Below are 127,968 nucleotides of genomic sequence, written 5' to 3'. Positions count from 1 at the left end.
CCTTGGCCAGTTTCGCCCATTCCTCTTTGCAGCACCTCTCAAGCTCCATCATGTTGGATGGGAAGTGTCGGTGCGCAGCCATTTTAAGATCTCTCCAGAGATGTTCAATCGGATTCAAGTCTGGGCTCTGGCTGGGACACTCAAGGACAATCACAGAGTTGTCTTGAAGCCACTCCTTTGATATCCTGGCTGTGTGCTTAGGGTCGTTGTCCTGCTGAAAGATGAACCGTCGCCCCAGTCTGAGGTCAAGAGCTCTGGAGCAGGTTTTCATCCAGGATGTCTCTGTACTTTGCTGCAGTCATCTTTCACTTTATCCTGACTAGTCTCCCAGTTCCTGCCGCTGAAAAACATCCCCACAGCATGATGCTGCCACCACCATGCTTCACTGTAGGGATGGTATTGGCCTGGTGATGAGCGGTGCCTGGTTTCCTCCAAACGTGATGACTGGCATTCACACCAAAGAGTTCAATCTTTGTCTCATCAGACCAGAGAATTTTGTTTCTCATGGTCTGAGAGTCCTTCAGGTGCCTTTTGGCAAACTCCAGGTGGGCTGCCATGTGCCTTTTACTAAGGAGTGGTTTCCGTCTGGCCACTCTACCATACAGGCCTGATTGGTGGATTGCTGCAGAGATGGTTGTCCTTCTGGAAGGTTCTCCTCTCTTTACAGAGGACCTCTGGAGCTCTGACAGAGTGACCATTGGGTTCTCGGTCACCTCCCTGACTAAGGCCCTTCTCCCCTGATTGCTCAGTTTAGATGGCCAGCCAGCTCTACGAAAACTCCTGGTGGTTTCGAACTTCCACGTACTGATAATGGAGGCCACTGTGCTCATTGGGACCTTCAAAACTGCAGAAATGTTTCTGTAACCTCCCCCAGATTTGTGCCTCGAGACAATCCTGTCTCGGAGGTCTACAGACAATTCCTTTGACTTCATGTTTGGTTTGTGCTCTGACATGATCTGTCAACTGTGGGACCTTATATAGACAGGTGTGTGCCTTTCCAAATCATGTCCAATCAACTGAATTTACCACAGGTGGACTCCAATGAAGCTGAAGAAACATCTCAAGGATGATCAGGAGAAACAGGATGCACCTGAGCTCAATTTTGAGCTTCATGGCAAAGGCTGTGAATACTTATGTACATACGCTTTCTCAGTTTTTTTATTTTTAATAAATTTGCAAAAACCTCAAGTAAACTTTTTTCATGTTGTCATTATGGGGTGTTGTGTGTAGAATTCTGAGGAAAAAAATTAATTTAATCCATTTTGGAATAAGGCTGTAACATAACAAAATGTGGAAAAAGTGATGTGCTGTGAATACTTTCCGGATGCACTGTATGTATCATGGTTTATAGTCACGTCTCTTCTTTAAAGGTAGTCATACCTGTCTTTATAATTGCCGCCCTTCCTGGCTGAACCAGTAAATTAGACCAAAGCTGTAACAAGTACAGTAGTTCTTTTTTTTCTATTGACTATGCCTTCCTACAGACAATGTTCCTTCTAAGTACCATGCTGGCATAAGCAAACATTTTTCTTTGTGAGTAAAATATTTTACTTACATCTTGTTGTGTACTTTCCAGTATATCTATTCATATGTAATAATTTCTATACATTAGCAAACTCACTTGAAGATTTTTTTTATTCAAAGTGGCAATAATAAATTATTCAGCCACATTCAATTCATTAATGCATCTGAAAAGATATGATGCATGTTTCTCGTGGCAAGTTAAAAAATATTGCAAGGGCAACTTAATCAGGTATTAAAAAGTGCATAATATACAACTAGATTATTTATACTGTATATACAACACACACACACACACAGACAGAGTTAAAGTTGATTTCAAATCACAATTCTGTATTGACATTTGAGTCTAAAATCAGTTGCCTGCCTCATCATATTCTAGACTTGCACAAAAGGCTAAGAGAAACACATCTCATTTTTTTAAACAAGTGATTTCTCATCCATTCCTTCATTCTCAATCAGCACTACATAATCGACCTGAGCCACACCTGACAGTGTCAGCCACAAGGCAATGATCAAGTCCACACAACAAAACTGTTTTGTAAGAAAGACAAAAAATACAAGGAATTTATAAAATAAAAAAAGGCAAAACACTAAAAGCATTTAGCCACCTTCAAAAATAATAATGATAGGGAATACTGAAAAAATTAAAAACGTTAAGGCTTACCGGTCAGCTTGCAGCATCATTCGTAAAACAGACAAGGCTCCCGATTCTTAAACCTGAGATCTGACATGCTGCTGCTTTACGCTAGAACATCCATCACAGCAAGGAAAAAATGTATTTCTTTGTCATTAAAGACCATTTAACATGACTGCCATATTTTCCTTTTGTTATTATAAAGGCTTTAAAATTGTCATTTTAGTTACCTCAAGCTCAGCCAGCATACAGTTTCAAACAAGCGGTGTCTTTAGGTGGCTGCTGACCAGACACACAACGCATCAAATAAAATAAATAAAAGGTCACCTGAATTACATTTTTCCAGTGACTACAAAGGTGGAGGGAAAGAGTTTTTGGTTTATTCCTACATGTTATTCATTGGCTGTTTGTTCCTACCTTAGGTCACTATTCTGACTCGGGCGCCGCCACGAGTGGCAGCCTTTCCAGCAGCTCCGTGTACGACTTTATTTTTCTACCCTTTTCTCTATTTTACTGATCACTCCTGTCACTTTCTTTTATGTGGACTTGTTCCCTTGACACTTTTTACTACTTGTGAATTTCCCCTTGGGATTAATAAAGTATCTATCTATCTAGAAGCACTCAAGTGGCAACCCACACTGCAGGGCATGAAGTTGGTTTCTGCGCAGCCAATTTATCCTCCAGCAGCTATGTAGTGTTTTTTAAGATAGCAATAAAAAAAGAAGAGTTAATGAATGATTGTATTTGAAGTGTGTGAGAATTACAAGCAATTGTAATGAGGATTTCTCATGTGCATTACAGGGAGGTAGTCCAAACTCTGCCATTTACACTTGCTCTTTGATCTCGTCAAGTTTTGGTCAATGGCTGCATTTTCAACAGTCACATTTCACTTGAAGGCTGCAGTCTGTCTTTTGCAAAGTTTTGATATGAGGGGAACGGATTTGTTGACTCTTGTTTTGTGCCATACTAGTGGGTGGTGTATATTGAGGAACACACTCACTTTAGAGAGAACACTGACTACAGACTTGAATTCTCGGTTTTAAAATGTTCAAGAGCCACACTCATTTTCGATACCTTAAGTCCGTTTCAGAGGCTTCTGTAACACGTAGAGTACAAGAGAAAATGTCTGGAAAACAAACATAATATTACATAAAAGAATAAATAAATGCTTTGATTCCGGTAGAACAAGATGTCTTTAAGGAATTCAGAATATCAATTATGCTTTTTAAGCACTAGGTGTACCGAAATAATTGAGGAAATTATTTATGAAACATTTGTAAACATATTTAAGTAATCAATTCAGACGGGAGTGCTGATCTGATTAATGAAATTTGAAAGTGCAACTCCAAACAATAAAAAGGAAGACCATATAAATCCCAGTAGATAAAGATTAATAAGCCTCACCTCTGGCATGAAATCTACAAGTCTAATGGCCACATTGTATTTATAATGGAATGATAAATGTTAGACTTTCTTGAATAGCAATCAAGGACAGTAGACAAAGCACATTTGATACAGCTCTGCAACGGATCTTAAACCTGAAACTGGATTTTAAAGTGCAAATCAAGCGCGTGCAACATGGAAGGTGGCCATCAGTGGAGTTCAGAGATCTGTGCTTGACTATTATTCATTTCTGACACCGATATTGATGTAGTAAGCAAACGTGAAATTTAACCATGACACTAAATGTGGAGTGTGTAAAGTCAGTAGAGACAGGAAAAACATCGAGTCAATGCTCAACGAATTTATTTCAGTGTCAGCAAGTGCAAAGTGTTTCAAGCAGGCAAAAGGAATTGTCAATGTGAATTCCTTAATGTGTTCATAATCGCACCTGATCAACTGGATTAAAAAGGTATGACAGATGAATGCATGATGGCACTACACTATTATCCTGTTGGACATAAACAAAAATAAAATGTATTAAAAAAAAAAAAAAGGAGTAGAAATGCATTATTGGATGTTATAGTCAAAGTCAACAGAAAGTGTTATAAGTACAGCTGCTGGGCCATGTTCTCAAACCTATAGCACCAGATGTGTGAAGACCAGCCAAGTACAACCCTGGAAACATGATATTCTTCTGTGACAGGCAATTGGAGTTAAACATATCGGTGGGGGGGAATACCTGATCCATGTCTTTGTTGATAAGGCTGATTCAGCAGGACAAAGACAATATGGTAAATCCAATATGAAAACCAAAAAGCAAAAGGTATAGTTTGGAAATCTGGAGATGACTGAGTAATGGAGTAAAGCAAAAACCTTGAGCACATTTAAAACACATCTGGATAAGATATTAAAATAACTTGCTAACCAAGCAATCACGATGGGCTTCTTTTGTTTAAAACCCTTTTAATGCTCATTCATTATTCACTCCTCATGTACAGTAGATTGCATTTGACCAGCTGCTCAAAGTAGCTACTTAAAATTTTAGTCTAAGCCAGCTTTGGCTGCACTTCCAGCTATGCATCCAAACAGTACAGGCACAGCCATTTATATACACAGAAGGAAAACAAAAACTGAACACATCATGAAGTTGGCATTGCCAGATTAATTCATAAGACAATCCGAACTTTAGTAGGCTAATTGAGGCACATTCAACTGCTCTAAAATTGCGAAATATAAAGACTTTTCCTATTTTTACGTATGTCAGTCACATGTACAAGAACGCAATGCAGCCTTTGAGGTTTCAATATACACAGTACTGCACACTGATAAGCTGGCATGATAATGAACTGGGCTTGTCAATTGATTAGCTATGTGTCACTTAAACCTACACAAAAATGTACCTGAGTAGTCCATGACTGACTGGCACACTGGGTAGTTTTTCTAGCACACCATTTGATTTTCATCTGGAATGCCCTCTTTTTAGAGTGTACTTGGGATTCAACTGGCGATTGTGGTTTGCAAATTCTTCACACAAGCAGATGAGGTTTTCAGTCCAGAAGTCATTTTTGTTTTGCGTTGATTGCTACTGGATCATGCTCCGGCTCCCTGAAGCCCTGTACTGAAAAAGCAGTTTTAAAATATTCATAACATAGAAGCACTCCTGAGATTGCTGCAAGAGTGTTTGGACACCACCTTTTAAAGCATGACAATAACCTAAAAATAGCAGTTTCTAGAAGTTTAGCAGAATTTCTGCAGGATGTAATCATTTCCATAATGTGGGGACCAGTAGCATTTTTGAGAAGTAAGGTCAGTGGGGCACTGCACCATGCAGATACCTCCTGCAATATCAGAGAAATTTCAGTTAACAAGCTTTGTTGTTGTCTCATATATCTTACTTTACACTCTTCATCAATGTCCAGTTTCATGTAAATGGCAACCTGCCCACTCCCGGCGGATTACTTCACCATAATTTGGAGCTACTGGTCTCATCTCTTTAGTGCTTGGCATTAACTTCTTTAGGGACCACAGTAGTGCATATAAGAGATTTTTCCACCAACCATTGGCACTCAACCACCCACCAAACCCCTTTTCTTTTCAATTTAGTCCACTTCAGTGTCAATAAAGCAGTGTTCTTTATTCTGGGTAGAAACATACAAGAAAAATATGGAAACATGCTGGGTTTCTGACAGATCTGAGGTAGAACAAGACTGAGAGGACAGTGGAAGGAAATTAAAACCAGCCTGTGGTTGGCATGTATTTACAACAGTGTCCTCCTCACCATACAGTACATTTCACACTGTTAGAATGCCGCTTCAGACCCGCCAGGTAGCAGCTGTGTTTCGACAGCCCATGCATATATATTCATGAAATATACAAATAAAAACATAATAAAGGAAAGAAGCTTTGCTTGCCTGAACTCAGGATGACCCAGACTGTACTCAAACATAAACCACTAGTCACAGCTCACGTGAAAATTTAAGGCAGAAAACTGGAGAGAAAAGCAGGCCCACATCTCACCCCAGCACTCTAACAGTGCAACACTTCAGAGTGAACATGTGGCCTAGAACCAGGAGTGAGATTGCCAGAAAGTATGGCTGTGCAAACGCTGCCTCAAGCAAATTAAGCATGAGACATTGGGGGCAGATGGGGAAATGCGGATCAGTGTCTTTTCTTCTGTACATCACTCATTTAGTATAGAGCTAGGCAAGTGTGCAAGGCTCAGCGCACCACAGCAGAACACCTACTTTGCAGGGAAGTACACCACACTTCTAGTTTTCTTCTGTGACTCACAATGTAAAGACTTCATGGCCATACTATACACATTTCCAGAGAGACAGGCACATCTCATGCAGTCCTCAGTCTTACTAGTGAGCCCTGCTACTTTTTATAGAGGTGATGGACTGGGCTTTAGGTCAGCAGTACTGCAGAAGCTATCACTCCCAGGGACCTGCTGTGGCTGCGGCTTTTACTACTCCTGATTTAGAAGTTAATTCTTCACCAATAAAAGAAAAAATAAATAAATAAAAAACACGCTACAAGTGAAGATTGCACATTCTTCTCATGTTTCTACAGGCATCATTCCACGGTGCCAGAACTAAACAGGTTCTGGGTGAGAGAACGTTGGGCAAGTACACAAGTGTGGCTTGGGATGGACTTTTACCCCATTATATTTTGTACCCTGCCTTGTGCCTACTCTACAGGCGTCTTTACTTAAAGGGTGGCTCATTTTACTGTCTGTTCAGTATTTCAGAAATGGCCTGTGGTTTAGAGTTAACTTCTGTATGAAGCAGAGAAAACCGATTTTCACACACGACTTGCCACACAGGACCTTGCTTAGTTTAAACTGTTTTGTTCTTGCTTTTAGTTTACTTGCTTGTTGCACTTCTGAGTTCTTGGGCGAGCTTCCAGAAAACTATGAACCTTACAGACAAATAAGCAACTTTATGACATAATACAGATCATGTACAGTATGTGCTACTTTGTTGTGGGTTTCCCAAAAAAAACTCTTTACTGGTCATTTTATTAGTGAATATAGAATAGTTCTCCAAACTGATCTGGCAAAAAAATTTCAATTGAAAATACGACTGACTGCACATTCTTTCATTATCTGGTGTGGTTTTAAAGGTGTGAAAAGTACTATGAAGTAAACATGGCATTATAATATAAGAACCTATTAAGACAAAGCACAACCTAAAGTACAAAATTAGACACCGGTTCAGGTATAAAATGATCACAACATAAATGCTGGACACATGCCACAAAATTAACCTCACCTTTCTAAAGAAGAGTGTGTTCTTCTTTTAGATGACAAGTGTGTGGTCTCTTACCACTATGCCACACTAAACAGCACTAAAGTGCATACATATCACAACCTAACATTACTATTTTCCAGACAGCTTGGTTGCAATTTCTATACGAATTCAATGTATGAATAAATAATTTAATCTATTATTTTTCCACAATCCTTAAATAAAAAAAAAGTAAAGAAACTCCATTATGAACTAAAATTCTCACTCGGTCAACAGATGGATCGTTTATTCCTAAAATATAACTGAATAAATTAAGTATACTGGAATGCAAAGAAAACCTTAATTATCAAGTCAAGTTGGGGAGCATGCACTGGTACAGTGCGTTGCTGCACCCACTACACGACGAAACAAGTCAGGATCCCGGTTGGCAACCCTCCAGGCAGACAGGCAGTCCAGTCCCACCCTCCGGAAACGACCCTCTATCTGCCGCAGTCAGGTGTTACGTGGGCAACCCCTTGGCCTGGTCCAGCCACTTGGGTCCCCAACAATGAGGATCTTTTGAGCTGGATCACCCTCGGGGAAACGTGCCACATGGCCGTAGTGCTGTAACCAACGCTCCCTTACAATGCAGGTAATATGCCTCATTTGGGACTCCATGAGCAACCACTCATTCAACACAAAGTCAAACCAACGGTACCAAGGATTTTCCGGAGAGACACAGTACCAAAGGAGTCCAGTCTTCGTCTCAGGTCACTGGATAGCGTCCATGTCTCACAACCATATTGCAAGACAGAAAGCACCAGGACTCTAAAGACTCAGACCTTCGTCCTTTTGCGTAGATATCGTGAGCGCCACACACCCCTTTCGAGCGACCTCATGACACCCCCCATGCTCTCCCAATCCGTCTACTGACTTCATAGGAAGAGTCACCAGAAACATGAATGTCACTGCTGAGGTAAGTAAACCTCTCGATGAGGTCGACACTCTCTCCGCAGACAGACATACGGCTGATGGCCCAAGAGATAATTAAAGGCCTGGATCTTGGTTTTTATTCAAGATGCTCACAAGCCCACTCAGACTCCTCTCTCAGTCTCTCAAGCGCCATGATCAGAGCCTCCATTGACTCCGCGAAGATCACAGCATCATCAGCAAAGTCAAGATCCATGAATATTTCTTCACCAACAGATTCCCCACAGACGCTGGACCCCACGACCTTGCCCAACACCCAGTCCATTCAAGCATTGAACAGAGTAGGAACAAGAACACACCCCTAAAGAACACCAGAATCAACTGGGAAAAACACAGAGGTCTTGCCTCCACTCTGCACAGCACTCACAGTACCAGTGTACAGGCCGGCCATGATATTTTGCAACCTCGAGGGGATCCCGCAAATGTCCCACAGGACAGCTCGATCAACTGAGTCGAACACTTTATGAAAATCGACAAAGGCTGCAAAGAAACTCTGCCGATATTTGCGTTTGCGCTCCATGAGAACTCTCAGTGCCAGGATGTGGTCAATGGTAGACTTCTTAGGTGTAAAACCAGACTGTTCCCATAGCTGGTAGGTGAGCAAGTGATCACGGATGCTGTTGAAGATGACCCTAGCAAGGACATTACCCGATTGCCCTTCCCTTTCCAGATAGGGACAACAAGTCCCATTTTCCAGTCAGTTGGGATGATGCCAGTCTCCCAAATGGAAGCAAAGATTGCTTGCAATGCCAGGAGGACAGCCTTACCACCAGCCTGGAGAAGCTCACCCCGGATACAACAGATCCCTACAGCCTTTCCCCCCCTCAGCTGGTTGACCACTGTGCAATCTCAGTGAGATTGGGCGTTTCACAGCTAATCGGAGGATCAGCCTCAAGAACCATGGACCCAGAGATATCCAACGCCCTAGCCGGAGGATCAGCTTTGAACAACTGCTCAAAGTAGCCAGCCCAGCAGGTCACAACTGCAGTGTCATCCGTAAGGACCGTTCCATTAGCTGCCCTGACTGCCGAGGAACAGATTCAGATGTGCGTAATGCTTTGATTCCTCTGTAAGCAGGACGTGGGTCGCTAGACCACTGTTGGTGTGTCACTTGCTCACAGATTCCTCTAAAAAAAAAAAAAAACACCTCTTTATCTGCCCTCAGAACCCTCGCAGCCGTCCTTCTCAGTTCCCGGTACACACCAGAGTTGCCATTGAGCCGTGCGCTGTGACTCCTCTCAATGAAATAATTATGTAAAAATGGTAATGATGATTTCCTGTCGTCTCTTCACCATACTGGAATATGGGGTGGGGAGCAACTCAGATTCCTGGGAAACCATCAAAAGAATGGAAGCAGGGTGTAGTATCAAATATGCCGTTAGATATTGTATGCCTACATTCTAGTTAATCAGCCCATTAAGTGTCATCCTGCTGAGTGGATCGAGTGTGTATATCAGGTGTTTACTCTACAGTCATGTTTTCCTTTAACAATTCCAGTAATGTTTGAATCCCTCCATATACTTTCTGCTCTAAGATCAGCAATTTTGATATATCCAACCACCACCTCGCTTCAGCTTTTTCACAAGGCTGGAATACACTAGTTCTAAGAGCAAGGTTATCCATAAATGTATACTCAATTACGACAAGTCAAAATCTGATAACACCCAAAGATTTATAAAAGACAGCAAAACCAGATTTTACATATTACTATGCCTATACGTATACTCTGCTGATGTGCTGTGCTCTGTTGTATAGATACATGGCTGCTACACTACCATAACCATCCATGAAAAGTTCTTGGAGATGGTAAATGCATGTTCATAGACAGAACCTTTAAGGAAGGGGCATACTAGGCTCCAAGATGCTGGGAGCTGAACTTTTCAAGTATTAATGGGTATCAGTACAACCTAATGATTTGACACAAATAACGTGTAAGGTTTGCACTCCTGAGATGGTGGTCAGAGGCACTCACACAGAATTTAATGGATATTTTTCTATATTACCTCTCTTGAAACTACAATGCTTTTGAGAAACACCCCTTAAATCTTTGATCATCAATCTGTAACTCAGCTTACAATGAAGAGCACATAAGTAATTAGTTGAGAAGCAGCCATTCATACATTTTATCACATATGTGCGTATGGGAGATTGTTTACAGGCTCAAATATTGTTATTTCTCAGCCAGACCAGGGATTGGCACTGTCGTATGATCCTTTCTCCTCCTGTCCCTCTGCAGACCAGCTGAAGATTGTGGCTCTCAGTGACATCACCACTGGCCCATCAACTGATTATATAACTTCCAGCACCTGCCACATCAGTTCCTGTTCCTGCATCCCTGACTCAACCTCTTCCTCTAATCCACCATATTTATAGACTGGTTTCATCCTGTTAGTCAGTTCTGTATTGATCTCAGGTCTGTAAAGACACATTTTTCATTTTTGCCTGCCTCTTTTCCAAGTATACAGGGTGGCCATCCCCAAATTTTTTTCTGTCTACTGTCTATTTATTACACTTTGAATATTCTGTTTAGTAAACTAGCCAAGGAACTGAGAAAAACTAATTCACATGGATCCAAAAACATTTTCCAGGTTTCCAAAATAAAGACTTCTGAATACAGCAGAAGCAAGCTAACTAAATAAATAAATAGCATGTTCATTAATAGCTTCTAATCAGGAATATAACAAAAACATGCAGCCACAGTGAGCTCCTGGGACCAATTCTATGGGTAATTCCTTCAGAGAAAGTTGCTTTCCTTTCATGCAGGGCTCCTCTCTTGTACAAATTCTCATTGGAAAAGAGGAAAACAATCAGAACCTGGAGTGGGTGCTTTTCTGCCCTTTTCCTTTTTCTGTTCTCCTGAGTTCAGTCAATTTGACTCTCAGCTTAGACTGTTATTCATATGAATATATAATTTTAAAACCACTCGCTTTTTTTTTTTTTTACAAAAATACTTGTTATACCATTTGTATGAAATTGGGGGTCAACTTAACCATAATCTCTCTTTCTCAGACAACACCTTTTCCAACGTAGCCCCCCAGCCCTCTAGATATAACAGTCAAGTCATTTTTAAAGCTGGCTCACAGCTCTGTGCCTACAATCGATTGTCCCTCTCTATGCAGCAAGTTTGTTATTGCTCTCAAAGTACCCACTCTTTCACCATCCTGCTTCATTCACACAGTGTAATCAAATCAAATAGACTGAAGAGCAAGAGGGGAGCAGAAATATAAAGGAAGGATTTCTTTAGAAAGTGAACTTCCCATTCCCACCTCCAGAATCCCTAATGCGGTGCTTAGCTGGCATGAAGCCCAATTAAAATGCAGCAATCAAAAGTAAAATTTAATTTAGCAAAGTCCCATACAGTTGTGCCTTGGTGAGACTGTCCTTCCTGCAGAGTCCTGTGCTGCCAAATTTTTGGTACAGTGCTGGTTTGCTGCTCACCAGGGAGGATGTTTCCAGCTCCACTGAATAATTTAAAAGGTCTGAAGCCTCTAAAGAACTTTGGTTTAGGGACTCGGCTGAGCTGTTGGGGCTGACGTCCACATACTCTTTCTTGGCGCCACCACTGCTGCTACTGCTCCCCTTCTCCTGGGAGCCGGAGTGGAAGAGGCTTCTCTCAGATTTCTGCTCATCGTCTTTTGCCTGGTACATGAGTGCTTTGTCGTGCTCTGGACTGGGACTGGCTGGTAGCAGGCAAGGGTCAATTAGTCTGTTTTGATAGACATCATCACCCTCTTGGAAGCTACTATACAGGTGGCCCAACCTGTTTTTCATAGGACCCATGGCAAAGTGCTGCTCTGAAAAGCTGTAAGGGGAAATCCTTCCAGGGTTTCTGTAAGAATATGCATTGATGTCTTCAACACTCAACTGCCTCCAGCAGCTGGACAGGTCCTCCTCTGGACTGTTGACACTGTTCCTGCTGTCACTATAAATCTTTGTGTGTCCTAACACATGCGAGGAATGTATACTTGGTGAAGGAAAAGATTCGCTGAAGCTCACAGGGATAGTCCTCATGTAAACTGGAGATGTGCCACTCTGGTGGTCATGCAGTATTTGCTGGAAGCTTCTGGACTTGGGAAAAAGAGGGCTCTCCTTCTCATATGAAGAGTTGCTTTTCCTCTCATAATTCTCATCTCTCCAATCCATGTATATGGCTTGGTGAGATGAGGAGAGCGTGCTGCTAGGAGCATTCCCTTTCTCATCAGAGCCCACACTAAAGCTGGAGTAAGAGCTAGAAGCAGGCAGTGATGTGATGAATTCAGTAAAAGGTTCATGGGAGAAGCTGGAATGGAAGCCATCCTCTTCAGTGTTGCTGTCTGTAGAGTTCTGTGGCCTGAATATTGCAGGCTCTTTCACATGCAAATCCACACTCTGTCGTCTTTCCCTCCTTCGTTCATCAGGACAGTAGAGAGCCGTGTCACTACAGTACAAGTCTGACTTGTAAACAGGCCTGCGACTCAGCTTCTCTGAGCTGCCCATATGGTTGTGGGATGGGTTTGTGTCCCTGGACAAAGGACTAGAGGTGTGTGAGCCAGGTGCACTGCTGGGTTCTGGTTTCTCTAGTAACTTGGCAATGACTGAAGTAGGCACAGTGTCAGAGTAGGGGGAATGGCAGAGTGGAAGCGAGATGCCACAGCCATGCTTCTCCATGTGATGGCTCACACGCTCTTGGAAGTCTGCAGGGAGCTTTGGAAGAAAAACAACAAGTAAGTGAACAAGCTTAAATAGGATGCACAATAAATATGGAAGCATGCATGATTTCACTGGACCTGTAAGCATTTTCCTCCTGATTAGGCAGGTTGCACTTAAAAGAACAAACATGGCTATCTAGTACTTAGCACATGTAAGGGACTGTAGTGTTTTTGGAAAATATAAAAGATTCAATGCATACTGAGTCATCTTCATTCTGACATATTCTTTCCTTTCAATAAGTAACCTCAAAAATGTGTCAAAGATATTAACAAGGAGTGAACGGTTATGTCCTATTGTCAAGGACCATGATATATGAATATGTGTATGTGGCAGATCCCACTCCCAGGTTTTCAAGAATGGGTAAGCTAACTTCAAAACTGAAGAATTACAGCATACAATGACAAACTTCAATCCTCTTCTAAGTGTAAGGGAATTCAAGTATGATTTTTCCACATGAGTGCTTCTTCAAAAAAACTGAATGTTCAATGTTGATTAACTTCAGCTGGTTTCCTAGGCTTTCAAAAAACCTGCCTTAATCATTACAGGAATTTGCAAAATGGATGTTTATTTGAAATCTCAAGATCTCCCTGGTCCCTCTGACCAGCACCACAACATGCTGTCCCCAAATTTTAGACATGCCTATGACAAGTAATTAAATTGGTGTGTTCTTTCAGCCTAATGTAGACAAGGGGAAGAGAAGTTGCAAAGGCAGCTCTCCACATCATATAAAAATGAATAAAACAAAAAGGGAGAGCAGGCAATCACCTCAGAGAGCTTGTGAGCCCTGTAATGAGACTTGCTGCACTGGAGCAACTGGGCAGCCAAATTGCAGTCCTTCCTGTAGAGTTCCTGAAAGAGAAGGAGATGTGACATTAATATACTAAATCTAAATAATACGCCAAATCCAAATCATATTATGTAATATCTACTGTTGAATTTTGCTCTGTACTTGTAATATTTCTATTGTATTGTTATATTGTATTGAGGATTACTTGTGTTCTGTTCTGTGTATTGTGTTGTATTTATTCCCTTTTTTTTGACACCCACTGCACGCCTCAACCTACCTGGAAAGGGTCTCTCTTTGAACTGCCTTTCCCAAGGTTTCTTCCATTTTTTCCCTACTAGGGTTTTTGGGGAGTTTTTCTTTGCCTTCTAAGAGAGTCGAGGCTGGGAGGGCCGTCGAAAGGCAGGGCCTGTTAAAGCCCATCGTGGCACTCCATGTGTAATTTTGGGCTATACAAAAATAAACTGTGTATCATATTGTATACTACTAATCAACAACAAAGCTGCAACTCAAAAATATTATGCCCAGTACGGTAAATCTGCAACCCCTCCCCCCCACCCCGTTTCATTTCATACATAGCTTTCTTACAAATGTCATGATGTGTGAAAGAGCTCAGTTTGTAAATAAAAACCTGCAAACACAACAGAGATGACTTGCTACCTGTCTCATTAATCAAAGTAAAACCTAAAGCAGATGAATCGTTACCAGTTAAAATGTGTCAAAGAACTCCCATAATCCTCTCGTTGTAATATTAATCACCTCCAAATGAACAAAAAAAAAAAAAAAATAGTTTGAGGTTACTTGAGAGGTGTACAGCATCATCTTATTGATGCACAGATTTCATGCAGGTTGAACTTTTATATCCATTGCATGTGCAGCAGTTATAAAGAATGCAGAAAGAAGAAATACTTTCTGCTGTCAACACTAATCATGGTTTTCACTCTGATATTATACATATGGCAATTATTTTAGTCTTGCATTTGAATTTTTGTCATGAAATTTGAATTGTAGCTGATCCAGATGGCATTAGCATTCCCTGCTTTTCATTAAAAAACTCCCTTCGTATTACTATGAGAAAAATGGCTTATTTAAATAAAATTTATTTTTTGCACCAAATGGAGTCATCACATCCCCTTCTTTCATGTGGTAATCTTCTTTTTTAACTTTACATAGCCATACTACTAAATAAGTAATCTTACTGGATATCTTCCATACTTTTTAGAAGCAGTCATTACAAAGCACAATACCTTTTCAAAACTAAAAGAAAATTAAATCTTATGGGCATTAAAACATTTTCTTTACAGTACAGAGCAAAGAATAAACACATATTTGGAGCTGTGGGTTTGCTTTACTTTGCATAAGATTTTAAATTCTCATGGCCAGTTATTTATGTTTAACAAAAAAAGTCTAAAGTAATTTGAAAAGTAAAGAGAATACTGCTAAAAATATGCACATATGCAATCATCTGCAGTAACATGATGGTTGTTTTCACACTTGCTTGTATTGGTTTTGGGATGTTGCAAAATGAGGATTACTGCTGTCTTAAAGTTTCAAGTTTTTTGAGGTATAATCTGTATGAGCTTCCCTAAATCAGCATCCATGCAACTGCAGCTGTTATGGCAATTAAGTAAAATCCTGAAACATGAAGTACACCAAGTTAAAAAAATGTGCATACTGTGGAGATATAACCTTTCAAGGTAAAATGTGACACTGGAAAGTGTTACGTCACATCTTGACAAAGTCTTAATTCTGAACTTCTTAGAATGGCTTGTGTGCCCAATTGCTTCACTGTTGTACAGCTTGGAGGATAATTTCATGAACTCTTAACGAAGGATCTGAATCAGAAATCACTTGAAAGTTTTGCACATTTGCTCTTTGTCTTACAATAATTTTTTTCAGACAAAAAACCTGATAACGTCTCATTACAACAAGAAAATAATTATTATGGAGGTGCTTCTAATAGCCCAGAAATTCTCTCTAGGCAGAATCACCCTCAGTGAAGTTCTCTAACTTTTTCATTTGGTAGCTTTATTTTCCATGTCACAAGAACAAAAAAAAACTTGCCAAATGTAGCAAAAAGATGTGCAGACTTACAAATAACATGTACACTTCACAAAAGCAGAATAAAACAAATCAATACATGTGCAACAAAAAACAAAATTTATGTTATGCAGAAGTTCTTTTGTATTGATTTAGATATTGCTTTAAAGTATAGTCCAGGAGTTTCACTTATAAAACCTTGCATGAATTTGTGTGTGAAAGCATGTGTAAAGCAAGAAACTATGTATACTAAAAAAAATGTACAAAACCTGGCATATGCATATTTATAGGTGATTAAGCCTTTATAAACCACAATCATCTTGTAAATATTTGTAAGTGAATGTGCCTCAAACTCTGCCTGGTTGCCACACTCGAGCAACGATATAGGACTAGCACCTCTCCTCTGCGCTCTTTGACCAAGAAAAGGTGTACATCACCAGCACCTGAGCGGGTAGCCACCATCATCTGACACATGTAATGATATGATTGCTGTTACAATTAATAGTATAAACCATATGGAAAAAGATGACTTGTATGTTAATGGAATGTCACTGCTTTTTAGTTAAAATCATTTTCATTCTCGCTAGGTGCCCTTATTGTAACGAGTGCAGTCAATTGACAAGAATATGCTGGGAAGACAGGACACTGATGCAAATTACCATTTTATGTTGGTCTGAACACCCACACTGAAAACTGAATGTAGCGCCTCTTCAAATTGTTTATGGTTCCAGCAAGGTGGGCATGACTGAGTGGAAACTTGGCCGACATATTCCTGACCTGTCTGCCTGTTCCCTCTGGCAGGTGCCTGGCAGCCAACTGTTAAAACCTGGATATGAACAGATAAAGCCTGATTTCAGGCAGCCTGTCTTCTAATGCTACTCATGAAAGTTTTTAAGTGAAAATATGCAGCAGTAGCCATCTTAAAAGGCAACTACCATAGAGTCTATACGTCATATTCGTTACATTTGAGGTTTAATACGTTTGTCACATAAACACACATTATAATAACGGCTTAGTGATATGAACATATGTATCATCAGTTAGCTGGTCTGGCTGCATTTCTCTGTTTAATCAAGGATGTTGTCATTTCCCACTTTCTCCAAAATGTTGCATACACATGGGCCAGTGTTGCTGTAAATATACACAAGTGTTCTTTTATAAATTCTGACTTTTGCATGGAAAACTGCACATGCTCATTTTGGGCCTTTTTAGCGAGTATGCAAGTTTTATAAATCTGACCTCAGGAGCAGAGCATACTCTCACAATTAACTGTAGGTAACTAGGTTAAAAGAAAATGTCGGAATTTAATTGTATCTGGTCCCTTACCAAGATTATATAGAGGGGATGTGATTTATAGCAGATTGCATTCCTTTCACTGCTGGCTAGAAACCTGGTGTGCAAATAAAAGCATAGCGTTTGTGAACAATTGGGATGATTTTTGGGAAAGGCCTGGATTTTTCAGAAGAGATGGTCTTCATCCTAACTGGAGGGATCTTATGTATTATTCCAAAATATGGCAGCAAAACTGCCTGGTTGACTGATTAGAGCACCATCCAGGCCGCAGTCATGTGATCTTAAATCACAGGCTGTTGTTTATCCCACCTGTTATTTTCCTGAAGCTGTTACCCATAATCCCTGTTGTGGGCATCCAGTAAATTTAGTCTTGATACAAACCTTAAATTAATTGATAATAAAAAAATAAGGTGTATAATTAGACCAAAGGATAAAACCAGACCCTCCACCAGGGGCATCTGCAATAGAAATTTACTTCAAATTAAAACAAAAAATATATCACCCGTTCAGAAAAAAACATGCAGTTTTAAATGCTGTTTATTGAACATTCGCTCTCTTGGCACTAAAGATGTTTTGGTAAATGATATTATATTAAGTACAAAATCTGATCTGTGTCTTCTTACTGAAACCCGGCTTAGTAAATGTGACACTGTTCCCCTAGCAGAGGCGTCACCAGATGGATACTCTTTCCTTCATAAGTCTAGAGATTCTGGTCGAGTAGGATGCCTTGGAATAATTCATTGTAACAAAATGCAAATCACTTCTAAAAATGTAGGCAACTTTACATCCTTTGAGGTACTCATTTTAAATATTAAAACAGATTCCAACACAATTATAGTGTTAGTCTACAGACCACAAGGCCATATTCATTGTTCATGACTTGATTTAGCAACCTTCTATTTGATTTGGCTATAAATTATGATCATGTAGTTCTGATGGGGGATTTTAATGAACACATTGATGTGGAAAATGACACTTTTAGCAAATGTTTTACTTATTTGTTAAATTCAGTAGGATTTTGTCAGATTGTCAAAGGTCCAACTCATAATCAAAACCAAACATTAGATTTAATTATAACTTACAAAGTTGAAATTCAAAATTTAAATATTACTCCATTAAATGAAGTCATTTCCGATCACTTCTTAATTACATTTGATTTAGTTCTGCCTATGCCAACGCACTCACAGATCAAAACAAAGACAGTGCGACATCTAGATTGTAATTCTGCTTCAAAATTTATAGATACCTTGAGTAAGTCGAGTGTAATTGTGGAAAACCATTTAGATCAGTTAACATCAAATGTAAATGTGGAAAACAATTTAGATCAGCTAACATCACATTAGAGTGTCGAAAACTGGAGCGCAGATGGAGAACAACAAAGCTACATGTCTTTCAAATTGCATGGACAGAGAGTGTTAATAAATATAAAAAAGCCCTCTTTAAAGCTCGCTCAGAATACTATTCTACATTAATAGATAGCAATAATAAAAATCCTCGGGTACTGTTTAGAACAGTGGCTAAATTAACAAATGGGAATTCAGATCAACAGTGCAAAATACCAACAGATATTAGCAGTACAGACTTTATGAACTTCTTCAATGAGAAAATTAAAAATATAAGATCCCAGATCTCAGCATCACAGTACAAACCAAATACTAGCTTAGCAGACCCTGCCACACATTGCATTCAGCACTTTAGTAATTTTAATCCTGTAACTGAGCAGGAAGTCTTAACTTTAATTACTAAAATGAAGCCCACTACTTGTTCCCTAGATCCAGTGCCAACAAAACTAGTAAAAGTGCATGGATGTTCTTGCAGCGCCTATTTTAACCATTATCAATAGTTCATTACTGCATGGCACCGTACCTGATGCACTAAAAGTGTCAGTCATTAAACCTTTACTTAAAAAGTCAGACCTAGACCCACACATACTAAATAATTATAGGCCTATTTCAAATTTACCATTTCTCTCTAAAATACTAGAAAAAGTAGCCAGTCAGCTTCAGTCACACCTTACGCATTACAATTTATTTGAGAAATTCCAGTCTGGTTTCGCACTGGTCATAGTACAGAAACTGCACTAACACGGGTTGTAAATGACATTCTGATATCCTCTGATGAAGGAAACTCCACTGTAATTATGTTGTTAGACTTAAGTGCAGCATTTGACACCATTGACCATTCTATTTTACTGCACAGGCTAGAAAGCGATGTTGGGCTTACAGGCCCCCGTGCTCGCTTGGTTTAGTTCTTATTTATCAAATCGATTCCAATATGTACAGAAATGTGCTGACAGTACTCCATCATTATACACAGAAGTTCAATATGGTGTCCCGCAGGGCTCAGTACTGGACCTTTACTGTTTTCACTTTACATGCTTCCACTGGGATCTCTCATTAGGAAACATAATGTTAATTTTCACTCATATGCAGATGACACCCAGTTATACCTTTCATTTAAATCAAATGAAGTTTCTCCGATGTTGTCTTTAATTAGTTGTGTTAGTGAATTAAAGGAATGGATGAATGAGAACTACTTGTCTTTAAATACAGATAAAACAGAGATGTTAATTGTTGGAGGGAATGACGCTGATCACAGCAATATTTTGTCATCATTTAACTCAGTTGGAATCCCAATTAATTTTACTGAATCAGCCTGCAATCTAGGAGTTATCTTTGATTCTAGCATGTCATTTAAAGCACATCTTTAAAAATGCTAGGAAATTAAGGTGCTTTCTAAATAAACAGGATTCTGAGAAATTAATTCATGCATTTATCTCTAGTAGGATTGACTACTGCAATGCGGTGTTCACTGGCTGTTCAAACTGTTCTTTATACAGCCTCCAGTTAATCCAAAATGCGCTGCAAGAATTATTACAAGAACAAGAAAATATGAACACATAACTCCAGCTCTTAAATCCTTACACTGGCTCCCGGTTAAGTTTAGGGCAGATTTCAAAATCCTCCTTTTAACATATAAAGCATTAAATGGCCAAGGTCCGCTTACTTGTCTGAACTTATCATGACTTACAAACCTGAGCGCACATTAAGATCTCAAGACGCTGGTCTGCTTAGGATTCCAAGGGTTAATAAAATAACAGTGGGAGGTCGAGCTTTTAGTTACAGGGCCCCTAAACTGTGGAATGGTCTTCCTGCTTCTATAAGAGATGCCCCTCGGTCTCAGCCTTTAAATCTCGGCTGAAGACTCACTACTTCAGTTTAGCATATTCTGACTAGAGCTGCTGATTAACTGTACAGACTGCATCTCTGTTGTTAGTCATTAGCACTAAAACATAAGTAAAATGATTGTTAAAATTTGTTACTAACCCTCACCTATTCTGTTTCTTTTCTCGGAACTCAAATGTGGCAATTGGTGCCACGGCCCACCTGCCAAGTTGTTTGCCTGCCTATGGTAAAGTCATCCCTGATGGAGGATCACAGGATTTCATGGGAAAAAGGGGTCCATTCATCGCATTGGCTGGTCGAACAACGTTTCAGCCGTGGAATGGCCAAATGGGGAGGCAGCTTGATGGATGAGGTCTCCAGGACTCTAAAAATATCCAAATCTTATTATGTGATATCATCTACTGTTAAATTCTGCTCCGTGCTTCTAAAATTTTTATTATTATGCTGTATTAAGGATTTGTTCTGTTCTGTGTATTGTATTGTATTGAACCCCTTCTTTTGACACCCACTGCACGCCCAACCTACCCGGAAAGGGGTCTCTCTTTGAACTGCCTTTCCCAAGGTTTCTTCTATTTTTCCCTACAAGGTTTTTTTGGGAGTTTTTCCTTGTCTTCTCAGAGAGTCAAGGTTGGGGGGCTGTCAAGAGGCAGGGCCTGTTAAAGCCCATTGCGGCACTTCCTGTGTGATTTTGGGCTATACAAAAATAAACTGTACTGTAGTATTGTATTGTTCCCAAAAACACACTTAACTAGTAACTCCAAAAGTCAATATAGATATTCATGTGAATCACAAGGAAATTTACAAGTCAGCTTTGAAGGCAACAATACAGCAGTGAAGGCAGGCAAAGTGAGATGTGGCAGGAGATGTAAGGATGCATGAAATGTAGAGAGACTCCTTGTTAAAAGTAAACAGAAATCCATTTTATCTTTAAGTGGCAATTATAGGCATTAGCCCAGAGCAGCACATACATTTTATTTAAACAAAACAAGCAATACTGACAACACACAATGCTATCATTCCTTTTTTATTATTAAAAAGAGTTGTTCAGAAGAAGTAAGGAAGCAATTAATTTGGAAATTCAAATGAAAAATGTTAGCTGTGCAATAACTGTAAAGAAACAGGAAAAAAAACACACACAAATCAGGGCTTAACGTTACATTATTTCAACTCTCACTTAAAAAGTCATACTGAAAAGCAACTATGTGACTGGTTGGCTGTTATTGTGAAAGCAACTCTAATCTAATGAATTACAGTCGTGGCCAATCATTTTGAGAATGAAACAAATATTAATTTTCACAAAGTTTGTTGCCTCAGTTTTTATGATGGCAATTTGCATATACTCCAGAACGTTATGGCGAGTGATCAGATGAATTGCAATTAACTGCAAAGTCCCTCTTTGCCATGAAAATTAGTTTAATCCCAAAAAAAAACATTTCCACTGCTGTTGTGAAGAAGGCTTCAGGGCGCCCAAGAAAGTCCAGGAAGCATCAGGACAGTCTCCTAAAGTTGATTCGGCTACGGGATCAGGTCCCCACCAGTGCAGAATTTGCTCAGGAATGGCAGCAGGTAGGTGTGAGTACATCTGCATGTACAGTGAGGCGAAGACTTTTGGAGGATGGACTGGCTTTAAGAAGGGCAGCAAAGAAGCCACTTCTCTCAAAGAAAAACATCAGGGACAGACTGATATTCTGCAAAAGGTATAGGGATTGGACTGTTGAAGACTGGGATAAAGACATTTTCTCTGATGAATCACCTTTCCAATTGTTTGGGGCATCTGGCCATTTTATAGACCTTTACATTTATTACACGCTTTAAGGCAAAGTGTGTTTTTAAAGACCTCAGCCATTTTGCATAGTTACTTTTCTCCCCCTTACATTCTGACAAATGGTACAGAACCATAAATACACATATAACTAGGTTTAGAAAAGGTCTTTATCCCTAGATACAAAAACTACTAAAACAGCCTTTCATACTGACGACTGCATGAGCATACCCCTTTTGTGTGTTTTGTACTGTACAGTACATCTTCCAAATTTATATTTAATGAATGTAGCTAGTTTCATTGTCTGTTGCTTTTATTATACTACTATCACTAGGATGTGGATGATGTGCACATCCTACACATTATTTTGTATTTTACTGCTCACTTAAAGTGAGAAACTTAGAAAGAAAGCATCAGAAGAGTTCAATTAACAGTTAGTGTGGCACATTTTGTTGATTTTCGGAAAAAAAAATTCCATGCTTCGCTATCTCATGTGTCTCTAATACCTAACTCAGCTGATCTATCAGTGAAGGTTTATCTGCCAGACTTATGGATGCCATTTTTCATACCAATTACTCAGAAACTGACACCTCTATAAGTTAATATAGTATTTATTTGCTCAAAGAAGCGGAGATACCACAAGGTACAATGTAAAATACCTGTGAATGGAGTCAAACGTGTTGTGATGTTCATCCTCTAGAGGGAGCTGTGTGTCTGTATTAAATGCAGAATCCTTTGTAACCTGCCATGTGGTACACAGAGACTGTACCACTAAGGAGTATAGATTCCCTGGAGACTGGAACTAAGTTTAAAGCCTAAATGTAAGTCCCCGGAGTGAGAATCCAGCTGATTGTGCATGCTAAAGCACACACTCACTGTTTGACAGTGCTGAATGAAACGGGCACAGTCTCCTGTCATTTTCTATAAGGCCATTTTGCTGCTTTATTATTTATTTGAAATTACTGAAGGTACCTATACAATCTGTGGTGACTTGGTGGTACAGTAATTAGCAGTGCTGCTTCACAACTAAACAGACCTCGGACTTATTACCTTCTTAGTCACTGTGTGCCATTTGCGCACGTTCTTTCAGGTAATTGATTTTTTTCCCCATATTTTCAAGACATATAGCTGGGGTTAATTGGTGGTCTATCCTGGCCTAGCAAGAGTAAGTGTATGCATGCAAGTGTGATCTGCAATATCCATGGTTGCCTTGCATCCAAAGCTGCTGAAATAGATTCTAAATCACTATGATACTTTACTGGAAAAAAGTAAGATCTGAAAATGAATGGATAAACTGATACACACAGAAATGTCTGTCCTATGTTTTGCAGTTACTGCTGACAAAGAGTATAGGGCTTGGTTATAGAAGATGACAGGAAAGCAAAACTGCATCTATTAACAACTGAAACCTATGAGTTTTTACATCCTGGTCCCTACGGTTCATGTGTTTTCACAGAGTCTTTCTGTTTGACACTCAAAGTAATTAAGTCTCTTTACATTCATTTGTTCCTTCTTATATCGATTAATTTACATAAAACACTAGTCCTATTTTAGTTTATCTGTGTTTTACATAAATTAGTTACCTCCCTAAAAGCTAACAGTCTGCATTAGGAATGGCAATACTGAAAGGTTTTTATTGAGGGCTAGGCTATCAAAGTCAGAAAACAGAAAAACAGCTTTAGATTCTCCACAAACAAAAAACTGAGAATCAATTAGCATTTGCAATTATCATACTCACATTATCCTCTCGAAGTTTTTCTATTGTAATCTTGGCCTCCATTAAGTGATTGTTTAAGACAATGATCTCATGGCTTAGGGCTCTCTTCTCATCGTCATGGTGCTGAGACTGTATGGGTTGAAAGGAACAACTTGATTATCCAAATAGGTATTATAGATTCAACAATGAAACACCTATTTTTTTGGTAAAAAACACTTCAATTAACTACAAATTTCACAAAATGAACATTCATCATAACGATGTGCAGAATATTGGACTTTGATGACTAAAGTTATTGAATACCAACAAACAACTACTCATTAAGTATAGCAAGGCAATTACTTTTCACTTCGTGCCATTTGATTTTGAATGAATTTCTTCATTAAAAGGTATTATTTCTGCATCCAGGTGCCTTTTACCCTAATGGTACATTCTGGATAAAAATCTGAATGGACAGTGTGTCAAAAATTTGGTATAAAAAAGGAAATCAGGAAGGAGGCAAATCTTTTTTCATATTATTACAAAATTTTAATGTAATGCACACTGTCCCAAAATTCTTAAATGGGCAGATTTAAAATAAAATGATTTACATATATAGTATTTTAAATAAATGTGTGCTTGGCAGGTTATGCAACCTGCTCAGATTCACCCAATTACTTACAGTGGGATTAAACCATCAACCTTGTTGTTCAAAGTTCTGTACCTTAGTCACTAGCCCACTCTGCCTAGGAAGACTGCTTTCACTCCAGAGTCAGAGTCAAACACACTCTAGATGAACAGCCTAGAGTTTATTATCACAGGCAAAGTATTCATATTCAAATTGCACAAAGTAATTTTGTATATGGTACTTTTGTTCACTCAGGATGGCTGCATTTTGTAGCACTTCAGATAAGATGCTCTGCAGCAAGCTGTTACCAACCTTCGCCTGTCAAACTTTTCAGATGTTTGCCAACACTAAACAACCTCATCAAGCAGAATAAATCCATCCCCAAAGAGTGGACAACACTAGCAAGCAAATATCGTAATGCTTTGCACTTCCCTCTTGGCCTGACATATCCAAGATAGGTGGTGACAGGCAGTAATACTGCATGATGAACATTATACATCGATTTATATTTTAAAATATTTATCTAACAAGAACTAAACTATATGATGTACTGTATAATGAATCTAAGATTATTAGCACACTGTACACAGCATTTATACATTTTATTTTTGTTAACCAAATTAGTTATTTAAACATTACATTTTAAACAGGATCACTCAGCAGCATTTCACATAACACTATCACAAGAAACAAACAACAGATGCAGTTCAGCTAGATTGATCTTAGTTGCCCTAGTAATGCAATCCAGAGCCCAGTTCAACTGCAACTGTCTAAGAACTTGTGTTTCATAATGTCTAAAACAGAAGGTGGGCTCACGTGAATAAAAACAACACACTATACACTTGCAACAAAGCTACTAATGGTAACCTACATAAAACTAATGCATCAGCCATTGAAAGAAATCTAACGGTAAATCAGATACAAATAATAATAAACAATCTCTGTTCAGTTCAAGAGATCTTTGTTATTATTTGAATTCCTAAAGTTGGTGGAAAAAAACTCAAAACAGCACAACCTATAGAGCTACATATGTACAAATATAAACTAAATAATTATGTTAGATAAACAGTTAAGCCTAAAACGAAGAGACAGAAATCAGTGACTCAACAGTCATGAAGCTAGCCTGTGTTAATGGCTAGGAATACTATTATTTTAACATTCTTTAGCTTCAGAAATATTAACAATGCAGCCCTTTTCCATATCTTCAGGTAAGGTTTGCCATTATTGGAGTGCACTTTTCAATGCCTACCCTCCAAACTCTGAATTATATCTTGTCACATACAGCTTTTGGCTGCAGCTTGCACCTCTGAGTTTTAGTGATGCCAACTATTCTATTAATCACTGCGGTCGTGCAGGGGTTAGTACCGCTGCTTCCCAGCTTCTTGAGATCCCACCAAAAACTCCAGCTGGAGCAATACATAGTATGGATCTTCTCTTTTCTTTCAACATCTTAGTGATGTGCAGGTTATTTTAATTTGTCCCTGCATGAGTTAACTTGAGTGTGTGCTTAAGTGTTTCCTTCTATTGACTGTTGTTCTATCCTGATTCTTCTAAGACAGGACCCAACTTCTTATGACCCTGAATTTGACTATGCACACTGGGAAAATGTGAAAATGTTTGGAATACTTGCAGCACATTCTAGGTATCATTAGTATTCAATATTGTAAAAAGTACACCCAAATTTACACAAAATTAAATTGGAAGTTTTACTAAGCATCTAATGCAAGTTTATCTTTTTTCGGATCCAAAATGTAGAACCTGCCATGAGGGGAAAAAAACAAGACCTTCACTACAGATGTGTGAATCTGTCAAGAGGGAGCACACAGTTTTGTAGGATCCAAGCTTTGTAATGTTACATACAGACCAAAAATTCATGGCAAGCCTGCAAGTGAAAAATTCTTTGGTAAACCGAAAGTGTGATTAAAACTCCTTAACATTTTAGGTTCACCAGAATAAATCTTCAATCAATGGCATGGTACTCTGAAAACAGTTTTCCATTGAAAGTAAATTAGTATTTATAGTGAATAAATGCAATTTGCAGTTATTAAAATAATTGCACGTAAATTACATTTGTTTACACGAACAGCTGAGACAAGGCAAGCACAGATAAGTCCCAGCTGCAGAGATTTGGAAAGATTGTTAGCCACAGAGTAGCATCTGGATGAGAAATATTAATAAATTATATATTTTATTCAAATATCACTTTAAGTTAATGTAAGCACCACTTAATTGTGTTTTAGGCACAATTCACATATTATTATAATCAATTTTGTTAACAGCTACTAGAATAAAATCCAATACTGGTTCACACCTTTGGTAATAATTCAAAGGGAAATTAGGGGGTATGAAAGCTCAAGAAGATTATTAGAGATAAGTGCTTTTAGCTTTTCTCATGCAAGCTATAAGAAGTCCACAATATAGCATGTGGATGAGCCACATAGAAAAGATAATTACTTCTAATATCTTAGAGGCTGAAATGTGTGGTTTTGTTTTTGCTAACAAGAATAAGTTTGTGTGTATTTAATCTAAAGAACATCACAAAGAAATGAACCCTAACCTGAACTCCATGCTGCTCTAAACAGTTTATTTTTTTATGCATGTTAGAGACAAACTATAAATATTCAAATTTCAGACAATAGTTCATTTTATTTTTTATTTTTAATGAATGTAACAAGGCTGATCACTAAATCTCCATTATTTACTTCAGCTTAGACAATGTTTTAAGCCACCAAAGTCCCAACCCTCCTCTTGTCTAATTTCAATGACCAAATGTTATTAGAAAGACACCAGAGCAGTAAATCTTTCTGCCTCACTGATGTTGCAGAAAAGTCAATGTATATTCCCTCCTTCAGACAAAACTCCAGTGCACATGGTATTCACCATGTAACCAAAATCAGGCTCATACTGTGTATCCAGTTGTCAGGAATAGGTTTTTAATGATAGAAATAGTTTCAGCACGGGTTAAGGAACTATCATGTACAAGTGCCTAGAAAGATTGTAAATGTTCAGATGGCTTTTTTATCCGAGAATCACAATTTAGTTATACATGTAAGAAAATCGTATACCTTATAAATGATTTTCTGAGGTCTTCCCCGTTATGGTGATTAAAACACAGTGCACAAAAAACATGTTTTTTTCATAAATGGGAAAGATTTTAAAACAGGTAAATTTTGCCATGCAGATATCACTACTGTAAATGCATTACTCCTTTTGATAAGAAGAAACAGTGTAGTTGGTTGCATCACTTCCCTAGATAATTCTTACTTTTTATGTAAAGTGTTTACACTGTTTATGACCTTGAAAGAAGTGTATGATTCCACTCTGAAAAGTCACATTTTAATGACAAAAACTGCAATATCATTTGCAAGCTAAACTGCTAGTGTGTTGTTACTGCTGCTAACCCTGCGGTTTGAGCCTTTCTAAACATGTCCTGGGAGATACGAGCCCATTAATTGCAGGGCTGCTTCTAGCAGTATAGAAATCTTCAGCGGATGTGATAATAACAGAAATTACTGGAGACAAACTCCAAACCTTCCACTCTTCAGCTTGGAAACAAGAAAACAATAATTTGAGTTAAAAGCATATGGAATTGATATATTCTACCTCTCATCTTTAGTACTGCCACAATAAGAAAGATATAATTTCACTAACACAGTTTATGAAAAGTTTTTTCTTACATGAAATATATTCAGACCTGATCAATTTAAGGTCACAGAGGCACTTGCATATCCCAGCAGCATCATGTACAAGGTAGGAAACATCCCAGAATGAGGTGCCAGTCATTCCCTGAACCCACTCATGCTTGCAGCTACACTCACATTAGGCCATTTTAAATTTACCAAATCAACCTAATATGCATTTCTTTGGAATTTGGGAGGAAAAAAATCAAAGTACTTGGATAATATTAGACTTTGGATTTTGTTTTAATTTTTCCAGTGTTTTTTTCTTTGATATCCTGCATCTCATAATAAAACCTAACCTTCTCAAGCTCATTTAATCCAGTTCAGAGTGGCAAAGGGCTGGTGTCTAACCTGGCAACACTGGGTACAAGACAAGACATAGGCCAGGATGGGGCATCAATCCATCATATTTGCCACTCACATATAAACCCATGCTCACACTCACAAAAGGGTAAGTTTGAAAAAAAAAAAAACTATCAACTTAAGTTTTACATCTTTGGGGATGAGGAGAAACACACATATGAACATGGGAAGAATATGCAAACATCACAGGGACAATGACTGAATGATGGATTTAAACACAGGATGCTGGATCTACTAGATCTGACCAGATAACTGTAACATACTCCTCTCACAGACTACCCAAAAAAAGACATAAATCGACTACAATTAATGCAGAATGCAGCTGCTAGAATCCTAACTAGGAAAAGAAAATCCGAGCACAATTCTCCAGTTTTGATGTCACTACACTGGCGGCCTTCTGCCGTTATGCACCTAAAATCTGGAATAGCCTGCCAATAGGAATTCGCCAGGCTGATATGGTGGAGCACTTTAAAAAAAAAACTGCGAAAAACACATTACTTTACCATGGCTTTCTCATAACTTCATTGTAGAGAAAAGCCAAGCAAAATGACACCCTTTATTGGCTAACTAAAAAGATTACAATATGCAAGCTTTTGAGGCAACTCAGGCCCCTTCTTCAGACAAGATGTAATCCTGATGTAGTTCAGGCAAAATGTGATTACATCTTGCCTGAAGAAGGGGCCTAATTACCTCAACTGCATATGTAATCTTTAGTTAGCCAATAAAAGGTGTCATTTTGCTTGTTTTTTCTCTACATTCATAAAGGCTAACACGGTACAACACCCTAGTACTACAGACATACAAGACACCGAAATGTACCGATACTACATGGAATTGAAGACCCGGTGGAAGACATCTTGCCTGATGAAGGGGCCTGAGTTGCCTCGAAAGCTTGCATATTGTAATCTTTTTAGTTAGCCAATAAAAGGTGTCATTTTGCTTGGCTTTTCTTTTCTCTACATTCATTATGGCTAACACGGTACAACACCCTAGTAGTCATAACTTCATTTTAATTTAATCCTGTTGCTTTGCATATTTAATTAATTATCATTACTATTCATGGTGGCTCCAAAATCCGTACTAACCCCTACTCTCTCTTCTGTTCTTTTTCCGATTTCCTGTGGTGGCAACCTGCGTCACCACCACCTAATCAAAGCACCATGATGTCCTTGCATTGACGGATTAAAAGGCCAGAAGTTCACATGACCGTCATCATCAACTCCTTCCATGAAAACCCTGAAAACAATGAGGAATGATCATTTATGTTAGGTAGAATGCCTAGAGGGGACTGGGTGGTCCCCTGGCCTGGAACCCCTGCAGATTATTTTTTATCCACTCGCCTTTTTTTTTTTTTGTTTTTTCTGTCCTCCCTGGCCATCGGACCTTACTTTTATTATATGTTAATTAGTGTTCTCTGATTTTAATTCTTACTTTGTCTCTTTTCTCTTTCTTCACCATGTAAATCACTTTGAGCTACATTATTTGTATGAAAATGTGCTATAAAAATAAATGTTGTTGTTGGATCTGTGAAACAACAACACTATCTACTGTGCTTCTGCTTTTTGCACTGGACACCTCTGTCTGTAGAATAAGCAAATGATAAGTAAAATACAGCATCAAGACTGGTAGGGAATTTAAAAAAAAAAAGGAAATCAGAATGACATTGGCAACTTTAAGATTAATTGTTCATTTTCTACTTCTGATTTATTGTGCAACCATAAACATGTCACTTACTACAGTAGGCAGCCAAATGTGGATTAACAAGAACATTATAAAAATCCAAAGCTTCTTATTTAAACAACATTCCAATCAAGCCCATCAAAGAGTTAACTTAAAACATACAGTTCATTTGAGTTTTATTTCCATGGAAACTAAAGAATCTTGATTTTTTTTTTTAAACATATTTGTATATCTGCCGCAGTACATTTCAATCTCATTTGAACCTCTGTTCTGTAGACATATACATTGCAAACATAACCACTATTTGCTACAACATCATGAGCAGAAAAAGCACACTTCAGATACTCTACATCCATCTTAAAATGAAAAATATTATACATTTAGAATACTATGCACTTAATTGTGTTTTCATTAGTTGACAGTGAATAACTGGAACTAGCAGCTAATATTACAAGATCAGTCTGCATTTCATTGCGATCAGGGCAATTCCAACATTTCTCTACTCCATACCAGCAAGTAATGGAGATTTAGTGAACATCTTTGGTACATTAATTGCACTTGAGCCTGTACAGTTATGCCTTTGTACAAATCACAAATTTTGAGATACTCCAGATTAATTAAAAAATATAATTTGCCAGGAAATTCTTTTTTAAACCCCAAATTAGTTTATTGAACAACAAGATAGCTATACTGTGGATGCTGCGCAATCTTTACAGAAAGATCTGCTATTATAGGATATCTAAGACAATAAAATCCACACAATACAAGACATGTGGTCTTGTCATCTGTTACACTTAAAAATACAATTTCTAGAATGAAGTACTAACCCTATTGCTAAATTAGTGAATGCTGAAACTGGCATATACCTCAAGTGAAGTACAGTATATGCTACCCCACACGCCATTCAAAAAAAATCTGACATTTTTTTCAGAGGTAAGATCAATTGTTCATTTTTGGAACTTGTTTATTTTCCCCTCACGTTACAAGAGTGTGGAGGATTTGAAGCCTGTTGTGAGACCATCTGATGTGAAGCAGAAACCAACCTTGCAGTGTACTCCAAGTAATTCATAATTTTTCATTTATTACATCTACCACAGCTGTATTTCAGTTTAACACTAGAATCACCAGAGCCTACAAAAAAACTCGTAAATCCGTCCCACCTTAAATCGCTTCTTAAAATCATTCACAGCTCTCCACCAGCATCTTTTGTCATCTAAATGTACTGATAAAAACCAGGCTGCAAGCAGCCGGCTACTCCATCCCCCCACCGACTTAGAACGTACACAAACTTCTCCCAGCTGATGCCTTGATTGATTTACACATATTTTTGAGCATGCCATCTGCACACTACTTGTGACTTTATTTATTTACTTACTTCCTAAAGCCTAAAGGTAAATCGTGTCATAAAATGATTTCTTCAAAATGTTGAATGTTAATTATTTGGCACGGACATGCTCAAAAAATACATGTGTAATGCCACGAAAAGCGCCTGCTGACACTTTAGTATGCAAGCAATGGTATGTGCATTCTTGCTCCGATGTAGAAGGGAGCGGAGTTTACCTCTGTTACAGCGCGTCTATGTCAAAACAGCAGTGTCAGATGGGAAAGATCCTGAATGCGACTGAGAGAATGAAAAGCGAATTAAAAAAAACTAAAGCTAACCTTTACAAGTATCATAAATTACACCGGCTGTTACAGACTGAAATCAAATTTATGTTTTTATTCTAAAATAGTAAGAGCAGTTTACTTCTCAAAACGGAGTGGTGCAGGATCGAACTCGCGACCTTTTGATTCCCAGGCGGGAGCTGATTCTATTGCGCTACGGAGGCAGTCATAACAAACAAGTGTCAATGTCGCATGTTAAGGCGGCTTTTTGTTTCTGCAGTTATATTTTTGAATAAAAGCGCAATTGTTGTGTTAGATTTGTACCTTCTGTGAAAATATTTCTTTGATATTTGGACTTCAGGCTTCATACATTATATAGTTTATGCCTACATTTTGTCATCTACTAGTAGAATATAAAAAACGTTTCTGTTTTAACAATGTGTTTACACAGATTACTGTAGAAACGGAACAGACATTAAATACGTGTGTTCCAAACAACGAACTATTATTTCCACTCTAAAACTCCACTTCACTCCCAGAAAATCAATCAAGGCATGAGCTGGTAGAAGTTCGTGCACGTTCTAAGTCGGTGGGGGGATGGAATAGCCGGCTGCTTGCAGCCTGATTTTTATCAGCACATTTAGATGACAAAAGACGCTGGTGGAGAGCTGTGAACGATTTTAAGAAGCGATTTAAGGTGGGATGGATTTACGAGTTTTTTCGTAGGCTCTGGTAATTCTAGTATTAATTCACCAAACCTAAGTTAAAGCCCACTAACACTCACCCGACTAATATTCCCCCATATTACAATGGCAAAAATGCACATACTGTATATAAGAATATAAGAAATTTGACAGCTGAGAGGAGACCATTCAGTCCATCAAGTCTGTGTGTTTAGCTAATAGCTAATATAAGTGCTATGAACAGTGAACAAACATTCAGATATATACAAATACAAGCACAGAAAGTAGACACAATTCCAAGAATTATTTTACATATTGTTAATGGCAGTTGTTTTTAAGATCCGTGAAGTATCTTGAATTTGGTCTCAATAAAATGATTCCAAAGTATACAAACAATATTAATCTTCCAATTGAAGGATCATAATTTAAAAGACCCCCTCCAAGTGAAGCTAATGCTCAGCAGGTAAAGATATAAAAATAAATGTGCAATGTTTTCTTGGCTTTGACTCCACCAGTTGCTCAATACCCTTCCTCACAACTTGATCTCTCCTTATCCACTTCCTGTGCCTTCTTTTTATAATCTTTTTCTGTATTCAGGCTACAGCTGGGGAAACTTCATGAGACAATTTTATCAACTGCTGTTTTCTACCGTTTACTATTCTTGTATGTAAAAGCAATACACATGAACATAGATACTCAAATGTAGCTCCTGTTACATGCATCCTAAACTCATTTACAACAAACTCAAAAATGCTAATCAACCTTACACATGAGTTGGGGCTGAATGGATAGGCTGTGACCCTCACAATCCCGTTTTGGATTATGTGGGTTTGAAAATGTTGAGTTACATCTTTAGCATGGGGGGCAAAAAAAATGGAAAATTGTGTGTCCATACAACAAATGCACAGGTAGTGATAGGTCTCTTCAGTTGTGAGGCAGTAGCAGACACCATGCACAAAGTCAGTTTAAAGCAATAACTAGAGAAGAGGAATTTTAAAAGTCATTAGGCTACACTGTAGAGGTCATTATCAACTTTACTTTGAAATCAAATCAGCAGTAGTGAGATGAGCAACCAAGTAGGCAGTGTTATCTGTAGATTTATGCATACATGTGTGATAAGCAGCACTGATTTAAAAATTACTACTAGTTACTGTATCTCTGATCTGAGCCCATTAAAGTGTTTAGTCAACAATTCCTATCCAAAACAACTTAAAAATCTTATGTTCACACTACCATTTTTTATATTAATTATTTATCAAACCTGCTGATCTAGGAAGCATGAGAGCAAGTCAGGCACCAGTCCACAGAGTACATTATTGTACGCACGCACACACACAACCTATACTCTTATATGCTACCAGTTTAGATATTTCTACTGGTTTGGAACTGACAGATTAGGTAACACACTAAGCAACACAGAGCAACTGGAAGTTGGGGAGAGAATATTCAGCCTTGTGTTTTACAGTCTAATATATTAGTCAATACACCATACTGACTACCTACACTTAGTAAACATGCATGTACTTCATTACCAATTAATATCTTCCTTTGGGACTTGTTTTCCCAGAAAGATGTGTTATTATTCTTCACTGTGTTAACTAAATATCACATATGTTGGATTGAGGGTTTGATCCTCCTATTCCTTATTACTGGTTTCCTCTGACTGCTAACAGACTCTATAGAAACCCATTTAATTTGAACTGGAGCTGCCACCAAAATAGTTCATGCAATGTTGGATAATTAAGGAATGTGCGTGCCGACCTTTATGTGATATCTCCAGTGACACAAACAAAGAGCATCCCTGGGTCCTTTTAGGAAAGGCTTTAATGACAGCAAACACCACAAAAAATACACAAAATGGTGGCTCTACAAAACAGCAAAATGGTGGCGCAAAATGATGGCAATTAACATTTCAAGTCTTTACAGAGATATTCTTGAAAAAAATAAATGTTCCCATTGAATTCATTGAGTTAATAAAGCCCATTTATACATTTAATAAAACATTTTCAGATTATTAAAAAAACTCCTTTTAATAGTATAGTTGGCATTGTAGATTTTAAGAAAGGAATGCCCCCGTTTCCAATATCTCAACTTTCTCTTCCAATTATTTATAGACATATCCTCTGAAATTAGCTAAATAGGGAAGCTTTAGATGATAGCAAGATTCAAATTAAATTGCATCTTCACAAGTATTCTGGAAAAGCCAACTGCTTGTAATATTGATTGTCTCTCTGCTTGAGCTTGTAAATTGGCTACCAGTGTTGGGAGGTTACCATTTTAACTGATAAGCAATGCTATGACGAGACATCAGCAAGGCCTGAAAGACAGGATCAATACTAAGTTGGCTCTTGGTCTTCTGTTATTCAAATTTTATTTTTCATGGCACTTTCTCCAAACACATCAATTAATCATCAATCCACACTAATTAGGATCCTTTTCAGCATAGCTGCTACAAGTATTAAGCCTATAATTTGCACCAATGGCCCATAATACAAGCAGTTGTGTCTGTCCAGAGATTACAGGGTTTATTATGCCTTGTGCTCATGTTTAAAAAGCTAAAACTCCAAAGAGTCCTTTTTTACTCTGGCTGCTTTTCACTGACACAGTAAATTGCATTTTCAGGGTCAAGAAAATGCTTTACAAGTTAAAATCTGATAAGGCTACTGCCTTCAACTTCGTGGACCCCTTGTTTACAGCAACATTGCATTCTTTCAGCATGCATGTACAACTAACCAAACTGATAATTTAATTTTTTTCAGTTTTATATTACAGAGTTATATGAAATAGATTATATACAATACCTAACTTTCCATATAGACTCTAAACTTAATAATCACAAACCTGCATTGCTATTTAGTGTAGCCCAGCACTTTATGTCCATTGCTATTAGCTTCTATAACATTTTAAAGCAAATTTAGATGTGCTTAGTAAATGCGGAAGAATTACCTGCAGGTTTATTATGCTGTTTGAAGTATTCCTCAAAGGATAAATGAATTAATCTCCACCCACTGTTAAAATATATACAATGTGTGTATCACAACAATTCTGAGCTTGCTGTCAGCTCACTCCCATCTTACTAGCTAGCAGTATTTACAGAGTTTGAGGCAAAAGAAGGTAATTCCTTTGTTTACAGATATAGCACTCCCCACTCCCTGAGGAGATTTGTATATGTAGATGACCTGGAGAATGCTAAAAGCACAGCAGATATAACATTGTTAAATACATAGTTCTTTCTTACTTTAAGTCATTACTGTATACCAGTATTTAAAAACACTTTAGGTTTTATCTGTTTACTTCATTGTAGAATGTCATTTACAGCATTTATCATTTTTGTTCTCTATGGTGTAAGATTTCTGTTTCTAGTATCAGTCAAAAATATTTTTTTTGTTTTTTCATTTCATACTCCATAGTGTCTTATTAATCTTTAATTGATTTGTGATACCACTTGTTTCAGTTACTTTCCACGACTTCCCCCCTCCTCTAAATAATATGAAAGCATTTTTTTTTCCAGGCCAGCAAGACACTGCTTGTTCCTTTACATTTAATTAATAAAATCTGTATGCATTTCATGATCAAACCAGTTTTAAACCACAACTGACTGCATTTAAATGCAATAATTTTTAACTTATAGGCCAAATAAAAGACTAAATGCTAACTGAATACAGTATCAGAACATATTTTATTTTGCTAAAATAATGTTGTTATCTTGTTCCAGTATGCTTTAGAATGCCAGGCGTTGTGGAGATGCCATGCACAGAGTTCATCAGCAAATGACTCTTGGTGCTCTCTGAAGAAAATCATACAATTTTAGAGAAAGTCAGCAATTTTATCCAAGAAATATAAAGATGTAAACTTTTATATGTAGTGATGAATCGGTACTTACAAGACCATAGTGAGTAATATATTGCTTTAGCAAGGGTCTCAAGATGTCTTTAATTATGTCTCTCTTGCGGTAAATGCTAGTTAAATGATATACTACTCCTTCTGAAAAAAAAAACAACTGGGATAACTCTCCCATGTCATTAATAAATATATGACAGAAAAAAAATTGGAAAAGGTCATGGTGGTAATTGGCTGGGAAAACCAGATTTCCAAGAGGGGACATTCCCAGAAACTCCCAGGGCAACTGAGCATTGGGATAAACAGTAATCTAAATCAATAAATCAAGATGGTTACGTGATCACAGAAAACAAAAATAATTAATGCAGGCTAAAGTATAAGGTGAAAAGTGAGTTTTGAATTAAAAATTAAACTATGTGTATATGAGGATGCACTAGCCAATTAAGATAAATATTAGCAACAATTCTGAAGTTACCTGTTCTAATATATTTCTTTGAATACAAGAATTGAATTCTGCCAAATGCAACTGTAATAGGTAAAAATATGAGGATTCTTTCCTTTTGTCGAGTTAATTTTGCCTTTCTATGCTATAAAACAGGAGTTGAATAAGTTTGCATTTTGGTTTGTACTATATGATCCGAGGGCTGTCTGTCCCTACTAGCAGTAATTAAGTAGTGTCTATATGTTACCAGATGAGGCACATCTTTTGCAACACCAAGCATGCAAGCACAGAACTTGATCCCCAACATGAGTAATTTAATCCTTCTACCATGTCCTCAATCTGTCCATGGATTTTCCCAAATTTTTAGTTTGGTAGTTGCTTGGGAAACTTACTTACAGTAGATGGCCAAATCACCTTATTTGACCATTTTTTAATTCAGAACAATAAGGGCACAACATCAAGGTCTTATACAACTGCAGAGAACCTCAACAGTGATTCCAGAGCTACGAATCATATTATCCACTTCTTACACTCGGTCACAGATATGGATGGGGATCTGGATGACTGATAAATTGCTCTGTCTGAAGAAGTAACTCTCACTTAACCACTGTTGTATATCATACTGACCCTTTGTTGCAGGTGCTGCACAAATATATTGATTAATGCCACAATGCCTACTGCTTTCACACCTGAACAAAATCACAAAGTATAAAATTATTGAGAACATGACCACTCATTTATTAAGACAAAGTCACTTATTCCAGGAAGACAGCCATGACCTCAGACCTGAAAGTGAGCATTTTCACCCTGGTTTAACCACCTCAGTATGACAACGCCATGAGTATTTTTATGAGTTTTGTCACACTAAGGTAACTCTTTAAAATTTATGAAGAGGAGGAGCCTTCAAGGTAAATGAAATAAAAGTTAACTCTTGCTAGGAAAGAGTGAAAGGATTAACACATTGTTAAGGATAACAAAAAGGCATATAAAATGTATGCACACTTTACAGTCATCACCCTCAAGCTAGAGCAGGAAGAGTAATTCTGCAGCTACAGGCATGCTGTACATTTGAAGTTAAAAAGTTCCATTGCCCCTAACTTGAAATTTGTGGCAAAAAATGTGTATGCAACTTTGGAGGTACAGGTTAACTGAGGAAAATATAGCTGGGATATGTACATAATCTAATTAGAAAACTAAATAAATCTGCTGGCATTCTACATAAATTTATATTTTTTGAAAGTCAAATCTAAAAAGCTGCAAAATGCAACTTGCACCTCTTCAAGTTACAAACAGAGTTGTCACAGCAGCATCCAAAACAATTTTATTTAGCTTGCATGTACCATGTCAGGCAGATCTTCAAATTTGTAATTTTATTTTTTATTTAATTTTAAATTAAATTATTAAAATTATACCAATTAAAACACAAAATTGTTTTTATATATGAGTAATATCTGAAAGATCCTAGTATGCCACCCAAGCAAATTGTATTAATCCGATAAACTATTATAAGTTATAAAAAGTGAAATTCAGTGTGCAGTAGTTAAAACTTGGATTCAGTTCTCAGCCTGGTCACATTCACTCTCTATCTGCCATTCTTCTTCCACTAGCTTACTGTTTTAACAAAGTACTATATATGGTTATAAGTCAAAGTTGGGCCTGATTTACAGAACTGCATTCATATACAGTGGTACCTTGAGATACGAGTTTAATTCATTCCATGACCAAGCTGTAAAGTCATAATGCTCGTATATCAAATCAATTTTCCCCATTGAAATTAACTGAAATGAGATTAATTTGTGCCAGCCCGCAAAAATCCACCCCAATTTTTTGTTAATGTTTTCAACATAAGAAAAATATATTTATAATGAACAAATATTGTATACAAACAATTAGCGTATTATATCAATTTTTTTTTTCACTTCACTTTTGCTTAACTTAATTTTCTTCTTCACTAGTTTTTTTCTCTTTTGCCACGCTTTCGTCACTTTCATTCGCAGGGCATTTCAATAGAAACCTGTCCAAGGAGCTTTGTTTCTTCCTCCCCTTTTGAATGTTTCTGAAATGAGTTAGGCAAGTGTCATTAAATAGCACCGCTGCACGACCAGTTGCGACTTTTTCAGGGTGTTTCTTTTCAATAAAGTCCAAAACTTTTTCCCTCATTGCCAACACTTCCTTTATTTCACTTGAAGAGATAACCATCTTCGCCTCTGGCTCCTTTGCAATACCAATCTTCTGCAGAACCTCCGCATGTTGCTGCGTCTTTAGTTCAGTCATTTCCTCTGTCGTCAGTTCCTCGGAATGTGCGGCAACAAGCTCTTTAATGGCTCATATCTCAAATTTTGGCTCGTAACACAAGGCAAAAAAATCGACCTAGTGATGGCTTGTATCTCAAAAAATTCGTATGTTGGGGCACTTGTATCTCAAGGTACCACTGTATATTAAATGGAAACCCCATTAATGGTTTTAAGACTTTTAGAAATCCACGACATTAGTAAAAATATATTTTATGTGGAAAAAACAGAGAGACAGAAGGAGAAAGAAAGAGAGAGCTGATATTCAGATATATTCTCACTGAATCCCAAGATACTGAATATGCAATTCTAGAAGATTAATGCCATGCACTATGTATGATTTATAAACTAAATTAAAGAACTTGCTTACAGTGGAACAAATAATCAAAGGTAGTATTTTTTGATTCCTTAATTAACAAATGTACACAATTGTTTCTGGGAACAAAGAATAAATGAAAGATGAATGAGGGCACAGTGAAAATCAGACAATCACAGTGAATTGGATGAAATCAAGAAATGTTCTGTACTAAAGACTTCAGCTAGCACAAAGTGTCATGTGATTCACTAAGGTACCACAAGGAAATGTCTACAATCTGTACCACTTTTGAAGAAATTTCTCTCTCTCTTATCGCTACATAAAAATGCCTTGTAATCCAGACATAGAGATGCACTGACCTGGAGATTGGGGTTACAAACATTATGAACTGATATTCTTGCACATTTATCCACAATCAAAATTGTGAAAGTGCTTTTTAAATGGATTTGTCTATAGAGTGTAGATATAAGGATAATGCAGTGTTTGAAAAAGCATCCTTAATTGCTGCTACAAGGAAGAGGTAAATGCCATAGGAATTAATGATTTTAATTTCTGAATTCATATATGCTCACTTTTTAGGAAAAGTTTTTTTAAGTACACAGAACATAGCAGATTCAACTCTGAACAGCTATATTTGAAACAGGTACAAGTCCTCTAACTGACAGGAACTTTGGAGCCTGGGAGTGTGAAGTTTAGCTTTGTTGTGAGAAATTTCTAGGTTTAAAGGTGTACATTGCTGAACAAGGCCATTATAACTCCACATTTTATTAGGTTATTTAAGGTAATAACACCATCTATTAGCATATCTGGAATAAATCACTAGGTTTTTTGCTTCCTACATTTAAATTTCAATTGTACCTTTCCCTTCTTGTGAACAGTTTTTTGAAAATGTCTTTTGTCCTCCCCTCATTTGAAATGCAGTGCTTCTCTTTTTTTCAAAACACATTGCAGTTAAGGTTAAAATAACTCACACAAAACACTTGGTAAAGGCTCCTAAATTATTCAGATACCTACCGTTCTTTGAATTTTCTCTTCAAGTTCCTGGTTGATCCTCTGCAGGGATGCGTAACTGCTCTGTATGCTAAAAATAACATTTTAAAAGGTGAGATTTTAGAAGAAAAAAAAAATGGTGATACATTAATAGTTTATTTAAATTTACTTTTTTTTTTTTTTAATTGTAATCTTAATCTGATAAGCCAGAAATTAACATTTTTGGTGTTATGTTCCTCCTGTTAACACAGAAAAGATAGATTTCACAAGACAGACAGATAATCTGCACACAACTTCTGGAAAGAGAGAGTCAAACAAACTTGGCTATGATATTACTTGCTTGCATAAAAAGACAGACAGACAAAGAGGCACTTTATTGATCACGAGGGAAAAGTACCAGTGGCAAAGGATTATACCAAGTTAGATGCATACATTTAAGTACACACTATACAAATAACATTACATTAATTATGGTGGTGTATAGTGAGTGATGTTCATTGTCCATAATAGATAGTAGCTTCCATAGTGTCCTCCTCTCTGCCTCTGTCACCAGAGTCCATTTCCATGCCAACCATAGATCCTGCTTGCCTAATCAGCGTGTCAATACCATCAGCATCTCTCTTCCTCAGGCAACACTCCTCCCCATAAAAGCACACCACAGCATAGAAGATAGTACTGGCAACCAACGACTGATGGAACATCTGCAGGAGTTTCTTACATATGATAAAGGAGCCCTGCTTCAATCTCTTCAATAGAGACAGATCCCAGCGGTGGTCTAGACCTAGTCCATGACCATCTCTTTGTTTTTGGAAGTGTTCAATAGCAGTTGGTATGACCAACACCACCTACAAAATCATTCATCAGACCCCTGTATTCCTCCTCCTGTCCACCCCGACACACTCCATAATGGCAGAGTCATCTAAGAACTTCTGCATGAGGCATACCCATGAATTGTAGCTAAAGTCCAATGTGTACAGGGTGAAGAGGAAAGGAGAAAGAACAGTTCCCTGTGGAACTCCTGTGCTACTGATTACATTCTATGAGATGCAATTTCCCAGTCAGACAAACTGAGGTCTACCAGTGAGGTAATCTGTAATCCAGTTCACCTGGTGTTAGTCCACTGCAATCCTGTACAGTTTGTCCCTCAATAGGAGGGGCTGCATGGTGTTACAGGCACTGAAAAAGTCAAAGAATATGATCCTCACAGCACTACCACATTTGTCCTGATTCAAGTGGGTCTGGTGGAGGAGGAAGAAATTGGGAACATCCACATCCACCTTCTCTTAATAGGCAAACTGCAGGGGGGGTCTACTGTGTGATTCACCTATGGTCTGAGGAGATGAATAAGTAGCCACTCCAGGGTCCTTATGATATGTGATGTTAAGGTCATAGGGACTAAAGTCATTGACCTCACTGGATCTCACTTTCTTGGGAACCGGGATGAAACATGAGGTCTTCCAGTTTGGGGAATATGCCCCATCACAGGCTCAGGCTGAAGTTGTGCTGAAGGGGTTCTGCCAATTCAGCAGCACAGGCTCTTAGAAGTCTTGGGCACACCTTATCTGGGCCACCTGCCTTTCCAGGGTGCAGCTTCCTCTAACCTGGTCAGCAGTGATGGTATGAGGAACAGGGGGCAGAGAAGCAGGGGGGCTGTTAGCAACTTCTGATATGCTGCTATGTTGGGAGGTAGGCTGCACGGGTATATGCTGACAGCTTGGGTGAGGTGTGGATGAGCAGCTGTGAAGGAGCGGGTGATAAGCGGTGAGTTTGTGGCAGTTAAAGCAAGAACAAGACAGTCGAACTGGTTGTAGAAGAGATTGAATTCATTCGCTCTCTCCACATGTTCCTCTGCTGTATAGCTGTTCCTTTGCTTCATACCATTCCATACCAGCTTATGCTCTACCTTCTTCCTGTAAGACTCTTTATCCTCTCTTAGTCTACCCTCAAGTTCCTTTTGTACAGTCCTCTGTCCTTGCTCTGTCCTTGTTTTTGAATGCTATCTTCTTCTTGTTAAGGTGGTGCTTAACATTACTGGTAATCCAGGATTTATTAGCAAAGCAGCATACAGTTTTAACAGGAACAACAGTGTCCATAAAGAAGTTCCGATAGTCCATCACCCAGTTTGTAATGCTCTCAGTATCCTCTCTATGTGATCCCTGCAGAACACTCCAGTCAGAAGAAGCAAGACCATTTCCTGAAAAAGCATGTAGTTGTGGGTTATCTTTGAACTAGCATGGCACTAAAAATACATACCGCTCATTAGACAGTCTATTCATGTTTGTCTATATCTCCTAGAGATTTGCACAACACTAAGGAAGCTTTTCTACCAAAAAAAAAAATAAATAAAAAAAAATATATATATACTTCTGGTAAGCTATTTAGTCCATGATAACCTAGTAAGAATGTGAATCAGAAGACAAAACTAAAAGTGATTAAATTAGCAAGTCAGCTAGCTATTGTTATACTTTATTGGAATACATATCAAATACTAGATCTATCTGAACCTGTAAGCAGCTGTAATAATCATCATTGTCAAAGATCTTTGAGTAAAATGTCTCTCAATCTCTATTTTTAATATTATAAACATTGACAAAGAGTGTAAGAAATGGCAACATTGAAGAAATACGATCAGTTACAGGTGGTTAAAAGTCCAGTCCAGGTGCACTGGACCACATTTTTCCTCTTCTTCTCATCTGTACCAAACTGAACACAAACTAATATTTATACTTCCCTGGCTTTCAGGGGCCCAACTATAACAACTTCAGACATGTTTACTATTGATCCACAAAGTGGGAGAATAGAGATTGGGGGTGTAATAAATATCTATAATACTGCATAAATAAGTTGCTGAATTAATAAAATAGGCCATTCTGATGTTTCCTCCATTGCTGCTGCAAACCATGCACCCAGGAGCAATTAAGAGAGGATGAGCAAGAAAAGAGGAGGAAGAAAAATAAATAAATAAAAACCCAAGTGCAAGTGAATTGGTAATTTCAGCCTCGGGGCCTAACAGCCTCTTTGAGAGAGGGGGAGTTTTTTTAATTAATGCAGCTTGCTTCATCCCTCTAATCCTTTTCTTACTGAGGCTGGAATCAAGACAAGATTATAACAGCTCTTAATTAACTTACTGCTCTGAAGTTTAGGGGAGAAATATTTGAGGCAAAGAATGAAACACTTCACAAGGGAAAAGATGAGAGGTTTCACAGAATTCTAAGAAATGAGCTTTGACCAGTTATATTAGAATTGCCAGAAAGGACATGATGCAAAGAAGTACAACATGTGCATTGGTAGGGGTCAACAATGGGCTTTGATTATTAATGCTGCATGAATTATATAATCTAGTGAAAAGGTACAGGTTATACAAAAAACAAACTCCTCAAAACATTTTCTTTTTATGTTTTAATTTTATTCAAACTAGAGAATCCTGTAATTACATTTATTTATGCAACACTGATCAACTGTTTCTTAACACATAGGAACACATGTGGGTACAATGGAACTGTTATTAGTTAAAATGGAGACAGTCCATTGCACATTGATTGCTCCCAATGTCTAAGAATTTTTTTGCACCTCCCAGTAATGAAGAGTACTTAAGATGCTGAATCAGTTTAAACTGTTTCCATAGCAATCTACTTGCATACCAACAGATACAAGCATGAATTGAAAATTACTTTGAGAAAAACTCTGTGGCTAGACCACAAACTCTAACAACCCAGCTCGTAAGAAGTAGTTATTACTTTGCAGGTGAATAATAAGAATAACAAATCAATCCATTTTCCCAGCTTGAATACATCTATTCTCTGTAGGCTCTTGTAAACATGTACTTCTCTAAGACACAAAAGGTATTGTTAACAAAATTGTTTAATTGACTATAAATAAAAGATGCTTCCACTGTATCACAAGAGTATACATTATTAAGAATTCATTTTGTGTCACGCTCAATAGCTGACTGTACTCACCGACGCAGTTTTTCAGTCAGCTTCTCCAGCTCTTCCTGTGCTCTTCGTAGTTCAGTCTCCAGGTACTGACGAGTTGAATCAAACTCGGACTCTAACATTTCTAACTTGTGTGTAGTATAAGTCAGGCGCTTCCGCAGATCCTCCTTCTGCTCCTGCAGGGAACTACAATTCCAGTCGAAATAAGAGATGTTCGAGAAACTTAAATTCTTTCACCCAATCAAGTAATGTAATAAGAGCAGCAATTGTTTTGTTTTTACACTTATTTGAAAAAAATGCTAGAAAATCACTAAGAAATTAAATACATCTATTGCAGGTACAGCAGGCAGGTCAAATTTACACAAAAAACTAATTCTGATCCAATGGAACTAGTAATATTTGTTCCTCATAAAAATCACAGTTTACATGCTCATTATTATTAATTATACTGCTTAGTCTTTGAAATAAAAATCTGCTGATTTCACTTATGCCATGCAAACACTGAAAAGCAAGAAAACAAAATATTGTGTTAATACGCATATTGGAGTACTATTCATATCTCAAGATGAACCCTGGTACTGTGTATCAACCAACTTATCTGAGAATGATGTCAGTTTTTGGCTCATGGTGTCCACACAATGCAGTGCATTTGGCAGATATGTCAACTACAGTACAGTGCATAAGTAACAGATCTAAATTTACCTCAATGAAGTACACTACCCAAACTGTGGACAGTACCTGCAGAGTTTCATTAATTTTGCCACGTATGAGCACATTCACAGTAAGCCAACAGGATTAATGAATGAGAACAAGTGGCCTTTATTAATGAACAACAGGAAAACAGTATCTGGGCCTCCTTCACTGCTTTTTACCCATGGCCTCCTCCATTTATTTCCACCACCCATTTTGCTTTACTGCAGTTTCTTTAGTAAGATACCCACTGCTATGGTGCTGGTAGTTTATGGGCATGCCATATCATACACTGCAGTAGCAACATTTACTTAGATGCTGTTTCTTTTTGCTTGCATTCAAATTTTCTTCAAACTCTGTCTCTTTCCAACCTTCATTGGTCACTATGCAGGTCACTCTCTTTTAAAGTCAACTTGATATCAACCTGGACAGGCCACCTCTTGGCACTGCAATCATTTAATTCCCACGTGGCCGGTGGCACACAATAATTCTGCTGCATCTGTGCTGTCAGGTTGCCTTATGTTATACTGTGTTACTTTCTGCATGGTTATTATGGATTACTGGTTGAAAATCAAGGCTTTCTAATACAAAAAAATCATATTTTTCAAAAATAGTTACCTTAAATAAAACAAATGTGGTAGTTGTACTGTTGAATTATAATAAGTTGAACCTGTTGGCCACAGCTTATATTTTTGGCTTTAGTAAATTGGTCTTTGGTCCAAAACACTAAGTATGATTGATGTATATGAAAATGTTTTTTGTTGATTGGATCAATATACTTCCTATGTTTTGACACAATTCTTTAACAAAAAAGAAACGGAAAAATAATCTAATCACGGTTTGTAATTTTAATGCTCTCTAGCCATGTGCCTTTCTTTTGGTATCCTCGTGTCTGAACCTCTCTTGACCAGTGCTCCATTCATTGAGAGTATTTCAATTGAGCCTGCTTCTCAGACTCTAACATTTCAAAGCGCCATCTTAGCTTAGCTTATCTTTACTTGTCCATATGTGTCTCCCACTCGCACTTTCTTTTCCGATCATACCACCAAAGGTAAACTGACCAATCAGATTAGTCAGAGGGAACAGACACAGACCTTACAGTTTCATTATATAGTAAATGTTATAACAGTGTTTTACATAAAAAAGAAAGCTGAATCTATACAGTGTATAGTATTCTGCAAATGATGAGGTGCTTTCATGGTTTTGATTAAGTAAACTGTTATGTTGGATATTTTGCAAAATATTTGTTTATAAAATGCTCCTGAATTTCAATGCTGAGAGTTAATATTTCTCCTATATAAACAAACAACCAAAAATAAAAATCCTACCCTTGCTTGGGTTGTAGGCCATGCACAACAATAACCAAGAGCTGACTTTAAGATAGCTAGATGCTCATGCCTGCTAATCTGTTTTGCCTAATGGTTAATTAGTAATTTCAATTCTCCATGTCTCTATGTCTGTTTATCCAAATAATTATTTAGTTGCTGTACTGCTGGTGTGTATGGTGTATGAGACAGTGATTTGTTTCAACTTTCACTTGAATTTAAAAAATAATTTGTGAAAAATATTTTTTCTATTACTTTAATAGGCACGATTTGTCTTTGGCAACACAGCAGCAAGGCAAAACACAGAGTAGGCACTTTATTCAGCAACAATCTCCTGCTGGCCCTTATGGGACTCTCTTTACTCTTCAGCAATCCCCCTGCTGCCTATCATGAAATCTACTTATTCCACAGCAATACTCCTGCCAAGTCCACTAAAACATTTTTTACAAAGAAATATTGTTATATTTTTTTCTGGTATAGCACAGAAAATAATGTTACAGGGCCTTTTTCATAACAGTATCAAGAATGCTTTAGACTATTGCTAGTGCTGTTTCCACAACAACCAATGACTACACAAGTATAGAGCAGAGTGGTTTTGACTTTTTGTTTGACAGTCAAACACAAAACTCATTCCACACTGCTTCTGGAGAAGTGCTCATTTAATTTACTATTGTGAAGATACAAGTATGCTTCAGTGCCCTTACAGTTTTTCATTGTGCTTCTCCTTCCCACCTTAAAGGGAGAGGACAAAGTAGTTAAAAAAAATAAATAAATAAAATAATTATATATTGTGATATTGTTAAGTCATCCTCTAGGTTTGAGAAGATTAAAACACTAGGTCTCAAAAGATTCATGAATTTTTTTACATACCTTTCCATGTTTAGCTCTGTTTCCATACACTAGATATTCAAGTTAGTTTATTGCCATAGTACATAGTACAATGAAATTCCTAACTTGCATACCCCCAGACTTGTGACAGTATTACAATACCAACAACTTTAAATCAACCCAAAGCAAGGAATACATTTATCATGTAAAATTAAACAAACACCTGAAAACATTTGTACATTTAATTTAACATGCCAGAATTTTGAGTAACCTTATGACCTATAGATAAAGCTGTCAAACACAAAATGAATGATTGGTCAGATGATGCACATAGTGTAGGGTGAATAGGAAAATTGAAATAGAAATCACCCCACACCAGTGCAATATTAAAGCCGTGTAATGTGACAAGGTCCGAGCTGTAGTATACAAAATTTCTTAAAATGAAGATAGTCAGTGTGACAGAATAAAATAGCCTGAGCAATAAGAATATGGCATACGCAAAGAACCGTGCAGCTGAAATTAGCAGTGCCTGTAAAGATGGCAAACGTACATTTGCTGGTGTTAGTAATGTTGGGCAGACTGAATTATATTTTCAGAAACAACAACCTCTAATCCAGACAGAAACTGCATTAGCAGGTCAACCTGGAAAAAGAAAATGAACAATAAGAATTACTTATTTTTAAGAAACACCAAATGTGGCTTTTAGGGAGAAATAAAACTCGGGTGAGTGAGGATGATGATGATCATAATTGGGAAACATTTTGATTATCTTGAACATGTTGCCAACATGTACTGGTGGCAAACACAACTGAACAGACATAAAATAGGCACAGCCATAAAAAAGAAAAAAAGTATTTCAAAACATACTGAAATGCTGGCATACATACTGAATTATACACACACTGATTCAAAGGCAGTTGCAATCATTATTCCTTAGGCACATACTAATTTTGTGAAAAAATACTGGTTAAAGTGAGTTGCATCTCTGTGGGTTATCTGGTTTATGCACTGCTATTGTGGGCTGCATCAGGAGTGGGCAGGAGGAGGAGTACAGGAACCAAATCAAGGATTTTGTTAAATGGTGCGACTCAAACCACCTACACCTGAACACCAGCAAAACCAAGCTGGTGGTGGATTTTAGGAGGCCCAGGCCCCTCCCGGATTATCAGGGGTGACTGTGTGCAGAGGGTACAGACCTATAAATACCTGGAAGTGCAGCTGGATGATAAATTGGACTGGACTGCCAATACTGATGCTCTGTGCAAAAGAGAACAGAACCGACTATACTTCCTTAGATGGCTGGTGTACTTCAACATCTGCATTAAGATGCTGCAGATGCTTCACATGTTCTATCAGACCATTGTGGTGAGCGCCCTCTTCTATGCGGTGGTGTGCTGGGGAGGCAACATAAAGAAGAGGGATGCCTCACGCCTGGACAAACAGGCGAGAAAGGCAGGCTCTATTGTAAGCATGGAGCTGGACAGTTTGACATCTGTGGCAGAGCGACGGGCACTGAGCAGGCACGTGTCAATCATGGAGAATCCACTGCATCCACTGAACAGTATCATCTCCAGACAGACTGCTGTCACTGTCCTGCTCCACTGACAGACTGAGGAGATCGTTTCTCTCCCACACTATGCGACTCTTCAGTTCCACCCGGGGGGGGTAAATGTTAACATTATACAAGATTATAGACTGTTACACCTGCCTTGCACTCTCCACCTTGCATTTTTTTTTAACTTGCACTGCATTTTTGTCACTCTTTAATTTAATATTGTTTTTTATCAGTATGCTGCTGCTGGAGTATGTGAATTTCCCCTTGGGGATTAATAAAGTATCTATCTATCTAGTTTACTTACAGCTTGACTGGTTTGCCGGCACATGTGTTGGTTTTGCCTACTGCATACATTGGTTTCAGGAGAAAAGATTTATTTCTAGACAATGTTTTATATGCAAGATTTTATATAACTTAATAATATATAACTTTTATATAACATAAGCCATTATGATTTTATTACTTTCTACTTTTATGTTCGTTTTGATCTCGTTATTTGTCAGAGTCGATTTTGTGATGACACCGCACTGCCATTTTGTGGAAGTTTAAGCACAAGCCCTGCTATTTTCAATTCATTGCTGTGGCTGTTTTATGGTTGTTGGCGCATCCCTGCTGTCAACACACATTCACAATACATGATTACCGTATGTGTGATATGTGATGTCATAAAATAAAAAACTATTTAAATCAACAGAAGGAGTCTGTTGGCATCCAAGTTTGTGGATACAAAAATATTTTCAAGTGTTCCTGTGCTTAAGAATATACACATAGCCACTAGGTATTACAGACTTTGTTCTTGGATTACAAGTTGGTTTAGTCGCACATCATTTTTTTTCTTCCTGGTTTAGACCTCTGTTAGTTTTAGGTTATGTCTACAACATGACGGCATCATGAGGTTGCTAGAATGCAGGGGCAGTAAAGTAGATAGTTACGGCACTGTGTGTGCTGTAGCTTTTTAGAGAGAAACAATTTTTGAAAAGTAGTAAACTGTGGTGTATTTTCTAGGGGGGTTTCCTGTTTTCCATCGTGGGTGATGGGCAAGTGTCCCATGCACATATGGTAATCCGAGACCCAAGATTGATAGGAATGCAGGTGCAGAAGAGGAGAGCTCATTACTGGGTTTCACGGTCAAATTTGGTTTATTGTAATTAGCATATAGCTTCATTTGATTGTGACAGCATTACTGTTTTTGTGCAAGTTTATATATATATATATATATATATATATATATATATATATATATCAGGGGGTATAGTAGCTCCCAAGGACCTTGGAGGAGTGATAATTCAAAAGAGTTTTTTAAAAGCCTGCAGTAGCCAAACTTTTTTTGATTGTCGTTGTCAGTCAATGGAGGATGGAAAAAAGAGAGAGCAGGCTAAGAGCATGTTGCACGGGAGGGCCCGTCAATCTGTACAGGTGGCAGAGCAGGAGGTGGAAACGAGTTCCTGTAAGTCTTGATGCTCTTCAATATTTGAAGTAATGAAGGATTGAGTTGGAGAGGAGTGCATTAGACCCATACTGTTATTTATTTTAAGGAAGACAAATTATCTAAGGACTGAGTCTAAAATCTGGGTAGGGGCCTTGGAGTTTTGATTATTGTCTTGCCACATGGAAAGAATATTTTTTTCCCCCCTTTTATGAACTGTAGATGTTTTCACTGTAACTGTAAATTGCCATCAGAACTGTGCTTTCTTTGTGGTTTTTGGTTTACATAACATCTGGCTTGTTCACTGCCTCTCTTTGACACCCTTGGCCTCAACTGGTCCTGACTACTAGCAGGGCACTTGTTTCAATAGGTGGCCTAAAACAATGTCTTCATCTCCTTGTTTTTAATTCTTCCTTTATGACCTAGCACATCTTTACTATTCATGATATGGTATGTATTTAAAATGTTTCCCACATATTGAAGAATAGACAGAGATATGTAGTAATGTTATTCACTGCCTATATAAACTTCTATGAATCGATAACTTGTTTGCCTTCTCTCCTGCTTTGCTTGAGAGGGGTCTGCATGGTGCTGTTTGTTCAATAAATTATCATTTGGCCAAGTAGTTTTAAATGCAAAATTATGCTTTTCCCAAACCTGTAATTGTATCTTTGTAAGAGTAATAAAAGTTCATAATTTTTGCCAATAATTGCCTTGGTATACAGAAGCAGTAATTTAAAGTGGAAGAGGTGATTGAAGCAGGAAGTACAGGAGTGCCCCATGCATGCATGAAGACAAATGAATGAGTCTTTAACAGCAACAGGTGAAATTATTTGATAATTTTACAAGGAGTGAGGAAACTAATCCAAGCCTAGTGAAAAAATCCAGGTACAGAAAAAAAAAAAACACTACTTGACTAGACAAGAAACTATCAGACAAGATGGGTGTCACACAGGCAACTCTCCAACAACAGTGGCACTGTTGGTTTCCTCTGAATAGAAACAAGATCATGAACTTAGTCAGACATCAAGTTTGACCTGTTCTCCGCTTGTCAAGAGTAAATTTGTACACTGTGTGCCCTGCAGTATGTATAGCTTAGATTTTCCTGCAGGCAGTACAAATACCTTTATCTGACAAAAATATATACCCAATGGACATGGTAGAATATTTGATTGAATGGTGTCTTTAGACAATTAAGTAGTTTTTAATTCAGCTTTTCTCTCTCTAGGCCTCACTGTAGTCAATGCATAGCCATAATTAGGAGCAGCAACTTGACCACAGCGTGAGTGGGTAACAGAGAGATGGTGGTCTAAGAAATGAAAATGTAGTCCCCTATGCAACCAGGTCACCAATTCGGACTCATAGCCGATACTTGGCACCTTTAGGCTGAGAACAATAAAGTGCTCATAACTGCCATTACACAGTACAGAGTGTTAGAATTCCAAACTATGTCAACCCAACTGCTAAAGTACCATGCCTCCCAGGGGCAAAAGTATCTGACATTGAGACTAAATTGGACTTCCTGGTGACAAAGTAGTATCCACTTTATTTATACAGTGGAACCTCGGTCAACGACCATAATTCATTCCAAAACTCTGGTTGTAAACCGATTTGGTCGTGAACCGAAGCAATTTCCCCCATAGGACTGTATGTAAATACAATTAATCCATTCCAGACCATACGAACTGCATGTAATTATATATATATTTTAAGTTTTTAAGCACAAATATAGTTAATTAAACCATAGAATGCACAGCGTAATAGTAAACTAAATGTAAAAACATTGAATAACACTGAGAAAACCTTGAATAACAGAGAAAACTAACACTGCAATAGTTCGCGCTATAGTGCTACCAACCGCTGGCTAAAAGCACTTTTTTAATGAGTTTTAAGCACAGGGAAAAAAATGAACATTTGAAAAAATTGGTAATTTAATAAACCACCAAGAAAAATAACTTTGCAACAATGCACGCTACGAACCGATCGCTGGAAACAGAAGTGAAAACAAAATCAAGCCCAGTGCATTCTTTAACTGCCTTCCTACCTTAATGCGTCCAGCTCTCTCGCTCGCTGCAAAGGGAGAGACTTAACATGTACAAACCGAAAGGGAAACTGGCTTGTTCGTATACCGAGTGTGTGGTCGTGAACAGAGGCAAAAGTTTGGTGAAAGTTTTGGTCGTAAACCGAGTTGAACGTGTACCGAGACGTTCGTGAACCGAGGTTCCACTGTACATAGAAGTACAAACTATACCTTTTTGCAGCAATCTGAAGCATTGGCAAGGATTTTCATATATTTGTGCACCAAAGCTAAAAGAAAATGTTGCAACTTAATTGTGCCCCACTCTTTCCCAAGATTATATAGAGGGGATAAGGTCTTGAGCACATTGTGTTCTCTTTGCTACTGGTTAGAGACCTCATGATGAAATAAAAGTGCAATAATTTTTGGGAAAAACCTAGATTTTTTTTTTTTTTTGTGAGACAGTCTTCTTCTAATTGGAGTGGATCTTCTCGTTTACCGTAACATCTGGTATCAAAAATGCCTAGCTGACTATTCACAGCACCATATAGGCCAGAGCTTTGCGATCTTAAAATCACAAACTGTCTTTAATCCCACGTCTTTCTGATTTGTAGCAAAATCCAAGTCATTGGACATCTTATAAATTGGGTCATGAAACAAAATCTTGTTCAACAGATAAACCAGAAAAAAAAATTGCATAACTAAATCTAAAATAGCAGCAGCTGGAATCTGGTTAAGTCATAGGTATAAGAATGAGTATCATATAAATTAATATTTAGAAAAAGATAGACAAAATCAAAAAGGTGGGGGCACATTTACATAAGTAGTATTTAAAATGAGACTGTTTCAAATAGGTGATATGAGTCACATCTTTGTGAAGAAATGTGAATTGAACTAGAAAGTGGCAAGGGTAGAGGCCTGATATTAAGAGTGTGTTATAGATCACCCAAGTGTAGGTATCAGGGTCACTGTTAACATGCACATTTTTAATAAGATTAAAAAAACAGGTTTACAGGAAGGATATAATAATGGGGGACTTTAATGGAAAAACAAATTGACAGATAAAAAAAAATCTACTATATTACTATCCTCCTTTTGTTATCTCAGCATGGTAAAAATACAAAGGAGACTTGTTTAATTTTTTAATCTCTTCATAATCAGTGTAGAATCTAATTGGTAGATTTACTAAGAATAGTGTATTCGGCAAATGAACACAAACTTCACTTAGTATTTTAGAACAAAGAAAGATCAAACCATGGGAATCAAACACAGTCAAAGTGAGAAGTATTCTATTGATTGGAATGGCACCAGCTACAAAGGAAAAAGAATTGTGGGTAATCAAGTTGCAAAGCCCCACCCATTTTGACCCACAAAATTTGCATGTTGAGAACTTGAAAACGAAAAAGCAAAGTGAAAAATGAAAATTCAATGAGCAACAGGTAGCCTCAGTGCTTATTTGAGTTTTTCTTTTCTTTTTGCAGCTTCACTGCTATTCAGGCTGAAAATGAAATTGCAAAATGTGTTATTTCATTTTATTCCTAATTTCTGCCGAGTTCTTCTTCATCATAGACTTGCTTTGAAAATGAAACTGCAAAAGACAGCATTTTCATTTTTAAATTTTAATTTCATTTCTTGCAGAAAATACCTCCCGTGGTGATACTATCAATGATGATAGTATAATTTTATAGAAAATAAAAAAAATACCAGTTTTAGCCTAGCTGGTCATTCTTTTCCCCACCTAATGGATGGCTCTGTCATTTGTTTTCTCACCACCTCAACATGCTCCATATAAAGGGCATTCCCTATTATGTATGATATTTGACAGCATGATTACATTATAAAGAATGTGCCATACCTGGCGTGGACAGAAAAATATACCAGAACAGTCCATCACATCATTTAACTGCAGCGCAGATGAGAAGAATGTGCAGCCAAACCACTGACTCTCTCTGACTGGCTGTGAGTGAACTTAAAGGCCCATGCTTGGAGAAAGTGACTGCGGAGGCTCACTAAGGAAACCTGCAACTGGAGTGGCGTGAAGAAACTATCTGGAGTGCAAAACAGCAAAGAAGACAACATGTGAAACAGCAAAAGGAAAAAAAAAAAAAAATCTTGAACGTAAGTAGTTGGGGAAGGGGTATAAGCAAACTGCAAAAATAAATTGTATGGTGTATATATATATATATATATATATATATATATATATATATATATATATATATATATATATATATATATATATATATATATATATATATAGCCGCCCGGACACAGACAGGCAGACACGTTCATATCACCTACAACACGTTTATTAATCATATTTACAAGTGCCACAAACCCCAAAGTCCTGGCCACAACACACTGCCTTCTTATTCTTCAGGCCTCCTCCTTGCCTCCTCTTCTTCCACCAAACTCTAGCCATTGTATGAAGGGAGGTGGCCCCTTTTATGGTCCCCGGATGTGTTCCAGGTGTGTCCCGGCAATCTTCCACCGACACGCCCCAGTGTGGCGAAAGTGCCGGCTGCATCCCCAGAAGCACTCCGGGTGTCCCTGCTCCTCTTCCCCCCAGCACTTCCGGGTGTGGCGGAAGTGCTGAAGTCCAGGGCTCCAAAGGCATAGGGGTGCCCCCTGGCGGTGACCATGTGTCCCTACAGGGTGGAGCCTTAAAGTTACCCCTAAAGGTACCAGGGCGGTCCGCCCACTTGGTCTGGGGAAGGCGCAAGCCCTCCTCTGGTCCTCCTGGGTATCCCGGCTGGGTCAACACCCCAGCCATCTCTGACAATAAATAAATAAATAAATAAATAAATAAATATTATATTATATTATATATAATATAATATATAAACTCAGCACTGAGTGGGTGGAAAGTTGTCTGTAAGTATTAGGAAAGGAATGCAGAGGCTATAGGCTAAAAAAAACAAAAGTTGCAATCTTACAAACAGATCATAAAGTAATTGTACGAAAAAGTCAGCATAGAAAGGAGTTCAAACTCTGAGAACAGCAAAAGGAGAGAACAGAAACTGTAAATGAAAATTCTCCCTGTGCATGAGAAAGAACTCACTGTTAATATTCTTTGCAAAGAGGTTCAAAATAATGGCTGAAAATTACCGCTAGTGTGAGCAGTGAATTGCTGGATATTTTGCAGTGATTAAACACCTTAAAATTAATTTAGTCCAAGACATTGATTTGTTCATATTCAAAATACTATCACATTAAATCATAATTTTAAAAATTAACTCAGAAAATAGTAGTATTTAATTTTTTAAAAAGATATTAAACATAAGCATAGTGGTGAATCTATTGCAGAATTATTTGTATCTGACAGAAAACACTGTGAAGACAGTTACATTGGTATATCACTTTCTACACAGTCACTTTCAAATGAAAAAAATTCACCTAAATGCTGCTTATAAGACATTGACAATGAACGATTTAAAAAAAAATGATTGGCAATTGGTGAAAGATAATGGAATTGTGAGTAATACTCAGAGATTACTCTCAAACAAGGAAACAACTTGGATAACTCATGCAAATGACTCTTAAAAGAAAGCTAGGTTCATGCACATTGATACATGTTTAGTTAAAAAGGAAAATCATATCCTAGATCAAACTGTGATTGTGATAATTGAAAAATAAATTTTGAGTTTTGAATGACTTGCACAGCATTGTTTTTCTGGGAGTTTTAATATTTATGTATTAGTTTGCAAAAATGAGTTACCACATAACACTATTTTAAAAATTGCTTAAACATCACAAGGCTTTTGGATGTTCCTTCTTAAACACTTTAAAACTTGTCAAAATATGTTTTATACCCAGAAAAAGTAATGCAGGAATTGCTTGATACTTTAGCATCAAAAATTATACCTATAATGCTGAAAAATGCACCTTCTGAAGCTTGTTTTAGTGTTCTGTGTGATAAAACTACAGATATCTCAGCTTTAAAACAGTTGATTTATGTACATTAAATATATTATTTAAAGAGGTTAGGGTTTGTTTTGTTGCAATCTGTAATATGACTTATAGCAAAGCTGAGACTATTACTAATACACTACTTGACATTCTATGTATAAAACTTTAAAACTTTATTAAAAATTTGGTTAATCTAGGATCTGATGGGGCAGCGGTTGTTAATGGGAAACAAAAAGGGAGTTGCGAAACTGCTCAAAGATAGAATAGATGCACTTATGGTCAACTGTCATTGTATAAGCCACCAACTAGCTCTTCTTAGTGCTCAAGCAGTTGCTGAAGTGCATTATTTAGTGAGATTTAATGCTATCCAAAAGCAACTGTTTTTCTTCTTTCAAAGTTCTTCCATCAAGGTGTCTGATTTTACTCTGATCTAAAATATATTAATCATTCTTTAGATTAAACTTAAATTGAATAGTGACACAAGATGGATATCTCATGACTTTGCAGTAGTCTCTAAGAGAATGCACAAATGGAATGATATTGCAGCTAAAGGTTTAAGTAGACATTAATTGCATACAATATCGGTGCTTCGTTAATGATGCTTTCAGAGATGTTGCCTTTATTGTCTAGCACTTGTCTAGAGTATGGCAAAGGCAATATTTTAACTTAACAAAAACACAGCCAGTCTTTCAAGATGCAAAACTATCCATCATAGAATTTAAAGACACCTCTGGCAGACATTTTCAAAATATTCACCAACAGACCTTCACATTGATTATACATATGCTAATTTTATTACATTCAAGGCTACAATTTATGTTAAGTACATAAGCTCAGTTTTTAACCACCTATACAGTATGCAAGCTTTCCCAATATGCCAATCAATTCCTGCTTTTCAAGAATTCAATGCTGCAAGCCATGTTTAAAGTTATTAAAACTGTGCAGTTTTAAACAATGACTGTACTAAACAGGAATGGACACTTTTGCATAAAAAAAATGATTAAAAGACAGTTGTACTAAATTCTAAATTCAAAGAAAATACTGCTAGAATTAGCAACAACATCTGAGTTACAGTTTTTCACATTTAGCAAAAATAGCTGTTGTTGGACTAGTCATACCCCTAAGCACAGCTGAATGTCAAAGATAATTTTCTGCCCTAAAATAAATAAACAAACAAACATGTATGAGTCAGAACATGCTAAATAATCCAGTGCTACATTTTTGGAGTGACCAGATCCATATGATTTTGGTTATTAAAAGGCTACAAATACCTGGGCTTTTAAGCAGAGAAGAATTAATATGCGAAATTTAAACTCAGGAATCACAGAGCATTAAAAAGCTTTCATTAACTGATAATTAAAAAAATTGTGCAGACTTTCTTCAACCATGGTGCACTACAAATGTTAATGCTGAGGTCTACATTGGTCACTTACATTTCAACCCATTTTAGATGTGTAGAACAGCTAGAAAAGGAAAAAAAATTGAAAGAAAAATATATATGTATGCATCCAAAAATCTGCATTAACCTAATGTCAAACAAAGGATGGAAAACAGGATAAAAGAACAAAGTTAAAGTAAAGGAAACAGTGCCAACACAAAAGCAAAACTATGCATTTGCATCTAAAGAAAATATAAAAGGAAGAATCAGTAAAGAGGAGTGTGGTATATCCTCACATTTGGAAGACAACCTACAAAGGGAATCACTAGTATGCAGAAACAATATAATCTGGGAATCATGCAGTTGTATCAAGTCCAAATATTTATAAGTCAGGGTCTGTATTGTTTAAAAAAACAAAACAAAATGCTGCTATAGATGACCACCTATTTTGCCTAAATGATAGAGCTATCCCTGATTGTAAGTTACATTACTAAAAGGGGTGAGAGTTAGGGGAATACATTTCTCTTGAGAGCTGGGGTGGGTGTGGGGAACGGGGGGTTTAGGGGTGTGTGGCTGGGTTCATGTTATTGCCTAAAGGTGTCACATTTACACCCTGAAACAACTTGATATAAAAAGGAAGGCTGGTCACATTAAAGGGCTGCAAATGCTAAACTCTTGTCTCTCCTCCATGGTAGAAGCTGTCACCTTAAGTGAACTACAGAAAATGAATAATTATAAGATTTTTTCAGATTTATACTACTTCCCATATTGTGCAACATTAAGGTAATTTTGTCATCTGATCAGTGTGAGAAATGCCAGAACAACAATAAGGCCACCAGACAGAAGTAAATAAACACTCACTATAGGCAACTAATTTGCAGTTTGCATCCCTGAGAAAATTCACAGCAATTTAATACATTCATTTGCAATGACTTTTACCCCTCACTCCCATACACCCTGGTGCCAGTGCCACTGGAATACTAGGTGGCTCTCCCACACATTTCAGTGGTAGGGGAGACAATGCCAGCTAACCACATTGCTAGGGAGATCTGAATCTCTCTTTTTCCTGTTACTGCAAGGTTTTGAAAACATGCAAAAGAGAGTCAATCATCGGCATCCAACTGTTAAATATTATTGAGGGAAAACACTTGGTTATTGATGGAAAAGGAATACCACAGAGCTGACTGAGTGAGCAATTTCTCACAATATCTTCAAAATGTATCTATTAAACTGTATCTTTTGTAAAACCAGAGCAATTCTTACTGGTTTAATATCTAGTCAACTTTTAGTAAAATCTGTGATTTAGTGATGTGCCTCACTAATTATAGTTATAATAATGTAATCAACAAAGAGAAAATTTGTAAACGGGTTTTCTTCACAGGTAATGAACAACAAAGTAGAATGAGACAAGATGAATAACAGCAACACATGAAGTCAAAAGCCAGGTTAATAGAATGTCTTTGAAATCCCTTAATTTCAGAACCATTCACCCAAAGAACATTAATTCTTCTGTGGTTGACAAGCACATAGTGGAGGACTTGGAACATAAATCTTTGTTATTTCAAAACTGAACGATTTTAAATTAGATAAAGGCACACAATTTTAAATGCTGTTATCTTCAAAAAGGGTGGTGCAATATTCAAATTACCTGATTGATAATATGCTGTTTTCAGCTACCACAATGTATCAGCAAGTTATTCAATATGGATATAAATTAGAGTGATCAAAATGTGACTCTCAACAGGCAGCATACAATCAAAGGAGTTACAAACTATACTTTAATTGCAAAAAAATCATTATCATCAGCCAACTCGATGAATTAGTTTAAAAATCTAGCTGTTCATCTTCCGCATTTATTTTCATTGCTCAATGTTTAAGACAGATTCAGTCAAGGCAATGGCTGTTGCAAGAAAGAGTGGTACTTAATCCTGTTTTTTTTTAGAATTATATAAGCAAACTACAGCATAATTGAAAAAAAGAATAGACTTTTCAATGCAGTTGGTGGGAGGATGGGAAATCACATTTAACCTCCACTTGTCTTAGACAAATTAAATAAAACTAATCAAAGTACATTCAGTTCTCTATATAATGTATAGCGGTTGTGCAACAAGCGTGAAGCCAGATGAATTAAGTCTGTCTCTTGGTACTTTCTAGTATGTGATACTTCAAAAAGAAGTAAGTTGCTTCAAAAATAGATTGCAGCAAAGTCACAATACTGTATTTGAAAACTGCACCAAAATACCAATTTTAATTTTGTATTGTTGCTAAAAAAATAATAGTTCAAGAAAAGTCTGCCACAAGGACATAGTGTTTCCATGAGTGTCCTTCACTCCTTTAAACACACCTTAGATGGTTACGTTTGCTTGTTGCTCCATGATTAGAGAGGGCAAAGCCACGATTGCCCAGATCTCAGTCATATGTGTCTACCTGTAAATTAAAAACCAAGGCACTGCACAAACATTCATTCAACTCCCCAAATACTCTTTAATCCAAATCTATAAATGTATGCCCACTCAACAATGATATCAAAGGCGATCTCTCAAAAGCATCTACTCAAAGCACCATGATGGTCCAATGATGATGGATTAAAAGCCAGAGGTCTGCATGGCCATCATCATCAAGTCTGTCCGCGAGAACCCTAAATACAAAGAGGACTATTTCATTTATGTTAGGTAGAATGCCCAGAGGGTACTGGGTGTTCTCGTGGCCTGGAAACCCTGCAGATTTTATTTTTTTCTCCAGCCGCCTGGAGTTGTTTTTTTTTTTGTTTTTTCTGTCCTCCCTGGCCATCGGACCTTACTCTTTTTCTAAGTTAACTAATGTTGTCTTATTTTAATTTCTTATTTTGTCTTTTATTTTTCTTCATTATGTAAATCACACTGAGCTACTTTTTTGTATGAAAGTGTGCTATATAAATAAATGTTGTTGATATTTCTGACTGATTAACAAGACATTTTTGGGAACTGGGGTTCATACTGAAATTTAGCAACCTGTGCAAAACTAGAATTGAATGAGCTCGAGTTATTATTCCTTATAAATCTACCAAGGAAAAGTCCTAAAGTAGTCTTAGTAAAATGAAAAAAAATAATTGGGAAAGAAAGATAAATCACACAGCCAAATCATCAGACTTTCCATTTCAAAATACTATAAATACAACTAATATGAATTATAACATCTGCAATGGACTGAAGATCCAGTCAGGGTTGGTTCTTACTGTGTGTTTGATACTCCAAGTACAGGCATTTGTGATGCTGAACTGGAATTGCAGGTTAGGAAATAAATGGACAATAAGAACACTCTTGGGGCCCTTTGAGCATTTGTGAGAAAATCTTTGCAAATCATTTAAATATTATAACCATTAAATATTGCAAACTAAAGAAATTGCTGAGTCTAATTTGCAAAATAAGTAATATTTAATCACGCTAATGTGACAAATGAAGCTTGCCTTGCACCAGGTGGATGAAAGAACACACTGCTGAAAATAAGAAGCAAAGAAGCAATAGTTTTGCAACTGAGTTTTTCCTGCATGCATACAAACACATGTAAAAAGAGTTTGAGCTTCTCTGTGTCAATGTAGTGATCAAAATGAGCATGAAGTACATTTTTCAAGCTAGTGTTTCAGTACAAGATGCTTTTATATCAAAAGTACTTCAAGACTATTAGTGACATTTGACCAAAAGTGTAGTGATACACACATCATCATCTTAAAAGAACCCCGTTTTTCCCCCAATTATAGCAATAGTGCACTGGGATTTACATAATCCTTTTTTGCAATTGTAACTGAAATTAAACAAGAAAAGAGCCATGTAAAACAATGTAAAAGTGGACAATCAAAATAGGAAGCAAAAAACAAAACAAATCCCCCTCCATCTACACCATCTATACTGCCTTAAAGGATCAAAAGTCTCCGATGCCCATGAAGGCCAGGTAAAGAATTAAGATGGACGCAACAAGCCTGAAAGCAGACTAGGGACACAGCAAGAGACAAATTTGAAACAAAAACTGGGAATGAAATGCTGACCATCAGCCACAGACATCCCAACCCAAAGTATTGCAGACACAGTATTAAGGGCCTCAACAATGAAGGCAGATCTGTTAATCAATGGGTTAGGGGCACCCGACCAAAAATCAGTAACTGTGAGACAATCTGAAAAAAACCTATGAAGTGTCGGGGACATATAAGAGACAAAGGTGACAAATGCGATTGGTGACATAGCATAATGTTTCTAAGTGGTAAGGTATAGCGCAGTGCTTCTTAAACTTTTTTCCTCTTGCATCCTAATCTAATCCTAAACCATCTAAGTGTCTTCAAAATCCAGTTCAAATCTCCAGTATAGGGAATATGTAATCTTAAATGGAACATGCTGATAATCTGAGATTTTAGAGGATACAGGAATGCTATTAAATGAGATCAAGAAGAGAAAGAGAGTGAGGGCAGAGCCAAGGATCAAATGGTGGAAGTTGAAAAAGGAAGGCTGTAAGGTTGAGTTTAGGAAGGAGGTGAGACAGGTACTGGGTGGCAGTGAAGAGTTACCAGGCAGCTGGGAAACTACAGCAGATGTAGGCTAGTAAGGGTGACAGTAAGAAGGGTGCTTGGCGTGACATCTGGAAGGAGGAAAAGGAAACCTGGTGGTGGAATGAGAAAATATAGGAGAGTATACAGAGGAAGAGGATGGCAAAGAAGGAGGACAGTCAGAGTGATGCAGAAAGTAGACACGAGTACAAGGAGATAAGGGGCAAGGTGAAGAGAGGGGTGGTGAAGGCTAAAGAAAAGGCGTATGATGAGTTGTATGAGAGGTTAGACACTAAGGAGGGAGGAAAAGGACCAGTACCGATTGGCTAGACAGAGGGACCGAGCTGGGAAAGGTGTGCAGCAGGTTAGGGTGATAAAGGATAAAGATGGAAACGTAGGTGATAAAGGATAAAGATGGAAACGTACTCACAAGTGAGGAGAGTGTGTTGAGCAGATGGAAAGAGTACTTTGAGAGGCTGATGAATGAAGAGAACGAGAGAGAGAGAGAAGAGGTTGGTTGATGTGGAGATAGTGAATCAGGAAGTGCAACGGATTAGCAAGGAGGAAGGACGGACAGCTATGAAGAGGATGAAAAATGGAAACGCCGCTGGTCCAGATGACATACCTATGGAAGCATTGAGGTGTTTAGGAGAGATGGCAGTGGAGTTTTTAACCATAATTGTTTAATGGAATCTTGGAAAGTGAGAGGATGCCTGAGGAGTGAAGAAGAAGTGTACTGGTGCCGATATTTAAGAATAAGGGGGATGTGCAGGACTGCAGTAACTACAGGGGGATAAAATTGATAAGCCACAGCATGAAGTTATGGGAAAGAGTAGTGGAAGCAAGTTTAAGAAGTGAGGTGATGATTAGTGAGCAGCAGTATGGTTTCAAATGGTTTCAAAGCAGGAGACAGTGCTGGAGGTAGCAGAGTTAAAGATGCTAAGATTTGCCCTGGGTGTAACAAGGAAGGATAGGATTAGAAATGAGGACATTATAGGTTCAGCTGAAGTTGGATGGTTGGGAGACAAAGTCAAAGAAGCGAGATTGCGTTCGTTTGGTCATGTGCAGAGGAGAGATGCTGGGAATATTGGGAGAAGGATGCTAAGGATAGAGCTGCCAGGGAAGAGAAAAAGAGGAAGGCCTAAGCAAAGGTTTATGGATGTGATGAGAGAGAACATGCAGGTGATGGGTGTAACAGAACAAGATGTAGAGGACAGAAAGATATGGAAGAAGATGATCCGCTGTGGCAACCTCTACGGGAGGAGCCGAAAGAAGAAGATAAAATCAATCAAGCTGCAAGAAAACATACACAAGATATCAAAACCCTCAAACCCTTTTAAAAAATTGGGAAGCTTGGGGCTTCCAAAACCTATCCTGGTAGCACTGGGCACAAGGAACCAATACTGGACTGGGTACTTCTGCATTACAGTACAAGTTTCTCAATTATTTTAAATGATCTCACCACATGTTTAAGACATGAAAGGAAAACCTTACTAGAATCAAGTAACCAGGCAGTTTAATGGTTAAAGATAAAAAAAAAAAGATATGATCAAATTTCAAAAGATAACACAACCAAGTTAGTTAATATGAAAGAATTCTGTTTCAAGTATGGCTATATATGAATCACCAAGAAAAATGTAAAATGAAACACATCACTAATCTAATCTTATTCAAGCTCTTTCTACCAATCAAAAATCTTTAAGCTGTAAGAGAAAATAGCCTACATGCCTAAGGTGAACTGAACAGATTTATTTTGTCTCATACAGACAGTCACTGTCATTTTTACAACAAAACAATGCTATTACAAGACAGAAAGACTTAAATGAACTCTTGACCAACAAGCACATATCGTAATAAAATACATCTTTCATCAATATGCAGCAGCATCCCAAAGTCCTAAACAATGTTAAAAGCAAATAAAAATGATATTTATAAAATTATGAAAGGTGCATTGTTAAGGAAAGGTCTAGATTTAGCATTTAGCACAAATTCTTTCCTGCAATTTTTTTTTGCCTTTCTGAAACACAAGAGTCTTGGATCCAGTTCTAATAATGAGACTGTATATGTTCAACTGGAAAAAATGTATGGAGGTTATATTCAGACAAATGTATTTAATGACAGAAATTTAGCAGCATGATAAATCTGACTTTATGCTGACCAATGAACTCACTAGGTCATTCCCTTAGGAATAATTACAAAATGAAAACTAATAAAGTTAACTCTCCTTTCTCTAACTGCAATTCTGCACACAGACATACAGTATAAATTCTATTAATAAATACAAATTACACTATTCAGATTCATACTTATTCCATTTAATTAAGTGCATTCTTATAAAGGAAACCCAGCATGATGTACACTCTTATAAACACATCATAACTAAATAAACAAAATTATGCAAAATCTTTCATTTGGGAGTTATTTAAAATCATAGTTGCCCTCAATTGTTGGCATTATGGGGAAAGAGTGTCAGTGAGAATCAAATGAAGGCCTAATAAAGTGTATTTACTCACTTAATGTGCTTTGCTGCCTTTAAAAATACAAAGAAAGAACAAAACAAATTAATAATTGCTGGAATTAACTTCAGAAATAGGTTTTCAATTATACTCACATTATTAAAAAATATGAAAAAATGTCTTTGCAGTGTTTTTCCTGTATAAATACTTATTACACATTTGCTATCTGGAATATGTTAACTTTCCTTCCTCATCCAAGCTAGATGGCCCTCTATTAAAACTGCTGGTATATCTCTAATATTTACACAGTATATAAATTCAGTGTAGCAGGTGTGGCTCTTAAAAGAATCATACCAAACAAAAACATCACTTCTAACAGTTTCCAAGCACAAGAAGTGGTTTAATTATTCATCAGCACTCGCATAACTGTGTAATTGTTAGTTGTAGTGGCTAATTACACACACTTATCACAAAACAATAACCTGTGGGGGGATGTTCAATCTTCCTTCACAGGAACTCCAGCTTCAAGCTTCTCTATTACAACAAAGCAACACATGAATCAGCTTAATTTAATTACATGAATCCACCCAAATTTGTTTAAAAAAGTTACCTGTTTGTTTTCCCAAGGAGGTTCCTACTGTGCTTAAGAGAGTATCCCCTCTAGACAACCAAAATAACAAGCAAGTTGTCAAAAATAAAAAGTAATTATACATTATCTTTTTGCCATCTGTTGATCTACTTAATCTCACATGTTTCCTATATTTGGGAGGCATTGTGGATACATAAGTAAAAAATACTATTTAAGGCAAGCAACACCTCCATTTCTTTAACAAAACTGTTTAGGTCATAAAAAGGTGTACACCAAAAAAAAGCTCATAGAGCATAATTTAAAGCATCATTTTGGTTTTTATAAAATTCACAAGGCAATCTTGAAAAGTAACAAAAGATAGAAAGCATACCTCAGGTATTTCTTTAACCCATAATTATATAAACAATGTTTGAAAAGTCATGCCTTGATGTAAAACCAACATACATAGAGGTAGAAAAAAATGTTATACAAAAAAAAAAAAAAAATAAACGAGAAACAAAAAAAAAACAAAAAAAAACAAAAAAACAAAACAAAAACAAAACATGCTTCCTTCTTGGATTTTACTATCTGGAATGTTGGCATGTCTTTTTCGTTGGGTGTGCAAGCTCCAACCCCTCCACAATCCAGAGAAGCCTTAGGACCAGAGCCCCCAGATAGCTTATGTGTGCCTTCGTGATCTGTTGGGAAGCAAGGTCCAAATTCTATCATATCAATTGTTTGTATGAAATGTATTGTATAATAGTTTATATATTGCATACTTCTCTTGTACTGTATTTTGTATCTGATGAAATTAATAATGTTCATTTTTTATTGTTTTATTAATGTACCACACTTGTTATATTTACAAACATGTATAAAGTAGACATAGTTACATGTGGTTTTCATTTTGGCCAAAATTTCAAATTCCATAAATTTAAACGGAGAAAAGTAGAGGTTGAGCATATCCAACTTACATTCCTACCAAAGATATTTCTGTCTACTAAATAGAACCTACTTATATCCAAATAGAACTTGAAAAGATATATTTTTTGAATCTGAGCGCGCATTTTAGATTGACTTAACGCGCACTACATCGAGCCCCGTGCTATTGTGCTCTGGCCTGCCTGCCTCAATAAGTCACCGTCGCTCTTACTTTTTTACCGTTCATTTAATCATGGGCCTCTCTACAGTTTTGTTTATTTTCGGGTTGTAATGTTCATTAAATTTACGTATCATCTGGTCCATTGGCGGACCAAGCATCTCACACCTAGGCCTTCAGTACTGCTCCGTCTGAGTCAACCCACCCCTCAAAAACTAATTTATGGTTATAAAAACCATCTTAATATGCAGAAATACAGTATAAAGAGCCGCTGCATAGCAGATAGATAACTCCTGTAGCCACAATAAATGCCTTTATTGAATAGACAAACCAGGGATGAACAAGTTCCTTTCTACTGCAGCCACAGCCGCGACACACATTGCAAGTTTATGAGGTATTATTGATGTTTATATTATTTAGGAAAATCGCAACATTTTACTCACCAAAAATTCGGATTATTTGTAAACAAAATCCATCCTCCTCTCTCTTTCCTCAAAAACAGTTCAATCACTCTGTCGTACGGATTATCCGTGCACCTCAGTTCCATCAAAAAGTCCCTTTCTATCGCCATCGAAGCTAATGCTGAAAGTCGAACCTGCGGCTTCTATCCAATCAATGGGTCTGAATATGGTGACGTCGCCGTACGCCTGCTAGAGGGCCGTACTGACACCAACTCAAAATCTGATTGGTTGAAGCAACAGGTTAATCGACATTTATTCTGTGTTAGAGGGCCTGCAGAACGGATTGTGAAGGCCTCTCTGCCTGGCAACAAATGATGGCTGAAATGTGATTGGTTAAATGCTTTAATACGAAAATACATGCCTGGAAGCAGCACAACCATCGGAAAAGCTATGAAAGGAAGCGGACAGACTATTTGGAATTATTAAATAAGTATTCATGGACAAAATATAATTAACACCAGTTTGTGATTCAGATATTTTTACTTATGAATATGCTAAGCACAGTCCTTCACCCGCGAATATTTACCTTATATGGGCAGGCACTCAATTACGAGGGAGGCGTGATGATGCGAGACACAACTCCGTCTCCCATGGCCATCGAGCTACAGTCTATTACAGTATATGGACGAAAAAATAGGTTCCAGTTATGACCATTACGCGTAGAATTTCGAAATGAAACCTGCCCAACTTTTGTAAGTAAGCTGTAAGGAATGAGCCTGCCAAATTTCAGCCTTCTACCTAACAGGAAGTTGTAGAATTAGTGAGTGAGTGAGTGAGTGAGAGTCAGTCAGTCAGTCAGGGCTTTGCCTTTTATTAGTATAGATTAAAGTCCCAGAAAATACTGAGATATAATTTTTTGCTAGTACTGCGCACCGGTACGTGCTAATTGGGTAAATCCTGCCACATATGTACAACAGAATACCCGGAGGTGGGCAACACAGTCTTTTTGCCTTGGAACCTGCAGAGTTTGTTTTCCACATGTTGTTTACTCCTCTCCTTGGTCTTATATTTTTATTGTTATATGTATTCATTTTTACAATCAGTGGAAAGCAGTTAGAGCTCAATTTTTATGCATGAAAGAGGATGTATAAATAACAATTACCATTATTACAATGCAAAAAAACTGGCACACCTACAGTTCTATCAGGCTTTCATCTACAATGAAAAAAACTGAGTGGCAGTACAATAGTGAATATTTTTGGTTGTTAACTTTGCTTCTACAGGTATTATATGATGCATGTTCAAACTGATCTATCTGGGAAGATTCTTCACACTTTTTTCTTTCATAAAAACAGAGATGACATGTAAATATTAATACATCTTTCATTATTCTTATTATTTCAAAGACTTTACGGGTGGTTTTGACTTTGTGCCGCACATGGCTAATTGTGCATGCACTCAGCAGGTGCTCCCTTCCTTATATGGGACTTTGAGTGAGATCAGTGAGCAAGCTATGGCTCCAGCCGCAAGGATTAGAAGATCAAGAAGGACCAGAGCAGACCGTACTTGCTAAGGAGATTCAGGTCTTTTGATGTGTGCAGAAAGCTGCTTGAACTGTTCCATCAATCCATATTAGCCTTTGCGTCGTTCTTTGCTACAGTCTCCTGGGAAAGCAGCCTGAGCTCAAAAGAAGCACACTGCCTTAACAAACTTATCAGGAAAGCCTGGTCTATCACAGGACGAATGCTGGACACTCTAGAAGCTGTTGAAGAAAAAGGGATGGTGGCAATATAGATGCCATAATGAAAAATCCCCTCCAGGAGGCGCTCTCTTGGAGCACTTTTAGCCACAGGCTCATTCCACCATGGTGTGCCAAGATGCATCCACTTCTTGAAATATTTATTTTATTTATATTTTATTTTATTTATTTCTCATCTCTCAAGAATTGCAGGTGTGCCAAATTCTTTGCATTGTAATAATTGTAATTGTTGAAAGTTCTGTGAATTGCTGCCACAGTTCACGCTGGTCTTGTAATGCATCATGAAGTGCCACAAAAAAAAAGCAAAAAAAAAGCAGAATTTCCAGGAAAATATTTGGCTAACACAGCATACTCACTGTGAAAACACTTTGCCAAATTTCATTGATCTACACTATTCAGTGTGGATTACTGCTTTCTACTTGGACACAAATTGGTATTAGCAAATTAGAAATGTATTAAATTGAATTTTTACTTTTGCACAACAATTCTATGCTACTTTACTCATGTCAAAAATCCACTCCCTTAGTAGTCCAATGCAGCAGCAATGTGTCACTGTAATCAGTGTTCAAACCATATTGATTCTGCATCAAACACAAAATTACTTGTTAACTGTGATCAAGCAAGAGTTTCAATATAAGAGGAAGAAGGAATCCAGCCATTATTTATGGAAGCCTTGCTACCAGCAGTTGATGCTTGCAGCTCTATTGGATCACTGAAAGAAAGGTTCCAGGATTTTATTGCTTCATTTGCTGATACATTACAGACATGAAAAAATTTTTCTTCACTCCTTCTACCAAAAGGCTATTGCTGCAATTATTGCTGATGAGCATTTGATATTGTATGGCATTAGTTACACTACATGATTTAAACCAAAATAGTTGAACTGTAGTGGACCTTGGGGTATCAATACTGAAATATCAGTTACATACTTAGAAAAACAAAGGCAATCGCTACAAGAGTACAGGGTGGGCCATTTATATGGATACACCTTAATAAAATGGGAATGGTTGGTGATATTAACTTCCTGTTTGTGGCACATTACTATATGTGAGGGAGGAAACTTTTCAGGATGGGTGGTGACCATGGTGGCCATTTTGAAGTCGGCCATTGTGGATCCAATTTTTGTTTTTTCAATAGGAAGAGGGTCATGTAACACATCAAACTTATTGGGACTTTCACAAGAAAAACAATGGTGTGCTTGGTTTTAACGTAACTTTATTCTTTCATGAGTTATTTACAAGTTTCTGACCACTTATAAAATGTGTTCAATGTGCTGCCCATTGTGTTGGATTGTCAATGCAACCCTCTTCTCCCACTCTTCACACACTGATAGCAACACCGCAGGAGAAATGCTAGCACAGGCTTCCAGTATCCGTAGTTTCAGGTGCTGCACATCTTGTATCTTCACAGCATAGACAATTGCCTTCAGATGACCCCAAAGATAAAAGTCTAAGGGGGTCAGATCGGGAGACCTTGGGGGCCATTCAACTGGCCCACGACGACCAATCCACTTTCCAGGAAACTGTTCATCTAGGAATGCTCGGACCTGACACCCATAATGTGGTGGTGCACCATCTTGCTGGAAAAACTCAGGGAACGTGCCAGCTTCAGTGCATAAAGAGGGAAACACATCATCATGTAGCAATTTCGCATATCCAGTGGCCTTGAGGTTTCCATTGATGAAGAATGGCCCCACTATCTTTGTACCCCATATACCACACCATACCATCAATTTTTTGTTCCAACAGTCTTGGAGGGATCTATCCAATGTGGGTTAGTGTCAGACCAATAGCGGTGGTTTTGTTTGTTAACTTCACCATTCACATAAAAGTTTGCCTCATCACTGAACAAAATCTTCTGCGTAAACTGAGGGTCCTGTTCCAATTTTGTTTTGCCCATTCTGCAAATTCAGTGCGCCGATCTGGGTCATCCTCGTTGAGATGCTGCAGTAGCTGGAGTTTGTAAGGGTGCCATTTGTGAGTAGCTAATATCCGCCGAAGGGATGTTCGACTAATGCCACTCTCCAGTGACATGCGGCGAGTGCTACGCTGTGGGCTCTTGCTGAATGAAGCTAGGACAGCCACTGATGTTTCTTCATTAGTGACAGTTTTCATGCGTCCACATTTTGGCAAATCCAACACTGAACCAGTTTCACGAAACTTAGCAAGCAGTTTGCTAACTGTAGCATGGGAGATGGGTGGTCTCGTAGGGTGTCTTGCATTGAAATCTGCTGCAATGACCCGGTTACTGCGTTCACCAGACATCAACACAATTTCTATCCGCTCCTCACGTGTTAACCTCTGCGACATGTCAATGGCTGTAAACAAAGAGAAACTTGTAAATAACTCATGAAAGAATAAAGTTACGTTAAAACACCATTGTTTTTCTTGTGAAATTCCCAATAAGTTTGATGTGTCACATGACCCTCTTCCTATTGAAAAAACAAAAGTTGGATCCAAAATGTCCGACTTCAAATGGCCACCATGGTCAAAACCCATCTTGAAAAGTTTTCCCCCTCACATATAGTAATGTGCCACAAACAGGAAGTTAATATCACCAACCATTCCCATTTTATTAAGGTGTATCCATATAAATGGCCCACCCTGGTATAACTGGCTTGTTAATGTCTATGCATTTTAATATTTGGGATTTCTAAAAAAGAAAATAAAATTTCCATCATAAGTTTGCAAATGTGACCCCATCCTTATATATAATTTGATACTATCTGTATGTATGGTGTTCGCGTCAATACCCCAAATGTAAGGTGTTTGCGTCAATACCCCGTATGTATGGTGTTCACGTCAACATAAGATAGAACAATGCAATGGGACTCTGCCTCTGTAGTTAGAACATAACGTGGCAAACGCGGACGCAGTATTGCATGATTGGCTAAGAATGTTCAAATGCTGTGACGCCGCTGGACAGCCGAGTATAGTAAGTCGGTGTTGATTCGAGCAGATAACAGTAAGTTTGGTTGGTTTTTGGAATGTTGGTTTGGTGGGGTGTACTTTCCAGGACTAACATTGTCAACTGACTTAAACCCTTCAACAGTTCCAGAACCGTAAGTAATTTAGAACGTATCGCCATTTGCTTGGTACGTCGAAATCTATCTTTGTTCAGCAGTTCGGTTTTGGCATCTGTCCATCTGACATCTATTGGCAAACTGAGTAATGATGGCTGGTTATTAACAACGGTCATTGTTTAAATTTTAGCTGATCTCAGATCTATAATTACCACGCCATCATAATTATTACTCCGACTCTGATTAGAGTTGTAAAATACAGTTTGTTTTGAAAATGTGTTTTCCGGAAAAAATCAAATGAGATGTACCTAAGAGCTGAGTTCACATCTCGCAGCCCCGTTTAAACAGGAAGCTCTTCATTACCTGCAGTGGGTTGGCACCCTACCCGGGATTGGTTCCTGCCTTGTGCCCTGTGTTGGCTGGGATTGGCTCCAGCAGACCCCCGTGACCCTGTGTTCGGATTCAACGGGTTGGAAAATGGATGAATGTATGGATGGCTCTTCATTACATCGGCCGAAAATGTATATTTTAAGCACAAATCAGTACCATGATAACAAAATCATTTCAAGGAATTAAAAAAACACAATTCTTTGCAGAGAAAGTATGGATTTCACAAACGTAGAATTTGTAGCCCAATTTGATCGGGCTCCCAGTCACTAGTTTAAATATATTTCAATATATTTCAACAAGTCTGCTACCATGACCACCTCATTAACCTCGTACTGCTACATAATGTACTAACACAAATTGTATGTCTAGCTGTTCCCCCAACTTAGCAATGCAGGACTCATGGTGTTAATTATTATCAAATCCTTTAGAGCTCTCTTTATGCGTTTCCAAAAATACTCCCTACATTCAGAATTATATTGCATCCTTGCCTAGTTGAAGCCTTACCTGCTTTACAGTCAGCTGTAAGATAAAAAGCACTTTTCAAGCATAAATGTGATTTGGTGTGATTTAGAGTCACAGAAATGTGTTGTGGATCTGAATAAACCATATATAGTCAATTTAAAATAGTATTCACATAAACGTAGAATTTACAACAGAGGATAATCATTCAGCACAACAGTAAGAAATTCATTATGCATAACACAATAAACTTAACCACAGAGGTGAAATGACCCTCGGAGAAACTGAAATTTTACAATCCGAAAATCCTGATGCACTTGTTTAAACTGTACCCAACCTCTTTAGTTACTAAAGTGTCTTTATTATGATAAACAAACACCAGTGTAGAACTCAACTACGTTTTTGTCAATTTCCTTCCCAAGTAATAAAAACATGACATTAAACCATGTAGATTTTCTGTTTCAGTAAAATCTGCAAAGCATTGCAGTAGGCATTGACCATTGCTACAATTGAACCAAAGTCAATCATCATTCAGGTGCGTCATTATTAAAACATTTATAAAACATAAGGATTTGCCTCTCAATTCTCTCCTAGAATTCTATGAATTCAAATTCCCTGAAAAGTTTTTTTAGAACCAATATTAGTTTCCCCTTTTGCATAGTCACAGTCTGTCCTGTGCTGAACATATGATATTTTGTCTTGTTTAAAGTTCTTGAAAATTATTAAAGAATTCTGCAACATTGAAAACTCTTACTGTATACGGTGATCTGCCAAGACCCAGAAAAACGTTTCTGATACGCTTGACTCTTGATATCAACACAGCTTGTTAAAAACTCATCTTCATTAAAAATACATGTTAAGTTTCAGGTAGCATACCTTTTGGAAAATCAACTGAAGTCAAACAATCACCTGCACATTTGTACACTTTTGATGTGCCTCCCTCACACAATGCCTAAAAGCAATTGAATCCATATAATTAAACAATTAAACAAGACCAGTGCATACTTGCATTTTCCAATAGATGATTAGGAGCTATATGATTAGGAGCTATATAATGAATTGAGAATCGCACATATTAGTAGTCGTAAACATAACACCTAAGTCAATGGGTGTAGATTTAATAAACAGATCAACGTTTATCAGTGAGGATTACTTTCTAGATAAATAACCAAGATTTTATTGAAATATTGCAATTACAGATCTACATCTTCAACTCCATTTATATTATTTTTCAGAAATGTATTCATCTCTTGTATTAGGCCCACGAGGTTCAATAAGCAGAATCTCATATTCTAGCATGGAAAATACAAGCAAGATTTCCCTGTAAAAGTAGATGGATACTTGGAATATGAAAGCCACACAAGCAGAGCACAGAATTTTAGACGGGTGCAAAGCTAGGAGTAAAAGCAATAGCACAGAATAAACGCGGTCTGAAATTGGCACTTAAATGCTTACAAGACAAAACACCACACTGCATGATATATCAGCCGTGAAACAACTCACCACGTTCGGCAGCCGCGCAAATCCAAACCGCAGAAACCTCCAGGAAATGGGTTTGACAACCCTGCTCTAGAGGGAGCTCGATTATCTTTCACTGGCTGAAGGTTTGATGTCAAACTGGCAAACAAGCTATGGAAACAAAGAGATTTTTTACACAAGTTCCATGTATAAAAAAAAAGTACAAAAAAAAAAATAAAAATTCTTTAGACAAAAGTCAAACTATAGCGTCTTTGTTGGTGTCAATGCAAAGCACTACATTTAATTTAAAAATAGCCCTAAAGGATCAATGCACATGTTTTATTATCTGGCATGGTGACAGATTATTTAGCTATTCCATGTATGCCACATTACTGTACATAATCATTCAGTTATAAATTACAGTTACATTTCTTCAAGTACTAAAGCAGGTTAATAAGTTGACTTGGATTACCTGACAGTTTTTAAGTGTTTGCTAATTTCGGTGTATACCATAAGTGAGCTACTCCAGGATATAATTCAGTTAAAAAAGCAAAAACAACAGAAGCTGTCAACAGTAAGGAGAGGTTCTATGACCATTTATAAACACAGATTTTCACCTTCTCCATCACTATTAACCTACCATCAAATGCTAATCAAAACCTCTTTTAGGTTTCAAGTCATGGTAGCCACTTTAGTCTATTGTTTCCTCATTGCCATTTTTAATAATCACACTATCTAACCATCTTTAAACAAGATGACTGCTTCATCACTCATTTTTTGTGAATGCTTAAAAATGAACGTGGAAATACCTAGCTCAAAGCAAGTTAAAAACATCTTCAACCTATAAATCAATAAACCTAAATCATTGCTTAAATTCACACATTTACAAGAGTCTCCTGATCACAAATTCCTTAATCACTGGGCACTAAATTTCCAGTAGACCCGATTCAGCTATACATAGAATCTGTGAATCTGCTTCCATACCGCATTTGCGAAAAAATCGTTTTTTAATTTGACACATTAAATTAAAAATCATAAAATAAATGTGAAAACAAAAGTGACCAGAATCAAACATGTTTTGCTATTACAGCTATTGTTTTCAAAGCAATGGAGGATACAAGCTTATCACTGACTAACAGAACTGCTGTGAAATCACCCCTTTAGGAAAAGGGCGAGAGAGAGAGAGAGAGAGAGAGAGAATTGCACTTTGTTACAACACGAGTTTCATCCACGCTCAGACACAAGTCAGGAAAATGAAAATGTACTGATTAATGTATTCTACCCATAGAAATAATCTGAACAAAGTTGACACCTATCCAAGCCAAAACTGAGAAAAACCGAGTTAAAGAAGAGCAAGGTAAATAAGATGATTTTCAAGGAATATTTGGTTTCACACCCTGAAGTACAAACTATAAAAGCACCTAATGTGATCCAACATGTGGTTTAGAGAGGCAGACGTAAACACAGCATCATAAATGAAAAGGCCCCAAGTCACCGCAAACTTCATTTTTAAATATAACCTGTAAATGTTAGTGAAACATTTAGAATCTTTCTTTGTAACAGAAAATGAGGGGATAAATAATAAAGGAGACAAATAAAAGTGAGCAGCTTTCAAGAGTGACCGCAGTAAAGTATGAGAGGCGAGTTAGGTGATAGGTTTTCTTGCAGTACATTAACACTGTACATTTTAATAATACATCACATCAGATTTTGACACTAAAGACTGGGAATTTTAGATACACCACTGACTAATTATGGTACTGCATTATTGATATTATAAAAGGGATTAAAATGTGACATGCAAAATTTTTCCTCCGTTTTTCCCTTTAAGAGCAAAAAAATGGGGCAAGGCTAATTTACCATGCTTAAAACATCTTAATCATCTCGCATAACTATTACAATCTACAAATTTATTTTCTATTCTTTTTAATATTCTCCATTGACCAAGTGAAATAAAACTAGTTGGCATTTATGTTAAATCTATATTTTACTTTATTCCTATACCTTTTGGCAGATTTTCTGCAAGACTAAATTTTATGTTTTAAACTAAAGGTCAAAGTATAATGGCTTGCTTCATTAAGGGGGAATGCACTGAAAACATTGGTTCAATTTTGTTATGTTGTTTCTATAACATTTTAATTTATTAATTACTACACTGTTTTTAAAACCATAACTCTGTCACAAATGAAGAACATTAAAGTCTGAAATTTGCCAGAAACAGAAAACGTATGGTAGAAACCCTAATTTTTGATATCAGGATATTCCTTTTAAAATACTGATTGTAGTACTAGGGTGTTGTACTGTGTTAGCGATTATGAATGTAATGAGAAGTCAAGCAAAATGACAACTTTTATAGGCTAACTGAACAGATTACAAGCTGTAACACTGATTCGAGATGTAATGTAAGTTTAGAACGGTCAGTTTGCAATTCAGCTACATAATAGAGACGGTCATCTTAATGTCAAATATTGATTATTGCTGTCAAAAAGAAAACAATACCCATACATATTTCTTGTTTTTTCTTTTTGGCAAAACAAACAAAAAATTAAAGTTCTCACTTATCAGGGAGAAGCATTCTTGTATTTGCTGGGATTGAGTTGGCCAGTCATGCTATGGAGCTAAACTTTGGTTGGCTCGTCATGCTAAACAAGCTTGGTGATCTACACAGATAAGTACACGCGGGCTGGTAAATCACAGCTTTTGTGACAGTCAGTTGTTTCGTTACTTTTTACTGTTTGTTTTATTCTCTTGAGAAAACACTTTAAGCTTACATTTCCTGCATATGTTTAAAAATATTATTTTACCCCAACTTTGAATGTCCACTAAATAAAATGTTAAAAACATTACAGAATAGTGCAATTAAAACAATATATCTTTTGTTGTATTTCAGGTTAAGTGGCAGTAAAATAAAGCTCAACTGTCCATAAGCTTGCAGCTCAGAAGTAGGTCCAATAATATTAAAACAAATAAATAAAAAAGCTCAGCACTTTGTAGTGCAACAGTGTAATCAAAATTAGAAAGGATCCCAATTTAGTGCTTCTAGGTGGCAAATCCAAAAACAAACATATTAACATCCTTTCTTCAAAGACAAGAGTCTGTGTCCCTGACTCCAAACCGCTTTACTTGTCTTGCTGGCAAATTAATTGGTTCTCGATGTGGTAAAATGAAGTTCCTGACATTGTGCAAATGATTAATTTATAATTGTGGCAGTCCAAAGGAAACTTTTTTTTATTCATTTCTATTCATCATTAAAACAATTACTAGCAGCAGGCCAATGCCATAAACATACACCTAACTTTACTTTTTTTAATTTTTCCTTCTAAAATTTTAAATACTAGAACAAAGAACAATGATCAAGATTCTTTGATGTGTGCTAAGAAGTAGCGCTCCAGCCTTTATAAAATGCATTAAAGGTTTGTGATCTTTAATATAAATATAAAATGTAAATGTAACTTATTACCCATTTTCAGAAGTCAAATTTGTACATTATATAGTTTTTAAAGAGTAGTTCTTCATGATCTTTCGCTTCACAAGTACTTGCGTGAAAGTTTTTAATTGAAGGCTCCTTCCATCCAGGTGTAACAACTGGAAAACTGGCACAAGTCTGAATGATACTGCAATAACACCAAAATCTAAACATCAAATCGTTGGCTGCACACAGTTTTATTTGAAATATTTTCACTTGCTGCACATGACCAGGCAGTTGTTTCATTTTCATGTGCTGCCGACTCCATTTTTCAAAACAATGGCCATACATAAATTCAGTTTATAGATTTATTGCCCGTGAAGACTTTAATCCATTACTAACAAAACAAACTAACTAAAAACAAAGCATAAAGCACTCAAACCTGGTAGAAATGTGAAGAAACTCTACTTCCTTAAAATTCATGAGCTTTGTTTATCGACTGAACAATTCTGGCTGTGTGTATATATTTAAGTAATCTTTTAGCGAATTTTACAAATAAATACCAATTCCAAAGACCTAGAAGTACAACTTGGTACATACTGTAAGTTTGGTATTTTTCAAGTTGAACAGTCATGGTATATATTACTTTGCCACATGAAACTGCATTGGAAAGTGAAGAAAATTTTATAAATTTTAATAACTAGCCTGCTGTTGAGTTTTGGAGCTAATGGATACCAGGTTCCCATTGTAAGGAAACACCTTAAAACTTACTGAATATGTATACTTTGAAGTAGCAAAGGTATTGATTTAAGAAAATATTACGTGTTTGTGAGGCATGCTTGTGACAACAAAAGTGGAATAATACATTTTATTACAGATTCTTGGCACTATTTTATCAAGGTAAGGATGTTTCATTGTCACTTTTCCGCTTGCAGCAGCTGTTGTGGGTGAGGTTATGACAAATCCAACACCACCATAACCACTCACCAAAGCAAAATGCATAATAATAATACTACTACTACTACTACATTTTATTTATATAGTGCCTTTCCCACGCTCAAGGTGCTTCACAGAGTCTTAGAAAAAACAGCAGGGTATATGTAACATTGGATACAAATGTTTTCCTGAATAGAACAATGAAACAGATAAACCATTAAACAGAATAAAGGACAATTAATCAGAGTAAAATACTAAATTCAATACTAAAAGAAAAACCTAACAAATAACCTAATTTGTGAAATAACAGACACAGTACCTGAGCACCTGGACAGGGAGGTAAACTGAAAAAAGGACATAATGTTAAGTTAAAAGCCTTCCTAAATAGAGGAGTTTGAAGTTGTTTTTTTTTTAAAGAATGAATGGAGTCAGCTGATCTAATTAATTTCGGGATGTCATTCCAAAGTCTGGGTGCTATGTAGCTGAAGGCCCTGCTGTCACCCATAGAGTGCAGGTTAGTGTGATGCACAACACGATTACCAGAATCAGAGGACCTTAGTAGGCGAACAGGAACAGAGTTATTTTTAAGGTCACTGATGTAGTCCGGTGCAAGGCCATTTAAAGGTTTGTAGGATATTAATAGAATTTTATGTTCAATCCTGTAAGAAACAGGGAGCCAGTGAAGGTGAAGCAGGATGGGTGTGATACGCTCACTGTTGCTGGTCTGTGTAAGGACACTTGCAGCAGAGTTTTGAATCAACTGGAGCTGTGATATAAGATTAGAAGGGGCTCCTGCCAGCAGCGAGTTACAATGATGCGGGATGTGATAAAAGCATGGACAAGTTTCTCAGCAGTAGAAAAGGAGAGGAATTAGCGAATACGGGATATGTTACGGAGGTGAAAGTAAGAAAGTTTCTTAATATGGTTTATGTGGGTGGAATAAAAAAGGGAGGAATCAAAAATGACACCAAGGTTCCTTGCATCAGAAGAAGGCCTGTTGAGACCACCGCCAAGAGTGACCGAAAAGGAACTAATTTTCTTAAGTAGCGCTTTAGTGCCAATTTGCAGGAGTTCAGTTTTGTTGCAATTTAATTTTAAAGGTAAAGTTTTGAAGAGACACAGACACTTATGGATACCAATCAATACATAAATACATGCTGAGAACATGCAGACTCCATTTACAACTTGATGCTGTGAGGCAGGAATGACAGCTCTGCACTGCCATTCTGCCTATGCTAAAATATTGGTAATGAACTTCAATCTGATTAGAGTGAATTTAAAAGAACTGGCCTATGTATGTATGTATGTATGTATGTATGTATGTGTGTGTGTGTGTGTGTGTGTGTGTGTGTGTATATTTGCACTGCAATGGACTAGCGCCTTACCTGGGGATTGCCCCTGCCTTGTGATGGATTCTTGCTGGGATAGGTTTCAGCTGATCCACAACCTTGCCCTGGATAAGCAGGTTAGGAAGATGGATGACTGGATGTATGCTTAGAAAATCTACTCAGTTCTTATTTGATTGCGTGCTACATGCCTGCTCAATATTCCCTCTCTCACCGTAGCACCTGTGTGCTTTATCAATCCAGCGGCAGCAAATATATTGTGAAAAAATATTGAAATAAGCTTCTGTATAGTAAAAGAGTATAATTTGACTTTTTTCAGATATTGTTTTCTACAGAACTGAAACAGTAATTACATTTGGGCATCAACATGCAATGTTATAATGGTGCTTAGTGATGACTTTCCAAAGTGAAACACCACCGTGACCCTGAAAGGTGCTGTGGAGCAAAATGCGATGCAGTCTCCTTTTAAAATGGCTGAATCCCACATTATGGTTTGCTTTTTGCCCTTTTTTTCCTTCTTAAAATGAAATGGATAAGTGTTTTTGTAATATGTATGTAATCTTGAGACATGTCTTAATACTCAGCAACAATTACAGGCTGAAAAATGGTCATATTCAGTAGGCTTTAAGGCTTTTCTACCTAATAGGAACCCATTTCCTTTTAGCTCCATTATAAAAATGCAGGAGGGGTCAGTTTCACTTTAGAATGCAATTTTATGTGGTAAAACTAATATGCACCACAATTGTGAAGAAATAACCGACTTAAAAAAATGCCAAACTTATCATTTAAATGCCATTCTGCAAATGATACCAGTACTTTGTCAGTTCTTCCTGAATGTTTTGTTCTGCACCCTATTGATAGTAATTATCAATAATTACTGCCAATGAAATATAAATTGGCAGTTCAATACTCACTTGAAATCTGGCACCATTGTAGGAGATACTTGAAGGCTTTACTATCAGCTTCACCCTTACAAAAATGTAACAATTGCCCTTGCACTAAAAGTTCACAATACTAATTTCCACATATTACCCTTTAGATTCCACAAATTTGAACGTTACGCATATATTCCCAAAAAAAAAACAGCAGCATAAAGCTATGCAATATTCAGAAATTAATGCAGTGTGCAACATGCAGAAATGAATCTAGTGTACATGTAGATAGTAATAATCACACATCACAAAGTGTTATTTGGGTAACTTGCGTAAAAAATATAGATTTTAAGGCTAATGCAGATAGATGTGTGTATAGCTGCGTTGTTGCATTCATTTGAGTACTACATTTCGGTCATGTCAGCACATGTACTGTACTATTTCCTCCATCTCTATCGCTTAGCATACTTTACATACAGGTAAAATTCCATTACAATGAACTGCCAGGGACCTAAAGAATATTTCGTTGTAATGAGTCTGTATTTGTCACTGTAGTGCTTTCTTTAACTTGCCTACAGGCGTTTGCAATCATTTCAATAGCTTCTTTCACGTTAATTTTAATCTTCTGCTTTCTACAAGTTATACTGACAAGAATTTTTCTCTGCATTTCCTTGCGATAGTACACTTTCAGGGTGCGAATGATGACCAAATCCAATGGCTGAAGCACTGCTGTGCAATTGGGTGGGAGGAATTCAACGCGAACATGCTGAAGCATGTTGTGGGCAGAACAGTTCTCAATCAGAAGACGAATCATCCTTTTCTTTTTTCTTCATATTGTGAGGTTTCTGAACTCTTTTGGGATCCCCCACCCCATGGGAACGTCATGCTGAAGTGCGTCCCGAAGCGCGATTGCCGCGTCGGTTTGTCCGTTACCGGAGCAGGGCAACAGCAGGCTCACAGCGGTGCAGTGAGTCGCCACAGAAGAAAATCCTAAAAGATCAGGGTCGCGCTATAAGTCCTTGTCTTGCACCCCAAAACACGAGGCTTAATCTCAGTAATTTAGCAAAACCAACTTTATTCAGCTTGAAACAGGAACAGCAGGGTTATTTATTGTAGCGTGATCTGCCACTCTCCTATACACAGACACAGCAGTCAGGCAGGGTTGTGGCCAGGTTAGTGGCCAAGTTATACTGTGCCCTGCATTTACAATGTTCCTTGCATCACCCATCAAGTTTGCTTTGGCGGAGAGACGCAGCAGAGCTGTGAGCCTGCTGTTGCCCCGGCAACAGATAAACATTCCACAGACGCAGTGATCGCACTTCGGAACGCTGTTTGGTGTGTTGTCCAGTTGGGGGAGGTTCCAAGAGAGTTTAGAAACCTCACATTTTCTTGAATGAGTGCTGCATTAATAGGAATGTTTCTTGAACAAGCATCACTTAAACCATATAAAAACGGCTTTTTCGACATCTTCAAATGCAGCAGTTCATATACATTTGCAAACCAAGATTTTTCTTCTTTTTTGGTCCATCTTTCAAGAAAGTTGACAGTGTTGATGGCAAAATTCTGAATTCACTGGTAACATCTTTCTTTTTCCTGCAATCGAGAGCTGCAAAAATTTTAAGTTTTTTTTGTTTTTTTTTTTAACTCTTTGAGGGCTAAATATTTTTTCCAAAAAACAGTTTCTGAAAAGCAATGGTTTCACACAGAAACCAACATAAAACGTCTGTTGCTGCACGCTGTGGCTGCCAGTTTGGCAAGAATGTGCGTCAGGCTTGCTGCCAGGCTGTCTTCGCGTGGCTGGGGGTGGCAGCAGCAGCGGTCACGACTGCAGTGCATTGCAATCTGGTTTTTAACTCTTACCATTGTTAAGTGGCAGTCCTCCTAGGGAACAGTGCTGTAGGCGTGTCAGCTATGTGAACCTGTTTAGCACCAAGATTAGCTGGGGACCAGTTAGCTGAAGCTGGAACCTCACATTCGTTTTTGATCACTAGTATCAAAATCAGAGTCTGGCAAGTCATAGTCCAGTTCAGAGATAATAGGCAAAACTTCATCCACGGTGTATTTTGCTTTACGCATTCGCTTTGATCTCTCGCCATTATGTCAGTGCCATTTTTGCGCCTTACTATTCACAGACGTGCAGGAAATCTCGGTCAAACCAATGAAGGTAACTTTCCTTCTTGCAACAAGAGTCCAACTAAAACATAATGGCTGGTTTTGTCACAGTTTACAGCCGATTACCATCGTCAACACCTCCTTTTGACAAAAGTCGACATCAGCCCTGAAAGAGTGAATATAAACGGTTATCATTTTTGTGTCTGCCATTTCTATAGGAGGTTGACATTCGAGTTAAATTCCAATGGATGTTTTTCAAATGTTGACGAGCAATAAGCAAAAGGTATCAGTGAAAACCACTGAAAACAAAAACAGCAAAAACCAAAAAAAAAAACACCACAGTATGAGAAAAATTCGAAGGAGGAATTTATTATTTTTTTTTAACAATGTTTCTGTTTGGGGATTGTAGTGTACAACTGAACTGCGACCACAGAACTAATTGCTCTGGGAATGATTCATTCAGGCATTTCAAGATATTTTGAGCACTATGTTGTAATATGGGGAAACTGTGCGGACCATAGAAATACATTCTTGCAATAAAAATTTCGTTGTAAAGATATTCGTTGTAACGGAATTTTACCTGTATTTTTGGGATTTATTTTATTGTTGCCAATTTTCACACTTGGACAAGCGTATGTCATTTGCTTAGAGAAATCTTAAGAACAAACCTTGAAGTTCTTAATACAAAAATGCAAGGAAAACTGATTTCCAATTAAGACAGAGTGTTTACTTAAAATATTCCATTTAATTAAAGGACAAGCATCTGTGTATTGATGCATCTGTGTGTCTTCCCACTTGCTATGCCTCGGTCATTCCAACAGATGGCACATCACAAACATCAACACTGCTACAATGAATTCCTTACCAAATTACATATACGAGACATATGCACTATATTTGTCATTCCAACAGATGGCACATCTTAAACATTTTTAGCAATGCATTTTATTACTACAAATGTTTAGAATGCACCAACTGTAAGAATGATGAATGCAATTAGTTTTAATACAACATGCATTACAAAATACATTCAAATAGATGATGAACTGCAAATATTAATGAAGAAGTCCATGTTAATTACTTACAGTTCAATCCATCTTAGACAGGTAGCACAGCTAATGGTGTATAAGGAAGTATTTCTGCTTAAATATTTTATTTAATTCAATAAGGAGTTACATACAGTAAGCATATATGTATATATTGCATCTTATATGCTTAATTGCTTATTGTATACAAGTATACATATAAGCATGTAATCAAACAAGTAATTTGTCCATTTCGTATTCTTCTTTTATATTTATAGTCATAATACAGCTTTCTTTCCATGGACAGCAAGACCTTATGGCTTACATATGTAATATGCTCATTATTATGACCTTTTATAGATTTGTGTAGTGAATTTACTTGCCCTCTTAAATCAAATAAGCTTTTTTCAAATAATTATTTTACTAAAGTCAAACTGTAAACTTAGCTGAAAGATTAAAAACAAAATGGCCTAACTTAGTACAATACATAGCATACATCGCTCTAAACTTATACCATTCAATATGAATTTTCGCGAACTTCACTGGTAACATGTTCTGGAAATTTAACTTTACCTAGTCATTATTGGAATAAAATGTTTGCTTATTTATTAGATAGTCTTAAGACTCCCAATAATCTAACACGTCTTATCTTGCTTAACTCAAAGAATTTTAACTAAGTTTCTATACCCCAATGGGAAAATTGTTCTATTTTACTTAAAATTAAAAATGAGTAACAGATCCAAAACTTATTTAGACTGTCAAATACTCATCAGTATAATCCTCATTTAATTTAGTATTCTTTGCCATTACTAACCTTTTTGAATATTTTAGTATTTCTGAGGAATTACTTCATATTAAATTTTCTCTCTCTCTGTTCTCTTAATGGATAGGGAGGGAAGTATCTGATCGGATGTAAAGAAAATGTAATACTGATTTCTGATTTATTAATTGTAAGGATAGGAACCTTCAGAATAAAGATTTTCCACTTTAAGTGTTTATATATTTTTGTTATCCACCCAGGTATATGCAGTAATCCACAACTTAAAAAACATGTATGGGTAAAGGATGTAGCTAAAACACTACATTGACCTAATAAAACAAAAGATTCATAAGAATGTAGGATTTAAAACAAAATATATAAATCATCATTTGAACTGATCTAGGTTATAAATATTTACATTTTTTGTTTCTTTTCCTCCCTTTTAATCTCACTTCTATTGGCAGAAGGTCAGTGCTCTGCAAAAAAGTGTCATTCACAGTGGACAAGCAGCCAGGCTCCAGCAGTTACTGTTTTCATTAGCAGAGCTGAGAAAAACCTGCTGTTTTAAGTTTTTCATAAATAATGTGACACTGAATCATTAAAATGTAAACAATTTGTTCAGAGGAGAGAAATGATTCTGAAGTAACCACGTATTTATTCCTAAACTCATGGAGTGAGAAATAATTAGAAAAAACCCTGGCTGTATATTACTAATGAGCACAATGTGATGAAACACAAGAGTGAAGAGATGCTAATTGGCTAGGGTAAAGCCATTTTCTATGAGCCTAGGCAATAATGACGCTCGAGGAACTCAGTCACATATTTAAAAAATTCTTAAGTTTTGTCTGGTAAGAATAAAAAGGATAAAAATTTATAAAGGGAAAACATTCTGCATGGGAAAAGGTGTTTGGCACCATATGCTGTTGCGGCTTGAACATCTTGTTGGGCTTAAAGGGGCTGCTCTTAACTGGTTCAGGTCATATTTAACTGGTAGACACTTTTCAGTGACTTTAAATTCCTCTTTTTCGTCTACTGCTTCTCTTAAATGTGGTGTTCCTCAGGGATCCATTTTGGGTCCTATTTTATTCTCTATATACCTTCACCCTATTGGAGCCTTTTTTTAGGAAATTTAACATTTCTTTTCACTGCTATGCTGATGATACTCAGGTTTATATTCCTGTCTGCAACTCTGCAATAAATCAACTGCACAACTGTCTTTCTGAACTAAGATCCTAGATGGCTAATAATTTTCTTGATCTGAATCAAAATAAAACAGAGGTGCTTATAGTGGGTTCATCAGCTAAAGCTCAAATTGGTCTTGGATTTCTCGGCTCTTTCTCTGTTTTTTGCAAACCTCAAGTCTGCAATCTTGGGTGTTATCTTTGAGAAACAGTATAATTCTGTAATCAGAAGTTGCTTTTTCCAGCTTCGTCTATTAGGCAATATCAAGCCTTTATCTTCTAGGGATCTTGAGAAAGCTACTCATGCTTTTATCTTTTCTCGCCTTGATTACTGCAACTCGCTGTATTCTGGGATTAGCAAATTCCTGATACGCAGGTTATAATTGGTCCAGAATGCTGCCGCTTGCTTCCTGGTTAGGGCAAGAAAGTATGATTCTCTTTCTCCAATATTAGCTTCTTTACACTGGATGCCCGTCATTTTTTTAACTGATTTTAAAATCTTGATGCTAGTTTTTAAAATCTTTGCATGGGCTTGCTCCTGCATATTTATCCAAATTGTGTGCTTTATACCAGCCATCTAGAGTGCTTAGATCTTCTGGTCAGTTGTCTCTTGTTGTCCCTCGTACTAAGTGTAAAACTAAGGGGGACAGAGCGTTTGCAGCTGCTGCTCCTCGCCTGTGGAATTCTTTACCTCATTACATAAAAGGAGTGGTCTACAATTGAACTGTTCAAAACAAGATTAAAGACTCATTTCTATTCACTTGCATTCCGTGACCTTCAGTAATACTGATGATGGTTTTCCTCATTGTGATTATGTAACATTACTTCTATTTATTATTTATTTTATTTATGTTCATATATTTTATTTCTATTTATGTTATTTGTATGTTTTCTTTTATTCTATTATTGTAAAGCACTTTGTCCACAGCATTCCTATGTTGTTTTAAATGTGCTATATAAATAAACTGACATTGACATATGCATGTTAATTACACATAACAAAAGGAGGACCTTACCAAACAAAAAACAACCATAAATTTTCAGAAATACTGGGGTATGTTTTTCTTGGTATGATTGTGTGGATGCATCTGTATGGCCTCAGTGAGAGCTCTGTAGTATCATGCATGTCACCTTGGCAAGTCACTTCCTTTGCAGTGCTTAAAACGTTTATTCAGGGATAAATTTCCATTTCTGCCCTCAGTTCACTGGAACACATCCCTGAAGAAAAATCAAGCGTCACTACCACCCTTACTCCTCCTCTTATAGTTGTATGAGGATAAAAGATCACCCAACAGGAAACTATTTTCATGTTATGTACCAACTAGCTAGAAAGCAGACCTGACCTCAAACATTACTGCTTTTTGCAACTCTTGCCCAAAGTAATTAAAATGAGTTGGCGCCACATGTCTTTAACATACAATATTGTCTCTCATTACAGTTGATGGCTACAAAACAACCTATTGCAAGATGCTTAAATGCATGAATTAAACAAGAGACATTAGTTTGTGTGTCATGCAATCACTGTATAGCTTAACACTACGAGTATTGCTTAAAACATATACCAAAGAATGAAACACAGCTCATAGTGCAGCACTTGCAACCCACTCCATGTTATTCATTTATAGTAATGATAAATGGAAGATTTAAACTGTCATGGTGATCGGGTGCAGGGCTATGTTTTGCTCTACAACATTTATGCCTGTTATAAATAAATTGGATCACCATACTCATTCTGAGCACAATTCCAAAGGCAGAATTGCAATTTGAGTTCAGGTAAATACATCTGTATAGAAGGTAGGGGCAAATGAGCAAAGTGAGAAGTATTTTGTTTACAATATAAGAGCAAAAGAGAATGACCAAGGAGAGCATATTGCTCAGGAGGGACTATCAGCCCATCAATATTCCTGCCTTTCAGGCAAACTGAATGTGTAGGAGGAAGTTGCATGAAACACAAGTACACAGCTGTTTATAGAGGAGCTGAAATGTAATATTTTAATACTATTTAAACATGTTACAAAAGTATCTTACTGCTCCACAACTAGTGATGTCCAAAGAATACATAGGAGAAGAAACAGCACAACCTTGGGTTTGTTTCCATTTTAGATGGTCCTATGCGTACTAAAGAATGTCTTTCAGGCTAACCTTTAGTCCACTTCATTAGATTACAGTCCACCAACTTTCCAAACGTTTGAATTGGCAAATGCCTGCTGGTAAAATACTTTTGCTGCCTGGAAACAGCTACTTATTCTCTTAGGTACATTCATTAAGTAGCTAAAAAGGGCAAGCTTTTTACCCCACAGCCTTATTCATGGCAGCAGATATGTTTATCATTTATCAACAGCAAGAAAATGAATTCCCTGCACATACTCAATTTAAACAGATCTGCACTGTGAAGTGCCATACAGCTATACATGTAGATATCTAAGCAAGAAACCTGAATGTGATATGGAAAATTCTAATCTCATGTTATTTATGGAAGAAAGTAATTTTCTATTCTTTAACACATCAAGCACAAACCACAACAAAATATCAAAACCACAATGTTAATATAATAATTAACGCAGTGGATGCGTGGTCTAAATAGAGGCAAATTTTGAACCTCAGCTTGGGCAGCTCATGCACTTAGTGGAAAATAATTTATATGCCCCATCCAGGTAAAAAATATTATACTTATTTCCTAGGAAGTTACAGTTAGTGCTGGGCAGTATGACCAAAATTATAAATCAAAATTATACTGGTTTCACGGTATTCAACGGTATTTTTTTCCCCATGCATAATTGGATGTTAACCATATTTTCCACTGCAATTACTGCAGAAGACTGGCTAAGAATAACCTATTCCACTGTAATGAGCATTGTACAAAAAACATTTTAATATGCACACAAGTATTAATACAGGTTTGCATGGCCCCATAAAGTGATAGTTTGGTGGCACTAATGAAGAGAAGGAATCACACTGCATGACAGTTGCAGTCAAAATATTAAACCTTTTTATTGAACAAATTTTGCAAACAACTTAAGCTAAACTTTTGACAACATATTTTCAACCATCCTAAGGGGCATTTAGACTTAGTAAAATATTCAGAGGTGCTTGTCAAAAGTTGTATTGCACTGAACATGTCTTAGAAAAGGAATATTGAATATTTTTTGTAAACCAACTACACTTTCTGTTAATGTTAACAATGTCTGTCCACTGACACATTAAAGTGACTTTTTAAACAACTTTACCATCATTAAACTGCATAATATTTAAACTAATAAATGATAACAATAAAATAAAACAAGTGCAACTTCGTGAGACATCTTCACCAACTGAAACATCATTAAGGCAAACTGCATTAATATGGACCTTGCTTCAAGTTAAGCTCTATACATAAATAATAAAACTGCAACTTGCACACATTTCATCAAGAAAAATACAGTATATCAGTATTTATCTTAGCATTCTAAATGTTCAGGGAGCAGGAATATCATGAAATTAATGTATTCTGTGTGGTGATCGCTGCCTGCGCCTCCTCAGTGCAAAAGGAAGTCAGTTTAAGAAGCACGTAGTGATTAACATGGCTCGGGGAACACTTAACACAAAGCACTTCATGTGATAAATAACATGAAAGTGTTTGAGAAAATCTAGTAAATTAAATATTCATTTTAAGATGAAGTTTAGTTTACGATATTCTACTTTAATGACAAATTACGTGATTAAAGTTAGTATGTCAACGTCCTAAGCGTCAAGGGTACACTGTACCCAGGTACATTACACAGTATTAAAAAAAAAAAACAAGTAACAACTTGGCTTGCCATATTATCCAGTAATATAGCAACAGTATTCACACATTTGAACATAATGGTCCACATCCGACCTTTTAAAACCAAAGTATTTCCAGAAAACAGACACAGCTCCTTTTTTCGGCAAAAGTTCTTCTGTGTCGTCATGTTCAACTTTATCGTCTGCTACAGCTTCAGTTTCGGAATGTTCTCTGTCCATTTTCACCGCTCAATACCTACACTAGCACATGTACACTCTTCAGCAGTGAAAACGTTCCCTCCTTTTAACAGTTTCCTGCTGCGCCACATTCCGAACGTTGTTTAGGCTATTTAAACCGGTGTATGAGAAAATTCCATATTATAACAAAAAATGAAAAACGGTTTTTGGTATGAAACGGTATACTGCCCTGGACAAGTTACAGTTATTGAATTTCATTGAATTTTTGTGTCACTGTATTGTTCAGTTTAAAAAAAAAAAAAAAAAGTTTTTACTTTGCTATACTAAAAAATATAAAGTTGCACAAAACTAGTGCATGGAGCCAAAAAACTAGTGCATCTGATTTTCAGCTGCAGCTAAATGTCCAGCTGCTAACAGGTTAAGAAGGACCAAAACACATGAGTGACAATTTTACATAAAACAGAAAAACAGCATTTTGTTATACTTTGTTATGGAACTATAATGTCTTTTGTTTACACATAAAAATATATTATGCATGGTTATAGTCTAAAATTCTAAACAGAATGAAAAATGGAAACGGCCCCAGCATTTTTTATAATATAAGCCATTTATATTTTTATTTAAAATATGAACCCAAATATCCATTTATTCATTTTATGGACCTAATTTTTTCAAGACTTACTCATTGGGTTCCTGCGCTCAAAGCAAAAGGTGCAATGAAGACTTGTAGACCTGAAAGATATGATTCATAGGTGGGAGAAAAAACATACAAAAGAGAAAAGTGATCCAGATGCGTTTTTTTTTTTTTTTTATACACTCATTCTAAGGGCTTGATTTACAGCATGGGATAGTGGGTATGGTACCTAAATAAATTAATGAAGTGAACAATTCTACAGCACCTTTAAGCCAAAAAAAGCCTTTTAGTATTGCCACTTCTCATTATGAAATCAGCTGAGAAATAAAAATAGAGAATCAATTGTCAGTTGGAATTCTTTTACCTTGTAGTGTTGCACGGCTGAGTGGAGTTGACATAATGGTAAGATTATGAACTCTTTAACAAAGCACTATAAACAGCCCAGATAAAAAGGTGGCTTCATAATAATAATAATCTTAAATTGACAAGTTTGATATCATAAAAAGGTACCCTTAAGGTTGGAATAAATGTATGACTGAAATTTGAATTAGTTTGACTTGTCCACAATAGTGTTATTAACCAGTTAATGTCTTTCCACATTCTGACAGATGTAAACATTATAATAGAAAATATCCTGGAATATCTTGGTATTCAAATATTCATGTGAAACCGATAAAATGAATATCCTGAAATCCTCCCAAGTCAATTAAATGAAAATCAGGGACCAATCTGTACACAATTCATAGTTACAGGTAGACACAGCCTATCCCAGCACTATCACAGAGTATCACTAACCAGCCCAGGACAGAGCAGCAGTCCATTACAGGATTTGACAACTGGGGACATGTATACATGAGAATGCGCAAACTCCACATAAGCACTGACTAGACAAGGATTCAAATTAAGCATCCCGGAGCTGTGAATTAGCAGTGCTAATAACTGTAGCATGTGATACAGATCTTTTTTTCATTCTATATACTAACAAATGTAATTCGATTCCAAGGCTATTTCTTTTTTCAGTTGTTAGAAAATACCAATTTTTCTGACAAAAGAATTGCATGCACTTTATCACAAACATTCTCAGCTTCACCGGTAGACCTTGATTTTAAACATAAATTGGTCTTCACAGCATGATGACATCCAAAGACAAAACAGCATTACTGAGAATCAGAATTTTTTTTAATGCATAATGGTTTTGTTAGTTGCAACTTAATGTGGTCATATTCGTTCATCCATTATCAAACTAACCTAATCCCTGGGTTTGCGATATCTTATCACGCTTTAAATCAGCACATATTGAGGTCTTCCAACTGTATAGAATTTAACTGCTAGCTAGTGAAATTCAACAATCACAAAACGTCTCACATTAAGAAGAAGTCCCAAAATCTCTTCAATACTAGCAGACAGCCTTGGGAAATGAAGAAATCTTCAGCAATTCTCTTACAATAGAAAACTAACAATGATGAGACATTCTCACCAAGAGAAGTATGATTGATTTGTCCTCTTCCCAGAATTATGCTATATATTCTTCAGAAACCAGTTTCAGATTAACTTAATTCATCTAATCAATAGTTGTTTTTCTGCTCAAAGGCAATTGCCATGGATCTTCCGTTTCTCTTATACGTTAGTTAAATTATTTTTATATTTTATAATAATAATACTACAATATTTTTTATATAGCACCTTTCCCATTTCACAAAACACAATGTCAAAACAGGTCAAGGAAAACCAGATACATCAATCCTTCAACTCAATCAAAGACCAATTCCTAGAACAGAAATAGACCAATTATGGAAATCTTTTCAATAAAGAAAAAAAGCCCTATAAAGATTTTGCTTAAGAAATATTGTTAGTCCAGCAGAGGGCAATAAATTCTAGTACATATGTTTATAAAGACTCAAGTCAAAAAGGCTACCAAATACCCCAAAAAAAGGCATCAAAACACTGCAGACAAGGTGTCAAGATTGAAAAAATACTGACAAAAACAACACTGAAAAGAAACATATGTCCAATCATTCACTTAAGCATTTAGAATATGAATCGGTTTTCATGTCAATTGCTGAAAGCTGTTTTCTATTAATTTACAAGCCTTTACATTAATCTCAAAGATGGCAAAACCCCTTGAGGTCCCTTGGAAAAAAAAAATTAAGCTGGGCTTCCATCTATAGCATTAAGATGATTTTCTTTTAATAGAATCTGAGATACCACTCGCATTATTTGTGTGCCTTAATTAATAAAAGTGCTTGATTGACTTTAAAGGAATACTCCACCCAAAAATTACTATATGTTTGTACTGAAGGTAGAAAAAAAAAAATATGTTATGTTTCCATGGAAAATGGACATTACAAACTTTATGTTACTACTTCTTTCAGCTGTTCCCGTTAGGGGTCGCAACAGCGGATCATCTTCTTGAATATCTTTCTGTCCTGTGTATCTTGTTCTATTATACCCATCACCTGCACCTCATCTCTCACCACATCCACACAATGGGTGTTAATATGGGACGATTGGGTGCAAAAAAGGAAACCATAGCAAGCAATATCAAAATGTCCAGGAAAAAAAAATTCTCAGGTAACTTACTTGTATCACATAAGCCACATGTCAGTTATTTAATCATATGCTCACAATGTTCAAAGCATGTGTATTTTTTTTTGTAAAATATTGCTAAATGAACACTTCCAGAAAATGAGCAGTACAGGAAAGTGAAGCTCATTCAAATAAGATTAAGCTTTTGAATTGAGATCTGCCACTCCTCCTCATTCATTGATTAAGAGCCCAGCCTTCATTTCAAAACCTTGATCCCATCCAAGCGCAGTTAAGGTTTCCTGTTGTTCAGTATTGGCCTGCTGCCTACCCCCTACTGAAGCCTGTATCACTACAAACATGGAGTAATTAACAAATTAATAAAAAAAAAAAAAAATTGGTGGAGTATTCCATTAACCAAAGGAAGGAATTGAAGAACCAGTACTCAAATTTTGACAACTAAAACCTATAGACTTGCCAAATGGAACGTAATGACGAAGAAACATTTTTGGAACCATTTCTGACATATATAGCCATATTATAGAGTACTTAACTAGGTTCTATGCTGATGCTAACGTGCTTAAACCTAAACTGTTCCTTTTGATCAAGAAAAAAAAAAAAAAAAGGGTTTACACAAAGCAAGTTTTGTATTAAAGAGAAAATAAACAAAACAAACACAGACAAGTGGTTGAAGCTAACCAAAATAAATAAAATATTCATGAATGCCAAATTTAATCCTAAATTCTTGCATGCAAATGTTCTCCTTTTTGACATATGGGCATATTGTAACATTTTACAATAAAAAAATTATTATATCCATTACATTTATTCTTAATAATATACATCATTTGATATAATTTCAAAATTATATAAAAAGAATAAAATCATCCTTTTTATCCAATCTATCTCTGATGTAATATCAAAGTAACCTTAGCGTTTTTATTTTTGGTTTTAAACCACAATAAATAAAAAGACATGCAAAGCAAATCATCTACTTTTTACCCCAGCTGAGCCTACATTTCCTTCTTTCACTTTCTCCTTCATACTTACAGGAAGATAAATGAAACTAAATGATTTTTCACTATGACTACTTTATGATACAATGCTCACAGTGAATAGCTCATACTAATATATCATTAAGTGTAGCATTTCAAATTATGGACAACAGAAAATATGCAAAAACTTTGAAATATTGAAATCAATTATAGGAAAACCATTTTAACTTTCAAATACAACTACACGATACCACTATACCATCCAAGGAAAGCAGTTCTGCAGTAAGACAACCCAACAAATTAAGAATTTCCTTTTGGGCAACATCCATTCTAACAACCTTACCACTGCTTCTCAGATACCATAAATGGAAATGAAGCAAGTGAATATAATGTGGGACACCACAATAAGCACAAGTTCTCTTCCAACTCATTTAACAGGCACATTCTTGCTGATTGAGCACATAATTTAACTAGATGGCTTGTCCCTACTCTCAATCTGCCATGTCAACAATTACTGTTTGTGGGCATTTCAATTTCCCAAGAAAAAATAATTGCTCTCTGGATGTATGCGAATTATTATGCTTCAGTACATAACATTTATTAAAGTAGTTTCTTTATAATAAGCAGTCTTGGATCCAAATTATTCTGATCCTGATATACCAAGATTGAGGTTGGCAACCTGAAAATATCCACCTCACTCATTGTCATTCATCTAGCAAATACTGTAATTTTGAAATCAAAACTTTTTCTGAAGTCCTCAAACAAAGCCATTAAATGAGGGAACTGCACATTTCTATGCATAGAAAAGTTCAAAAGCACTAAGCCATTTTCATAATTTCACAGTGGTATAAAAACCATTCTTTTGGTAATTCTGTGGATTACAACACATGAACTAACAGAGGACATTAAACAGACAAAATGTGCAAAGTAATTCTGAGAAGAAAAAAAAAAAAAAAAGTTTGTCCACTGCAACAATTCAGAAGTTACTACCTGTGTTACGATCTGTGACAGCCGATTAGTTGCATATAGGCTTTTTAACTAATATGCTTCCAAAGCCTGCCAATACCTATTTAGTCCAAGAGAGAAGAGAAAGTAAGTGGCAAGCTTAAATACCCTTGTACTATAGGAACTGCTATAATACAGTTCCCAGCTTTTAAATAAAAATAGCACTGAGCACTCAGTCAGGGAAAAGAATATGCTGAATTAAATTAGCAGCACCAGCAATACACTACGCTACTACAGAATTTCAGAAAAATCATACAAGTTTAGTCAAGGCTGTACAGGGTTATGAGTAGCCTGACATATCAGAATGTTATATATAAAAAATTAATTTAGAGATATAAAGCAACATTATGTAACTAAATACTTCAGAAGGAGTAACATTCTCAGGAGAGGAGTAACATAAACCAAAAACTAAGGAGACAGAAAAGCTGATAATTTTGCTGACTGCTTACTTCAAGTAATTGCTAGCTCCAGTAATACATGTAGCAGTAACTGAAGAATATGTTTACAGGGGAGTCAAAAGATCAACCGGACACATTTCAAACATAACAGTTTTCAAAAGCAAAGTGATTTTTTTCTTGGCTCTGCATATCAGCTAAGAGGAAAGGAAACAAAAATCCAGTGCAGTGCTGGCAGGCAGGCAGGAAAAGAAATGTTATGAAGGTTAATCTCAACTGAATGAAACTGCTACAGGTCAGTTTCTCCAATCTTTGTATTAGGATGTATAATATTGCAAATTATTACGAAGGAATGAGGTACCTTGTAGCTAAAAAGTATCCCTCCCAGTCTGATTATGTGTATTACTGTGCATTTTTAACAGTAAACTTGGTCAGATCTGTCTGTGGGTTGTTCACTACACGGGGGTGGGGAATCAGAATGTAGGAGGTAAGAGGGATAAAAACAAAAACATATGCAAAACAATCAAATATACAATTTTTCAGGTTATTGAATCTGCACACTCATCAGATCCACACACCAGGTGAACTTTTCTCAATTAAAAAAAATCATATATAAAATTATGTCCAATTCAATATTTTGCTTAAATTCAGGAAAGCCCTACAAAATAAAGATCTTGCTAATGTTAACTACTTTTTTCATATTTTTCCAACTACTGTTTTCCTGTGTGTTTAAATCTGTGTCTTTGTGTGTCCCAATTCTATATTTAATAATATGTTCACTTCTATTTTACCTGAAAACTTGTCTTAGTGCTCTGCGCCAGTACTCCATGATGAGCACTATACAAAAATAAACTGAATTAAAAACTGAACAAAAGGATTTTTTGATATATCATGCCATTATCAAAAAACTGTCAAAAAAGGTTCCTCATGCCAATCATTCTGCAAAGAGTTAAAAAGTAATTTCTAAGGAAATTCATAGAGACATGTAATCCAAATGGAGAGTCTGTAAACCAAATATTAAACTGAAACAACTAAAACAAACTCCACATAGATACTCTCAACTGAAGTGAAAGGAAAAATATATTTTATTATTCAGAAGATCCCTTTTACACATTTGAAATATAAAAGCAAGGAATTAGAATTGTTTAAGATTATTTCTCATGGCTGCAGCATAGGTACATTAAGTAATTTGCACAAGACAATAAAACATGTGACAGACAAGAATTTGACTAGCAAAATAGTGGTTTAAAAAATCCACACCCTTAAAACAGAGCCACACTGCCCACTGAAAGAAAAACGGAGTGCCACAATCTAATCTTATTATTAATCTTATATATATATATATATATATATATATAAAATCTTTTTAAACATCATACCCTTCATTTATTGTATGTAATGTACTATCATACATTATCTCAGTCTCCATGGGAACTGTTTAATATCATTCCCTAGGTTTACTGTATTTGGACTGTTTTAAGGTCATAGCCTAGATTTATTGTATTTGGACTGTACTGTCATAAGATCTCAATTTTATTCTTTTCTACACCACTGCTGGGGGTTCATTTTATTTTGAACACGCTCTGTTTCTTGACATGTCAGAGGTCTGGGACTTCATGAATTGTGGTCTATACTCACTTAAGGAGGCAAATTGATTGGTGGAGAAAAGAGAGCATTGTTATTTCATATTTATTATTTCTACCCCAATAACTAAGTGATAACACCAGGCAATAATAAGAAATCAAGGTCAAGGCTGCATATCTTATGTATCAATGTGCTACCTCAACTTAGCAAAATGTCAACAAAAGTTCAGAAGCAATGTCTCGATGATCAAACAGTGAACTGTGTGAGCTGGAACGTCAAAGGTCTCAATCACAAATTAAAGAGAAAATAAATATTCCCTCAACTAACAGGTCAAAATGCTAAGGCAGCATTTTTACAGGAGACTTGCTTAATAAATAAAGTCCAGTTTTTGTTACAAAGTGATTGGATTGGCCAAATGTTTCATTCCACCTATACAAAGAAAACTAGAGGTGTCGGAATCTTAATACTCAATTCCATTTGTAGTATCAGAAGTTGTACCTGATCCTGAAAGGTAATATGTCATGGTGATAGGTATCTACCTAAAGTGGACAATAGAGATTTCATCCAAAATATATTTGCTACTATTCCTAATGTGAACACTCAAAGTTACAATATACACAGATTTTGTGTTTTAAATCAGTGGAGATGACATCTAATACTGCAAAATAACTTACAAGACCCATGGAGATTCTTAAATCCAAATTTAAGAGCATATTCCTTCTTACCAGTACATCAGTTACTCAAGAATTGATTATTTCTTCATTGATAATTTTTTGCCCACCATTAAATCCTGCAAGTATGACACTATTGTTATTTCCGACCATGCCCCACTGTTCATGGAGCTTACATGGAGCCCTACAGACTCATCTCGTTGGTGGCCTGTGAGCCTCCTGTCATTAGCTGATGAGAACTGTATAGAATTTATATCCAAGCAAACTGATAATTTTTAGAGACAAATGTAACCTCAGAGGTCTCTGTAGGAATACTCTAAATGCATTTTTCAGAAGACAGATTATTTCATATCTTTCTCACAAAAAATAAACTGGAAACCAAGAAGGTGTCAGAGTTATTTAGCAAAATTACCTGAATAGATCAAGAATAAGCCAGGTCTCCAAACGAGGCACTTTATAGGAAAAGATCAGTTTTGCAATCAGAATTTGACCTCTTGACAACTAAAGAAATGGGACACTCATCTTTAAACCGCAACATCATTACTATGAACACAGAGAGAAGGCTAATAAGATCTTAGCTCAACAAATCCACAAGCAGGAAGTTCACAATGCATTAACAGTAATTACCAACACAGACAGATAAAATTATTGACCATAAACATTTAACCAACAAATATAGAAAGTACTACAAGTCCTTATACTGTATTTAGTTTAAAGATGATAAGGCACAATGTAATGAGTTTTACTGATGCATTACAGATACCACAGCTACAGTTAGCTTCACTATTATTAGCAATGTTTATAGAAACTGAAGATGAAAATATTCTACCTCAGACATTTTCCCAAGCATGTATTACTATCTTTCCTATGAAAAATAAGGATTTATTACAATGAGCATCTCCCCAAAATTCTAGCTAGAAAGATTGCAAAAGTGCTTCCTTCAGTAGTATCACACGACCAAACCACATTTATTAAAGGCAGACACTTCTAATCTTCGATGCATGTATACTGTAATATATTTACCCATAACATCTAACACGCAGAAAAAGCATTTGATATGGTTGAATTGGACCACCTATTCAACACACTGCACAAATTTGAGTTTGGCCCAAACAAACGTGCATGTATCAAACTACTTTATACCAGTCCAGAAGCCTCAGTTTGTATTAACAAAATTATTTCATGACTACTTCAAACCAGAATGTGGTACTCGAACAGGATGCCCCCTATCACCACTGCTCTTTGAAATCGCCATTAAGCCACTGGCTGTTTACTTTCAAAATGTATCAGAGGTAAAGAAGAGTACCAGAGAAGGACTTATAGGAAAATATCACTGCATGCAGATGATATGGTACCGTATATATCAGACCCACACAATTCCATGCCAGCAGTCCTAAAAGCACTGGCAGAATTTCAAAAGATTTCTGGACTCAAAATCATTTTGAATAGAAATGTGTTTTTTTCCAGTGAACTCCCTAGCACACAATATTAGACTGGACACCTTCCCATTTATCTTAGCAAATCAGTTTAACTACCTAAGGAGTACATGTCACAATGTAAAGCTCTTTTTCAACAAAATTTTGCTGTCTACATAGGAAAAATTAAACAAGATGTGAGAAGATGGTCTACCCTCCATCTCACATTAGCACGGAGGATTTTTTCCTATTTCAAAGCATTCCCATATACAGTAACACATATTTTTTTTTTTTTTTAAGTAATCAGAAACATCCATGCATCCAAAGGGTGGCTCTACAACAATCTAAAGCAAAAGGGGGCATGGCATTACCTTTCAATTTTATTACTGGGTAGCAAATACACAAGCCATAAGACCTGAGGCCTCATGTATAATGCTGTGTATAGAATAAAAAAAAAATTGCATATGGACAAAACTAGAAACATGCATACACCCAAAAAAATTTCAGATGCATATATAAGTAAACAAAGTTCTACATACTTTCCCTTCACAAATCCTAAATAATATAAATTTTAAAGCACACACACATGCCTGCAGCCCCACCCCGACTCCTCCCAGAATTGAGATTTGAATATGCAAATAGATATAAATAGCCCCTTCCGTTCAGTGTTTTGTTAAAACACAATGGCAAAAGCATGTGTAAAAAAGAATTTCAGCAAATGTAAAATGGAGTTCCTGCTCTGTGAATTGGACTCAAGGAAAAATGTACTATTTGATGACTTAAGCAGTGCTATAAACAACAAAAGGAAATTAATGGAGTGGCACAGTGTAGCAAAGGCACAAAAAAGCTCAAGTTCAGAAAGTCTCACAGTGCCCAAAAAAAAAGTGGTTGGTGTTAAAAGGTGATTCGCAGTCTACTCTCCGAGTGTCATACAAAGCGTATTAGGGCCACAGAGAGGAGAAAAAAAAGGGATACAGTGAAGAAAAAAAAGGTCTATGTCCAGATCAAAGTTGACTTTAATCTCCAAATTTCAACTTTACTCGTCGTTTATTTTGTCATTAAAGTAAAAGTCACCTTAAAATCAATGTTTAGTTTACGAGTTTCTCAAACCCCATCATAAATAATGTAGGACGATAAATGATTCATATTCTAAGTGTTCCCAGTCATTAATCGCTATAGGCTTCTTAAATGGGCTTTCTCTTATGCGGACAGGAGTGTGCAGGCAGTGATCACCACACAGAATATATTACATTCATGATATACAGCTCTCTGAACATTTTTGAATACTAAGATTTATACTTGATATTTTCATAACGAAATGCATTAAAGCATGTATGAAACATGTTGGGGCACAGTAGCACAGGAACAATCCCAGGACAGGGCGTATATGAGCATACAAATACACTAGTAGCGTCAATTTAGCATCATCAAATCCCTCATCCTGCATGCCTTTGGATGGAAACCGAAGCATGCAGAGGAAACATTTAAACTCCAGGCAGGGAATAACTATTTCTCCCATGTGAGGCCTGAAAACCATGAGGACTGATTTAGAGCATCTATGTAAGGTTGAATGCCCAGTGGGAACTAGGTGGTCTTTTGGCCGTGGAATACCTGTAGATTTTGTTTTTTACCTCCAGCCAGGAGAAATGAAGCTGGAGGTTTGTTTTTTTTTCTGTCGTCCTAGCAATTCAACCTTACCTTTATTTCTGTTAAATACTGTATAACATATTTGCCTAATCTTGTTTATGTTTTATATTAACTTCCATTTATTTAATTTTGTAAAACACTTTGAGCTACATTGTTTGTTTGAAAATGTGCTATATAAATAAATGTTGTTGTTGCTCCCAGATGGGAGCAGTCGGTGGGTAACTGATGTTCTGTACTATTTGAAATTGGAAAACACCAAACTCTCTCATAGAGGATCTGCTCAGGACTTTTTGAAAATCTGGCAGGATCTAATCAATAACATCTTAGAATAAGCGTCAATAATCGGGGTTGGAAAAGGATACTCTTCCTTCTTTGTTGCTTTAAAAATTTCCCTCTGGTTGTTGGCTCACCTCTCTTCCTCTAGGTTAGGGATTGAATTTTGGTTTGATAAGTTTGAATTGATTATATGGAATGCTATTTGCTTTAAATAAAATTAGCAGAAAAGTGCATTTTCCAAAAAGCCAAGCACTGCAAGAAAAAATTGATTAGGGAAGTTGTAGCCATATCCAAAAGTCATGTTTAGAGCATAAACTCATTACTGCTAATGGACAGCAAAGACCACATTGCTACACGTATTATGTGATTATACTTGAATATTAATACTTTGGTTTGGAGTGGAGAGAGAGAGGTTAGGAGCATGCGCCTGTGGTATAGCGGGTCCACAGCTCACATCAAAAAGGCCACTTTTTAAATAAATAATCGCTGCACTCGTGCCTTAGAGAGGAGGCATGGTATGTGTGGCTGTAGTGGTTACCGGGGTGATGCGTGATGTGGACGGTCCTCACTTAAGTGCACAGTTGAGGAGTTGTCCACATCTGTGATTGGCGCTGGGAGCTGCTAACTGCCACACCTGATCCACGTCCTCGTAATAAATAGAAGCGTGGGGCGGCTAGGGAAAAAAAAAAAGGAAAGGTGAACGGAGATTAAGAGAAGAAGGAGGCAGGAAGCAGGCAGCTAAACAGTGAGCCCTAGCAGGGTGTTTGGCCAACACCTAGGGCAGTCGGTAGTGGTCTCTCCTTCTGAGCGTGTAGTTGAGGAGCAGGATTGACCGGAAGAAAGATGGCTCGCCACAGAAGTCAGTGGGAGTCTGGAGGCTTGGGAGGTGGATACCCCAGCGTGAGCATGTCGCTGGGGAACCCAAGTCTCGGTCTGGGGAGAGCAGAACCGAAGCCAGGGATCGGGAAGCCTCCACACCAGCAGGCAGAGCAGGTCAGCTGCAGCTAGGGTGACTCCCCTGGTGCACTGCCTGGATGGGAGAAGCAGGGGAGTTGCCAGTCACCAGAAGAAGAATGCACCGGGCTTCATTTTTAAAAAGGACAGCTTCCAGCCATTGTTTTAACCTCGTTTTAAAAAGGATTTTTTCTGTTTATTGGATTTTAACCTTCACCAGTTCACTTGTTTTATTGGATTATTTATTTATAGATTTTTGTGATGCACTGCACTATTTACTTGAACACTTTGATTTTTCTTGTTTTAATAAAAGCACTTTTGCACCATCCCCTTGCTTTGTTGTGCCTCACTGTCTAGCTCATCTGTGACATTACCGACGGTGTCGGGTTCGAAGGCTCCCAGAAGCAAGATGGGAGCATGGAGCGAACCTGCATCATCACAGCGCCCACCACACGATTGAAAAAGGAAAAAATATTTTCTGAGAAAGTGTTTAATAATTGAATCCAATGATGTGTGTTCATAAGCTATTATAAAATGACATGTGGCTTATGTCTTTTGTTGGAGAAAGCAAAGTCCCCATCCCCCACTTCAAAACCAAACAATTTATAACAGTTATCACCTACTCTAAAATCAAAAATACGTAATTTACATTTCCAAATCCAACCAAACTAAAATTCTTAAACTGCTTATCTATGATTTTCAGGGTCTACAAGTTTTAACAGCATGAAGCTTTGCAAATCATTAAACCTATGTGTATGTTGTTTAGCTCACTGCTAAATTAAAATGCTAATCTTTTTCAACAGTCAGAGTTAATTCACAACACAGCAAGTTTACAGCTGCAGGCACTTATATGAATAAAGCAATGCCTCTCCAGGAGCTCGATGGACAAAACTGGCTCACCACTTGCCAACTGGCTGTCCATTCATGGGACAGTTAATAAAATAAAACTAAAATAAATAAAGTTCAAAATAGCAGAGGACTTCAGGTCACAGTCCTCTCTCAGGAAGAGAATAACTCGTTCAATGCAGGTAAAAGGTGAACAACTGTCTCAACCGGAGGTGTTTAAATAGCATGGGTCTTATTCATGTGCTTGTCCAATGAATCTGTACAGTGGCATCAATTTTAGAAATGTGGCACAGGTCTGTAAAGATGAAGCAAGTGGCAGTTCTGCTGGGTGTTTGCTAAAGACGGATCAACATGGGACAGGGAGGACTACTTTGCCCAGCACCTACCTACTGCAACCCTCACCCAGAAAAACAGAACAGAAATAAATTCTTGAATATATTATTGCACAATACAAGTATGTCCATTAGAGAAAGTACTCTAAAATGAACAGAAAGAAAATTCCTTCATCTGTTTCATGGCTATGCTGGTCTGTAATCTCCTTGTTTTTTTTCTAAATGCTTAACGATAAATGAATAAAAGGTAGCTGCACAACATTCATTACCATAGTGGATGCAGACATAAAAAGTGAAGAGTAGAAGAGGTTTCCAATCCTACCCCAAAGAAGAAACATGTTTGTCTAGGACTTCAATGAACTATATAATACATTCTTAAAAAATAAAAACAAAAAACTCTGCACCTTTATATTAATTGTAGGCATATTTCGACTTTACTCAGTTCTACCATAGGAAAGGATACACAAACACATTCTCATTGTAATTCATTAAAGAAAAAAATTCTCTTCATCCCAAAATGACACGAGACAGCAGTGTGCTCTTGCATTTAAGAAGTCAAAAGTGGAATCCTCAAGATTTACAATGCAAACCCTGCCACAGGCTCAAAATGCATTTTTAAACATGCTGTATAAACAAAAACCAAAGCACAATTCCACTGGAGAGAATGATACCAAATAACAGGGACTGAACCCAGCTAGACCACCATCTGGGGTTTACTTTGAGTAGAATTTGCATGTTTTCCCCAGGGACTACAGTTTGAGTCTAATTATTCCAAAGCCACACTGTTGGTTTGATTAGCAAAACTAAATTGTTGCAAGTATAGGTATGTACTTATGCATACCCCACAATGCACTTCCAACCCAGACTGCTTTGTGCTTTGAAGCCACATCAGCCAGAATAGACCAATTCCCTTTGATTATTGGAGCCCTGCATATGAAGTAAACAAATGGGTAGATTTCATTTTGCTTTTAATTGATGAACTACTAATCCTACTAAGAGGACCACATTTGAGTCTTTTCATGGTGTTTTACTTGTACTTTGGTAAAAACAACAAAACAAAATAATAAAAAAAAAAAGGTCCAATTTAAACAAACTGCTGGTTATGTGTACTTCACTTATTTCTTTCTTATATATGCCTGGCTCAGAAAATTCCACGAAGCCATCATTCTTGTATGCATACCTTATGATGCTTAATTGGCTAAGCATGATGTTCTATGATTTTGAGAATTGTTTAGAAAATTCTTTGTTTCTTCATCAGAGCTGAAAGAAAGTCCTTTTACCTATAATAGGATGGGGTCAAGCAACCCAAACAAATGTGACCAGGTATCCAAGACTGCCCTACACCCTATATCCCACTGTCCTGGCTATGTGCCATTTAAGAATGTTAAACTGTCTGTGTGAACTGTTTTGTGACATTAGCCCTATCAAGAATTTTGACTTGTCACTGCTGAAAACTTGATTCCAGTCTATGTAAACTCAGGCTGCTATGACCAGTCAGTGATGGTGAACAGCAAATGGCAACGTCTCTGTAGGCGGTGAAAAGAAGTATACAGCACAGGTGTTGCTACAGCAAAAACTCACAATGGATAAATTTGTCGATTTTTTTTTTTTATTAACCTTAACTTAGAATAGCATTTTAACAGCAATCAGCCAACAATTGTTGGCAATAAACAGCCAATAATCTACCTATTACTGAAGCCATTTAATGATTTTAATGTATATTGGTTGGAGTCTGTCCTGAAAACATCAGGTAGAAGACAGAAACAAATCCTAGATGGGTACATGACTGGCAGGTAACATTTCAATTAAAATCAAAACCATACTTGAAAAGACAGGTACATTTTTAATGTATACACAACTTGTATAAAAGCTGTAGGAACTGCCTAAAATCATGAATTATACACCAGTCACCAACATTTAAACCACCTGCCTAATACCATGCCCACTGATTGATTGTTATATCCAGCCTTGCTTGGCCGCATTTACTCTCCACCACAAGACTTAATATAGGCAGAGAGAGGGCTCCGTTTCCATACACGTCTATGTTACTAAGGCATCTGAATAGTTCAAGCCACTTCCTCACAGGTGCACTCACCAGTCCCTGCAGCCATTTGGTATGGGAGAGCGTAACCTTGTAGATAATTAGCCACATGAGACGGAAACACCTTAGCTTCAATGTTCTGGGGAGAAGAGTGTTAATTTTCTTAAGGTCACTAATTGTGCCATGCCTGATTTGTTCCACCTGTTTGTGATCTTTGAAGTCTATGGTGTACCAATGGCCAAGGATTTTGATGGGCTTCTCTGGGATCATTGGTATTGGCTCATTGTTTATGCAGAACCCCTTGTTGGTGAGCTGGCCTTTGACAATGGAAATGTGGGATTTGCTGGGATTCTCTCTATTTATGCCCATTTGATGTTTTCTTGAAATTTATGCAGCAGGCGTTTGGTGCATGCTTTTGTTGTTGTAACTGTCACAATGTCATCCATGTACGCCTTGATTGGAGATGTAGACCATTTTTCAGACGTTCCCCTGACCACCCACTGTGATGCTTATATGATGAGCTACATCATCATGGTGAAGGCTAGGGGAGAGATGGTGCCACCCACCATTATACCAGTCTCAAGCTGCTGCCAGGTAGTGTTACTGTCCTATGTTGTAATGCAGAATTGTATGCCATAGAAGTAGGCTTTGACCAGCTTTGTTATGCCTTCTGGGACATGGAAGTTGAATGCTCCCCACAGAACCTAATGCGGAACTAACCCAAAGGGATTGGGCAAGATCTAGGAAAGCCACATGCAGATCATTCTGTTCATTTTTGGTTGTCTGTACCTGGTGCCAAATGATGTTAGCATGTTCCAAACATTCTAAAAACCCACCTATCCCTGCCTTCTGCACCGATGTATCGACATAGTTGTTATTCTACCATGTCGCTGAGAGTCTTTGGGCCACGACACTGAAGATCTTTCCTTCCATGCCCAGAAGACCGATCTGGCAGAACTGGTTAATGGTTTTTTTTCCTTGGGAGTCAATATTGATGTAAAACGCTTAACAGCTCAAAAACATTTCAAAAGGTACAAAGAAACAAAAAGTAGCCCAAGATATTGCTTAAAAGGAAGAAGTCCAAACCCAGGACCTTTAGCCTAAACTCATTTTAAGTAGAAGTGTAGAATTCTTTGATAAATAACATTTAAAAGTATACGTGCAAGAAACATGCTTTCCCTAGCTTGGTCTGTAAACAGTGTGGAACAGCTGCAGGATATGCTCGAAAATATAGCCTGTTCACTTTTGATCTGAACTAAGGATAATGGATAACAAGCTGTATACATTGATTATCCAATAAGAATTAAATCTGATCATTGTTTGAAATTTCCTACTTCCTTTAATCTATGGCAAGCGAGTATACAAAATGCAGCTTCCCAAATAAGTACATATAACCTCAAAATGTATATAATTTCTTCAGATGTTTTTTTTTTCCATGACAGAACTAGATAAAGGTAGAGTAGGTTAACTAGCAACACAAAGATTGTCCTTGTCTATTTATGTCTGTAACAGAAAAAGGCTCTTCAAAAGCTCAGTATGTATTTGTATTTAAATTATTTTTTCACCATTGCTGTGAAAGCAAGAAAAATAAATTGTTACATCATGTTCTTTTAAATAATGTAATAGTTATGGTATAAAAGCAGACACGATGAAAACTACATTCATATATTCAAAAATGTAAGTAATTCAATTTTTTGCCACAGTATGTGGTATTTCGTATACAAAATACTGTATAAATGAATACTAAAAAAATGAGACATGGTACAACAGTATTCAACCTGTAGATAGACTCTACAACAGACACATTTAAGACAGCTGCAAAAGACTGTACTTATTCCACAACATAATTCAGAAACCACTTTGACAAACTGTTCCCCAATTTTTTTTTCCTGGCTAGATGGAACTGCTGCATTGGCGGACAACCTAAAATGTAACACACATGTGACAGCTGCTTTTAAACATCTTGTTTTGTTTTCCACTGTTTTAATCAAATGCCTCACAACTATTGCCTCTCCCAGATGAAATCTTGAAATGCTGACATGAGAAGCTACCTGCAGAGTAATCTATCTATTGGTAAGAACAAAATACCCAGCAATAACAGGCTGACCACTAAAAATACACCAGTATGACAAACGTATAAAGTGCTACATTTTACTAAAAGTGTGAATGTCTACTCTTAGAAGACATCTGCATATAATCTGAAGACCTCAGTTACAGATCCCTCAACTATACTGTATAAAATGTGTTGAGATAAAGAATAATTTTATTAGTTAATTATTATAAAACAAATGTGGTTCTAGATCGGGGATGGGCCCGTTGGTCCTGTAGGGCTGCTGTGGCTGCAGGTTTTTGTTCTAACCCAGGTTCTTAATGCGAAGTCAATTATTGCTCATAAAGCACTTATTTTTCAAGTGACTGTTTGATGCTTCATTTTAGTGATATTGCTTGTTCCCCACCCTTAATTGCTTATTTTAGTCTTAAACAGCTAAATGCGCCATTTTAATTGCTCCTTACTAGCAATAACATGCAAATGACAAAGGAGCAAGCAGTTCAATTTCTAACTTTTTTCCATTTAAACCTGTGTGTGTTCATCATGCACTATTTGGTTTAATAAAACATACTGAATATTATCCGATTTAGGCTACAAATCATCTGGATGATATCCTTAGAAAGGAAAAAAAATCTATAAGAACCTACATTGCAGACTAACAAGACAAAATTGAATAAGGTCTGACATTGGCAAGGAGTGGTTTCCAAATATACAATTGAGTTGTAACAAAAACCTGCAGCCCGCCAGGACAGATATTGCCAACCCTGTGTTCTACAAGATAAGCCTAATTAATTTTTTTTTAAAATAGCGTAATGGTGAGAGAAATAATTATAAAATGATAAACCAATGATCAAATCCTTCCAAAGATAACTACAATCTTTTCTTCTTCTTCTATATAAAACATAGCAGACCTTTTCCAACTCAGGCCAATGAGACACTTATTCCATGTCAGAATTAATATAGTCAATAAATAAGACCTACCAATCAGCAATTAGAAATATTTTAATATATGTACATACAAAAGAACATTTTCCATTTTAAAAAGTCCCAACTATTCCAGAACAAAACCTTTGCATTTTTACGAAGTTCCAATGTCACCTGTGGCATCAAAATACCCTTGTGGTGCAATAGTATAGACCTCAGCCAGGTTTCCACTCTAGCTAGCAGGGATTTGTCAGTTAATCCACATTTTTGCCTCTCTTTAAACAAATGTTCAAAATACTAAAAGTCATGGAAATAGATGTATATTGCACAGTGGGCTGTTTTTGTGTCATATTTTTGATTCTACACACATCCACTTATTCTAAAAAAAAAACCTGCTGAAGCAAATGTTCCTCTTTCTTATTGGAATATTCATTGTTGGTAGTGGGATTTAGTGATTAAAACAATCCAACTTGGAACTCCTACAGCACAGGTGCAAATGCGTGCAACATAATGGAATTTTTTTTTTTTTTTTGCAGGTACTGGATGACAATACACACTTGTGTTACATGTTAGACAATAATAATATACAAAGTAACAAAAGTGATTCACTTTGGGTCAAAGAGCAAGTTAGAAAGGACTGAACCAGCCAAAACATAGTGTTATAAATTTACAATTCATGTGACCCCGGTCTAAAATTTGACTGTAAATTTTACAGCTCTTTAAGGTATAACAGTTGTTCAAAACCAAGGTCTTTATTGTGTTCACAGCTTCATGATATAAGAACACCACAAGGCAGGATGGAACGACATGACTGTTCAAGACCAGAAAACACAATGAATGGATGGATAATACAGCTTCAAAAAATCCAAATGAAATCCCATACCTGTTTGTCTTTTCTTGGAATGACTTCAAACTGAAATATTGTTTTTACGAAAGTTCAAATAATGTATTATTTGATATTTACAATGACATGGGAAATATTCTTTAATATACCTCTGAACATTTAGGCTAAGTCTTGTTATTAGTATCCAACAGCTACAATTCTGCACTGGTAGTGTTTTTTTCCCCTCATTAAGCCCTGAAACACTGCTTTAATTTTGACCCATTAGGAGAACATAAAACTGACAAAACAATATTGAACTGAGTAATCTGCCCTAACAAAAGCTTTTTTTAAAAAAAAACTCATTTTAAGCTGTTTCCAGATTGACACAAAAAATTTTAAAATATACCTTACAGACATTTCCATCCAACATAAATACAAGTGACTCTTTTCTGACAACTTTTAGCACAACAGGCTTCTGCCACCTCAGTAATTTTTGTTTCTCCCGTTGCTTTATGGCAGTGAGATTCCACCCATGAATTGCAAGCACATATTCTTGGTTAGCCTCATCCAGAGACGAAACAAAAGGAGTGATATCAGAAAGCAGAGCACCAAAGTTTGAAGGCAGTGAAGATGTGATTCTGGCAGCATACAGAGGTTGTTACTGTTTTTGTCAATTTGTTGTCCTTACTGCATTCAGGTGATAATAAGTGTTGTGAACAATGTCTGCGTAGCTGCACAATTTCCCAATCTAAACTTCTCACATGCTGACAGTTTTGCAGCTGTTGAATATTAATAGCCTCTGTGATAATTCAGGGCATATAATGAGGTTAATGACCCAATTCTGAATCCTAATAACATGTAAAGACAGCAAAACACTTAAATAATGTGAATACATTTTTTTTAAATGCATCTTTTTGTCACAGTCATCAGCTGTTATTACACCTGATCAGGTTATGACAGCAGTCCAGTCATGTCTGTCTCACAGATTAGCAGCACCCCCAGAACAACTGACAGAGGGTCCCAATTATCACTGTTTAAAGAGGGGCTCTTGGGCTTTGATTTTCAAGCTGGCAAGGCTGTCTGGATACCAGCCAGGTATCCTCTTATAGGTCTGCAGGACACAAGCCACTAATTCCCTTAGGAAGGGATGTGCTCACCTGCAGGAGAAAGTGAAGTCTAGTCTAGGCTACCCAGTGAAGCTTATTTCAACCATAACACTCACTAGTAAGATGTAGTTTAAAACTGAAGAATGTATGTTTTACTTGGCTAAGGTTTCAGAAAAATAAAACAGTTGCTGGACCAAAAAAAGGACAGAAAAAAACTGCAACTAGAGGCTACTTTCAAGGAAAACATACAAACAGAGACACTGGTTGGCAATCCTTTCTCAGACTTTGATTCAAATTCTTGCCTGGATACTGTCTGTGGGGGGTTTGTGTACTAACTACCCTGTAGACTCCTCCAGGATTTCTTCCTCTCTTTCACCTAAAGGTGCATGGATAGCCTCCAAATCCCCAAGACCATGCATCGCAACAATTAACGAATGAACACATAGACAAGAAAAAATAAAACTCATTCATAATTTAGAACCCACATGTACTCACCTCACCCCACCCCAAATACACAGCTGCATCTACAGTAGCCAGGCCCCCTGTTCTGAGAAATGGAAAGGAGTCCATTACAAGGTAGGTTCACACCACGCAAATGTAATGTAGGAATCATCACAAGAGAAGTCTTTTGACTGTAGGAGGAAACTCACATAAGCACAGGGAATACATGCAAACTTTATAATGAAAGAGCCCTTGCCCATAGCATACTGCATTGTGTGGCATGCAACAACATCTTCCCTTGACACAGACACTTGAAACAATTCAAACCTGTCATGTCGATGCTACCGTGAAGCAAACGAACAGCCTTCTCTCTATCTTGTCTTCTCGTATAGCGTGGAAAACGATTACTCCCTCCTCTACAATTTTTGTGGAAAACTACTGTTTTGCTCCGATGTGCCTATTTCCCTCAGCACACAAGGCAGAACCGTTAACTTCAGGTACTGCTGGCAATCGCTTAATAAATGTGTCAACACATGGGGGAACAGGCAGCCAGATTGTTTAAGAGACGAGCATGAGACAACAGTATATGTGAATGGTGACAGCGAAATTAAAACTCCTGCTGCTAATAACATAATACAGCAGAAACTGCAGGAGACGAATCAGACGGGCTACTGTTCATAACTAAAATATTAAGAATGACAATGCCGAGAAAAGCACTTTTCTCAATATGTACGATATTTGATGTGGTTACCATCGTAAATGGCTTAAATGCCAGCTAAACTGAAGAGAGTACCTGTAACTGCGCCAATCCCAGTGCAGCCAAAAACAATGGCAGTGTCAATACTAATCAGATCGATGGTATAAGCTCACACGTCTACTGAGAATAATTATTGCTATTTAAATGGACACACGACTAAGCTCTGCGTAGTTTTTCTTTAGAACACATACAAGAATTGTATCCCAGCAGCGGAGAAGCTGCTCTTAGAAAGCCCGACGCAGGCACTCCGCCAGACCGCGGCGAAGGAGCTGCTGCTGCTGGCCGCGAAGGATATGGATGCGGACACGGTTGCCGTAGACACGTTGCCCGCTTCCACGCGCGGCAGCCACATACACACCAACGTACCACCAGGCGCGTGTGCTGGCTCAGCCAAGAGTGGCTGCAGCGTCCACGAGTCGCCACCACGTCGCGTCAGGCATGGCCCACACACGGCAGCAAACAATTCAACACAGAAAGTAAACGAGTAAAAAGTGAAGAAGCAGGACTTACCTTATTTTATGCATCTCGCCGTCGGAGGCCTGAAAAGAATCAAACGAGATTAGATAAGCGAGTGAGCAGCTGCGCGGGCGCACGCACTCCTCGCGCGCCTCCGAAGCTCTCGGACCAGCGGCGGCATTGCACGCCTATCTCGCTCGCAGACAGCGGAGTATGCGCGGCACGGGACACAACTGGCTGGCAAGTAGCTGGAGGGGTGCGCTACGCGCATGAAAAAGGGGGCGTGGTCTCGAGTAACAGGTGTGAAGATCTGTTGAATCCTACTGGAAGGTTCCGCCCACAACTCCCCCAACCCTTGTATATACTGTAACAAGCATTTTAGTGTTTACTCCATCTTTTAATATAATACGCTGAAGTGGATACTTGAGAGTAGTTAGAAATTAGTGTGCGTCCCGTCCTGGTAGCATCGATATTGTTGGGTGTGCTCCACTGGGCACGCATATCATCTACATCTATTTGCTTATCCAAAGCGACTTACAAAAGAGGTGGACATAATCGAGTAAGCGATTGTCAAACACGAGACCAGAGATACAAAACCATATTTCTGACTCCATTAATTTGCCAAATAGTCTATATGCCAATAAGTCTATGTCCTCACGTACCTAATCATTACAAACACAAGCTTAGATGCATCCTGCCATGACTTATGCCTGCCTTTGGGACAATACCCGTACATTCAGAACACACAAAACAAAGAGACACACTTGCTGTCAAGGTGTTGGCAGACTTGCTTCAGAAAGTATCGACAAAGTATTTCGCAATGTCACAAGCATGCAAATTTTTTTTTGTTTTTTATTTCACCTTATACAATTTCTTGTATTAGGAATTTGCTAGTTTTCGCATACCCCTTGGGGTCAGAGCGCAGGGTCAGCCATTGTACAGCGCCCCTGGAGCAATTGAAGGTTAAGAGCCTTGCTCAAGGGTCCAGCAGAGTAGGATCTCTTTTGGCAATGACGGGGATTCGAACCAGCAACCTTTGGGATACCAGCGCAGATCCTTAGCCTCAGAGCCTCCACTTCGCACTATTTATATAAATATTTATTGGGCGCAGAATTTATAATGATACACGATGCTTTTCACAGATCTGACGTTCATGTATTGCATTTGCATTGCATCTGTAAAGACTTAAATCCAAAGCAATTTATACATGTATGTATGCATTCATTGACGTTGGCACAATAGTAAGCACTGCTATCTCACAGCCAGGATCGTCTTTAACATTTAGGGCAACTAGGCGGGCGTCTATGGCAGCAAAATGTAAGGAGCTACTTTTTTAAAACAATACTAACCTTGACGTACGACACACTCCGACTCAACGCAACTGCCCAACCCCATTAACCCGACTGTATTATTTTATAACATTTTCGCTTACTATGAATGCTTGGTCTTTAAATAAATCGCTTTTAGTTGGTTAGAAAAACGGTATATACATTGAATTAATTATTAATAGCACCTGAAAACCTACATAAGTCCTATAAGGGGGTCTTCTACATCCCGGGACGCACCGCACTCATCTTCACAGTAGTCCACTTTAAACTGAACGTCTTTGCTTTTGTATTGTTTAGGTGTAAATTGGCCGTTTTACATTTGTTTTAGCACGGTTTCAACTTTCAATAAGCGTTTTCCTTATCTTTTTTTCATCCATATATCTACATTGCGTTGATGCAAAATTTTGGACACAAATATATTTTTCTTTGCGTTTATTCTCTTATTTTGGAGGTACAGTACATTGCTGTTACGGGTGGTCTTAGAAGGATCGCTAATGTGTCTTTTACGTATCCTGCTAGTATTTAACAATCAAAATATACCAAGGCTGGAGTTCTACTTCATCGCTGAGCTGGTCAGAATACACTTTACAATCTTGACATCTCTTGAATATTTAACACTATGCTTATTATACTTGTTTTACATTACTGTCCATCCATCCATCATCCATCGTCTAACCCGCTGAATCCGAATAGAGCCAATCCCAGCCAACACAGGGCACAAGGCAGGAACCAATCCTGGGCAGGGTGCCAACCCACCGCAGGACACACACAAACACACCCACACACCAAGCACACACTAGGGTCAATTTAGAAGCACCAATCCACCTAACCTGCATGTCTTTGGATTGTGGGAGGAAACCCACGCAGACACGGGGAGAACATGCAAACTCCACGCAGGGAGGACCCGGGAAGCGAACCCGGGTCTCCTAACTGCGAGGCAGCAGCGCTACCACTGCGCCGCCCGCCATCCATTATCCAACCCGCTATATCCTAACTACAGGGTCACGGGGTCTGCTGGAGCCAATCCCAGACAACACAGGATGCAAAGCAGGAAACAAACCCCGGCCAGGGCGCCAGCCCACCGCAGTTAAATTACTATGATAGTGTTATTTTATATTGATATAATCAATTGAATAATTTGAGTAGTGAAAGATCCAGAAAACCTCATCATAATATGGACCAGTAATTTGTGTGTTTGTTAGATAATATAAAATAACAGAATCTAATATAAAAAAATGTTACCTGTCAAAGACAAGTAATAGAAAACAGCTAAAAATATTTGATATCCTGCTAAAAGAAGCCACTGCCATCAGGGAATAGTGCATTGTGGTCTAAAACAGTCATTAGGTAGGTTCTACATGTCAAAGTAACATCCACATAATGCCAGGACCCAAGGTTTTGCAGAATAATATTGCCCAGAGCATCATGCTGCCTCCATTGGCTCAATTTCTTCCTATAGTGCAGTCTGCTGCCATTTCTTCCCCAGGTAAAGAATGCACAAGCACTTGGTTGTCCACATGATCTAAAAGAAAACACGATTCATCAGACCAGGCCTCCTTCTTCCATTGCTCCATGGTCCAGTTCTGATGTGGACACGAGTCAACATGGATGCTCTGAACAGTCTGCTGCTACACAGCTCCATAAGTAGCAAGCTGCAATGCGCTGTTCACTCTGACACCTTTCTCTTGTGGCCAGTATTGTTTTTCAGCAATTTGTTCTACAGTAGCTCTTCCATAGGATTGGACCAGATGGGCTAGCCTTCACTCACCATGCACCTCAATTAACCATGGGCATCCATGGTCCGAATTGCTGACTCACCGGCTGTTCTTCCTTAGACCACATTTGGTAGGTATTAACCACAGCACACTGGGGACACCCCACAAGACCTGCTGTTTTGGAGATGCTCTGTCTCAGTCCTCCAACCATCACAACTTGGCCTTTGTCAAAGTCACTCATATCTTTACGCTTGCCCATTTTTTCTGCTTCCAACACATCACCTTCAGAAACTGACTGTTCACTTGTTGCCTTATACAAGGGTGAGTGAAAAATTATCTGCACTCTGGCCATAGAATTTATTTTAATCAAATTTCAGAAAAGACAAATACATCATTTTTCAACATAATCTCTCTGCTTTTTAATACACTTTGTCCATCTGTCAAAAAGCTTTTGTATTCCTTCATTAAAAAAATGTTTTAGACTGAGCTGTGAGCCACAAATGCACCACTGTCTTCACCTCTTCATTAGATGTGAATCTTCATCCTTGTAGGGCTTCTTTCAAAATCCAAGTCTGTAGTGGATTATTGCATAGGCAGAGCCATTGCTGATTTGTAAAAGATTGGCCACATCATCTACTGTCACTCATCCATTCAACAGAATCATTTTATCTGCGCACTCAATGTTGTCATCAGTCGTGGACGTGGACGGGCATTCAGGTCCTTCTTCATGGCTGAAACTTGTGCATCCTTCTTTGAACTTTTTATCCATTCATATACACTTCTTCACGACAAAACACTTTCTCCATACTGTGCACAAAGTATTTGATAAATATTGACACCAGGCACACCCTTAGACCACAAAAAATGAATCACTGCACATTGCTGTTCTTTCACGCAAACCAAAAGTGGGGGAACCATTGTTTAACGCATCGCAGTTACAAATAATCTGATGTAACACATGCACACCAGCACAGCAGTGACTGGGGAGACAGGGACCTCATACAGAAAGTGATGATAAGACAGTGCTGCCAACAGAAGTTTCAATATTACCGGAGTGCAGATCATTTTTGACTCATCCTCGTATATTCCACCCATTGACAGGTGCCATTCTGATGACATAATCAATGTTTATTCACTTCACCGGTCAGTAGTTATAGAGTTGTAGCTGATCGGTGTATACATACAGTGTCTTCAAAAAGAATTCAGACCCCATCACTTTTTCCACATACTGTATTGTTACATTGCAACCTTATGCTAAAAGCATTTAATTTCATCTTTATCTCATCAAAGCACACTCAATGCTGATGGTATGGCATGTGATTAATGGGTGGTGGAATTTACAGCTTCACCTAGGGCAGCACAAAATGCTTGAGTAGGCCCTCCTCATAGCTCTTGAAGATCCTGCCAGTGTGATTTTTGTTTATTCTCCCAGTGTTTGAAAGCATTTTCCAAATGGTACTCTGAGTTTCCCCCCAAAGACATGCATGTTAGGTTAATTAGCAATACTAAAATGCTCTGAACAGGCTTAGCAGTTCTAGGCTGTTTGCACTGGTCGACACAGTAGATCCTTCTTTCACAATCCACATTCTTCTATTTCTCAAGATTCCTACACACACTTTTAATTTGGCAAACTATTTATTAATATACACTAGTTAGACATTATTGGTGGTCGCTGTAAGTCACACACAATACAGACAGTGGACACCCATCACATTATTTTATTTTTTGTCTGAATGGTCTGTCATAATCCACAGCTGTTACTTTGTAGAATTTTCTTAAGCATCCATGTGGTGTGTTTTTCTTTTCCTTTTATGCTTCTGTCTACTCGCAGCGCCAGTTGTGTTAGTGACTTCAGGCCACCTAAAGTGGTCACCCTAGAACTGACACCCCGCACAGGCTTTACAGTACTGCCTCACATTACATGAAACTCTGCAACCAGCACACTTGCAGCCAGAATTGCTTGCCGTGGGGGGAAACAGCTAGGTTCAAGCTTACCTTTTGACATTTGTATAGCTTTGTTCACTTTTCCCCCTGTTAACTAAACCTCCCACCACAGACAAAGGACTAATTTCCCTCTCTGGACAGGTCACCCTTGACTAAGCCCAGTGATTGCAGTCACTCAGAAGAGGCACTTTGTCCTGAACTGTTTTATATTCTCATTTTGTGGTATCCCTTATGGTTTTATTTTCTGATGTTTTCATTTTTTTCATCTGTATTTAGGATTCCACTCTTGTTTTTGTTGCTGACCTAAAAATTGACCCATTGTGAATCATTTTTTGATTTTGGTTGTGCTTTTTCACAGATATCTGCTCTATCAGGTGTGTATGTATTAATTTCAGGGGGCAATTTAATGTGCAGAAGTACCCTTGTAACAAAGGTTGGTCCTATTAGTATAGGTCACTGACATATAAGAAGGATTCTAGATCTCAGATATCTCCTCTCACAACATGCATATACACAAAGAAGTATTCATTTAGTCTTTGAAATGACACTTTTTTAGAGCAAAACCTCAAAAGCTATCATTAAATTCAATTAATTAATTCTTTTTATGAACTTGGTTATTCTAATATAGAATCACATGACAACAGTGCCAGTGCCTATAGCATCAGGTGCATGGCAGATATCATCCTCAACAGGGTGCCAGTCTATCACAGGACATATTTGCTCACACAGACCAGTCCAATTTAAAACTAACAATGTGCATGTATGTGGCTGTGGAGAAAAAAAGCACACAGCAGAGAGATGTGGAGAGAAGATGTAAACTCCGCTGAGACACTGACCCGAGTGAGATTTGAATCTAGGCTTTTACAGCTGATGAGAAATCAATGCTAATCATTGTGCCAACCCAGTTTAATTCAGTTGATTCTTTTATTGAACCTTTTTTTAAGCAGACAATCTTGGAGTGCTGCACAAGCTGGCAAATTCAAAAAGTGTACATGTTCTATGAATAAGGGAAAATACAATCAAGGCAATACGCTAAATAATAAGACACAGAATGAGTATACAAACTACCTATAGAGATGCAGTACACAAATCATGCACACAAACCTACACATATAGAAATCACATACACTACTTTCATTTTAACAGTCTCCTCCTAGCTACATTCTTTTTTTTTTTTGCCTTACCACTTGACAAGTAAGTGCAGGCTTTAATTCATAACACAAGATATATTAAAACACAGACATATTTTGTTCAAAAAATACTAATCTGACATATCTTCCACACAGAGACACAATTATAAATCCTGCAGTTTTAGGTTATTTATTGCCTGCCCATCACATACAGGCAAACACTTAGATGCTTTGTAGCTGCACATTCAGACTCATACACAAGCAATACATAATGACAGCCACTTCTCAAAAATCACATTTTACATAATTCATATGCTTAAATGCCATACACAGGCAAAAACTATACAAACTAAAACAGTATAAAAAGCACTTCCTAACACTCAAAACTTCTATCTTTGCAAAACACAGTCACATCTACATGCTACAGACTCAGCCCTAATCCACAACAAGATTAGAAACTTTCAACACTTTTAATAAAACTTACCCACATTTTTCGGATCTGTGGAGAGGAAATCAAGACAAATGGCTAATGTTACCACAGTCCCTCTTGCTGTAATTTTTGCATTGTCTCCATTGTTTGTTTTTAATGCCAATAAAGTGAAAAAAACTACCCTAAAATAATGTTTTAATATGTTGTGACCTCTCAGGTTATGTCTGAGTCACTAAAAATTAGCTTTAGGTTTAGTCATCAACAAAGAGGCAATGCTGTGTGCGATGGCAGATAACTCAGATGTCATTGCGATTGTAGGCTTTGAGTCGAGTGCTGCTGTGGGTACTAGAGGAGCTGAGTACCACTCACGGTGAGGCAGCGTGCATGGCAATGACAAGGATTGATCCCTTTCTGCCATTTAAAGTTATGATGTGAGCTGAAGCTAGTCAACATATGTTGTAAATTTAACACTTCTAAAATGTGTTTTATTTTCAAACACTTCTATTGCTACAGTAAAGAATTATGCTATGAGACACTCAGTTTTATTTTAAGTTGTGTGCTGAGAATGCACTAGTCGGAAAGTGATTCTTAATGTCATATTGGAGATCATCATGGGGTTCCAAGGTAGCAAGCCCATGTGGATCCTATATGGGCCAAAGTTTGTTTATGTGTGACCCATCAATGGTGTACCCAAGGATCATATGGGTATCATGTGGGTTTACTACTCTATCCCTGTAGTGGGAATGAGCAAATAACCTGCACAGTTTAGGAGTCTCTGGCCGGGACACCATGTACTTAAACATGAAGTGACCATTTAAAGTAACAAGAAGTTTATTCATTCACTTAGAGAATTTTGGCTGATGCCTTTATCCAAGGCAACTTACTACATTTGAGAAAAACAATTGGTTACATTTCTTTTATTTTTCCAGTTGGGGTACAGGCAGGTGAAGTGACACAGCATCAGGGATGGGGTTTGAACCCACAATTTAAAGGTTTGAAATCCAAAGCCTTAACTATCCATCCATCCATTTTCCAACCCACTGAATCCGAACACAGGGTCACGGGGGTCTGCTGGAACCAGTCTCAGCCAACACAGGGCACAAGACAGGAAACAATCCCAGGCAGGGTGCCAACCCACCGCTGCCTTAACTAGTACACTACAATTTTATTAAAAGAACAGCAGCACATTTTTTTCCTGCACAAAATATGATTTTGCAGGCTATGAAAGTTTAGCTCGAGTGACTTTTTCTTGGTATAAAATTTGGTGCAATTTAAATTACATTTTGAGCTTAACGAAAGTTAAATCTAAAAAATGTTTGTTATTCTGTAGTAAATTTTTCTTCTGAGTGTAGCATATTTGATAAAAGGCTTTGGACTTCAAATCTTGAGGTTATGGATTTACGGTAAATCCTGTTACTGTCACTGTGTGACCCTGAGTAAGTCACTTCACCTGCCTGTGCTCCAATTGAGAACAAAGCAAATGTAACCAATTGTAAGTTACTTTGGTTATGGGTGCAAGCCAAGTAAGTAAACGTAAGGTTAAATATGCTTTATTAGTTTTAAATCGTTGCTTCAGGCTTAGGTTATCAAGACCAGGGGTCTCAAAACAGACTTCGGGTTTTGGGGGGCTCAAATTGTCCAGGTTTTTCCTTGCTCTCAGCAGACCTAAACCAGACAATCAGTAACAGTGTAGAAACCCAAACGAGCCCCATATGATTTACTTTGATCGGCCTCCTTTGGGCCACCCATATTTTAGTTCATATTGGACATATTTGGTGCCCAGGGTTACCTATCGTCTCTTATATAACAGGGGTGGCCAACTCTGATCCTGGAGAGCCACAGTGACTACAGGGTTTCATTCTAACTATCTTCTTAATTAGTGACTATTTTTTGCTACTAATGAACTTCATTTGATTGATTTGATATTTAAGACTCAGACCCTTTAAATCAGGGCTGAACAGTGGCTTCAGGTTTTTCTTCTAACCCAATTGCTTTATGGGAAATCATTCATTGCTGATGAAGCACTGATTGCTCAAGTAACATATTTCTGCTTCATATTTGTTGTCTCACTTGTTAAGATTTTGAAACCTTAATTGCTTATTTTAACCTTAAACAGCTGTATTCATTGTTTTAACTGCTCCTTATTAGCAATAAGATGCACATGACAAAGGAACCAGCAGTTCTACCGCTAGCTTGTCTCCAGTTCCACCCATCTGTATTCATCATTCACTATTTGGTTTAATGAAGTACTCAGAAGAAAACTGAAGAGAAACTGAAAAACTGAAAATTACTCATCCATACCCATTTTAGGCTTCAAATCACTTGGATGACACATTTATCATTAGAAAGGGAAAACAAATCTATGATTTAAGAATGATCTGACATGGTAAAGTTAAAACATTAACAGGCAATGAAATTAAATAACATCTGTCATTGGTGACGATCGGCTTCTAATTAAGTAACTGGGTTGGAACAACAAACTGCAGCCACTGCAGTTCACGGCTCTCCAGGAACAGAGTTGGCCACCCCGTTATATAATTTGTAACAAATAGTTTGAGATTGACTCTTTCTGATAAAGCAAAAAATCTAAGTAGAATGATGTCTGATTCTCTGTGTATGGAGTGAGAAAATGTAAATCACTCTTTCTGCTGTATTTTATATCATTAGCACTGAATGAGTGTCTTTCTCTGCTACATGTCACAAACAGAATGCATTGACTGCCTTTATTACAATGTTAGTCGTCAGAAAACTGTGGTTCTTTGTTCAGCAGAATGTGTCATGAATACAATGGGTGCATGTGTCTCCCTTTGCTTTTTTACTACTTTTGAGTAAAATATGGTTCCTTCTTCTGTAGTATGTGCAGATAAAAATATTAGTACCTATCTCTGCTATAGTAGATGTCATAAGCAATATATTAGTTAGTCCCTCTGCTAAGGTGAATGTCTTGTATAGAGTAGTAGTGAATCATAGCATAATATTTTCATGCATACTTAGCCCATTTGAAAATTGCAGGGGTCCAGAGCCTATTCTGAAAAATTTTGCAGTCCACAGCAGGACACAAACCCATATGAAGCAAATTTAGAATTGCCCATTAACCTATCATGCCGGGGCAGCACGGTGGCAGAGTGGTAGCGCTGCTGTCTCGCAGTAAGGAGACCTGCATGTCTCCCCGTGTCTGCGTGGGTTTCCTCCCACAGTCCAAAGACATGCAGGTTAGGTGCATCGGTGATCTTAAATTGCACCTAGTGTGTGCTTGGTGTGAGGGTGTGTGTGTGCCCTGTGGTGGGCTGGCACCCTGCCCGGGGTTTGTTCATGCCTTTTGCCCTGTGTTGGCTGGGATTGGCTCCAGCAGACCCCCGTGACCCTGTGTTAGGATATAGTGGGTTAGAAAATGACTGACTGACTGGCCTATCATGCAAGTCTTTGAAAATAAATAACACAGAGACGTGCAGAAAAAGTGAAAACTAAACTTGGTGAGCAGACAGGGACTCAGACCTAAAACAATGGGGTCATGATGAATTGGCATTAACCACGTTAGCTTAGTACTCATGATTCCTTGTATGACAGTATAAGTTGTTGAATACAGCAGGGTTTCTTAAACTACAAGTTGCAGGTTGGCACTGTTGGGTCTTGGAGGGACGTGCATCATCATTGTATTTAATGGGAATGGATTGTGTGTGGTGGGTCACCGCAGGTTGATTAAGCAATATACTTTGCTCTGTTATGATGACCAAGCAATGAAACTTCAGGTGAACCCGTGTGTTCTTCTGACAGTCATTGAGAAATGAGTAGGTTAAGATTGAGTTGCAAGGAAAAAGTGTAAGAAACCCTGGATTAAAGTATGAGTGACTCAATCACTCTCAATACTCTAGTGGATATCATGAGCTGAGAGTTAGTGAGTACCTCTGCTACACTATTCACTCAATGAAGAAATAATTAGGACCACTCTGCTAATACTGGGTAGGGTCTACTTTTGCTCTCAAAACAGCCACAATTCTATGTAGCATGGATTCCACAATATGCTGGAAATTTGTCAGTAGGACATTCATGCTGTGAGTCTTCTGTTCTTCTTCGTCTTTCAGCTGCTTCCGTTAGGGGTTGCCACAGCAGATCATCTGTTTCCATATCGTCCTGTCCTCTCCATCTTGTTCTGTCACACACATCACCTGCATGTCCTCTCTCACCACATCCATAAACCTTCTCCTAGGCCTTTCTCTTTTCCTTTTTCCTGGCAGCTCAATCTTTAACATCCCACTGGACTCAAGGTTCAACATGTTGTGCATTCTGAGATGCTTTTCTGCTCACCACAGTGGTACAGAGTGGTTATCTGAGCTACCGTAGCCTTTCTGCCAGCTCAAACCAGTCTGGTCATTCTCCTCTGACCTCAACAAGGCATTTCTATCTACAGAAATGCTGCACTCTGGATGTTTTTTTTTCCTTTTTTACATCATAAAGTCTAGAGACTGGTGTGTGTGAAGATCACAGGAGATCAACAGTTCCAGAAATACTCAGACCAGTCCGTCTGGCACCAACAATCAGCTGAAACCACTGAGTCACATTTTTTTCTCCTTTCTGGTGTCTGATATGAACATGAACTGAAACTCTTGACCTGTATCTTCATCATTAGATAATTGCACAGATAAACAGTTGCATACGTGTCCCTAATAATTTGTATGGTGATTGTGTACCATGAGTAATGTTAGTTCTGCTATATCATATGTCTTGAGTAAAGTAGCATTGACTACTTCTTCTCACACAGAGCAGAAGCAACACCTTCTGATATGGTGTAAATAGTTTGTGACTTGGTACTTAGAGCTGTGACAAGTGTAGTCTTTAGTATTATGGCCTCAAAGTTCCAACATCCTGTGTTCAAATTCCATCTGTTGAGTTTTCGTGCACTCCTTGTCTACATGTTGCTTGTTTCACGACTTATTGTTGGTTTCATGCCAAACACATGTGGATTGTATTGACAGGCAAGTTTAACTGATTTGCTATGAGTGAGGTTTTGGTATCCACATGTAAGTATGCTCTGTTAGATTTGCTAAATGTCTTTCATTCAGTGCTGCTGGGATAGGCTCCACTACCCAGATATTTTGAATTAGATTAGGTAAGTTCATTGACTGTTGTTACATAAGTCAAGTCGAGCTTTATTGTCATCTCAACTATATACATTAAAGCACACAGTAAGACCAAATAACGTCCTCCAGGACCAAATGTACAACACAACAAGACAACAGCACAGTCAGGCAGCACTTCAGACAGATCATAAGAGGATGAATGGGAGGGGGGAATAAATAATATAATATCTACACATATAACTTCACATGTATACTAAATATACAAATACAAATATACAAATACCTAAACCTAAATATGAAAATATATCTAGCAAAAAGGACTTTGGGGAGGGAGGCACATCAGGGAGGCTGTAACAAATGCAGACTATTGACTAAGAACTATAAGAAATAATAGTGCAAAAACAGCAGATTAATAGTGTAAACATGTATGATATTTGCAGATCTTTAGTGCAATTAAATTCTACAAATATGAACAATTGTACAAGTATGCATTGAGTTTAGAGAGTAAGGATGTACATATGGACAAGAATGTTGGTATGTAAACATAACATTGTAGGCATGCAACATTGCAGGTAAAAGAAGCAGCCGGGGGGATTAAATAGGGCAGAGCAGTTTGTGGAGAAGACAGTCCAAGGGGGTAGCATGGTATTCAGGAGTCAGACTGTTTGGGGAAGAAAGCTATTGCACAGTCTAGCAGAACTGCTCCTGATGCCGTAAAATCTTCTTCCAGATGCAAGGGGCGTAAACAGTTCGTGGAAGGGGCGGTAGGTTGTTGCTTCTTTAGCAATGCCTTTTGATTTTGTACAAGTGCACAGTTTGTCTTAGCAAACACAATAAAGTGTTAATATTTCTACCAAATGTATCCTAAGATGACCATCCCGACTGACAATGGCCTTGCTGGAATGAAAAACAGCTTGTGAAAAAATACCTTCTGAAACCTGAAGTTGGTTTTGTAAGCAACATACTGTATAAATAACACAAATACAATTTATCAAATAATAAAGCTGGATGACCTGGGCAAAGCAAAGTTGATCCTTAGAAAGATGTCTCTTTGTGTCATCAAAAGTGATGTCAATAAGAAACCTTGGGTGCTTTTGGCATGTGCCCAATCTGACATCAGTGGGAATCCAACTACCCTGATTTGTCACATTGTTGTGATTCTGATCTTGGTGAACTGGAAACTGCTCGAGCTGCTTTAGTACTGTACTTTGAATTCCAGCCATCCATTCATTTTCAGTACCTGTTTTTATCACAGGGTCAATGAAAGATAGAACTGATTCTGGCAGCAAATAGTCATTAGGCTGGAAAAGATCTGAATGAGATGTCTTCTACGAGGTATTCATTGATTAGTGATGACCTTATGCAGTACATGCTATGTTTACTTTATTTTCTCTTTAAGTAATTTTCTTCTGAAACTATGGCCACACTATATACACACACACACACACATACACACACACACACACACACACACACACACATATATATATATATATATATATATATATATACAAGGGGTGCCCAATGCGTTGATCGCGATGGACCGGTAGATCGCAAAGGTAGGGCAGGTAGATCGCGTTGCATTCAAAAAAAAAAAATAAACGTTAGTCTATCATATATCCTACCTATGGCATTTGCCACTTGATTGACACACAGGGCGGCCAGTCTGAGATCTCTTCTCTTCTAACACACTGGTCATCCCGCACGCACGATCAAACACGCGAGCTACTGCAAAACTCCGGCTGTGATCTAGTTAGCCTTCCAATTTATATCGACTAAAGAAGGGATTTTTAAAAAAAAATAGTTTGAGGAGGGTATGGGCTGGATGTGGAATTGGAAGAGGAATTTTTCTCACAATGTCACAATCGAAGTGTGTTTTTCTGATCTGTTAATCTATCATTGCTATTCCAAAGAAGGAAAATGTGGAAAGGCACTGTCGAACTGTTCATAAAAACTACGAAACTGACGTCCTTCCAAAAAGCGATCTGAGAAAGAGAAAGGAGAGGGAACTAAAATCGCAGTTACTCGGACAGCCGTCATTTTTCACTGGGCTGAATTCAAAAGCTCCTTGACTGCATTATTGGGCTCTACTTATTTATGCGAGTCAGCCTTTTCCCACATGATGATTATTAAATCCAAATAGAGTAGTGACCATAAATTTATTGAATTGTTATTGTGCCATAAAGGTTATTCAGTTATGCAAGGTACGACAACATACACTTTATGTATAATGTATACTCAGTATATATATTATATATATATATATATATATATCTGTTACATCTGTTTTTTCACTAGTTTTGTATTTGGCTACGGTCAGTGTCACTACTGGTAGCATGAGGTGATACCTGGACCCTACAGAGGTTACACAGGTAATCCTGGACGACACATCAATACATGCCACTGCCAAAAGGTTTGCTGTGTCTCCCAGCTGAGTCTCAGGGTATGGAGGAGATTCCAGGAGACAGGCAGTTACTCTAGGTGAGCTGGACAGGGCCGCAGAAGGTCCTTAACCCATCAGTAGGACTGGTATCTGCTACTTTGGGCAAGGAGGAACAGGATGAGCACTGCCAGAGCCCTGACCTCCAGCAGGCCACTGGTGTGAATGTCTCTGACCAAACAATCAGAAACAGACTTCAAGAGGGTGGCCTGAGGGCCCGGTGTCCTCTGGTGGGTAAAGTGCTCACTGCCTACCCAGCACCATGGAGCTTGATTGGCATTTGTCATAGAATACCAGAATTGACAGGTCCACCACTGGTGCCCTGTGCTTTTCACAGATGAGAGCAGGTTCACTCTGAGCACATGTAACAGATATGAAAGGGTCTGGAGAAGCCGTAGAGAACGTTATGCTGCTTGTAACATCGTTCAGCATGACCAGTTTGGTTGTGAGTCAGTGATGGTCTTGGGAGGCATATCCATGGAAGGACACACAGTCCTCTAAAGGCTAGACAATGGCACCTTGACTGCCATTAGGTAACGGGATGAAATCCTTGGACCCATTGTCAGACTCTGTGCTGGTGCAGTGAGTCCTGGGTTCCAACAATGCCTGGCCTCATGTGGCAAGAGTATGCAAGCAGTTCCTGGAGGATTAAGGGATTGATACCATTGACTGGCCTCCATGCTCGCTCGCCTGACCTAAATCAAATAGAACACCTCAGACTGTCCAGGAGCTTAGTGATCCCCTGGTCCAGATCTGGGAGGAGATCCCCCAGGACACCATCCGTTGTCTCATTAGGAGCATGCCCCGACATTTTCAGGCATGCATACAAGCACGTGGGTGCCATACAAACTACTGAGTGCGATTTTGAGTTCGGTATAATGGACAAGCCTGCCGCATCATTTTTTCACTTTGATTTTCGGAGTGTCTTTTAATTCAGGCCTCTGTAGGTAAATAATTTTAATTTCTATCAAACGATGTGCATCTTTTCATTCCTAACATATTACTATATCAGTATCAGGTGGAGTGGTGGCTCTGAGGCTAGGGATCTGCACTGGCAATCACAAGGTTGCTGGTTCGAATCCTGTAAATGCCAAAAGGCACTTAGCTCTGTTGGGCCCTAGAGCAAGGCCCTTAACCTGCAATTGCTGAGTGCTTAGAGTAGTGAGAAAAGTGCTATATAAATGCAAAGAATTATTATTATAGAGATTTCCAGCAGGATTTTTTCCCATTGAGATCTGTTGTGTTTTCAAAGCGTTCCTTTGATTTTTTGAGCAGTTTATACTGTATGTAGTTTTTGGGTTTTTTTTTGGCTTTCCATATAGTGGGGGAGGAGCAAAAACTCTAGATTTTTCAAAAATTTCGATCTCTGGTTTGAGACAGATCTCGATGTTTTAGGGTCCTCATGATGGGTGTGCGTCTATCGGTATGTGTGTGTGTCTGTGTATCACAGTTTCTCAAGGAAGGGTATAGAGCTAAAATGGTTGGTTGGAAAAATACCAAACTCGAAACTTAAGCCTGTTATGAGATGACAATGTGCTGATTAGTTTTTGAGCGAAATCGTGCAAGAGAAAGAGGTGCTCTAGAGGATCCCTTAAATACTGTAATTCTGCAATTAATTATGATTTATTCTCATCAATTTCTATTGGAATGACCTATTTTATGACCAGGAAGATCAGCATCAGAGCGATAAATAATTACTGAAATGTTATAGAATAGTTTGGGTAACTTGGTTTCTAGTGCCCAAAACCTACTGACACTCATGTCCGAATTTTTTTTGCCGTACTGTAGGGTACTTGGCATGAAAATAGAGCATGTTTGAATGTTTGAAACAAAATGAGATACTATAGTTGGCTAAGAAATAATAATGAGCCCTAGCTACACTGTAAAAAAAAATGTAAAATTTACGGTAAAAAAACTGGCAGCTGGGGTCGCCAGGATTTTACCGTAAAAAAGAAGGTAACAATGTTTTTTGGTCTACGGTACACTTTAAAAAAAAATGTTACATTTACGGTAAAATACTGGCAGCTGGGTTGCCAAAATTTTGCTGTAATAAATAAGGTGACAATATTTTTAGGTTTACAGTATAATTTTGTAGTAAAACCTGTTTGGTCTTTGCAACAAACTCCAGCAGAAGGGAACATTTAACCATATCCAAAAATTCATGTTGTGTAAAAAATATGACAATCAATAAACAATATGCACTAACAGGGTCAAACCCCAGTACATAGTTTGCACCAGTTAATTAACAACAACCAATAGCAAGCATATGCTATTTAATTATACACATTGAAAACAATTCAATGTTTAAGAAAGATACACCACTTGCCTGGTAGGGAAGTAAAGTTTTCTCTTTTGTGGTGTATGGTGTCCTACTTATCAAATACAACCCACCATAAATCAGCTTCCATAACCTCAAAAAACCTTCAGCACATGGGGAAAAATAAGTCTGCTAACTTAGGTGAATTTTTTTTCCCTACTATTCAAAGGTATACGGTTCACCAGGAACAATATTGTAAAAAGGGGCGTGTCCTTATGCAAATATCGTAGCCGGTTTTACTTTAACAGTGATTTACCGTTTTACATTTTACGGTTGTTTACCTTTGTTATTTAACAGTTTTACACTGTAAAATTAACAGATTTTTTTTCAGTATAACTGTAATGCATCAATAAACGGTATTTAGCATATTTTGAAGGTAGAAAAATATTGATTTTACAGAGCTTGGCTGTAAAAAATAATGAAATGTATTGTTTAAGATATAAAGGTAATTTTCCTTTTTTTCAGAAAAGGTCTTTTACCTTCACCATTTACAGTATTTGTACCAGTAAATTTACTGACATTTTTTACAGTGTATGCTTACTATTGTATATTAAGTGGCATGGTGCTGCCATGGGCATTGGTTCAACTTTAAGAATCCAGCCTGTTGTGTTTGAGTCCTACACCAGGTTGGTGTCCTCAGTCACGCCCGAGTATTTAGGGAGCAGCTTAAGGACCAGACGAGCAGCACGAAATCACAAGTCAGGGGATGATGGCAGT

At 37.5% G+C, this 127,968-nt stretch overlaps 1 protein-coding gene across 4 annotated transcripts; it reads right to left on the bottom strand.

Annotated features, from left to right (window-relative positions):
- Window positions 1–11,186: 11,186 nt before the first annotated feature.
- LOC120519094 (brain-enriched guanylate kinase-associated protein-like) lies at window positions 11,187–111,108 on the bottom strand. Of its 4 annotated transcripts, XM_039742190.1 has the most exons (7): window positions 110,924–111,108; window positions 73,460–73,585; window positions 44,186–44,347; window positions 40,251–40,317; window positions 23,751–23,858; window positions 13,714–13,797; window positions 11,187–12,942 (listed from the first exon to the last, which is right to left on the bottom strand). In XM_039742190.1, exons 1-7 carry the CDS (start codon window positions 110,935–110,937, stop codon window positions 11,596–11,598), a joined length of 1,908 nt encoding a protein of 635 aa, XP_039598124.1. In that variant the 5' UTR covers window positions 110,938–111,108; the 3' UTR covers window positions 11,187–11,595. The 4 variants fall into 4 exon arrangements, with proteins under 4 accessions (XP_039598124.1, XP_039598126.1, XP_039598125.1 ...); XM_039742192.1 differs by lacking the exon at window positions 73,460–73,585; XM_039742191.1 differs by lacking the exons at window positions 73,460–73,585; window positions 110,924–111,108 and adding an exon at window positions 109,711–109,753.
- Window positions 111,109–127,968: the final 16,860 nt, after the last annotated feature.

The sequence above is a fragment of the Polypterus senegalus genome, chromosome 18, assembly GCF_016835505.1.
Source record: "Polypterus senegalus isolate Bchr_013 chromosome 18, ASM1683550v1, whole genome shotgun sequence".
In the NCBI taxonomy this organism is placed as follows: Eukaryota; Metazoa; Chordata; class Cladistia; order Polypteriformes; family Polypteridae; genus Polypterus; species Polypterus senegalus.
The sequence above is the reverse complement of the archived record's forward strand: the minus strand, read 5'-3'. Positions and strand labels throughout refer to the sequence as shown.

Excerpts from the sequence above, each read along its gene's own strand:
- LOC120519094 (XM_039742190.1), bottom strand. Across the intron at positions 44,348-73,459 it reads TTGCGCGGCTGCCGAACGTG|TTCCCTGCAGGAGCAGAAGG; the intron begins GTGAGTTGTTTC and ends CTGGAATTGTAG. Across the intron at positions 13,798-23,750 it reads AAAAACTTCGAGAGGATAAT|GAACTCTACAGGAAGGACTG; the intron begins GTGAGTATGATA and ends CTTCTCTTTCAG.